The 144,179-nt window shown below is 38.4% G+C and overlaps 3 protein-coding genes and 1 long non-coding RNA gene across 9 annotated transcripts; 2 read left to right on the top strand and 2 right to left on the bottom strand.

Annotated features, from left to right (window-relative positions):
• Positions 1-11,626: 11,626 nt before the first annotated feature.
• Positions 11,627-16,468, top strand: LOC143857178 (uncharacterized). Its single transcript, XR_013238498.1, has 2 exons — positions 11,627-11,794; positions 16,004-16,468. It is a non-coding gene; the product is annotated as an uncharacterized LOC143857178 (long non-coding RNA).
• Positions 16,469-25,696: 9,228 nt separating this feature from the next.
• LOC143857169 (3-methyl-2-oxobutanoate hydroxymethyltransferase 1, mitochondrial-like) lies at positions 25,697-40,533 on the bottom strand. Its single transcript, XM_077367549.1, has 6 exons — positions 40,376-40,533; positions 38,962-39,521; positions 37,982-38,188; positions 37,719-37,865; positions 26,664-26,717; positions 25,697-26,462 (listed from the first exon to the last, which is right to left on the bottom strand). Exons 2-6 carry the CDS (start codon positions 39,490-39,492, stop codon positions 26,217-26,219), a joined length of 1,185 nt encoding a protein of 394 aa, XP_077223664.1. The 5' UTR covers positions 39,493-39,521; positions 40,376-40,533; the 3' UTR covers positions 25,697-26,216.
• A 7,489-nt stretch (positions 40,534-48,022) lies between these two features.
• Positions 48,023-89,793, top strand: LOC143857204 (uncharacterized). Of its 5 annotated transcripts, none has more exons than XM_077367602.1 (10): positions 48,023-48,279; positions 48,457-48,555; positions 49,578-49,737; positions 49,864-50,043; positions 51,887-52,021; positions 72,265-72,347; positions 73,322-73,415; positions 85,577-85,791; positions 89,108-89,391; positions 89,525-89,793. In XM_077367602.1, the coding sequence occupies exons 1-8, from the start codon at positions 48,041-48,043 to the stop codon at positions 85,697-85,699; spliced, it is 1,113 nt and encodes a 370-aa protein (XP_077223717.1). In that variant the 5' UTR covers positions 48,023-48,040; the 3' UTR covers positions 85,700-85,791; positions 89,108-89,391; positions 89,525-89,793. The 5 variants fall into 5 exon arrangements, with proteins under 5 accessions (XP_077223717.1, XP_077223715.1, XP_077223716.1 ...); XM_077367600.1 differs by having other exon boundaries at positions 49,861-50,043; XM_077367601.1 differs by lacking the exon at positions 89,108-89,391 and having other exon boundaries at positions 49,861-50,043.
• Positions 89,794-96,243: 6,450 nt separating this feature from the next.
• On the bottom strand, positions 96,244-129,196 carry LOC143857221 (MADS-box transcription factor 23-like). Of its 2 annotated transcripts, none has more exons than XM_077367637.1 (8): positions 128,905-129,196; positions 99,132-99,207; positions 98,215-98,276; positions 97,215-97,314; positions 97,073-97,114; positions 96,898-96,981; positions 96,610-96,764; positions 96,244-96,508 (listed from the first exon to the last, which is right to left on the bottom strand). In XM_077367637.1, exons 1-8 carry the CDS (start codon positions 129,084-129,086, stop codon positions 96,490-96,492), a joined length of 720 nt encoding a protein of 239 aa, XP_077223752.1. In that variant the 5' UTR covers positions 129,087-129,196; the 3' UTR covers positions 96,244-96,489. The 2 variants fall into 2 exon arrangements, with proteins under 2 accessions (XP_077223752.1, XP_077223753.1); XM_077367638.1 differs by having other exon boundaries at positions 96,244-96,505; positions 128,905-129,190.
• Positions 129,197-144,179: the final 14,983 nt, after the last annotated feature.

The following is a 144,179-nucleotide window of genomic DNA, read 5'->3' as shown; positions in this document are numbered from 1 at the left end:
TTTCTCAGAGCTCCGAGAATGGTTCTCGGAACTCCGAGAACCTCGCGACAGTTCAAAAAATAGCCGTTGGGATTTAAATTGCTTTGTGGTTTTTGATATCCACACCCCCCAAATGGTCATATTCTTTTGAGGGACTATAAATACAATATCTAGAGGATTATTTCTTCTTTCTTGATTATTTTGAAAACATACTTGAGCATCAAAGAAAACTTGCAATCTATTTGTGCTTGATATTTTATTTTCTTCCCAAACTTGCCTTGCACTTGCAAATTTCTTGAGTTGGGATACTTAGAGCTTTCACTTGCAACTACCATCATTGAAGAGCAATCAAGGATCTACAAAGAGCATCAAGCTTTCAAGAAGAAGCCAAGCTATTCAATCTTCACTTCTTGTATAGGTGGCTAGGGCATTCCATTTTTAATTCCCTAGAGAGCAACCGCTTAGAACTCGGCGGAGAAGGAGAGTCTTTGTAAAGGTGTAAGGGCATCCTCATTTAATATCCCTTGGAAGTGTAACCGCCTTGGAGCCGGGCATCGTGGAAGTCTCCAATAGTGGAAATCCTTAAGGACGATCTTAAGAAGAGTGGAGTAGGGCTTTGCCCGAACCACTATACATCGGTGTGTTCTTTCTTGTCTTGCACTTTCATTATTGTTTTTGGTTTGGCATTTCATTTTGCTTTCAATTATATTTGCACTAACCAAATATTTAATTAAGTGAAGAAAAATTCCAATTAGGGTTCATAGGTAATTTTCAAAAGGGCTAATTTAGTGTTAAAATCAATTCACCCCCCCTCTTGACAATTTCATCTCAGATCTGAGATTTCCCTCTCTCTATAATCTCTTACGAGAATGAAGATCCCTCTTCTGATTTCTCCTTCTCTCTCCCTCTCTCTATCTCCGACTCTCTCTTTCTCTGCTTCGGATCGGAGGTTGGATCTCCGACTAACGATCGGAGGAACGATCGGCGAAGGAAAAAATGAAAGAAAACCCCAAATCCCTCTCTGCTCTCGCTCTCTCTGTTCTCTGGATTTTTTAGACGAGAATGAACAGTTCCCTCTTTTTCTTTTGATTTTCTTTTTATATATCAAAAATAAAAGCTGATATCTGCACCCCCACTTGATGAGGCGTGCGGATATTGATGAGGCACGCCCGCCAGATTTGTCTTATTCGGCTTGGGCGCGCCCATCACAGGATAATTCACCACCCTTGCACACCTTATATTTAATGGCTTTGTAAATACACCCCCTGATGCAGATAAATTCGCCCCCCCTTTTGGTCTGCATTGCGCTCACTCTCTTGCCTCGTATACTAAGCAAACATGCTCGGATTTCAACAAAATTTCACGGGGATCTTAGGGAGACCCTAACCTATCTTAGGGTAGAATTTGGGGTCCTAACTCATTGATTGGATAGGGCTTCGCACAAACATCACGAACATGGGTCAGGTCAAAATGGGGTGTCTACAGTATGTCACTGTAGGACATAATTGCAACACCAAATTGGTTAAGAGTTAATCAAAGGGGTGCTTTGGGAATTACATACTATTTGGATGGAGCTTTGATCCTATTGGATATGAGGGGTTTGTAATTTGATTTAATTGGGAATGGAATTGGAAATTGGAAAGGATTTCAAATTGGATAGTGCAAACCCACATGGAACGAGTTTGGGTCCTACCCATGAGTGTGCGCCCCATGTGGATTGTCCTTATCAATTGCAGACTTAATGTTAGGAACAATATCTTATTTCTAAAGTGTTAGATGAAAAAGAAAAAAAGAAAAAGCTTGTATGAATGGAAAGAGAGAGATTGGAATATTTCACCACAAGTTCTGAAAACAAAATTATTATAAAATAGAAACTCAAGTGAGTTGGGCAATAAGCCACATCCACTTTGCGCTGCCGTATATTTACCTTATATGTTTACATTGTGGACTTTTCGAACATTGACTACTTTTCAATCTTTGGTTACTATTGAAAGTAACTTTTAGGAATTGTAAAAAGCAACCCACAATATTATTTAAACCAGAAGGGTTGACGAGAATTGGATGTCGCCCAAGCTATTGGAATTAATATTGACACCCCTAAATTCTTCTCACTTTCTATCTCTTATAGTTCTTGAATACTAACTTCTACTTTTTGAGAAATAATAAAAGCTCCATCGAGAGAAACTCGATTTCCCTTCTATTGGTACTAATTTGATCAATATATAGCTTAGACTAAAAGTTATTTTATATCCCTTTGTGCAACACAAAGGAATCCATGGGTTCAACTTGCGGTGCCGCGGCGATCGAATCGTTTTTCACCGTTCGAGGAGTAAATCATGCATAGGTTCTTCTTCGCAATAACAACAAAGGTAATTTATATTTTATGTGTTTTATTTTGATCATCATTAGATCATCTAGACCCTAGGATTCCTGGGATTACCACAAAATTGATGAATATTTTTGTTCTACCCGATTTTATTCCGCTGCGTGTAGCGATTTTGTCCGGGGGTTTCATCCCTTTCTAACATATATGCCTTAGAATTAAACGCCATAGGTCAAGGAATACGGCTTGCAAAAGACATGAAGCTAGAAGAACTATGGATAGAATCAGTTTCTCTCTTCGTAGTAAATGTCATCAATGGAAGTTATATTTGCCCACGGAAGAAGATCCCAACCTCAGCTGTGATCAAATAGGACTTCGACAGCTTCAAATCTCTTGGAAACAGACTAATATTTGGAGAGAAGCAAATGGTGTAGAAGATTAATTATTCATACCTGATTGTCCATATAAAGGAGAAAATATCCTTCCTAGTTTTAACTATGGAGCCAGCTTCCAGTGGGGTCCACCATTAGGTTCCGCAGGATCGACCGTTAAATCTCTGCAATGATCCCACTCACAACTCGAATGACCCATTTATATCCTTTGGGTTGGGGTCCTGCAATTATTGGGTTGCGGACGAACTAGTTTCGTCGGATTTGATGCAAAGGGATAGCTATACATAGTTCTAACGGTGTATGTCACTTTAGGACACAATTGCAACACCAAATTGGTTAAGAGTTAATCAAAGGGGTGCTTTGGGAATTACATACTATTTGGATGGAGCTTTGATCCTATTGGATATGAGGGGTTTGTAATTTGATTTAATTGGGAATGGAATTTGAAATTGGAAAGGATTTCAAATTGGATAGTGCAAACCCACATGGAACGAGTTTGGGTGCGACCCATGAGTGTACGCCCCATGTGGATTGCCCTTATCAATTGCAGACTTAATGTTAGGAACAATATCTTATTTCTAAAGTGTTAGATGAAAAAGAAAAAAAGAAAAAGCTTGTATGAATGGAAAGAGAGAGATTGGAATCTTTCACCACAAGTTCTGGAAACAAAATTATTATAAAATGGAAACCCAAGTGAAATTGGGCAATAAGCCACATCCACTTTGGGCTGCCGTATATTTAGCTTATATGTTTACGTTGTCGACTTTTCGAACATTGACTACTTTTTAATCTTTGGGTACTCTTGAAAGTAACTTTTGGGAATTGTAAAAAGCAACCCACAATATTATTTAAACCAGAAGGGTTGACGAGAATTGGATGTCGCCCAAGCTATTGGAATTAATATTGACACCCCTAAATTCTTCTCACTTTCTATCTCTTATAGTTCTTGAATACTAGCTTCTAGTTTTTGAGAAATAATAAAAGCTCCATCGAGAGAAACTCGATTTTCCTTCTCTTGGTACTAATTTGATCAGTATATAGCTTAGACTCAAAGTTATTTTATATCCCTTTGTGCAACACAAAGGAAACCATGGGTTCAACTTGCGGTGCCGCGGCGATCGAATTGTTTTTCACCGTTCGAGGAGTAAATCATGCATAGGTTCTTCTTCGCAATAACAACTAAGGTAATTTATATTTTATGTGTTTTATTTTGATCATCATCAGATCATCTAGACCCTAGGATTCCTGGGATTACCACAAAATTGATGAATATTTTCATTCTACACGATTTTATTCCGCTGCGTGTAGCGATTTTGTCCGGGGGTTTCAACCCTTTCTAACATAGATGCCTTGGAATTAAACACCATAGCTCAAGGAATACGGCTTGCAAAAGACATGAAGATAGAAGAACTATGGATAGAATCAGTTTCTCTCTTCGTAGTAAATGTCATCAATGGAAGTTATATTTGCCCATGGAAGAAGATCCCAACCTTAGCTGTGATCAAATAGGACTTCGACAGCTTCAAATCTCTTAGAAGCAGACTAATATTTGGAGAGAAGCAAATGGTGTAGAAGATTAATTATTCAAACCTGATTGTCCATATAAAGGAGAAAATATCCTTCCTAGTTTTAACTACGGAGCAAGCTTGCAGTGGGGCCCACCATTGGGTTCCGCAGGATCGACCGTTAAATCCCAGCAACGATCTCACTCACAACTCGAATGACCCATTTATATCCTTTGGATAGGGGTCCCGCCTTTATTGGGTTGCGGACGAACTAGTTTCGTCGGATTTGATGCAAAGGGATAGCTATACATAGTTCTAACGGTGTATGTCACTTTAGGACACAATCGCAACACCAAATTGGTTAAGAGTTAATCAAAGGGGTGCTTTGGGAATTACATACTGTTTGGATGGAGCTTTGATCCTATTGGATATGACAGATTTGTAATTTGATTTAATTGGGAATTGAATTGGAAATTGGAAAGGATTTCAAATTGGATAGTGCAAACCCACATGGAACGAGTTCGGGTGCGACCCATGAGTGTGAGCCCCATGTGCATTGTCCTTATCAATTGCAGACTTAATGTTAGGAACAATATCTTATTTCTAAAGTGTTAGATGAAAAAGAAAAAAAGAAAAAGCTTGTATGAATGGCAAGAGAGAGATTGGAATCTTTCACCACAAGTTCTGGAAACAAAATTATTATAAAATGGAAACCCAAGTGAAATTGGGCAATAAGCCACATCCACTTTGGGCTGCCGTATATTTAGCTTATATGTTTACGTTGTTGACTTTTCGAACATTGACTACTTTTCAATCTTTGGGTACTATTGAAAGTAACTTTTGGGAATTGTAAAAAGCAACCCACAATATTATTTGAACCATAAGGGTTGACGAGAATTGGATGTCGCCCAAGCTATTGGAATTAATATTGACACCCCAAAATTCTTCTCACTTTCTATCTCTTATAGTTCTTGAATACTAGCTTCTAGTTTTTGAGAAATAATAAAAGCTCCATCGAGAGAAACTCGATTTCCCTTCTCTTGGTACTAATTTGATCAGTATATAGCTTAGACTAAAAGTTATTTTATATTCTTTTGTGCAACACAAAGGAATCCATGGGTTCAACTTGCGGTGCCGCGGCAATCGGATCATTTTTCACCGTTCGAGGAGTAAATCATGCATAGGTTCTGCTTCGCAATAACAACTAAGGTAATTTATATTTTATGTGTTTTATTTTGATCATCATCAGATCATCTAGACCCTAGGATTCCTGGGATTACCACAAAATTGATGAATATTTTCATTCTACACGATTTTATTCCGCTGCGTGTAGCGATTTTGTCCGGGGGTTTCAACCCTTTCTAACATAGATGCCTTGGAATTAAACGCCATAGCTCAAGGAATACGGCTTGCAAAAGACATGAAGATAGAAGAACTATGGATAGAATCAGTTTCTCTCTTCGTAGTAAATGTCATCAATGGAAGTTATATTTGCCCATGGAAGAAGATCCCAACCTTAGCTGTGATCAAATAGGACTTCGACAGCTTCAAATCTCTTGGAAACAGACTAATATTTGGAGAGAAGCAAATGGTGTAGAAGATTAATTATTCATACCTGATTGTCCATATAAAGGAGAAAATATCCTTCCTAGTTTTAACTATGGAGCCAGCTTCCAGTGGGGTCCACCATTAGGTTCCGCAGGATCGACCGTTAAATCCCAGCAACGATCCCACTCACAACTCGAATGACCCATTTATATCCTTTGGATAGGGGTCCCGCATTTATTGGGTTGCGGACGAACTAGTTTGGTTGGATTTGATGCAAAGGGATAGCTATACATAGTTCTAACGGTGTATCTCACTTTAGGACACAATTGTAACACCAAATTGGTTAAGAGTTAATCAAAGGGGTGCTTTGGGAATTACATACTGTTTGGATGGAGCTTTGATCCTATTGGATATGAGGGTTTTGTAATTTGATTTAATTGGGAATGGAATTGGAAATTGGAAAGGATTTCAAATTGGAGAGTGCAAACCCACATGGAACGAGTTCGGGTGCGACCCATGAGTGTGCGCCCCATGTGGATTGTCCTTATCAATTGCAGACTTAATGTTAGGAACAATATCTTATTTCTAAAGTGTTAGATGAAAAAGAAAAAAAGAAAAAGCTTGTATGAATGGAAAGAGAGAGATTGGAATCTTTCACCACAAGTTCTGGAAACAAAATTATTATAAAATGGAAACCCAAGTGAAATTGGGCAATAAGCCACATCCACTTTGGGCTGCCGTATATTTAGCTTATATGTTTACGTTGTTGACTTTTCGAACATTGACTACTTTTAAATCTTTGGGTACTATTGAAAGTAACTTTTGGGAATTGTAAAAAGCAACCCACAATATTATTTAAACCAGAAGGGTTGACAAGAATTGGATGTCGCCCAAGCTATTGGAATTAATATTGACACCCCTAAATTCTTCTCACTTTCTATCTCTTATAGTTCTTGAATACTAGCTTCTAGTTTTTGAGAAATAATAAAAGCTCCATCGAGAGAAACTCGATTTCCCTTCTCTTGGTACTAATTTGATGAGTATATAGCTTATTCTAAAAGTTATTTTATATCCCTTTGTGCAACACAAAGGAAACCATGGGTTCAACTTGCGGTGCCGCGGCGATCAGATTGTTTTTCACTGTTCGAGGAGTAAATCATGCATAGGTTCTTCTTCGTAATAACAACGAAGGTAATTTATATTTTATGTGGTTTATTTTCATCATCATCAGATCATCTAGACCCTAGGATTCCTGGGATTACCACAAAATTGATGAATATTTTCATTCTACACGATTTTATTCCGCTGCGTGTAGCGATTTTGTCCGGGGGTTTCAACCCTTTCTAACATAGATGCCTTGGAATTAAACGCCATAGCTCAAGGAATACGGCTTGCAAAAGACATGAAGATAGAAGAACTATGGATAGAATCAGTTTCTCTCTTCGTAGTAAATGTCATCAATGGAAGTTATATTTGCCCATGGAAGAAGATCCCAACCTTAGCTGTGATCAAATAGGACTTCGACAGCTTCAAATCTCTTGGAAACAGACTAATATTTGGAGAGAAGCAAATGGTGTAGAAGATTAATTATTCAAACCTGATTGTCCATATAAAGGAGAAAATATCCTTCCTAGTTTTAACTACGGAGCAAGCTTGCAGTGGGGCCCACCATTGGGTTCCGCAGGATCGACCGTTAAATCCCAGCAACGATCTCACTCACAACTCGAATGACCCATTTATATCCTTTGGATAGGGGTCCCGCATTTATTGGGTTGCGGACGAACTAGTTTCGTCGGATTTGATGCAAAGGGATAGCTATACATAGTTCTAACGATGTATGTCACTTTAGGACACAATTGCAACACCAAATTGGTTAAGAGTTAATCAAAGGGGTGCTTTGGGAATTACATACTGTTTGGATGGGGCTTTGATCCTATTGGATATGACAGATTTGTAATTTGATTTAATTGGGAATTGAATTGAAAATTGCAAAGACCCACATGGGACGAGTTTGGGTGCGACCCATGAGTGTGCGCCCCATGTGGATTGTCCATATCAATTGTAGACTTAATGTTAGGAACATTATCTTATTTCTGTAGTGTTAGATGAAGAAAAAAAAAAGCTTGTATGAATGGAAAGGGAGAGATTGGAATCTTTCGCCACAAGCTTTGGAAACAAAATTATTATAAAATGGAAACCCAAGTGAGTTGGACAATTAGCCACATCCACTTTGGGCTGCCATATATTTAGCTTATACGTTTACATTGTTGACTTTCCGAACATTGACTACTTTTCAATCTTTGGGTGCTATTGAATGTAACTTTTGGGAATTGTAAAAAGTATCCCACAATATTATTTAAACCAGAAGGGTTGACGAGAATTGGATGTCGCCCAAGCTGTTGAAATTAATATTGACACCCCTAAATTCGTCTCACTTTCTATCTCTCATAGTTCTTCAATACTAGGTTCTAATTTTTGAGAAATAATAAAAGCTCCATCGAGAGAAACTCGATTTCACATCTCTTGGTACTAATTTGATCAGTATATAGTTGAGAATAAAAATTATTTTCTATCCCTTTGTGCAACACAAAGGAATCCATGGGTTCAACTTGCAGTGCCGCGACAATCGAATCGTTTTTTACCGTTCGAAGAGTAAATCATGAATAGGTTCTTCTTCGCAACAACTGAGATAATTTATATTTCATATGTTTTATTTTGATCACCATCAGATCATCTAGACCCTAGGATTCTTGGGATTCCCGCAAAATTGAAGAAATTTTTTTCTACACGATTTTATTCCGCTGCATGTAGCGATTTTGCCTGACGGTTTCAACCCTTTCTATCATATTTGCCTTGAAATTAAACGCATTAGCTCAAGGAATACGGCTTCCAAAAGACATGAAGATAGAAGAACTATGGATAGAATCAGTTTCTCTCTTCGTGGTAAATGGCATCAATGGAAGCTATATTTTCCCATTGAAGAAGATCCCAACCTTAGCAGTGATCACATAGGACTTCGACAGCTTCAAATCTCTTGGAAACTGAATAATATTTGGAGAGAAGCAAATGGTGTAGAAGATTAATTGTCCAAAGCTAATTGTCCATATAAAAGTGAAAATATCCCTCATAATTTTAACTACGGACCAAGACTGCAATGGGGCCCACCATTGGGTTCCGCAGGATCGACCGTTAAATCCCTGCAACGATCCACTCACAACTCGAATGACCCATTTATATCCTTTGGATTGGGGTCCCGCATTTATTGGGTTGCGGACGAACTAGTTTCGTCGAATTTGATGCTAAGGGATAGCTATACATAGTTCTAATGGGGTATGTCACTCTAGGACACAATTGGAATACCAAATTGGTTAAGTGTTAATCAAATGGGTACTTTGGGAATTACATATTATTTGGATGGAGCTTTGATCCTATTGGATAGGACGGATTTGTAATTTGATTTAATTAGGAATTGAATTGGAAATTGCAAAGGATTTCAAATTGGATAGTGGAAACCCACATGGGATGAATTTTGGTGCGACCCATGAGTGTGCGCCCCATGTGGATTGTCCATATCAATTGTAGGCTTAATGTTAGGAACATTATCTTATTTCTAAAGTGTTAGATGAAAAAGAAAGAAAGAAAAAGCTTGTATGAATGGAAAGAGAGAGATTAGAATCTTTCACTACAAGTTTTGGAATTAAAATTAATATAAAATGGAAACCCAAGTGAGTTGGGCAATAAGCCACATCCACTTTGGGCTGCCATATATTTAGCTTATATGTTTACATTGTTGACTTTTCGAACATTGAGTACTTTTCAATCTTTGGGTACTATTGAATGTAACTTTTGAAAATTGTAAAATGCAACCCACAATATTATTTAGATCAGAAGGGTTGACGAGAATTGGATGTCGCCCAAGCTGCTGGAATTAATATTGACACCCCTAAATTCGTCTCACTTTCTATCTCTTATAGTTCTTGAATACTAGCTTTTATGTTAAAAAGTTATGGTTGTTTTAGTAACCTGACCATATTAGCCATTTTCTCTTTCTCTTCTTTTATGAAATCGAACTCATTTCAATGAATAATTCAAAATTTATAATGGTGGGCCCACATCATGTGATGCACATGGTGGGTCTTACGCACATGACGTAACCTCATTCACCACTTGGAAGAAAAAAAAATTTGCCCAAATGACCTCGTTTGATCAACACATATCAAAAAGTGACAAAATGCCCTCGAAGGAGAAAGTTAAAAAATGAAAACTCTTCATGGTCAAACTTCTAAAATAGAAAGTTTTTAAGTTGGCTCTCTCTTGGAATCCCCTGAAAATGCCCAAAATGCCCTCGTCTGCCATAATTTCCAAATCAAGTAAAACCCGTGAGAAGTTCTAAATTTAGAAGGTTTTTAAACTATTCACAAAATCACTCAAGATTTCTCAGACACAACTTGGGGGTCAAATGGGACACACAGGAAATGACCAAAATACTAGTGCAAAAATTGATGAAAAATAGGGAAAACCCTAAGAAATTCCAAAAATAGCAGGTTTTCCTACTTGATCGGAAACTTGAATTTTCATCTTCCGGAGGCCAATAGAACCGCCTAGAGACTTTTAGGATTTCAAATCAGCTTCAAAACTCCTTAAAAATGCAAGAATACCTAATCTAATGCGGAAGACCGACTCAGGACTCAATGAAACTTCCGAATCTCTTGCTTTTCAAAACGTAGCAAAATGAGGGTGTCTACAAAATGTCATCAATGGAAGCTATATTTGCCCATGGAAGAATATCCCAACCTTAGCAGTGATCAAATAGGACTTCGACAGCTTCAAATCTCTTGGAAACTGACTAATATTTGGAGAGAAGCAAATGGTGTAGAAGATTAATTGTCCAGAGCCGATTGTCCATATAAAGGAGAAAATATCCGTCCTAGCCGATTGTCCATACAGCAAAAAAATATCCGTTTTTATGAGGAAAAAGTTGTAAACGTATTAAACATGTTTTTTTACCAACTTTACCCCCACTATATTTTGTAAATTACAAAATTTAATTGTATTTTTTATGTTTCCATTTTTTTACTACATATTTTTGAACCAAAACCGTATTAAACTCGAATTTTTCCCATCCCGTTTTATTGGTGAATCACGTTGTATGGGTGGGACCGCAATATAATTGGAGAAATTATATGATGTGCGGGCACGTATTTTTTTAAAAAGTACGGTACAGGGCTGTCCGTACATTTTGAACAAAATACGGGCATATACGGCCCTACAGTATATAATTTCTCTTGCAATAATAGGGAGATGATAAATTCGCACCCACTGTAGGATCATCCGCACCATTTTACCGTGATTTGGTGTCAAAAAAACTTCAAAAAGTCGGGTAATGTGAATAAAGTTCTAAACTTTAGGGAAAAATACACTTAAAGCCCCTGTGGTTTCTGACACATTCAACTTCACCCCTAATGTTTAAAAAGTTACAAGTGGACCCCTGTGGTTTCAATTTGTGTAAGGTAGACCCCCTTAGTTGACGGTTCGTCCACAGGTTGAAGGGTTAGGATGATCCGATGGAGCTGATTTTTTAGGCACACCCTATCTATGTCAGGGGCCATCAAATGAACTCTTTGGATCATCCAAACAATGTGCACCCACTTTGTTTTTGGTAGTGTTTGGATTCGGGTATGGACCCACATTGTTTGGATGATCCAACCGTTCATTTGATGGGGCCTGACATAGGTAGGGTGTGCCCAAAAAATCAGCTCCATCAGATCATCCTAACCCTTCAATCTGTGGACAAACCGTCAACTGAGGGGGGCCTACCTTACACAAATTGAAACCACAGGAGGTCTAAGTGTATTTTTCCCTAAACTTTTTAAAGCTTTTGACGTCAAATCTCGGGGGTGCGAGTTTATCATCTCCCTAGATTGGATGACCCAAAAATCTCACCTATCAAACAAATGGTAAAAGGGGTGGAAATATCATTCCCCGCCCTCTCTCTCTCTCTCTGACTCCAAAGGCAGTTCGTTTTTTCTGCGAGGAATCAACAAAAGGTAAGTTCTCTCTATTTCACTCGATTTTTTCCTGAAAAAATTGGTCTTTTCTCTGTTTATCCATTCACTATTTTTGGGTTGTCACCAGAATCTACAAATCAATTGATTTCATGTGTTATCCGATCTAGACTTTGATTTTTTGAATGCTTAATTCATGAATAGTTTCGATTCATGGCTAGTTTTTCCTTGTTTTAGTCCTTTTAAACTATTAGATCTCTCACTTGGATTATTGTTCATATATTTTGCTACTTTTAGGTTTGTATGCATTGTATCTAAACTAGGGTTTTAAATAAAGAAAGTTGAAACAATTTTTTTATTTTTCTAATGTAACGAAGATGAAAGTAAGGCGAAAACAAATGGGTCTCATTGGAAGCCACCAAAATTAGTTCTTGTATGCAAATTAGATTATTTTAATTTAACCTAATTTGCAAATGCGACATTAATGTTGGGGTTCCACGCAAGAGCAAATAATCCCACAACGGATAAATGAAATGGATGGGGACGAGTTATAAGGGAATGGGCACCCTCCCTCTAATGGGTAGCTTTTAGGAGGGGTGAGTTCTACCCGGTTAAATTCCTTACAGATGGTATCATAGCTCAGGGCGTGGTAACCCCAGTTTGCTTCCGAGGGCGGGAATGTCCCTCGGGGAAGATCTCGGAAACCCCGGTGTAGTATCTCGTGGTTCCCACGTTGCTGCCGTGTGGAGGAGCAAGATTGTCCATGTTGCTTCCACGAGGAGGGGGAGATTATTGGGGTTCCACGCAGAAGCAAATAGTCTCACACCGGATAAATGAAATGGATGTGGATGGGTTATAAGAGAATGGGCACCCTCCCTTTAATGGTTAGCTTTTAGGGGGTGAGTTGAGTTCTACCCGGTTAAATTCCCTACAACCATGACTCCTTGCTTTTGAGCAGATAAGATAGAAACTTAAGAATTCAACTTACAATGGAACTGCTATTGTTATACTCTATGAAGCACGCGTACTTTAAAAAAGCCCTCGTACCCGTATTAGGTGCGTATCCGGTACGGGTACGTACCGGGTACGCACCCAACTGTGGGTTTTAAAAAAAATTCAATTTTGGGGCTTCGGTGCGCACGGGTGCGCGTCCGGTGCGCACGGGTGCGCGTCGGGTGCGCACCCGACTCGTTTCACTTGTTTTTTTTAGTTAAGTTACAGGGGGCTGTGTGGGGTAAAAGTTGGGGGTTAAATGAGACATACAATATAATGGGTGGGTTGTGTGGAGTAAGGAGGGGGGTGGGGGTGTTTAAAAAACACTTAAAAGAAAGAATTATGGTTTCTATTTCTCACCCTAACGCAAATCTCTCTCTCTCTCTCTCTCTCTCTCTCTCTCTCTCGGCGCGACTCCCTCTCCCTCTCCCTCTCCCGACGGAAAATCTCTCTCCGGCTCTCCCTCCCTCTCTCACAGAGGTATTTATCTCTCTACAACTCTCTCTCTTTCTCACTCTCCAACTCTCTCTATTCCTCTCTCTCTACTGCTCTCTCTTTCTCCCATTTTTTTTTCTTTTTTCCTGAGATTATGCCAACTGATTGTGTTCCCCAAACCTATTTTGTCCAATAATAGGTTTAGGGCTGACAATCAGTTGTCATAGACTCATAATCTCCAAACTTAGGCCCTGTTCGTTTGAGATTTTGGCAACTGATTATCAGCCTCAAACCTGTTTAGGGCTGACAATCAGTTGTCATAATCTACAAATAGGTTTTGGGAGAACAATCGATTTTCAAAATCTGAAACGAACAGGGCCTTAAACCCTAGATCTTTACTGTTGTACATGGGATTTGCTAGTCCCATAATAAGTTTTACTGCTGTATATGGGATTTGCTAGGCAATTTTGCAAAAAACCATTTCGCGGCTCATTTTCTCAGGAGAGAACATACACCTCAGATAAATTAAATGAATAGGAAAAAATATGCTGCTAGTTGGTTGTTCTCTTGTAAAAAAGTGAGCTACAAAATGGCTTTATGTAATTTTGTTCCCTTGTTAGGTACTTGTTTGTTTGTATTTTCATTGTTTGAGATTGTGGCTACCAATTGAGAGCCCAAAACTGATTATTTAATTGCTCTCCTATTGTTTTTTAATTTTTTGTAATTTTTATAAACATATAATAAAATATTAAAATATATTATTATATTCGGCGTACCCGAACGTACCCTCACCCGGGTTTTTTGGAAAATCGCGTACCCGTGTCGTGTCGTACCCGCACCCCGTACCCGTACGCGTGCTTCTTAGGTTATACTTGTAGGCTCATGTTTTACTTGTAGGAACAGACTCATTTTCTGCCGTTTTACTTGTAGACACGTTTTTACCTGATGCATTTGAACTTGCTTTTGGTTTTGATGTCACTAGTAATTTGATATTAACCGTTGTTAAAGATTTAGCAATGAGATAGAAACTTAAGAATTCAACTTACAATCGAACTGCCATTGTTATACTTGTAGACTCATATCTTACTTGTAGAAACATACTCATTTTCTGTTGCTTTACTTGTAAACACCTTTTCACAATGGAACTGCCATTGTTTTACTTGTAGACTCATGTCTTACTTGTAGGTACAGACTCATTTTCTGCTGTTCCTCAAGACATTTGAACTTGCTTTTGGTTTTGATATCACTAGAAATTCGATATTAATCATTGCTGAAGTTTTATCTTTTTTAATGTTTCTGTGGTCCTATTTTCCACTATCTGCCTGTGAATCTTATCTCTCTTATAAAACTCTCATTATTGTCAGTTGTTGGAATCTAGAGGCTTTTGCCTTCCACAAATCACCCATTCTGTCCATAACTGCTGAAGATTTAGCCTTTTCAATGTTTCTGTGCTCCTATTTTCCATTCTCTGTATGTGAATCTTGTTGCTCCTATAAATTTCTCATTGTCAGTTGTTGGAATCTAGAACTTTTTAATGCCTTTTGCAAATCACCCATTCTGTCCATAAATGATTGATATCTTTGTCAGTATTGGGTCTGTTACTCTTAGCAATGCTTATGGGCATGTCTAAAACTGATGAGGACAATATGCCATTCTTCTTCGGCACGTCAGCGTCTATTTGAAACTCTTTCCATTCATGGTTTGCTCATTCTCATAGTTAAGAGAATTTTCTCCATTTGTACTAACACGTTTTTATATTAACAATATGTCATTCCATAAGAAGTGCTGCTTTAATTTGCAACATTGTGCATTTGATGTATCATGCTTTTTGTAGAGAAGATGTTCAGGGTAAATTTACTTGATCTTAAAGGAAAATAAACTGAAATGGTAGACTAGGGTTGATTCTGTGTTATTCCCTTGCTCATTTGACCCAATCGGTGAAAATCACCGTATGATGTTTATAGAAAGCTTCTGATAAGTTCCTCCAAACCAAAGAATTTTGTACACAGCCTCCAAAGAGTCTGGCACTTGATGACCGATTCTCTTAAACTGAAACACTTTGCCAACTGTTATGTATACTGGTTTCAGGTAACTTGATAAGGATGAATGATGCCATTCTAGAGAGAATTTGTACCCTGTATTCTTTCTGAAGGCTCCATGTGATAATAGGCTCTGGGAAATCAAAATGTTGATGGCCTACAGAGAATTCAAGTGTAACCTATTGAAAACAGGCCAAAATTAAGTTGCTGCCTCAAAACTTTACGACAGCCAAATAACAAGTTTTTAGTAACCCAAAAACCTGAATTATATGTTTTATTACAAAATTAATTCCAAGTTTTTTGTAACTTTATGACAGCAAATTTATACATTGTTTAACAATTGTTCAAAAAAAAAAAAAAAAAAAACAATTGTTCCATGGAAACTTTAGGGTGGTGGTGTTGCTGAAAGGAGTGAGATTCCAAATTGGGAGCAGTACCTTAGGTAAAATAGTCCTGCTACTAAGAAAATGACAGCTGCAAACATATATATATATATATATATATATATATATATATATATATATATATATATATGAGGGGATTTAGACCCTTTGCATACTTGGGTCTTTTTCCCTTAGAGATATGACCTTTCATGGCTTTTTATTCCTTTCATATTGCTTATACTTTTTCCATTCGAGCCACAGCTGCGATGTTTCTTCTTCGCTTTTCAGTGAAAGTGCCTTTTTTCTGTAATTGTTTTATGTATTATGACATGATAATATTTGAATAACATAATGGGATACATCTGTGAATATTTAAAGCATGACTTCATTTAGCTTAACAGGCAATCCAGAAAACCAATTTGCTGCATGCATGGATCCAGCAGCTGCACGTACTGCTCGTGAATCTCTGGATCTGGCATTTAACATGTCAAATATTCTTGACACGGGGCTCGACCGTCACACCCTTTCCATTCTTGTCGCTCTCTGTGAACATGGTTTGAATCCCGAGGCGCTTGCAACTGTCGTCAAGGAGCTCCGACGGGAATCTTCTTCATCCCTGCCACACCGTTCTCATGATCAACAAAAACCCTAGCTATCTTCCCCACTTCTCATCTTATTTCAGTATGCTGGATTCCTGGTAGAAATTTTCTATTTTTCATGTTAAATCTCTTGCAATGTGTTGACTTGCTGAGAGTGAGTGTCCTTTCCAATTTGCTTTTTTCTGTTGATGTTCTGGTATTGATGTGAACAGAGATGCATGTTTTTTTTTTTTGAATTGGAAAAAAAAAAGAACAAAATTTTCTAAAGGATTCATTAGCCGACCCCAACTAGTTTGGGACAAAGGCTTAGTTGAGTTGAGTTGAGTTTTTTTTTTTTTAAAGAACAATCTGCAAATAATCTAGCGAATATTATTTTTTTTATCTGGCGAAAATATTGGTAGCTCCCCAGGGACCAGTTGAGTTGATGTTCCACCCCAATCTCCTTTGTTGTAAAGGATCATCGTACAAGACCCACTGGAGATTCACCCCTGCTCAGAATCATAACTATCAGACAATCCTAGTTGTTAAGATTTTTCCTGTTGAATGTGGATTATTGGCCGGTTTCGTGTTGTCAATTGTCAAACCACCATCACCACTGTTAGAAAATTCCCCATCAGTTCTTGTCTTAGCCCGTAGCCCTCACAGAGTGGGTCCAATCCGATGACTGGCCCCAATCATACTACATTGCCCATGTGTGTGGTGAATGTTTAGGTCTGGCCACCAATTCAGGTTGTGGTCCACCGAGCTGCTGCACCAGACCTCTTTTTTGCCACTCTTCACTTTGGGTGCAGTTGGTTATTATTGATCTAGCATGATTAGTTTAGCAATTTCTTACTGATTAATATGAAAATAGCAGTCGTGCAACAGCATGTGAGGTTTTAGAGACTGTTTATGGGGTTTTCTGAAAGAGGGATACAGTGTCAATGATAGTTTTTGCTTTCCAGTCCCTGTTCTGGAAACTTGTTTTAAACTGTATCTTCCTAAGACATTGACTTCTGCACCCTTTTCTTCCTTCTATTCCTCCTGTCTTATGTTTTAACATGGTATGATATCCTTAAGTTGGCCTCTGCAATTTTGTTGGTTTCTATGAGAGGGGTTCTTTGGTCATTTTTATGAGATAGGGTATTTTACTATTTTTCATGCCATACTTATATTTTGTCATTTTTCATAAGATGGGGTACTTTTGTTATTTTCTATGATACAAGTGTATATTGGCCATTTTTTCATGAGATAAAGGTATTTTGTCATTTTCAATGGGGTACTCTGGTCACTTCATGAGATATGTATTTATTTTTATCATTTTTGTGGGATACGTGTACTGTTGTCATTTTCAATCAGATAGGAGTATTTTGATCATTTTTCTATTGTTGTTATTTTTAATGAGTTAGGGGTGCTTTAATCATCTTCCATATGAGAATGGTACTTTAATCATTTTCCATGAGATAGAGGTATTTTTTAGTCATTTCCACGTGATAAGAAATTTCAGAATTTCACCTGTTTTTAGGCAAACTATGAAGTGTCTTTGGCAATCATTTCTTAGTTATGTGGTGAAATATAAAGTCTCCTTGGGCGGGTCTTCAGAACCATCGACTAATGCCCCTATTTCTGAGTTATCTAGCAGGTGCCATGTGACTAACGAACTATAGTCCAAATCCCAATGCGGCCTTACAAATCTTGTGAAAACTCCCTTTCCTGTTTTTAGTTAGGGTAATTACAAGCAGTGTTTCAAACTCAAACTTCGAATGTTTCAAACTACTCGGATGAGAACTCGCCTGTAAAAGGTAGTCACTCAATTTTTTATTGACTCACAATGAGTTGAAAGGAGTTTTGATTGACCTGGTAGGGCAAAACGCGGACTCAGATAATGCCTCAGACCAATATATATAGTCGTCAATTAGGTCATGTTGATGATTTATGCTGGGAATTTCTAAATAGTGATTGGAAGATACACGCGTTGCAAGTAGCAAATATGTTCTTCACTAAGATCTGTGGCGCCTCTCTCCCACTAACAACCACAAGAGAGAAAGAAACTGAAGAAGAAAAAAGTGAAGAGAAACCCATCGTAGAAAAACATGTATCCGATGCAGAGGCAGATAGCAGATGCTCTGATGCCCCAGAATGGGAAGGTGCCAACAAATTCTGGAGATGATAGATAACAAGAACTATGGTTGGTTGAGAAGAGAAGGGAGTGCATTGAGTAGGGTAATGGATAAAAGAATAAGGATGGGAGATAGGTGACAAAAGGGCGCGGATTCAAGACTTTGGTGGTTTGGGTTTCATAGAAGGGATTAAAGTGCTGAATTCTGCACCTTCTGCTGCAGCTACTAGCCCCCTTTTTCTTGCGCGAAACAGGACAGCAGGAAGAAGAAAATGAGCAGCAGCTTACTGTCCTAGTTTGGGCAGCAAGCGCACGTTCAAGTGGTGCTGAAATTTGGAAGGAAGCACAGGCAGATTGGTGCGCAAATAGAGCAACAGCGAGTTTAAGTATGGTGAAACTTGAACAGTAAGTGGGTGTGTTGTGGATGGAAACCAGGCCAACAGGCGTAGTTTGCAACTATTGGAATTAGGAACAGCAAGTATAGGAACAAGCGTTTGAAACAAAGGAACAGTTTGGCTTTCACATCAGCTGGTTTTCAGGTGTGAAATTGAATTTAATAAACTCTCCCAACCATGAGCAAGGCGTTGGTCGATGAAGGGGCTGCTCCAGTAGAATAAAAAGAACCCAAACCACAAGTCACCTTGCTGCTATCACCGTGAATAGTAGAGCAAGAAGGAAGTGACAACCTAGGAGGGAAACTGATCAATGTAGAATCAGTTTGGCATGAATCTTGCACTAGACAAGATGAAAGAGGAGAGAAGTTCAGAAAAACCCGAACTGTGCTGGGCTTCTGAACTTGCTCCAAGGATAAATCTTCAGGAGCCTGCACACGACAAGCCAAGGTGGGGAGATCCAGTAGCCTGTAACCATGCAAGTTCTGCTATTTTGTCAACAAGGAAATCTCAAGGCCACACACGATTTTCACACGCAATTGCACTCATGATTTTCACTCACAATAGCACTCATAAGAGAGGAATTTTATTCAATAAAAGAGTCCCTTTATAGTATGAGGGGTATATAGCCAATACTTGCATTACAAGGCTATGTGAAAAAAGAAGAAAGAAATTACAATCTCTTGGTCCTACATTGCTTAACACAGTAACTTGAATAAAACAAAGTGTTCTTTCTTTTTTTTGATAGGTAACCTGGGGTTTGGCCGGCGGGGACCCCTATCGGTTTATTAGAGAGATAAAGAAATTACCATCGGCATACAAAAGACTAACCCTATCACAAGAATAGGGAATCAGACCAAAAGAACAAAGACAAGACCTATCCTTAGAAGCACTATCTAATCAAAATGGGAGCACAAAGTAACTCAAGAACCACTAATAATCAAGAGCGTGTATCATCTTCTTACTCATTTTCCTAGCTCTCTGGTTCTTCCTCAAATTCCGGTGGCTCTTTCTACTCACTTCCTGCCACGCTTCATTTTGATTACAGGTAGTCATTTGAAGTGGTCGACCATAGCTTTCCACTACCTCCATCTGTCTCTGTTCTTCGGATTGGGGAGCTTCTATTACTTTGTTTTCCTCATTTTGGGGAGCTTCTTCTACCTCTAGGTTATCTAAGAGACTGAAACTGTTTTTGCTGAGGAGTCCTTCATCAGACCTGCTTTCTATAAAGCTTTCTCCTTCAGATATCCTTGCCGACCTCTCTAACTCTTGAGCTGTACCAGTCGAAGTCTCCTGCTGAGGAATTTCATCTTTTGTTTCTTCGTTCTTCTTTTTCTGAACCCATTTTTGCCTGACTTGATTTATGGTATTTGCTTGCTCAATCTATCTGGGGAGTGACTGGAGTCATTGCATCTTTTGCATGGGATGGGTTTCCAATTGTATTCAACACTCTGATGGACAATTCCGGTTGAAGTCTGGATCCATGCAGTATCTAGAAGGTTCTTATTTGCATCAACTTCCACACACACCCTTGCATAACTCAGTCTAGACGCTTCGGCAGTAGGGGAATCCATGTATAGAGGTCGTCCGAGTAGACTTGCGATCTTACTTAGGCATTTGACATTCCAGAACTTCAGGTGGCGGCCGGGAAATTTCACCCATATCAGAATCGAGGTTAATCTCAGTCTTTCCAAAGTGCATTCGGTTGTCCATTTTTGGAGCAAGAGGGGCCTCCCTCGAACCCTCCATACGAGTTGCCTGTTGATTCAAGGATATGAAGGTCCTCTTCGTTGAGGAACTCGAAGAGGAAAAATCCATTTGCAAGTGCAAACATACTGAACTCACATTTGAGATTCCATTTGCTATTTAAGTGGTCCCTCAACGCTAGGAAGTAGGGTTTTTTCCCCATAAGATAGCCTACTAGGCAGTGTGGTCATCCTCCTAGCTCTTCATCTTCGATCATAGCTGGTGGTTCCTCCTCTTTGTTCCTTTTGTGCATGGTATTCAAGCTTTGTGGTCTGAATCTTCATTTCACCTTTGGAGAATAATCCACACCAGTTTCCAAAACTGTTCTGGTTGATCTCTTTTGTTTCTTTTCCTGCCTCCTTTTCAACAAGATGATTTGGAAAGCCCATATCCATTTGATGTCTGAAACCTGCCCCACTGAAGTCAGATGGGTGCTGATTTGGTTCAGTACAAACAGCTTTCCTCACTGGATATGGGCCTTTCGCCATCGGATCCCGACGCACTAGAACCGTTTTGTCTTCCAACCTTTTTGAGCTTGGAGGCTCCCTTCCTTCATCCATCAGGTGAGGGTCAGAGTTCTTGATAAGAAGCTGAAAAAAAAACTGGCAAGGTTCCTTCATGTAAGATGTCAAATTCAGCAACCTCCTCGACATCGCCTTCCTCCATGCTGTTCTTCTAACCCAGGTTTGGTTGTTGATTTTAGAGGCAGCTAACTTCCATTGATGCTTTAGCCCTTCAAATCAGCAAGATTGCATTCTGAAAATGACTCTTGTTATTTCAGCAACTTTTTTACTTCAAGGAGAGCATTGGACTTTTTGACTTCCTTCCCCCCTAACCTGTACTGCTTCTATTGTATTTCCTTTGTACTTTGGGGACCCTCTCGGTCTCATATTTAATGAAATATTTTGCCATTCAAAAAAACTGACTCTTGCTATTTCAGAAACTTTCAAAAAAATATAGCATGCAGCAATTCAGCTTGTCTTCCTGTGGAGGAAAGCAAAGTGTCCAAGTTGAGTAGAAGTCAGTCTCCATTTGTCTCAAATTGTTTATAACAATTTCCTGGGGCATAATATTTAATAACTGAGGAATGCTAAACTAAAGGGTGCTTTTGTGAAAACCAAGCCGCAAGGGCGCCCCAATAGATACGCATCACCAATTGCATTAATAAAAGCACTAAAAATTCAAAATTAAAGAAATTTAGTATACTGGGTTAAATGCAGTTGGGTACTGGGTCCGATGGGTTGCGCTTGCGGTTGGGTTTTTGCAAGGGCATCCTTTAATGTAGCATTCGTCTAGGAATTTATTTTTACATCATGTTTAGTATTATAAATAAATTTTTATGTCTCAACATTTAGGGCATGTTTAGCAATAATGAAGAAAAAATTCATGGAAGATTTGTTTACACAAGGAGTGGGAGGGGTAGAGAGGCTTGGTGAGAGATTTCAGCTTTGTGAGGCTCTGGTCACTTGTTTTCCCGGGAAAGGAAAAGAAAAGGTTTCCCAGGAATCTGACGTGGCATTAGGAAAAGAAATCCAGGAAAACTGTGTAGGAAAAGGTTTCCTGCGCCTGTTAACGTGTGCAGGAACTGTGCAGGAAAAGGTTTCCCGAGAAACTGCTTGCCCACCTTTTATCACTAGTTTTTCCGGGAAACCAAATCCGACCAAAATAGTGGGATTTGGTTTCCCACACTTGGAAGTGTGAGAAAAGAGACATTTCCACATCATTTTTGGCAATTTTCATGTCATTATTTGACATTTTCCACCTAGGCTTGTTACTTTCTCAGGAAAGCAAGTGAACACCAGAATTCTGTCTTGTCAAGGAAAAAAGAGGTTGTTTTCGAGGGATTTGCTTTCCTGGGAACGCAAGTGAACAGAGCCTTAACTTTTTCTATATCCCTGTTTTGCCTTTCGGCCTTTCTTTTACACTAGATAAACAAATATTCCATGATTTTTATTTTCAATATGTCAAACATGCCCCTAATGTAAAGAAGTTTACAAATATATAATATTCAACAGGGATTTGCTAGGTACCATCGGACAAGGCATTTTGCAGAACGGCTGTTGCATGAGAGTGCTGCCACCTCATGAATAGGGACATAATCTGTTGAAAAGTGGGCCTATGTGGCTGCTCTCTCATGCAAAAGCCGTTCCGCGAAATGCCTTACCATACCAAATCCCTATTCAACAACTACAAAGTAATCTATGTGTATGCAGTAACTGTAAAGAAATTTATTCGTATATAAATAAATTTATGTCATACAATATTTTCTACGCCTCTGCCAGGGTTGTATCAAAAAACCATCCTATTATGATAAGGGATTTGCTAAGTAATTTCGTTGAAATCTGTTTCGTGGCTGACTTTTGCACGAGAGAACAGCCACGCAAGCTGACTTTTCAGCATTTTGTCGTATTCATTAAGTTCATCTGAGGTGGCTGTTCTATCGTGCAAAAGCCAGCTGCGAAATAGCTTTCCGCAGAATTGCCTAGCAAATCCCTTATCATAATGGTTATTTTATAGGGGCATAGTTGTCATTTTATGAAACAGATAGGATATTTTCGTAATGCATTATTCTTTATGCACTTTTATGTAAGCAGCAATGTAACTAAGGGGGCTTTTAAGAGGCTCCCTAAAACAGGTGTCCTCGCTCTTAAAATGAGGGGTGAAACTTGGGTTGGGCCCCACCTGATCCCGATGGGTTTAACCCAATTTGGGCTAGGGTTGGGTTGCCGTTTCCAAGGGGGTTGGGTTGAGTTAGGTTAGGGTTGGGAAAAGCCAAGCCAATGCGTTTTGCTCGGGTTGGGTTGGAAAAGGCCAACCCAATTTAATTTCGGATTGGGTTAGGGCTGAGGCCTTTGGGCAATCCGACCTGACCTGAACCCAACCCTCCCAGGATTTGGGAATCGGGATCAGATTGAAACAAGGCGTGCTTCCAGTTCTGCCCGTCCTTCAAACCATTTTGTCTTCTCCATATTACCATATCTCTAGAGTCAATAATTTGATATGCGAAACTTCGAAATATTAAGCAGAGGGCCTATTGAGCCTATCACTCTAAGCGGAAACGAATCCGGGCTCCCGAATGTCATGAGCGGCCTCGGCAATGCCGTGGTCAAACTTAAGGGAGTTCAAACTTCCTTTGCTTTTGACGACCTCTTCGCTCTGTACGACCGTTTTGTAACAGACAACTCTGAAAAATGGAAAGAAGAGAAAAGAGATCAGTCTGACCCAAGCCAACCCGAACCCAACACGACCCTATTTGGAATATTGGATTAATGTTGATGCAATGCTATCTCTAGTTGTATTGGGGTTGGCCTCAACCCTACCTAACCCGGCCCAAGTTGCACCCCTACTTAAAATGGAGAAATTATACGGTGGCCGTAAGTTTATTTCCATAAAAATACAAGCACCCCAAAGCCCTTCTCCGTACCATAATCTTAACCCTATGATATATTTGGTGTAAAATGCGTGGCTCAGAAAGTTTAAAAAACGACTGTATAGATTAGATCATCCAAATGGGTGGGCCCTAATACATGGTGGACACCATATATTTTCTCCTCAGAATAAGAAGAATGTTAAAAACAAAGTTCATCCTTGCAAAAAGACAGCGCAAGGGTACCCCATTGGATCCATGTCACCCAGCCTAATTTATCAATCCTTTTAATTTTTCATTTCCCAGTGAATGGATCCAATTGGGCACCCTTGCGCCTAGGTTTTTGAAGGGCAACCTTCAATTTAGCATTCCTCTCAAAATAATGTGACACTAGAGACCCAAATCATTATTTTCTATGGACAAATGAAACAAGAGGTATGTCAAAATGACAGCAACTGGTTGTATGATCTGCATAAATAACTGTTAAGATTCATGATGGAGCTTTCCATCATATATTCTTTTGTTGCAATCGTTCAAGATCCTCCTTCCAACATAAATAGTGTATACACCCTAGCAATGGGCTTAAAAATGGTGTCCCAGTGGTGCAAAGCAGTCATATCAGCAACCTCTCTTTGCTAAAAATGGAAACCTGGCTAATGACCATCCTAAGCATACAACAAAACTGTCTGCAATATAGACTCAAACATCATGAGTTTTAACCTTTAAATTTTAGTTTTGGTTCCGATTTCTTTTGGCATGGAAACAAAAAGTTTCAATTTCAGTTGGAAATTTTGGTAAAAATCTTGTAAAATTATGGAAACACAGAAATAACATATGAAGATGATAGACATTAAAGATGGTTTTTTTAAAAATAAAAAATAAAAAAACTTACTTGCATGTGATATCATGCCTGCCTGATAATTATATAATTCATTTTTTGGTAGGTAAGCTGGGGCTGAACCTATGACCTTTAGGTTGATGAACAACACCTTGACCATTGAGCTAGAGGCTCAATCCCAAATTAAACGAATATTTATATATAATAATATATACACCATATTTCATGGGAAATGTTATCAGCACTACCATATTTTGATGATCGCACTCCTCACTTTATTAACAAGTAAGGTATGGCCCGCACCATAGGATGATCCAAACCATCCATTAGATGGGCCACAGCCTAAATTAGGTGGTGCCCCAAAAATCATTTCCATAGGTTGATCCTAACCCTCCGATCTGTAGAGAATCAACCCTCTAAGATTCAGTCCCTCTATAGATCGAAGGGTTAGGATCAACCTATGTAAATGATTTTGCGGCACAATCTATTTAGGCTGTCGCCCATCTAATGGATGGTTTCGATCATCATATGGTGCGGGCCATACCTTACTTTTTAATAAAGTGAGGAGCGCATTCATCAAAATATGATAGTGCTGATAACATTTCCCTATTTCATATGCAATTCATATAAATATAATTATAATTATGTAACATATAAGATATAGTATACAAATGATACACTTGCGGTTTTGGTTTCGTTATGCATTTCAGTTTCGGTATCTGTTTGGCGGAGATCGAAACAAAAACATTTCGATCGTTCATGTCGGTTTCAGTAGAATTAAAAACTATAGTTGTAACTAGCTCTATAGCACCAACTCTTCCAGTTCTGATACATGTTCTTAGATTGCTTACAGAATTTTCAAAGGGCTATCACAAACAAATATGCATGTGATCCAAAACCTGCATCCAGAATGTAAAGTTCCTGAACATTCTGAGGTTAAATATGCCAATCAAAGTGAAATGTCCTGATAGATTTGAGAGAAGAATGGTAGAAAGTCCTTAAGACAACAGATTGTACTAGGCGATGAGACAAACAATCACTCTGAAACTCAATCTATCAAAAAAAAAACTGTAACTGGCTCAGACTTGCATCCCACTATCTTCCTACAAATAACACTGCTATTATTCCATGGAAAAAAATTTCCAGTACATAATATTCTCTCCTTCACATGTAAATCAACCTCCCAAGTCCTAAAATTTAAATTTATTCTGACAAAACCTGCAGGGTATAACCCGCTCAGAGCGGTAGTTCTCACAACAACCTAACTATTATTAGTGTTAGAAGAAAGAGCGCAACGGAATTTCAAGTCTTTGTCTGCTAGAAGCTCACAGATGTTAAATCCTTCGCCTGATTGCCTTGATGGGAGCGAGTCCAAGCTAAAACGCTAGTCATTTATAACTTAGAGGAGCAGCAAATTTCAAGTGGGGATATGAGCGAACCATCGAAGATCAATAGCATGATATATTGGGAAAGGATCAACAGCTGAGACTCGGTATATGACCTTATTCATCGTAATAAGAAAACTAGTAAAACAAACAACTGTTGGCATGTCTGTTTTTAATTACCGGAATTTATTACACCTCTGATTTCTCAGCTGTCTCGGCCTTCTCGGCTACTGCAGCTGCAGCTGAAGCCGCTTCACTTAAACCCATCTTTTGTAACTCAGTCAAGAAGTCATTAATGTCAGTTGCACCAATTTTATATGGCGTATGAGCAGCACCAGGAAATGACTTGTCCTCCACTTCTTTTTTGTACTCCAAAAGAGCCTTGTTAATGGCATCACCCACGTGTCCATACTGCTTACAGAATTTGGGGGTGACCTGCAAAAGAGGCATACACTTCAGAGGATTTTTTTCTTTTTTATTTTTTTGAAATGGAACAAATTTTATTAAAAGGAGAGGAAGAGAGCCCAGCGACATAGATGGTTGGAGATACGAAGAAAAGCGACAAAAATAAAAAGAAAAGCAACAAACAAGAGAAATCAAGTGGGCAAGATAAAACAGAGTTGTTCCTGTACTAACCTTGGCATGATGAGGGTGTTGCAGCATGCCCAACAGATCATGGTAAACTAGCACCTGCATCATCAAGCATTCCAACTCTTTCAATAACCATCACTAATCTGAAAATTAGTTCACATCCTAGATCTACAGTTTTTTATGCAATAGTTGTAAATAAAGGCACAAATAAGCGAGGAATAGATGGATAATACTTTTGCAGTGTTTTAGAAGGCACCTCAAGATAGAGAGGGTGTGTGACTGTTTTCAGATTTTCCTTGCGCGATAGAAAAAAGCACCAGGGTTTAGATTTATCATGAATGAAATAAGATATCTTGTGGTGAGATGAGATCATATGAAAGAAATGTTTAAAACCACCTGTGGCAAGGAACTCTTGTTATTTTGAGAGATAAGAAAGGTAGCCATCTTAGCCAATCATTTTTTTTTGTATGAAGGGTGAAATTTTATTAATGAAAAGAAGGAAAACCCTCGAGAGTCAACCCAAAGAATCAGAGTTTGTAATCTTAGATAATCATACACATTCTCCCCCAATGTAGCCATCTTAGATAATCATACATATTCCCATCTTATCATCAATATAAAATTACGAGCCAACCCCACGAATCACAGTTTGTCACCTTTAGTATAAAATGTACCCATCTAGACCGTCTTTTCTTTGAGTAATTTTAAAAATGAAAAGGACCATCTTTGATCTAGTTTCTATATAGGGAATTGCTAGCGTCCATCGCAAAAGGCTTTTCGTGGATGGTCTGTCGCACATCAGATCAGCCACCTCGTTAATGAAGACAACAATTTCTGTCTCCATTCACGAGGTGGCTGGTCTGACGTGCAACAAACCAGTCGCAAAAAGCCTTTTGCGATGGAGCTTAGCAAATCCCTTCTATATATCATAAAAGATTTGAACATAAGCAAATAAAAAAAGGCAACCGGGATAAAGAACAGAAATTTGGCAATTGACAGAATCTAATAAAAATTTAAAAGTTGACCATAAATTCACATGCACAAAATTTAGGTTACATTAAACAAAGATTCATGCATTTCATGCACCCATTGATCTTTCGAAATGGATCACAACCTTTTGAAAATGTTCTTCACTGGTTTACATAACCTTCAATACAGTTGCAATTAACATGCCGAAAGCATCTTACTTGTATTTTCTGGCTGCCTTGTCCCTTTGGAGGACTACTTAGAAACATAGTTTTAAATTTCCACCGAAACCGGCATATAATGACCAAAATGTTTCTGTTTACATCCCCACCGAAACACTTATCAAAACTGAAGCGCATAGAAAAAGTACGTGGGTGATATACTATACCAATATGTATTACATAATTATATTTCTATAAATTGCATGTAAAATGTGGTCTATGAATTTATTATGTATAAATATTAAATGAGTTACATGTGAAGTGTGGTAATGTACCTAATTATTAGACATGCGGTACAACATATATCGCTAGGTTTTTCTGTTGTTAAACCATTATGGGCAGTTTTTTACTTATTTAATGATTTTTTAGTATGTATTTGTGCTTATTCTAGTACTTCTTGAAGTTTCATCTTAAATGTCCATCATTTGAATATACATTTTCATAATTTTACACGATTTCTACCGAGATTTTCAACCAAAACCAAAATGTTTCTGTTTCATGCCAACTGAAACCGAAATTTAAAACCTTACTTGGAAAGGGTTCAGGTGCCAACAAACTCGTAATTGGTCCACTCACCAGTATAGAATAATGCATTCAAGCGGCACATTTATTGATCAAATGGGAAGAGGAGTTTTAATTCCCATAATAGGAGATTGTGTGTCAACAGAAAAATCGTGTTGTTGTCCTACTAATGGAATTTGCCAAGTAACATGCAGACATTCCTTTTTTTTTTTACTTTTTTTGAATGATAAAGATGCTTGATTCAAGGCGAATCATCAAAAGGATAATGGTCATCAATAGCATGCACATGTTCCATTTTGCCATTCGTGGATAAACTAAATTATGATAAAAATGAAGTCCATTTAGTAATTAGCTAATCCCAACTACTTGTACAAGTCAAATGCCGTGCAGATTCCATTAGAAGAGAATTTATATGATGGGCGGCCGTGAAAACACATGAAGTCTAAAAAAACTAGGTACGGCCCACTTTTTTTGATGATCCAAACCATTCATCTATTTGGACACAACGTAAATAGGTTGTGCCCAAAAAATCATTTCCATAGGATGATCCTAACCCTCCGAACTGTAGAAGATTCCATAAATGATTTTTTGAAATCTCCATATTCAGATCAGTTCAGATCGGAGGGTTAGGATCATCCTATGGAAATGATTTTTGGGGCACAACCTATTTACGTTGTGCCCAAACAGATGAACGGTTTGGATCATCAAAAAAAGTGGGCCGTACCTACTTTTTTAGACTTCACATGTTTTCACGGCCACCCATCATATAAATTCTCCCATTAGAAACTGTAGCCCACATATCAGAGAAAAAGAATGTTCTATTCTCTCACTAAATACAGGTCAGAACCATGCAGAAATTCAATTTGAGATGCTCGATGTAGATACTAATTAGGATAAATATGGATTATATTCCTTACTAAGACAATGAAAAGTCGCCAACTTGTACACCATAAAGGGGTTGTTGGAATGCACTGCTTTTCCTTTCATTGAAAGTTTCAAATTTTCTAAAAAGCTTAAAATAGTATAAGCTACAGAGATCGCCTTCTTGTAGATAGGGGCTATTTGAGAAACAGACAACCAAACTCAACAAGTTGGAGAGTTTGTGTAAGGCAAAATTTAAACGTATAAGCACTCAAATGATTCAATGACAATGAGCAAAATGTTTAGGGTTACCAAACTGATTAGCACTGAGTTTTCAGTCTTTCAATGGTTTATGAATAGAATTTGTTTCTTCGTCAAAAAAAAAAGAGAAATTCATACCATGAAAATTTAGGCGGTTCAAACTACAAACTCACCTTATCAACAAACACACAGAGAGTGAGTCTCCATCCCAAGCATTTAGGATATACCGGATGCAAACACTGAGATCAAAGGCTCCATCCCAACTTACGCAAACGAAAAAATGAAGAAAGCATGAGGCTGACCACGGAGTCAATTGGCAGACGCCCCATACGAGTTCTTAAGAGGCCTTCTATCTCCTATGCGAAACAAGCTTGAGCATTTCTTGATGGAAAAATATTTTGCACGAGTTGCTTTGATTCCTTCACTTTCAATTGATCTCCCATATTTTACTAATTAAAGAGTATTATAGTAATTTTCCAAATCAATGTCGTTGTTTAACTCCACTTTGTGACCAAATTGAGGTAATATCTGCCCAATCACAAGGAATTTGAAATTTTCTAAAAGTCTCAGCAATGAATGCCTAAATAGAGACACTTACACATTCACCACTGCTGGTCATTACCGGACTCTTCTGCTTGTGCTACATTCTTCCGTTGGACCTACGACCAATGATGTTGTTGCTGAAGATCCCCACATGGATGTTGGTTCCACACTCTTTCTAGCATGAATGTTGTTGAAAGTTGATGGGTTTAAAGATGAAATGTCCTCTACATAGAAAGAGGACACAAAGTGTGTTTCCATCATCAATTTAAGATCTCTTCATTAATTGGGCTTAAGGTCTGTTCAGCAATGAGGGAAAGTTGATTGAAAACTACACTATTTGCAATTTATTGGGAGTCTGGAACAAAAGTCACAAGAAGATCTTCAACATAGTGTCACTTCTTGGGAAGGGAATGGGATACCAAAATCTAGTCAGTTAAACTTTATGTAGAAAGGAATTTTGGGGGCTTGATTATAAAGTGGAAGGGCATTAAATTGAGCTATCCTACCAAGGACAAGATTTTTTGTAGATAGATCCAGTTCCCTTAACCACTCAAAAAATGAATTTGAGGGAGCCCTTTGATAATCCAGATCCTTTCAAAATTGGCAGTGTTCTTAGGACTGTCTTAGTGGAGATTGCAATTTTTTTTTCCAAACCCATTGGAGTAAAAAATTCTGACCAAATGGAAGTTCTCGCACTTCTCATTGTCCACATTTGAAAATTGGATTTGGAAGGAATCCTTAGGGTTGAATCCCTTGAGGATGAATGACCGACTGTGATTGCTTGAGCATCGAGATCGAATCCAGCCCTTGAAGATTATCCAATATTTTCTTGAAGGTCCTTGATTTGATTAGAAAGATATCTCCCCATTTTGGGCATCATCCCTAAGAGTGAAAATGATGTAGCAGAGGCTATAGACAAGAAAGGTGTTGACGAGGCCAGACTTTAAAGCGGTCCTAGTTAACTACTAGTGTAATGAAGCCCCACCATTTCTTTGCCTTGTATATCTCTCCTTTTTAATAAATTCTTTGTTACCAATTGTTGAAGACCTGACTTATTTGAGTGCGACCCATTTTCGTGGGTTGGGTTTGTCCTGCTCACTATGTACTTGATAGAGCACCAAAAAATGAAGTAGCTAACAGAGTTGATGAAGATTTGATCAATTATCCCATTATCCCTCTAAAGATGGCAACGTATAAAGATTTGATCAATCATCATCATATCTCTCTAAAGATGGCAACCTCAAAAGATGGCGGTTGATTCTCATCATATCTCTCTAAAGATGGCAACCTCTAAAGATTTATCAATCAATTATCATAACTCTCTAAAGATAGCAACATAGTTGGTCCTCTTATATACAATCATGGTTTAAAATTTCGGTTTCAGTAACTGTTTTGGAGCCCACCGAAAACCAAAATTTCGGCGAAATCCGAAATTTCGCTCTAAAATTTGGTAATCTGGTTCGAAATTTCGGACCGAAATTTTGTAACACTTTTTTTCTAATAAATAATGGCATTTAATCGAAATTTCTGACCGAAAAATGAAATTTCGGTTTCGGTCCCCACCTGCGCTCAAATGGAAAAAACAGGGTCAGCCCACATTTTTGGCGTGATCCAAAGCATTCATTTGGAAGGCCCTTACCTAGATAGGATGTCCAAATAAAATCAGATCCATATGATCATCCTAACCCATCCAAAAGTGGAGGGAAATAATGGACAGACAATCGGCTCATTTTTTCCCTCCATTTTTGGATAGGTTAGGATGATCCTATGGATCTGATTTTTGGTACACACCATATCTATGGAAAGGCCTTCCAAATGAATGCTTTGGATCACCCCAAAAATGTGAGCCCACATGATTTTTTTGCACTCAAGCACAGATAAGCTATCTGCAGCTCTGCGCTCAAGCGCAAGAACACTTTCTGATATATATTTATATATATATATATATTGTACCATAGGTACAATATATGGTAAATTGATTGCATTCATTTGGAATCATCCTTGAGTCATTTTTGGAAAGTTCATTTTGTACCATAGATATATTGCATTCATTTTTAGAAAGTTCATTTGTACCATGGATATATATATATTGCATTCATTTGTACCATAGATACAATATATTGTACCATAGATACAATATATATATATATATATATATATATATATATATATATATATATTGTATCTATGGTACAATTGATTGCAATCATCCTTAAGTCATTTTTGGAAAGTTCTCCTACTGACATGAAACACATATACTGTGTACACTATATAATGAAGAGCTCATGTTCTCTATTCTCACCTTGAGAAAGAGAAAGTCATCTCATATTGTGCCTAAACATCTTTATCTTCCTCTTCTTCAAGTCACTTTGAGAAACAGGCACATCTCATATTGAGCCTAAAAATCTCTTTCTTCCTCTTCTTCTTCACTTCTTTATTTTCCTTTTCTTTATTCCAATAGAAATTGCATGGTATCAGAGCAGGCAAATAGATCTACCTAGATCTAGAAGAGGCATAAGATTTAGATGAGAGGCATATTCTAAATTTGAAACCCTAACATATCTCCACTTTGCAAACCCTAATCTCATCCATTATTATCTTTCAAAACCCTAGCTCTAGTATTCATAACCCAAATCCTATCCTATTCGTCGGGAAATTCTTAACCTAGGTGATGGGGGACCATCCAAAATGATGTGAATAATCAAGGAGTTAAGCTGGGTCCCATCATTAGTGTTAAAAGAGTTTTATTTAGTTTTTAGAGCGTTATTTGAGTTTTTTTACGTCATAGGGGGATTAGAGTCTTTTTACATCAAAATAGCTTATGTTCTTTGAGTAATGGCTATTTCAAATAGGCCCCACACATGTATTACGGGAATTTAAGTGGGGGCAAGTCTTTAAGTCCATAAAAAGGCGTAGTTTAGTCCTTAGGGTTTTGTATTTGTTTGATATAAATAGTTTATGTTGGGTTTATGAAAAGAAAACACTACGTTCATTTGCTATTTGATATTTGGAATTTCTTGAAGAATAGACTTCTTCATCATATTCTTCTTCTTTGGTAAGATACCAAGGATTCTTTGGTGAAATGCCAAAGAAACTCATGTTATGAAACCTTGAGATAAGTAGCATACTTCTTATTATTTGTCATTTATTGTTTTACTTCTTCTCTCTTCTTCTTTTTTGAGTTTTCTCTCGAAAAGCCCCTTCCCGGGAACCCTAAACCCCATTAATCTCACCCAAAACCTCTCTCGCATTACTTTTTCACCTATCTCTTACCCAAAACTCCTAAAATACACATAAAAATTTGGTACACGGAAATACTACTGTGTGGATTCCTTTTCATGGCTAGTGAAGTTTTGACTGAGGAAGTGGTTGCGTGTCACTGGAATACACTGACAGTTGCTATCTACTCAAAGGACATCACCATGAGTCAAGGGGAGATCACTGATAAAGATCATTGATAGACGCTATAAGGATTTCTTGTGATGACTCATACATATGTGAGAGTGGACGTGTTTTTGAAGACTCGTGGTGGAAGTCAGCTTAGTAGCATGTGTTTGAAAGCACGGTTAGCTGGCAAGGGGTATACTCGGACTTTTGGTGTGAATAACACAGGAACATTTTCTCAGATTGGGAAATCCCATCGTTCGCGAGTTGATATCGTTAGTTGTGAACATGGTCTAGCCACTATACCAGTTAGATGTGAAAATTGTGTTTCTGCATGGTGACCTCAATCATGGTTTTAAATTTTGGCTGAAATGCTGAAATTTTGGATTTCGGCCAGGGCCGACACCAAAAGTACAGATTTCGGTGTAGGCCCAAATTTTGGCGGAAATTTCAGAATTTCAGAAATTTCAGCATTTTGTATATTTTAATTTTTTTCGAAATTGAAATTTTTACAGAAATTTGGGGATTTCAACGATTTTTTTTACCGAAATTCAGCCAAAATTTTGGTTTGTCTGAAACCGATACTGAAACTGAAATTTTAAACCTTGACCTCAACGAGGAAGTCTACAATTTTACATGGGGCAACCTCCAGGATATGATGCTCAGGCGGAGATGAATCTATCGGTATGTCATCTACGTAAAGTGCTCTATGGACTTAAACAGTCTCCTAGAGCTTGGTTTGGAAGATTTAGTGAGGCAGTTATGCGCTTCGGCATGAAGCAATGCGCAGTTGACAACTCAGTTTTTAGGTTGCAGTCTGATAGTGAGTACATTTTCTTGATAGTCTATGTGGACGACATAGTTATCACTGGAAGGTATATAAAAACTAAAGGTCTTCCTTCAGATCCTTCAGAAAGAATTCCGCACTAAACACCTTGTTCGCCTCGGATACTTCCTTGGAGTTGAGGTAGCCTATTCACATGGTGGTTTGTCCTTATCCTAGAGGAAATATGTGTTGGACATATTAGAAGAGACGGATCCTTGGGGGTGAAATCAGCTGAGGTTCCCATGGACCCTACTATCAAGCTTTATCCTGATCAAGTAGATTTGTTAGAGGACCCGGGCAGGTGCAGGTACAGGAGATTGGTTAGCAACTTGATTTACTTTACAGTGAACTCGTCCGGATATTTCCTTTACAGTGGGTGTGGTGAGTCAGTTCATGAGCTCCCCATGTGCCTCTCGTTGGGCAACAATTACCCAAATAAGTACTTGAAGAGGGCTCCTGATAAAGGCTTATTCTTCAAAACGCATAATCACATGAACTTGGAAGGGTTCACTGATGCAGACTGGGCTGGATCACCTGCAGATAAAAGATCAACTACAGGGTATTGCAACTTTGTTGGAGGAAATTTAGTGTCATGGAAAAGTAAGAAACAGGATGTGGTGGCTAAATCTAGTGTAGAAGCAGAGTATCGAACCATGGCTCATACGTGTGGAGAGTTGACCTGGTTGACGTCTTTTCTATCTGAGATTGGCTGTCCTTCCTCGTCTCCAACATCATTGTATTGCAATAATAAAGATGTTGTTCATATCACTTCAAACCTATTCTTCCATGAGTGAACAAAGCACGTATAGGTGGATTGCCATTACATTCATGAGAAGATTCAGAAAGGGGAAATATGTACTATTTTTTACTATATCAGGAGACTAGGTAGCTGATATATTTACCAAACCACTAGGAAGAGCAAAGTTGAATGGTGTGTAACAAGATGGGGTTGTATGACATATACACTCCAGCTTGAGGGGGGGTGTTAGAGGAGTGGTGTAATTTATATACGAGACTCTATTCTGGTACATTCATGTATAACCCTAGTGACACACACATTATATATAATATATTCTATGAGGGGGAGACGTTACTTCTCTCTCTCTCTCTCTCTCTCTCTCTCTCTCTCTCTCTCTCTCTCTCTCTCATGAATCCTTGAACAAACTCATCGGCGTTCCATTCACAAGAATTGAGAATGAAGGTGTGGCTATACATTCTCTAATCCAGCTACTCCTTCGTGGTCCAAATGCCATTTTTTTTTCTTACACAAACTCTAGAAAGTTCCAGTACACGTGATCATACGCCTTTTCTAAGTCAATCTTGCCTTTAGATCAGCTAGTTAAGGCTTTGTTCTCCAACCCTGAGGTCAGAGGTTCAATGCGGCTTACCAACCAAAATAATAATAATAAGAATTCCATCCAGTATCTGTCTTTCTGGGACAAAAGCGGCTTGAAATTTTGAGATCATATTCCCCATCATTTCCATAACTCTCCTCGCTGGTAACTTGGCCAGTATTTTGTACATGCTATGCACCAAGCTGATTGGGAACAAATCCTTCAACTCTGATGCTACTATTTTTTTGGAATGAGTGTAACAAGAATGGTAATAATCTCCTTCCCCAATCTTCCTCTTTGATGGAACTCTTTTATGAAATCCAATACCTCCTTAATTAAGTCCAAATACCTTTGATAGAAAGCCATACGGTAACTATCAAGCCCAGGTACCTTGTCCTTTTTCATGCTATGGATTTCTAGCCACACTTATTCAGTTATTCCTCTGAAAATTCCTTCTCTAGCCACGCTCGCTACCCATAGCTACTTCTTTTGAATGAAAGTTCTTCCATCTTCGGCCTCCACTCTTCTTCTGTCAAGTAAAGCTTGGAGAAATGATGGATGATTAATTTTTTTATACCTAGTCCTATATCAAGTCATCTCCTACACTGAAAGAGTTAATGGAGTTAATTTGCCTCGGTGCGATTGCTAACTTGTGGAAGTATTTGGTATTTTTATCGCATTCCTTAATCCAAATGGCCAAAGATTTATTTCTCCAGCTTATTTCTTCTAGTCTTAGCATTTGTTGGTACTCCAACTTCAGAGATTTTCTCTCCATTTTATCCTCCTCTGCAGGTGGTGGTACTCCCCTTTGTCTAAGCAGTCAATTTCTTGCAACACTTGACCCATTCTAAACGGCTTTTGTTCTTCCTTTGTCATGTGCCACTCTTTAATTTTTGCCTTTAGCATCTTCAATTTTTGGTTCAATATGAATCCTAATCCAATCACCCTCAACTCTTGCCACGGACTTTTTGACCCTATCTTCAAAACCGGTGTCTCACATAGCGCTAGGTCAAACTTAGAAGGCCTCGGCTCGGCATTCGCTTCTCTCATTTCTAACATCAATGCCGTGATCTGAGATAGGCCTAAGCAAAGGTCTCTGGACTATAACAGGATACCACTCCTCCCAGTCTTTTGAGATAGTACTCTATCCTATATGCATAAGATGATGTTCGATTGATTTTTGTCTAGGTGAATCTTGCCCCCCTCTAATGGAAGAACTACCAGTTCGCTTTCTTGTATAAAGGATGAGAAGTTCACCATACTTCTTGTAATTCTGCCCCCACTGCTCTTTTCCTCTGGATATCCAACTGTATTGAAGTCTCCTCCCATGATCCACGGTACCCTCCACCCCTCATATATATTTTTAAATTCCCATAGGATATTTCTTCTTCTTGACGATGAAACCCCATACACTGCTGACAATTGCCACAATGGATTGCTCAATATCGAGACTGTTACGGATAGAGAACTCCTTTCTTGTCGCCTCAATGATATTGAATTGGGCGCCATTCCATATCATTATGATGCCACCTGCTGTTACTTTGGCATTCAGAGAGGTCCAAACTCTATTCCATCTCTACCCATAGAGAGTTTTTGAGTCCTTCTGTTATCTCGTCATTTTTTGGACTCCGGTAGGATCATCATATCCACCTTTCTAACCCCCCCCCCCCCCCCCCAAAAAAAATAAATTATGTCATTAATTGTTGTCTTCTTCTCATCAGTCCCCCGCCCTCTAATATTCCATAATTTTAGCTTCATTGTTATAGATTTGCTGATTTCCCAAGCTTTCCAGCCTTACCCTAGGCTAAGCCCCTTAGCTCCCTTATTCCCCTAATTTTACCTTTCTTTTCCGTGCATTTTTTGCCGTGCTTTCTGTTGGATCCTTGCTGTCTGTCCTGTATCATTCTAATTGTTTGTTCTTCATTCTCATCAAATCCTTTCTTGTGCAAGAAAATTTTGAAAATGCATGAGTCTATCATCAACAATATTTATTGCCCAGAGCAAGTGTAACATTTACTTTGGTTAATAAGAAACAAGTGTAATATCCTACATTGATAATGATATAGACACGGTACTATTGAGTGCTACAAAGGCCCATTCTCCTCTGAATAACAAATGAAACTAGAAAGATTTTTATTTCCAGAAAATGAGAATCTATTGAGGGGATAGAAAATGAACTAACCTGGCCACTGCAGAAAGGGCCAGCCCCGATACCTATGGTAGGGATTTGGAGGGCAGAGGTTGCAGCTGCAGCTACAGGTGCAGGCACACATTCTAAAACAACAGAGAAGCATCCAGCCTCCTGCAGTGCAAGTGCTGTTTCCACAACCTTCATTACAATCAGCAAAGCCGTGAAATTCAGGAATTAAGAATAAAATGGTTGCTCTGAAATTAATAGCAAGCATTGAGAAGGAATAAAGAGAGAGAAAATAAGTCAAAGAAGACCTTGACGGCACTCGCAACATTTCTTCCCTGAGGCCTAAAACCCCCAAGAACACTAATGGCCTGAGGCGTAAGACCCACATGTCCCATGACTGCAATCCCTGCCTCCACAATCGCCTTGGCTGCTGTTATCCTGGAAGGAGCCCCGCCTTCCAGTTTAATTGCATCCATTCCCCCTTCTTTGAGTACCTTCACGGCTGTATCGACAGCCTGTTCATAGAAGGAAAACAAGAAGAAAAACAGACATAAACCATAAGATTGAGAAAGAGGGAACTTGGTCAGACCCGAATTCATATCAATTCAATTTTCAAGAACAAATTTATCAATTCAATTTTCAATAAAAAAAATACTGATTTGTCTGATTGAGAAGAGACTCGCAGATGGAAACTGGCCCATACCCAGATTTGTATCAACTCAATTTTCGAGAACAAATTTATCAATTCAATTTTCAAGAATAAATACTGACTTAGATGACTGGCTCCGGCCTCGTAGGTGCCGAAGGGAAGATTGGTCATACCCGTATACAAAAAAAGAGAACGAGAGAACTGGCTCATACCCGATTTCGTATGAATTCAATTTTCAAGAACAAATTTATCAATTCAATTTTCAATAAAAAAAAACACTGATTTATCTGATTGAAACCACTCGCAGGTGGAAACTTGCTCATACCCAAATTCGTATCGCATCGATTTACAAGAATAAATGCTGATTTACCTGACTGGGTAAGGCCTCGCAGATGTCAAAGGGAAGATTTGGTCATACACGAATTCAAAAAGGAGAAAGAGGGAACTAGTTCATACCCGAATTCGTATTAATTCAATTTTCAAGAATAAATTTATCAATTAAATTTTCAATAAAAATACTGATTTATCTGATTGATACAAGACTCATTGGTGGAAACTTGCTCATACCCAAGTTCGTATCAATTCAATTTTCAAGAACAAATTTATCAACTCAATTTTCAAGAATAGATACTGATTTACCTGACCGGGTCCGGACTCGTAGGTGCCAAAGGGAAGATCACCGACAAGTAGCGGGCGCTTGGCCCCACGAGCAACAGCACGGCAATGGACGAGCATCTCGTCAAGGGTGATGGGAAGGGTAGTGTCATGGCCATGCACAACCATAGCGGCAGAATCACCAACTAAGCAAATGTCGATCCCGGCCTCGTCGAGATGGACTGCAGAAGGATAATCATAGGTGGTGACCATAGTGATGGGTTCGCCCTTTCGATGCTTGTTCTTGAGGTGATTGAGGGTCACTCTCTGATTATGATTCTGAGGTTTTGGACCACCATACACCGTGTTTTCTGGTACATTGCTCATCCATCTCCGGTCACGCATCCACCAATGGAAGAGGAGAGAGGAGCCCACCGTGGCAGTAGTGGCAACTCTCGGCAAGAGCGATGCGAGCCGGGTAATGCGGGCAAGATATGAATTGGCAGAACTGGCATTGGCATTGGTATTTTGAAAGGAAAAACAACTTTTTAAGGTTGTGAAGCCTAAAGGGGACATTTTCTTTTTCTTTTCTTTGAAGGTGATCTCTGAGAGAGAGGGAGAGAAATCAGGCATGTAATGGAAACAGAAACAAAGACAAAACCAGGAATATGAACAGTAACAGAAACACTGATATTGGGTTCCTCTAAATTTTATTTAGAGGAAACTCCCTGTTTGGATTGCAAGAAAAACTTTTCTGATGGAATATTTTTTCTCTGGAAAAATTTTTCTTTCCACAATTTAGAGGGAAATAATATGATTATGGTTGATTTAGAGGAATATCATCATACATTGAAGGTCCCTCTAAATAAAAATTGAACAAGGTTGGTTCAATTTAAAAAAGTAGGCAATTTTACAAATTTTTTTCCTTACCAAACTGTTCCACAAAATTCCAGCAATCCAAACAGGGTAAGGAAAAGGTGTAGAGAATGAAAATATATGAGGAATTTATGTAAAAAGGATATTCTCTACCTTTTCAAAATACACAACACAATAAATTTTGAGATACCTTTTCCTTATGACCATTCTTTGTGATGGAGTGAAATAAACACTGTAGTTTCTTACAAAAAACAAATGCAGAAGTGACTTTTAACACCTTTTGGAGTGAAATAAACCCAAATTGCAATCTGGGTATTCTCTACCTCTACAAAGCTTATAACGCAGCAGATTTTCATAAACTCTTTGGCTTTATGTTTGCTTCTTTGTGATGTTTCTGTAGTTGTTTTCTTATAGAAAGCAAATGAAGAAGTGATTTTAACACCTTTTGGGCTGGTATGAAGCCAAATTGCAATCTGGGTGTTAATCCAAACATGGATATACAGTCCTCATTCATCAATTAGAACTCTCTTTTATTTTGCAATATAAATCCAAACGAAGAACAAATTAGAGGAAGAAGAAAAACCTTTTTTTGTCCTATTAGTATCAGGGCTCGTTTTCCCCTTCTTTTCTTCCGGTATATGTGAGGTCGTACGGATATGTTTTGAGATTAGACTGTATAAAGTACAATGGAGCAGACCTATTTAGATAGGCCGTACGGTAATTTATAGAGATGTGAAACCTTTGTCCAATTGGAATTTTAGAATTGATTTTGAGTCAGTTTTGAACTCAAAATCAGTTGTCAAAATCCCAAACGAATATAGTTTCTAATATGGAGAAATTATAAGAAGGGTGGCGGTGAAAACACGTGAAGTCTAAAAATAAAATAAAAAGTAGGTACGTTCCACTTTTTCTTTTTTCTTTTTTTTCTTTTTTTTAATGATCCAAACCGTTCATCTGTTTGGGCACAACGTAAATAGGTTTTGCCCCAAAAATCATTTTCCATAGGATGATCCTAACCCTCCGATCTATAGAAGATTCCATAAATGATTTTTGGAAATCTCCATATCCAGATCAGTTCTGATCGGAGGGTTAGGATCATCCTATGGAAATGATTTTTGGGGCACAACCTATTTACATTGTGCCCAAACATATGAACGGCTTGAATCATCAAAAAAAGTGAGTCGTACCTACTTTTTTTAGACTTCACATGTTTTCACGGCCACCCATCATATAAATTCTCTCTAATGAGTATGGGTGCAAGTTTGGCCCTGTTAGCCCTGACCCCGAACAGGGTCAGGGCTGGATTTTCCAACCCTGGAGGCGGGTCAGGGTTCATTTTTTTAGACCCTGACTCAAGTCGGGTCGGGTTCTGGGTTAATGCCTCAGGTACCGTGATCCGGCCCGACCCTAAGTTTTCTATTATAGAATTGAACCATATGTGCATGTTTCTTTTGCTAATGTTTTCTATTATCTTGGATTGATTTTTCTTTAGATTATTATTATTAATTGTCTCTGTTGCCCGTCATGTTGTTGAATTCATATTGTCTTGTTTTGTTCCCTTTCTCTGTTTATTGGTCATTTTGTTCTATATGATAAGTGGTTGCTTTATTTTTGGCACTCTTAACAAGGTATTTGCACTAGGGTCAATTAGGGTCGGGGCGGGCCGGCCTTGCCCAATCAGGGCCAATCAAGACGGGCCAGGGCCAGCACTGAGCCCTGTAGGGCGGGCAATGGGTTGAGGTTTCTCAGCCCTGACTCAAGGTCAAGGTGGGTCAGGACCGAGATAATGGGATCTAGGGTTGGGCTAGGGTTTTGAAAAACCCAACCCTGTTGCAGTCCTACTAATGAGTATCTTATGGAGAATGATTTTTAGGGTATGTAGTACTGTAGAGGGGCCACCAAATCAATGGTTTAGATCGTTCAATTAGGTGGGCCCACTGAAGGACCACCAAATGAATTGTTTTGATCATCCAACTACCTGGGCCCACTGAAGTTTTTTCGCGACGCATAGTTAGAAAAAAAATAGGGATTTGCTAGGGTCCATCGCAAAAGGCATTTCGCAGCTGGTCTGTCGCATGTCAGACCAGCTACCTCATTAATGAAGACAACAGCTTTTGTCTCCATTCAATGGGTGGGTGGTTCAACATGTGACAGACCAGCCGCGAAATGCCTTTTGCGATGGACGCTAGCTATTCCCAAAAAAAAATAGTGGGGCTATAGTTAAACCGTTCATTTGCTGCTCTCACGAGAGTTGGGTTTACCCATAATTAGCAAAATTTCATTTAAAACGGCATTTTTTTAAATGCATTTTGTAGGTTTACAGTCTAATACTTGTTTAAAACTTTACAGCAAAATAAAAGATTTAAAACAAGTTTTTTTATGACATAGGGTATCCTCACCCCCGTTTAGGGCAGGACTAATCCCTACGGTTGCACGCAATCACCTGTGTAAACAGTTGAAACAAGTTTAAAACATATTAAATGCATTTTTTTGGCCAACTTTCTAATTTTACTCTTGCTTTATTTTGTAAATGACAAAATGTTAAACGTACTAACCGTGTTTTTTCGTATTTTCGTTTATTTGACCGCTTTTTACTACTTTTTAACTGATACCATATTAAAGTTGAAATTTTCCCATCTTTTTTTTTTTTTTTGGTCGTACACTTTATTGACAATGGTCCTGCCTCAAAAATTCTTTTACATATGATGATCCAGACCTTCTGGTACATTTGGTACAAAATAGATGGCTTAGATAGTTCAATATCGTACAAAAAACTCAAAATAGGTGATGCCCATTATACTTTTTACGAGTGTAAATGTATTTCCACAAAAGTAAATGTAAGCCCAATGGTTCAACACTTGGCAATCTTCTATCTTGTTTTGATGATTCCAAACACGAGGGATTTAGTTATTCTAAGTGTGTTTGATGTTTAAGTTGTAGATTTATGTAAGGTTCAGAGTCAAGAAACTTCGAACAAGGCCTTGAGCCAATTTGAAGGTCAAGGAAGCCAAAAAGTCAAGAAGATCCAAGAAGAAGAAGACTTGGAGTGAGGAAGAAGAGCCGAGTGAAGATCAAGTCAAATTCAAGTCTTTAGATTGTATGAAGTCCAATCCCATCACCTAAATCCATCAGAGGCATCAAAGAGGGCTCAAAGAGACCATAATTGAGTTAAACCATTAAAGGAAATCATGTGGACCAAAGTCCATTTTGAAAGAACAATGGAAAAATATGAAATAGGCAAAAATCAGGGTTCCCTTGGCCGACCAATCGGTGAAATTTTGGAAGCAAAATAAAAAATCCAGTAAATGCCCAGTGGTTGACTGGCCCGCCGTAGTCAACTGCGCCCCATATACGGGATTTTTTATTTTCTCCAGTGGTCGTTAGAGAAACTAGCCATTAAAGAGCCGTCCCAGGGGCAAACGGCTAGTTTTGGGTTCTTTGCCAATAAATGGCTCATCTAACCTTTTAACTAAAAATAATACACTCCATAACACGTTTGGAACATCATTTGAGTGAAAAGTCACCTTTTGTGCCTCTCCTGGAGATTTATGTGAGGATTGGATTCTAGGCTCAATATGTATATTCTTTTGTGAGATTACTTTATGTTTTTGCCTTTGAAGAAGGCTTTCTTTCTTTTATTCGTCTATTTGGCATGTGTTGAGAGACAGCCATCTCCGTCGCCAAGTGTTGGGATACGCAGAGCCTTCTCTGTCGGCAAGTGGTGATGCGCAGAGCCATCTTGAATTATTACATTGGTTTGCTCTTCACCGATAAGAAGATCGGGTTTTAGTCAAGCCACCATTGATTTTGGTGCGGGTGGATGTAGGACCAGGGTTTTGGACCGACCCACTATAAGATCTCGGTGCACTCTTTACAACCACTATAAGATCTCGAAGCACTCTTTACTTCCTCTCTTTACTTTTATTTGTGCATTAAATTTTATCTTGCTTGTTTTTATTGTTAAATTTGTTTTTGACTCAATTTCTTAATAATTCTTTTAGATGGGCAAAAATTTTATAAACCCAATTCACACCCGCGTCTTTTGGGTTGCCACCAGATGGGCCTCACAAAAGTTATTTTCAGTAGACAACTTATGAATTAAAGACAGCTATCACACCTCTTACCTGAAGGCGCGACAGGCGTCGTATGTCTGCAAAGTGGAACCTTAAAAGCACGCAAGGCTTTCATGCTCAAACATTTCTTACAATTCTTGTAAACCATCCAAATTAAATAGGAGCATTATTCATAGCAACTAAGTATTTCCACAAATAAATAAGCTAAACTGTCAAAAGCTACCACTCTCCAATCCCAACAGAAAATTTAAACTATTCCAGTTCTTTCAATTGTTTAAAACCAATAATTACTCATATATCTAAAATAAAATAATAAATCCAGATAACTAAAACCTCCCATGGCTAATCTAAGTAGGAACTCTCCCTGGTCCCTCGCAAGATCAAGATTAAAAAATAATAGAAAAACACGAGCGGTCTCGAAAGGCCAATAAGTAATATAACAAATCCCTAGTTGCGTCTATGCATGCCAAGAATAAAAGGCTAAAACAGGTTATCAAGCAAGGCATGATTAGAAATGACTAGACATGTATTCAAAAATTCTCATTTTACATCAAAACTGACAAACCAAAACAGAATTAGACATTACAATATACAAAATTGATAATCTCACGATTATATGTCGTAGATCTCGTATCACAGAATCAACTGCTTTTAACCTGGTAGCACGAGGACACCGAAGGACCACAAAACAAAATTTGTTATTGCGCCGACAACACGGATCGAAATCGATTTCTCGGAGTACAAGTCGACAGGGCCAACGTATTGCTTTCCATTGGCAGGATCAGAAGGCCAATGTATTTCTTCCCATTGGAAGGATCAAATCATAGCTACCATGAGATAGATACCACATAAAAGTTGAACAAAATATCTTTCCTAGTCATGGTCACAAAACATATACAGGACTTATCACGATAAAAGTGTCACAAAACATGTGCTAAACCTTATCGAAATAGCATACCAATTCGTAAAATGAGTTATTACAAGTGTATGAAATTCTTTTAAAACCTATCATAATAACATGTCCAAGTTTTTAAAAGATATCATAATTTTAAAATAATTCTAAATCTTTTACGCAAAACATCCTGGCACAAATATTTTGAAATCTATATACAAAGCATGATAACACAAGTAATTAAAATCTTTCAAATGAGGCATGCTAGATCATAGTTCACCAAATAGCAGGATATTGTGCAAGGATCGATGTGAATCTCAAAGGTTTAATGAAACTCACAATGTACTTAGCTCGAGCAAATATCACAAGTTACAAATCCACAATGTGTGGTTTTGGGGCCATAAAACACTGAAAAAGTGCCATATTACTTACCTCAAATGTAAATCTCCAATCCCTCGGAACTTGAAATCCAGTCATCTAATATCCAAAATTTGCCTAGAAATCATAAATATATCTTAACATGCACATATAGGGTGGTTTGGGTGCATGAAGCATGCCCTAGAGGCATCGTCGAAAGAAATCCAGAAGTTGACGAAGCGCACTGGACGGTCAACCGACCATCAGTCGACAAGCCCTAGATGGTCGTCCGTCTCAGTCCACAGTCGATCGTGCTCAGGCGGCGGTCGACCGTTCTGGCTGAAGATCATCCGAACAAGCCTTCTCTGATTTTTCTCACATTTGCGCAGCTTACGGATTAATACTAGTTTGCCTAACTTTAAAAACTCGCATCTCCCAAACCGCTTGATGAAATTGAGCAAGGCGGGCCTCTTTGGAACCCTTGTGATGAGAGAATTCTAAAGAGTCCATTTAGTCACCGGAAACTTGTTAGACGGAGGTCGGCGTCAAAGACAAGAGCAAACTTCTACTTAATTCCAAAATGAGTGGACGTGTGGTAAGGATGTCAGATCATAGATCTAGACCGTTGATCTCCGATTAAAGAGTTTGATGCAATCAGATCCATCAATTAGGGGATCTACAACCGAGATCTAATCAAGATCATATACACTTCCGACACTTGGCGAGGTCGGACATTACATTCTATGTCGAGCATCCCTTGTTGACCTCATGGGTTATCTTATGACCCAATACTACCCTAAAAGTGCTCCCTAGCCAAAACCACCGTTAGGTAGACCAAAGCTATAGAGCGGGCCCATAGACCAATATTATCCCTCAGTTTAAGGACTTATAAAGGGTTCTGTCAAGGTATAATAGCCTTATCCTTATTCCTTATCCACATGCTATCCCAGTATGATCCTGTTCAGACCGTGAACCATTCATTGTACCCATTCTGCCTACTTAGGGTCTACTATTTGAGTGTTTGAGATTAGCCTCCCCGGTTCATGTATGGAGGCAAGGTCTGATGCTGGTTATGTACATAAAGAGATGTCCAGTCTCAACTGCAACCATAAACTTTTGAGGTCTGCAAAGATCTAGAATATCATATGTCCTCGCCTCTTAGAATCTATGAATTCATGGGCATGATATTCCTATGATGCTGTCTAAGGAAAAACATGTGTCGATGTGGAAAAGCACGTACCACATTTCGTTGGTGTACCCATTAACTCTTATGAAATTCATTGATTTAATCTTATGCATTACACCATGACTGGCTTTTAGGGGCATATAGTCTAATAGAGGTCCCATCGGGGATGCTAAAAAATGGTGTTTGTTCTAAAACCGTTCTGTGCAGTCGGTCAGTGTACCTGTTGGTTGGAGTGGACGTGTGTGAGTGTGGTGAATGCGCGGGTTGCGAGGCTCCTAGGAGGTAGATCGAAATTCAATTCGACGGGTTGATGACCAAAATTCTTCCGCCTCTTGGGATTGGATTTCAAGTGATTGAGAAGATGAGGGGAACGTCACTTCTTCATTGAGCTCTACTGACTTTACACATATGGAAAGGGAAAGGACTTTTTCCAATTTGATGCGACACCAAATATGGGGATGTCAACATACGCGAAATGTAAATGACACGTTGACCCACGCATAATGTGAATGACTCGCAAGGAACATCGATGGGCACAAAATGCAAAACACGCAGTCAACGCACGCAAAATGCAAACGACTCACATGGAACATCGATGGGCGCAGAACAAAAATGGTGTCGTCAATGGACGCAAAATGCAAACATCTCTTAAGGATCAAGAGACTGTTTGATTAACTAATTAGCAAAACAATACAGACAAACACCAGGGTGAGGGATAGTGAATTAAAGAGAAAGACTCACCTTAGAAGATGAATTCATTGCTTCCTTAATTCGTAACGAACGATCTACAAATAGGAAAAGTAAATGACAATACAAAAAAGTGAACGATAAAAGATAAAAGCTAAGACATGTTTTGATTTGGATTTGTCACCTCTTTATCAAAGACATACGCCTCTTTTTATAGTTGTCCCTGGGTAATCGTTCCTCATTACCCCAAGTTCTAAATGAGGGAACTTCTAATAATTGTCCACTTTTTCCACCTTTCGCGTGTGTTCCCTTGTTCTCAACTGCCTACTACTCCACCTTCTACCAAGTGATAATTGGCATGTAACTCACTTGACCTTGTCTAACTAGGTCATCATTCGGTGATTCAACCTATCATAGATGACTTTGCATTCAAAAATGGGTGTAAACTAAATCAGTGAAACCATTTTTGTAGGGGTGTGGTAAATCGACAAAATCTATTTTACAGGGGCTGTTGCTCTGGAGGTACTTGTGCTCACAGAGACGCGCCGAAAAGATGATCGGAGTTGGACTCCAGGGAATTATCCGATGCTCAAGTTAGATAGGGCAACAATACAAACTGAGGTGAGCTTGGAAGAGAAAGAGAAAAGTGATCGTGACTTGCGTACCTTGAAGTTGGTTCCCCTTTTAAAGACGGGAGTCTTAGCATTGAAGGAATGTTGCCTTTTAAGGACTCATTGCCTGGTTGGACGGGTTTAGGAATGTCACTTTGGAAGTTTTCCCGCTGAGACAACTATTATTTCTAGGGTTTTTGAAAATGCAACAAAATTATCCTTTTGACCCTAACTCCCTTTAGGTCTCCCATGTGTTTTCACCTCATTAGGTGGCGAAATTTACCCCCAATAAGATGCAAAACCCAATTAACAGCTGTTTTTAAGTAGGGGTTAGATAGACGGTTTCGATCAATCAAAGATGGGTCCCACCTATGAAGATAAGAACCCAAATAAATTCCTCCGGGAACAGTCCCTTTCTACCTCAAAGAACTTCAAAATTTCCATGGTTTTCTTCTCTCTCTTTACCCGGAAATGGCAGAGATCATTGATTTCGAGAAATTTCCGATCAAAAGCGGCCTTGGATGCCCTAACTAGGGTTTCGGAAGAGAAAATCCCCAATCTCATCATCTACAATTATCCCTCTTTTACTGGAGCATTTTCAGCGCTTTTTGCCCATCTCTATCATTCTCATCTCAATCTCCCCTTTCTCATCTTACCCTACTCTTCCGTAGAGCCTCTTAGGTATTCAAAACTCTCTCTCTCTCTCTCTCTACCCATTTTCAGTTTTTTTTTAATACAACCACACATCATATAAAATCTCCTTTTTTTCTTGGTTTTTTTTTTTTTTTTTTTTTTTAAAGTTTTTGTATGTATTATTATTATTATTTTTTTGAATATCTTGGTTCTATTTCCTTTTAGGGTGGAAGATTTGAATGTGGAAGGTCTTGAAACATGTTATCTTCTGGATTTTATGGGGCAGAAAGGATTCGCAGTTGAGCTTTCGCGATTGATTCAACGGTAATAACTTGGCTAAGCATTTTAATTTTCGTATTTCCTTTTTCCCACTTTCTTTGTTTTGTAAATAGGATTTGTAATTGTTTCAATATGATTCTTCATCTTTTTTAGATGCATTTAGTTGTATCTCTCTCTCTTTTTTTTTCTTTAGTATTTCTTGTTTTTGTTATATGCATTAAGTAATATGAGGAATGATGCATCTTGTATGGTTCACTAGTATGGTCTGGTCCATAGTTTCAAAACTCCTCCACGTCATCGTGGGCTCCCCCGAGTCGACCCCCTTTTACCTTGCCTCACGTCAACCGAGTACTTAGTAGCATCAACTGAGTAATCGACTGTGTCATGCCAAGTTGACTAGGATTTGCTTTGGCCACGTTTTGACTTGCATCTGCATTTTGAAATAGTGTGGTCATTGATCTATGCAATCCAGCTAGTTTAGTTGAATATTCCAGTGTTTCAAAATGCAGATGCGGGTCAAAACACGGCCGGAGAAAATCCTAGTCAACTCAGCATGATGTGGTCGGGTACTCGGTTGATGCGGCTGAGTACTCGATTTATGCGGTCATAACTCTGGAGAGTCAATTGAGTTTTTGTTGACTTTGTATGGCAAAACACCGAATGCGGTCAAGGCAAAAGGGAGTCGACTGGGGGGAGTCTAGGATGATGTGGGAGAGTTTGAAACTATCTACTTTGTAATTTTTCTTTAGTATTTCTATATTTGTAATTTTTCATACTGATTGTAGTAGAGTTGAATCCCCTAAATTGCAATTCTCATTTCATGCAATTAATCTGGTAGGGGTTGGACAAACCCCAGATTGCATACCAAAAAAGGAAAACAAAAACGGTGGGGGCCTGACATGTGCACTAGGATGGGAGTTGTATCATACTATGAAGCAACACATTTCATGGGGATAAATCTCCTCATGTCATATATATGTAGATTGATACCGATACATACGACATTGATTTGTTGTATTGTTGCTTAAATTGATAATTTGTCTCACGTTCTCTTCATCGATTCTTAGGGTTATAGTCTTTGATCACCGTAAGTCAACACATGTGAAGATTCCCCCGGTGGAACACCGCCCAGAAAACCTAATCCTACATATCAATCTTGAGAAGGGTAGCGCTTCTGCCGTATATGATTATTTCTCAAATAAACTTGCTGAGACGAAATCACCGGAGGTAATTGGAAATAATTGTATTTTTTAATTGTCTCTAAAATTGTAGGATTTAATGTTGTCCATGTTTTTATGTTATGATTTTTAGTATAATAATGTGTTTGGTGGATTCTTTCCTTGCATCAAGAAGGGGGCGTTTGCAGGGTTGGTAAACCATGCCAGTATGGATCGTTTAAAAACAGTCCTCAAATACATTGAAGATTCCGATCTTTGTCGATGGGTCCTACCTGACATCAAAGCTTTTAATATTGGACTCAAAGAAGAGCGCCCGAAGTTGAATTGCATTACAAATCCATATCTATTTGAACAGGTTTGTTGATCTGAATCTGTGCGTATCTGTAGGAGTTGTCATTTACAGTCAATTGTTAATGTTACCACTGGAATGGTTAGCTCCAAAACATGAAGTGTAGAGTTAGCTTGTGAGTACTGTTCTTGTATTGTATTCTTTTCTGTTGATAATTCAAGACCTATTCAGATAGCATTAATGGAATTGGGTTTATGTTTTTATTTTCCGGAAGGCTAGCCTAGGCATTTACTATTCTATCCTTGTTGTTGTGAATTATCATTTTATATTTGACTGTGGATATTTTATTTTTTCAAAGTTATGGAATCTTAAACTAGATAATGCATCATACTATTTTATAATGCTTTTCTTCCCTTGTGGCCTCTTTGCCGAATTCCATCTCATGGTTGTGGTCTACTTCTTTATCATCACTCCTAAACTTTAGGTCTCTCTTCTGCTTTCTCTTATTTTCTCTCTGTGAATTCCATTGCATGATTGTGTTCTAGTTTTTCTTCATCAGTGCTCCTAATATTTTGGTCTCTATTTTCTGAACTTTCAACTATTGTTGTTAGGCTATAAGAGTTTTTTGTGTGGGCAAGATCTACGGGAGCTAGCGTATGGTGATAATGAGGCACTAGAATGATAATATTGAAGTACTGTGAAAAAATGCTATTAAGATGCTTCTCGTTCATATAATCCAGCCATTTTGTTAGGGAAGATAAATTGGAAGTTGAAGGCAATGTTACAGTCACAACTTGTTAGAATGAGGATAGAAGGAAATCATGGATATAAAAAGTGAGAACTAGAGACCTGCTTTGTGAGGTGATACTTGTCTTTACAATGATGATTGCAAGGGCACACTGTAGGGATGGCGCCATATGGCTCACCTTCATCATGTTTCAATTGAAGTTCTAGTTGTTCATGTGTATATCATGAAGAGTGCTGCATCATTATGGTCGTTTCATGCTTAGAAATGGTAGACGATATGAAAAAAATGGATTGCCAACTTGCTATATATGGACTGCCAAATCTGTGTCATCAAGTTAATGGGAGTAGGAAATATTGGTGGTGAAAAGGTTCCCATGACGGATTATACATATTCGCAAAAACTCTTAAACGAAAACTAAAAGAGATGTGGCTCCAGTTCCTCTAGAAATGCTAAGATATTTGGTGCAAGAAAAAGGTATCTTAGCATTTTTGAGACCTCACAAAAAGGAAAAATTCCTTTTCTTAGAAACTATACAAGATTCATTACCATAAGTGGATAGAGGTAGCCCCACCATTTACTAGTTCATTTAGTAATTTGAATACATGTTCTATTGAGAGTCTGAGATACGTTTGTAATGTGCTATCCCCTTTCCGAGTTGGCATATAGTTACCTTTGTGGAAAAATATAAATGGTATCGACAAAATAGTGACAACAAACAATGATCCATATCATTATAACTTTCTAAGGTTCATAACATGATGAGTGATCTAAACCATTCAGAAGTTGGGGACCGGCATAGATTAGTCCGTGCCTCAAAAATCTTTTCCATAGGATGATCTTGTCTAATCTATCGAGGTTTCTATGCTGTGCCATCCATTTTAAACCTCCATAGATCGGAGGGTTAGGATCTTCCTATGGTGAATTTTTTTTTGGGGCATTGCCTATCTATGTTGGAGTCCAACTTGTGATTGGTTTATATCACGCCCAATGATGTGGGCCCCTCTATTTTTTACCTACAGGCTACAGACTACAGTTGCATGTCCGCGAGTTCAATATATAAAAACCCATGTATATATGTCTTTTTATTTCATCAGATTTACTCCTCTTATTCAATGTCTGATTATTCCCTCTTTGACTTGGGTTAACTGTCCTTGTCAGCAGTTGCTAGAAATCAGTGCTGCTGATTTAATTGCCAGGGGAAATTCATATATTTGCTCCCGCAAAGATGCTGCAAATAAGTTACTGGAAAAAGCTTTCAAAATTCGGTTGGGCAAAGGATTTTACGGGGAGTGTCTGGTAATGTTCAGTCTAAGAATTTTATTCCTCCATCTGCAGAACTTAGAATGACCACGCACCTATAACCTTCATTGAAATTTTAGTTTTTTAGTTCCATTGACTGATTATTGTTGGTTGCCTACTTTCATGTTTGCTTCTATCTCTGGCTTGTTGTAAGATGATCCATTTGCTCATCTTCTATCCAATCTTATACTCTGTGCAAGATGATTTCTGGTGTATGTATATTTGTAATGCTATGCTTCAAGTAACTTACTGAAGCTTATTTAAACGTACAACATTTTGGCATGTAAATTTTGTAACGACCCGATTTCCATGACCGGATCACTACAAGCACATACCTGTCAAAATACTCATAATTTTTTTTTAAAAATAAGATAACCAACAACCACGACAAAAATCTTATTTCAAATTAAATTAGTCTACCATAACAAGAGGTCCTTAGGCGATATGATCTACCGTAATAAGTCCACGCGGAGTCGGCCGTGTCGGCAAGGGCAACAAGCTAGTGGGAGCTGGAGTGCCCTGGGTTTAAATGAAATTGTTATGATAAGAATGTGGTAGATCTATAATTGTTCCTATTGTTATTGAATTTTTCTCTTTCAGTTATAAGTACATTGTTCACTTTAAAATGATTTTTCTATTCAGTTGTAGAAGATTCAGTTGTAAAACATTATTCTGAAAAATTATAACTGTCTTATTTATTATATATGGATCTTGATTTGTTGTTTTAAATTGAACTCTCATACTGGTTTAGTTTCTATCATCCTGCTGACCCTATTTTTCTCCCCAGGACTAGAGAACGCTAACGAGAGTGCGTTTGCGCACGAGAATGTCTAGAAGATAGGATGGTGGGAGCAAATAAGCTGAGAAGACGATACTTTTCGTCGATGTTTCGGTTTTAATTTAGATGGCCTAGTTGGACTTTATTTGGTAGAATAAATTATTGAAATGTTTATGTTATTGTAAGGAAACATTTTGGAAATGGAATAAGAGCGATGATTGTTTAAACAAAAAATAATTTTATGAGTATTTTGACAGGTGTTTGCTTGTAGCGATCCGGTCACATGAATCGGGTCGTTACAGTTGTGGTATCAGAGCCCAGATTTACGGAGAACTTGGTGCTTGTGGGTTGCGTCATTAAGTAGGATTAAATAGCTAATAGGTGACATATGATGTGTCACACTTCTAGAGTCATCCGAAAATTTTGAACGAGACGAGAAAACTACCCTAGAAACTTTAGTAAGTGAACAATAAGTAGAGACTTAGTAATACCATAAAATTTCAATAATGAAATAAAGAGATTAAATTCTAACCCATAGTTTTCTTCTCATTCCAAGTTCTTGTATTCTATAGATGTATCCCAGAAGAAGGAGAACTGGCAGGACTGGCAACACTAACCAAGCCCCTGCACCCGATAATAATAATCAAGGCCCAGCCCTGGTTCAAGATCAAAATGGTTTGCAAATGCTTGCGACGATCCTGCGGTAGAATCAGGCGGCTAACCAGGCAGCTCTGCAAACCATAGCAGCCAGTCTCGGGGCTCGTCAGGAGCCGAGAAATCATGAGGATGCCACCCAAGTGCATAGGTAGTTCAGGGACTACCATCCCTCTGAGTTTAATGGAGAAGGAGAACCCTTAGCAGCTGACCATTGGCTAGTAGAAATGGAGAGGATCTTCGCGGTGATGAATTGCACCGACACTCAGAGGATCCGCCTTGCATCATTCCAACTAAAGGACGATGCAGGTATTTGGTGGCAAACAATAGAAGAAAATTACCCAACGGTTAGGAACGAAACTTGGGCTCAGTTCAAAGCGCTTCAACAATCAGTTTTTCCCTTCGCACGTCAAGGATCAATTAGCCGGCCAGTTTGCAGAACTTAAGCAAGGAACGTTGACGGTGGCTCGATATAGGGTCAAGTTCAGGGCTTTGTCGTGCTATGCCCCGGGTTATGCAGCAACAGAAAAAGATAAGGTTAGGAAGTTTGTAAACGGCCTTCGCCCTTCCATCAGGGCGAGTATTATTAATCTTGGATCACAGCCGTTGGCCGAGGCATGTGGGAAGGCACAAGTGGCAGAAGACTGCGAAAAATCTATGCAAGTAGTTAGATCTCAGTCGATCGCTTGCAGAAGTCAACAACCTCCACCCAAGAAGCCGAGAACAGATGGTGGTCCACCATCCAAGACCTTGTGTCCCCATTGTGGAAAGATCCACGCTGGGCAGTGCTGGAGAACCATGGCAGTATTTTTTAACTGCGGGGACCCTAATCACAGGAGGAGGGATTGTCCTAAGGCACCAACTTATATTCAGCACCACCCACCTTCGCCACAACAACAACCTGCGCAGCAACTCCAAGGAAGACGAAATCAGTACCGCCCTCTGGCCCAAGATATGAACGCATCGCCGGGAACTAAGAGGCGTTTGTTCGCCCTAGTCAACAATGACACTGAGGTACAGGATGGGGCCACAGAAGGTCAGAAATTTACTTATATATATTTTTGAATTATTATCCTTGTTACAATCTAAAGCTATATTTAGTTTAGAATTTTCGTTAGAAGCCTGGATTATGGAAAAAATGATCATAAGAGTAGAATGTCTACATAAATTAGAAGGTTAGTAAAGTTTACGTGGCAGCGCATGGTACGTCAGAATTTTGGGATCAGTAAGAGCGTACGATCTATAGAGTTAAGGAACTTAGAGGTAATCTTTATCAATATCGGAAGGAAGGGTTAAAACTTTTACGCCTAAGACCACCTGAAAAGGAAAATTTTGAAGATAACTCGAGGGAGTCGAAAGTTTAGATGGATTTCACAAGGAATCGATTTTAATCATAATTAGGATTCGCAAAGTAAAAAGGGATGATCATAAATCTGTCATGCATTGGGATGATAATTACTAAGGTACCAAGAGGTGTCATCGTACTATAAAGAAAACTTTGACGATTTATTTCTACATGATATACTACAAAGAAATTTTTGATGATTGCTTTCTACGTGTTTTTAAGATATTTGATGATGATATATGAGTATGCTATGAAATTTGAAGATGATGAGACATAAACACATCGAGATTTTTATCAACAAAAATATTTTGAGTTATGAAGATTTTTCCTACAAATGGTGATATTTTTGAAATAGTATGTTGCGACCTACGAGGAAATGTATGTTGAAGCCAAGGCTATGAGATACGCAGAGAGATCATGAGTTAGAAGAAATGGCAAGAGGAGGAACCCCTGCTCCTATCGAACAAGAAATCATCAACATATCATCTTACTCAATCGGCGATCAGACGCCCCCCTATTCAGAAGATGAGGTCACCAGCAAACGTCGCAGATTGTCAGTCTTCGGTAATGTACTGGACGTATATGAGGATGACGATTACGACAGTGGCAGTAATTGAAAGGTAGGTAGTTAATTTTAATTCCATCTTAACTGATAGTTCACTGCGTTACTTGGGATGAGAAAGAGCGGGATTTCGGGGACGAAATTCAATTAAGGGGGGTAGAATGTAACGACCACTTTTTGACCCTTTCTCTCAATTCCTTAAATTTTGAATTTTAGACTATTAGATCGTATATTGAGGATCGAGATCATCGATCCACTTTAGACCAACCCTTGATCTCGAAATAAGATCTCTTATTCATCCTTGATCTACTTAGATCAATCGATCTGGAGATCAATGGCTATTGTTAATCTATTCTATATTTATTTCGCTAGCTTGGGGATTAAGTTTTCCGCGGAATAAGAAATCATTTGAAACATATTAAATAAGAAAGTAAGTCATATTAGGGGAAAGCTACCTTCATTAAATGAAAATCCAGTAAAATATAAAGAAAGGAGGAGATAAATAAGATAGGTTGGAGATTTGATCTCCACTTTTGAGGGAGATCTTGCACACCTCTTTTGGTGGGATAGATTGATTCACTTAAAATTCAAATTCCCTAATTAGTAGCAAATTACTTTGTGGAAAAGATCTTGTAGTTATAAGATTTGGCGACTTACCTTTATTGCTAAACTCTTTTGGTGGGATAGATTGATTCACTTAAAATTCAAATCTCCTAATTAGTAGCAAATTACTTTATGGAAAAGATCTTGTAGTTATAAGATTAGGCAACTTACCTTTATTGCTAAACTCTTTTGGTGGGATAAATTGATTCACTTAAACTTCAAATCCCCTAATTAGTAGTAAATTACTTTATGGAAAAGATTTTGTAGTTATAAGATTAGGCAACTTACCTTTATTGCTAAACTCTTTTGGTGGGATAGATTGATTCACTTAAAATTCAAATTCCCTAATTAGTAGCAAATTACTTTATGGAAAAGATCTTGTAGTTATAAGATTTGGCAACTTACCTTTATTGCTAAACAAAAAGCAAGGAATATAGGTAATTTCCCCATATCATGCACAAAAAAAGAAAAAGAAACCCACACCCCACTCTTGCTTCCTTTATATATTGCCTGTATTTGTCTTTGCCTTAGTCTCCTTGCACACAATAACAGTAGGAAGAAAAGAAGAGAAGAAAGAAAAAGGGAGAAGAAAGAGAAGTCCTGTAGATCCTTAAGAGAAGAATTCACTTTCTTGTACTTTTCGTGACTAAATAAGTAAGTACCCTTATTACCTTCCTTGTCTTATTGTGTTTTCTCTTGGTCCCAAAATGGATCAGATTTAACGATGTAATGAGTAGTTTTCCTTGGTCCCGAAACGGACCAGATTTAACACTGCTTTTGTGTGTTATTCTTGGTCCCAAAATGGACCAAATTAAGCGTTGTTTTGTATGTTGTTCTCAGTCCCAAAACGGGACAGCGACTTAATGTTTTCGCGTATGTATTTTCCGTCCCAAAACGGGGCAGCAACTTAATGTTTTTGCATATGTATTTTCCGTCCCAAAACAGGACAGCAACTTAATGTTTTAACGGGACAGCAACTTAATGTTTTCGCGTATGTATTTTCCGTTCCAAAACGGGACAACAACTTAATGTTTTCGCATATGTATTTTCCGTCCCAAAACGGGACAACAACTTAATGTTTTCGCATATGTATTTTCCGTCCCAAAACGGGACAACAACTTAATGTTTTCGCGTATGTGTTTTCCGTCCCAAAGCAGGACAACAACATAATGATTTGTAGTGTGTGTTTTGTAACCCAAAAACGGGACAGCAATAAGGTATTTGCTGTGTATATTTTTCGGCCCAAAAACAGGGCAGCGATAGTCTTTCATGACTGTATTTCTATGCCCAAAATGGGACAGTAGTATAGTGTCTCAGTATGCGTGTTTTTACGCCCAAAACTGGGCAGCAATATGATGTTTTGATGTACGAGTTTTATGCCCTTAAACAGGGCAGCTATTAGTGTTTTTGAGTGTGACGGTATGCTTGAACAAGGCAGCAATATGGTGTAATTAAGAGTATGCGTGAGTCCCACTACGGGACAAGATCAAGATTAATTATTGTAAAAATTTTTAGCAACTTGAACGTAGTCTAAACTGCCATTCTCTGCACTCAACTATGTGATTTCAAGATCGTTGCACGATACTCTCTAACAGGAGCCATCTCATCCTACTGCCTTCGTAAGATTAAGGCAGGTGATAGGTAACTTTGCTCGTTTGACTTTCAATTCATGTAACAAGAATGGTGAAGTATCTTCATTTTTATTGTTTTCTAAGTTATTCTATGGTAAATGAAATTTTGTCACATATATTACATGTTGGAAATGGAATCTGATTTCTAATAAAGAATTATCAGTTTAATTGTATTTGTCAATCACATGGAATAACTGGGAAGCAGTATGGAAATATAAGAAATATCCAAAGAGGAAATGGTAAAGGGTGATAGGAAACCTTGAGTTATCCCCGTAATTAAAGGTATACAACTTGGGAGAACCGCGCAACTCCTAGTTGATGTCGGAATCCTACGGAGACCAAGAGTCCCTAGGCGATATGATCTACCGTAATAAGTCCATGCGGAGTCGGCCGTGTCGGCAAGGGCAACAAGCTAGTGGGAGCTGGAGTGCCCTGGGTTTAAATGAAATTGTTATAATAAGACTGTGGTAGATTTATAATTGTTCCTATTGTTATTGAATTTTTCTCTTTCAGTTAGTAGTACATTGTTCACTTTAAAATGATTTTTCTATTTAGTTGTAAAACATTATTCTGAAAAATTATAACTGTTTTATTTATTATATATGGATCTTGATCTGTTGTTTTAAATTGAACTCTCATACTGGTTTAGTTTCTATCATCATGCTGACCCTATGTTTCTCCCCAGGACTAGAGAACGCTAACGAGAGTGCGTTTGCGCACGAGAATGTCTAGAAGATAGGATGGTGGGAGCGAATAAGCTGAGAAGACGATACTTTTCGTCGATGTCTCGGTTTTAATTTAGATGGCCTAGTTGGACTTTATTTGGTAGAATAAATTATTGAACTGTTTATGTTATTGTAAGGAAACATTTTGGAAATGGAATAAGAGCGATGGTTGTTTAAACAAAAAAATAATTTTATGAGTTTTTTGACAGGTGTTTGCTTGTAGCGATCCGGTCACGGGACCTGTGGGTTAGCGACCCGATTCCCGTGACCGGATCGCTACAAGCAAACACCTGTCAACATACTTATAATTTATTTTTATTTTTTTTAAAGCATGAACATTAAATAGCTCTTATTCCATTTCCAAAATGTTTCCTTACAATAACATAAACATTTCAATAATTTATTCAACCAAATAAAGTCCAACTAGGCAATCTAAATTAAAACCGAGACATCGACGAAAAGTATCGTCTTCTCAGCTTATTCGCTCCCACCATCCTATCTTCTATACATCCTCGTGCGCAAACTCACTCTCGTTAGCGTTCTTTAGTCTTGGGGAGAAAAATAGGGTCAGCAGGATGATAGAAACTGAACCAGTATAAGAATTCAATTTAAAACAACATATCAAGATCCATATATTATAGATAAGACAATTGTAATTTTCCAAAATAATGGTTTACCAAAATCTTCTGCAACTGAATAGAAAAATCATTTAGGGTGAACAAATGTACTAATAACTGAAAGAGAATAATTCAATAAAAATATGAACAATTATAATCTGCTACATTCTTATCATATCAATTTCATTTAAACCCAAGGGCACTCCAGCTCCCACTAGCTTGTTGCCCTTGCCGACACGGCCGACTCCGCGTGGACTTATTACGGTAGATCATATTGCCTATGGACTCTTGGTCTCCGTAAGATTCTGACATCAACTAGGAGTTGCGCGGTTCTCCCAAGTTGTATACTTTTATTTACGGGGATAACTCAATGGTTTCCCATCACCCTTTCCCATTTCCTCTTTGGATATTTCTTATGTTTCCATACGACTTCCAAAAAATACAATTAAACTGATAATTCTTTATTAGAAATCAGATTCCATTTCCAACATGTAATATAAGAGACAAAATTTCATTTATCATAGAATAACTTAGAAAACTATAAAAATTTAAATACTTCACCATTCTTGTTGCATGAATTGAAAGCCATAAGAGTAAAGTTAGCTATCACCTGCCTTAATCTTACGAATGCGATAGGCTGAGATGGCTCCTGTTAGAGAGTGGAGTGCAACGATCCTGAAGTCACATAGTTGAGTGTAGAGAATAGCAGTTTAGCCTAGGTTCAAGTTGTCAAAAATTTTGTACACTACTTAATCTTGATCCTGTCCCGTAGTGGGACTCACACATGCTCTTAATTACACCATATTGCTGCCTTGTTCGAGCATACAATAACACTCACCACAACACTAATAGCTGCCCTGTTTTAAGGGTATAAAACTCGACATCAAGACATCATATTGCTGCCCAGTTTTGGGCGTAAAAACACCCATACATAATACACCAACTGCTGCCCTGTTTTGGGGCACAAGACATGCACTAAAAATTCACTATGTTGTTGTCCAGTTTTTGGGCATAAAATACATACTTACACGACTAATGGCTGCCCCCTTTTGGGGCATAAGAACGCACATACAGACAGTGCTTTCGCTGTCCAATTTAAGAATGTAAAAATACACACACAAACTGACCCAAGTGCTGTCTAGATTTAAGAGATTAATATCACATAGAACTGACCCAAGTGCTGTCCCAGCTTGAGATGAATCAAAAGTTCAAAACACTATGTGTGTGTGTGTGTGTGTGTGTGTGTGTGTGTGTGTATGTGTGTGGTGGCATGGTATTAGAGATGGAAAACTTACACTAAATCATTTAGTGTACAAAACTGATGAGATTTTAAAATACACTCTAAGATCATTTAAAAGATATATGTTTAGACACAAGATTCATTTTAAACATTTTTGTAACTAGGACGGTTAAGATGAGAAATTGTGTACGAAAGTAAATAAATGTACTTATATGAATATACTTTGTGAGAATAAGAATTTGTCCCAAAAAGAAAATCATTTTGTAAATCTATGCTTAATTAAATATATTTATCTAAATCTGCATGTGATCAGAATATGAATGATTACACTATATATCATGTATGAAATTGGTTTTGTGATGAAAAACATGAATAACCACATATTTAGTACGCATATGATACGTCTGTGAATGAAAGTATAAATGAATAAATTTCATTTAGGTATGCGCATAATCTGCCTGTGAATAAACTATGAATGATTACACTTATTTATCAGGTGCGAAATCATTTATGAGAAAATTAAAAGAGAACCATCCACTCCACCTGAAACCAACTCTTGGAAATTCATTGGGATATGCGAAATAAAAATCATTTTATCGGATTTATATATGTATATATGTAAATATACGGAATTGCTGAAATATAACCCTCATCCACACATATGTGTAATAAGGAAGCATTTATGTAATTTAAGTTCATAGAACTGTTGAGGAACGGCTCATGAAATAAAGATCGTTTTATTGTTGTATATACCATTAGTACTGCTTAGACAAAAATATACATGTGAGAGGTTGTTCTTATGAACTATAGGTACATATGTCTGTTAAAATCAAGGCCTACATAAAATAAAAATTCTAGTAGTATTTCTATATGGAGATACTTTTTTTGGAGATAAAAGAATCATTTTATTTAACATATGACCTGGAACTATTTGAATAAAATTCATGTATCCAAAATTACTCCACTTAAAATGGTTCATAGATAGATAACCAAATAGAATCATTTTATTTATGTAATCAGGCCTAATAGAATATACATCCGCAGTACAACTATATATATAATAAATTCGGAATACAACCGCTACCATCCTCTCATTTATTTTATGTACATAAATCTGACGGAAATCGATTTTATTTATCTATTTACTTGGATTGGTTTGACTTCATTCCTATGTAACAATATCACTTTACTTATTACTTCAGCAAGAACTGAAAATCAGAAGACTTTAAGATTTTTAGAGAAAATCAACTACTAACCTGAAGAGTGTACTATTCCCAAAGGTGAAAGATGATTGACAAAGCCTCGAACTAGCCTTTCTTCTCCCCTCTTTTCTATTTTTTTTTCTCAACTCTCTCTCTCACTTGGGCATCCAGAAATTTGGACGTGGGAGAGAGCCTAAGTTTCTTATATTCTTCTCTTATTTCTTGTAGTTTTGGTTGCTTTCCTAAATTTGAATTGCAGGATCCCTTGAATCTTTCAACTAATCTATTCAATATAGTTACTTAACCTTTAAGTAACTCAATTACATCCTTGATTTCCCAATGGACCACAAAATATAGACAATATATAAAAGAGAACGAAGGAGATATGGCAGTTGCTCACAATCAAATCCCTTGATTTCCCAATGGACCACAAAATATAGGCAATATATAAAAGAGTATGGGTTTTTTTTTTTGGGAACATGAGTTGGGCGTCCCACTATTGTTGGGATTTGATTGCTCATATTCCAAAATCACAAGATCTTATCTTTTAAGAAATCTGCTATAATTGAGAGATTTTGAATTTCACATAAGCAAATCTACCATACCAAAAGAGGCGTACAAGATTCCTTTCAAAGTGGATATCAAATCTCCAAAAAGAAAAAGAATTTTTCCCTTCCCAACATTCGTAACTTATTTATCATACAATCATTGTTACTTACCCTAATTATATATATATATATATATATATATATATATAATTAGTAGTTTTGCAATGCTATTACTAATTAAAAGCAAAGTATACAAATTCAATGGATTATTGAAAAGATTTTAGGTGGACCCACACCATATGCATGTTTTCCCATACAAGGGAAAACGTGGGTTTCTTCCCATAACTTATCTTATTTTATTTTTTTGACTTTCCACGTTATAAGTGATATTTTTCGTGGAAATTATTTTTACAGCAAGACTTATTTTCTTCTCTCATTTAGGAAATTTAGTTATAACCTTCAATAGCCCTAGATTCTAAGATCTATGGATCAAAGCAAATTAAAGGGAAAAGAGTGATTAATACTAAGATCAAGGGTTGATCATTGATGGATCGTTGATCCCCACCCTTGAAAATAGATTCACTGATCTAATGGCCTAAATCTTAAAGTTTTGAAAGAAGAAGATAATCACAGTTATTACAATCTACCCCCCTTAATTGAATTTCGTCCCCGAAATTCCGCTCTTTCTTATCCCAAGTAACGCAGTGAACTATCAGTTAAGATGGCATTAAAATTAATTATCTACCTTTCAGTTACTGTCACTGTCGTAATTGTCATCCTCGTATACGTCCAGTACATTATCGAAGACTGACAATCTGCAACGTTTGCTGGTGACCCCATCTTCTGAATATGGGGGCGTCTGATCGCCGATTGAGTAAGATGATATGTTGATGATTTCTTGTTCGATAGGAACAGGTTCCTCCTCAGGATCTTCTTCTGGATCATCCTCTTCAGGTTCCCCTCCTGCTGGTTCCTCTTCTTCTAGCTCTTCTTCTTCAGGTTCCCCTCTTGTTGGTTCTTCTTCTTGTGGCTCTTCCTCTTCAGGTTTTTGTACTTCTGGTTCTTCCTCGGAGTCAGAGGAAATTTCAATAGGTTCCATTTCATTAGCTGCAATCATTTCTCTCCTTGCAATTTTTTCTAACTCATGATCCCTCTGCCTATCCCATAGCCTTGGCTTCAACATACATTTTCTGGTAGTCAGCTTTGTATGTGCCATCCTGAAATTTCAAAATTTTATGACAAGATTGTCAGAGGTCGCAACATACCATCTCTAAAATATCACCATTCGTAAGGAAAAATCTTTATAATTCAAAATATCTTTGTTGATAAAATCTCGATGTATTATGTTCTCATCATCTTCAAATTTCATAACATACTCATATATCATCATCAAAAATTTTATAGACACGTAGAAAGCAATCATCAAGTTTTCTTTGTAGCATATCATGTAGAAATAAATCGTCAAAGTTTTCTTTATAGTGCGATGATACTTCTAGGTACCTTAGTAATTATCATCCCAATGCATGAGAGATTTATGATCATCCATTTTTACTTTGCGAGTCCTAATTATGATTAAAATTGATTCCTTGTGAAATCCATCTAAACTTTTGACTCCCTCGAGTTATCCTCAAAATTTTCCTTTTCAGGTGATCTTAGGCATAAAAGTTTTCACCCTTCCTTCTGATATTGATAAAAATTTTACCTCTAAGTTCCTTAGCTCCATAGATCATACGCTCTTACTGATTCAAAATTCTGACGTACTATGCACTGCTTCGTAAACGTTACTAACTTTCTAATTTAGGTAGACATTCTACCCTAATGATCCCTTTTTCCCATAATCCAGGCTTTTAACGGAAATTCTAAACTAAATATAGCTTTAGATTGTAACAAGGATAATAATTCAAAAAGATATATAAGTAAATTTTTGACCTTCTGTCGCCCCATCCTGTACCTCAGTGTCATTGTTGACTAGGACGAAGAAACACCTCTCAGTTCCCGGCGGTGTGTTCTTATCTTGGGCCAGAGGACGGTACTGATTTCCTCTTCCTTGGTGTTGCTGCGCTGGTTGTTGTTGTGGCGGAGGTGGGCGGTTCTGAATATAAGTTGGTGCCTTAGGGCAGTCCCTCCTCCTGTGATTAGGGTCTCCGCAGTTAAAACATACTGCCATGGTCCTCCGGCACTGCCCAGCGTGGATCTTTCCACAGTGGGGGCACAAGGTCTTTGAAGGTGGACCACCATCTGTTCTCGGCTTCTTGGGTGGAGGTTGTTGACTTCTGCTAGCAATCGACTGAGATCTAACTACTTGCATAGATTTTTCGCAGTCGTCTGCCACCTCTGCCTTCTCACATGCCTCGGCCAACGTCCGTGATCCAAGATTAATAATACTCGCCCTGATGGAAGGGCGAAGGTCGTTAATAAATTTTCGGACTCTATCAGATTCAGTGGCTGCGTAGCCGGGTGCAAAGCGTGAAAGTTCTCTAAATTTGGCTCCATACTGAGCCACGAACAAGACTCCCTGTTTTAGATCAGCGAATTGTCCCGCCAAATGATCCTTGATGCGCGTAGGAAAGAACTGTTCGTTGAAATGGGATTTGAACTGTCCCCAAGTCCCAGACATGATCGCGGGATATTTCTGGACTACATTCCTCCACCATACACCCGCCTCTCCCTTCAACAGGAAGGAGGCAAGGCGTATCCTTTGCACGTCGGTGCACTCCATTACAGTAACGATCCCTTCTATTTCTGTAAGCCAATGGTCTGCAGTTAAGGGATCGCCTGTCCCATTGAACTCGGATGGTTGGTAATCTCGGAACCGACGGTGCACCTGCGAGGCATTGTCACGGGGTCTCGGCTCCTGACGAGTCCCAAGGCTGGCTGCAATAGCCTGAAGAGCAGCTTGATTAGCCTCTTGATTTGTCCTGAGGATTTCAGCCAGTAATTGCAGACCGTCTTGATTATGAGCTGGAGTTGGGCTCTGAGTATTGTTGTTAGGTGCAGGAGCTTGATTAGCATTGCCAGTTCTCTTCCTTCTTGGATACATCTATAAATATAAAAACAACTTGGAATGAGAAGAAAACTATGGGTTAGAATTTAATCGCTTTATTTCTCAACTAAAATTTCGAGGTACCATGAAGTCTCTAATTATGTGCTTACTTACTAAAGTTTTTAGAGTAGTTCTCCTATGTCGTTCGAATTTTCGGTTGACCTTAAAGGTGTGACATATCATATGTCACCTATTAGCTATCTAACCCAAATTAACGACTCAACCCACAAGCACCAGGTTCTCCGTAAACCCGGGCTTTGATCCTGGGAATCGGGTCGTTACAAATTTCATCTAGTAAGGCTCTGTGTGATCTGTGGTCTGTGTTATATGGCTCAAAGGAGCATCCTTGTAAGCCTTGAGATGCACAATTTAAAATTTTATTGTTTTTAAGAAGCCTTTTAAGCTCAATGTGATTCCATGTCGAAGATATAGCAAATGGGAAAAGAAACCAGATATATAGAGCTATGTTTGGAGTGGGCAATTCCAATTGTAGAGTGAAATTGGTGCTATTCCATACTTGGCGCTATTCCAAGTGTACATTAAAAACCCAATTGAAGGAAATAAATGGACGATTTTGTGCTATTCCAATTGTAGAGTAAAAATCCAATGGCTAAGGGGCCAGTATTGATCTGACCCAAACCGATTCGGGTGAAAGATGCATAGTCCTAACCCAACCCCCAACAGAACTGACCCAATACAATACCATAACATAAGCTGACCATAAACAAAGTAATGATGTGTTAAATATAAATAGGCCACACATTATTCCAAAATATTTCAATAAAAGCTTGCATGTAGCATTGCTTGTTAAAGATTCAAATGCTAAGAGTAAAGTAAAAGAAACAAGCCAGAAGTTTAGAGGGATATGTGCTAATTTTAAGAAGAATGTTTCAACATCGCCCACCCACTTCCTCTCGAATTTCCCATCAATTCAGATCATGTTATTGTTGGTGAGATTTGATCATAGAATTATAGAACTAGATGATTACGTTAAGAAGGCCGGATGATGTTGGGAAATGAATATCTCAGCAGTCACCACATGCATCACCACCTACTATTCTCTTCTTCACCTTCATCATTTCCCCCTTTTCTTCTTCCCTCCTCTTTCATCTCCTTGCTCTTTCTTCTCCCCTCTTTCTTTCTATCGAATCTGTGTAGTTTGAGGGCATTTTAGTTGTTTGAAAGTTATCACTCGACATCTCATCAAGTGCGGCATTTCTGTAAAAATTAATGGGGGCAATCACAGCTTGTGTTATATTATGTATGTATGTACATTTATAGGGAAATGCCAATCATCTCCCTTTTTCTTGATAACCAGACCACTCTTCATTTTACTCTTTTCTAATTGGCTATTAAAGTCTGTTGCAATTCCCAAAAGGATACCAACAACCCATGAATAAGCGTTTGTTAAAGTGATGAGTGCTATTATCAAAACAAGGGAGTGCATATATCATCCTATCTAAATAGAAAATATTTGGGTATGCTTCGGTTGATGGTTTTAGCATTTTTAGATCAACCCAATTGGATTTTTTTCGGGCAGTGGAAAGCTGAACCAGACCCAACCCAATGGGTTGACATGTCTGACCAAAGCCGTTTTGTTACTTGCACCTGAGCTCCCTCCTACTAGAGGGCCTATGATGACTTCATTGAAGAAAAAGATAGATGATCCCACATCCAAAGCCCACTATCTTCCTCAAACGCATCCAAGGCCCTCTATCTTCCTCAAACCCCGATACATGCATCTCTTCCAAAGACACAAGTGACTTTAGTAAGTTAATGCATTTTGCAGTCACTTCCCTAAGGGCGTGTTCAGAACTTCTTTTGGAAAGGAAAGGAATTTATGCCCAAGATCCACCAAGAAAGCAAAATCATGGCGCTTGGTCGATGCAGGACGGCTGGTAGGGAATATGATGTGGATTCCTGCTCCAAGATAAAAAGATCCCATTGAAGCGCGAGAGAATGCTAAACGTTTGGTAATTTCTCCTCCGACCAAGATAAAAAATCTCATTGAAGTGGCTAATGCCATGCGTATTGTATGAATATCTGGTGGCACAAATTGCATATTATCTTCGAAGAAGGAAACCCTTTCGTTCTTATTTATTGGTGATAAAAGCAAATTCCTGTTAACTTGTTTTGGTTCTTCTGTCCCAGATATTGAATGAAAGAGCTATTTTGAATGCCACTGTAATTTTGAAAATGTACATGTAAAATGCCCCTCAAAAGTAAGTAAATGTCTAAATTATATAAAATACAGTTAATACTGATGTGGCACAATTTTTTTTTGAATGGCATGATGTGGCACAAGCTATTATCGTGAAAATTGGTGAATACAACCAACTATCATTAAGAATTTCATCTTTGGACCAAAAACAAGCAAGTGCAAAACGTATGATTATTAGTGGTAAGTGTTAAACCCTACATTGAAGATGAATGTGAGAGAAGAGAGAAGAGTTTAGACGGAGAAGTGAATGAGAGAATTCGTCAATCACACACAATATATGTGCGCGCGCGTGTGCGTGCGCGAATACATAGAAAAGACATAAATACCCCTAGAAGGGGTTGCACACATATACAACCATTCTCAACACTCCCGCTCAAGTTGGAGTATGTATATCATACATTCCCAGCTTGTTACATAAATCGCTCAATCTAGCCTTGTTCAACGGTTTTGTAAACATGCCCGCTATTTGATCATTTGACCTTGTAAGCACAGTGCAAATCTCCCCTTCTTTGATCCGATGAAGAATAAAGTAAAAATCCACCTCTATATGTTTTATCCGCTCATGAAAGACTGGATTCATGGCTATGTGAAGACAGACTTGTTGTCACAGCGGAGCGACTCAGGTCACGAGTAGGGCAGCCCAATCTTTGACATGAATGACCTCAACCAGATCAACTCGCAACCCATATAAGCCATGGCTCTGTACTCAGCTTCTGCACTTGACCTTGATACAACTTCCAGTTTCTTGTTTTTCCAAGACACTAAGTTACCTCTAACAAAAGTGCAGTAGCCATTTGTAGACCTCATGTCTGCAGGAGATCCTGCCCAGTCTGCATCTGAATACCCCTCAATTCTCATGTGATTATATTTTCTGAAGAGGAGTCCTTTACAAGGAGCTTTCTTCAGATATTTCACTATTTGAATAATTGCCGACCAATTAGATGTCTGTGGTGAACTCATATACTGATTAACCACGCCAACTGCATAAGCGATATCCGGACGGGTGACAATGAGGTAAATCAACCTCCTAATTAAACGCCCATATCTTCCTGGATCCTCTAGTAACTCCCTCTGATCAGGTGAAAGCTTAACGTTTGGGCCATGGGAGTCTCTGTAGGCTTTGCTTCCTGAAGACTAGTCTCTTCCAATATATCCAGTGCGTACTTTCTTTGTGATAGAGATGACCCTCCACGTGAATCTGCTACCTCTATCCCTAGAAAATATCTCAGACGGACCAGATCTTTGGTGCAGAATTCCTTCTGAAGAAAGTCCTTCAACCTTTGTATACCTACACTGTCACTCCCTGTAGTTATGAATTTATGATATCATCAACATAAACAATCCGAAAGATCCTCCCATCTTTGCCCTGATAGCTGAACACTGAATGTCTACAACACATTGTTTCATTACAAATCGTATCACTGCCCCACTAGATCTTCCAAACCAAGCACAAAGAGATTGCTTAAGACCATATCTAGCCTTTTGTAATTTGCAGACAATATTCTTCATCCCCCCCCTGAGCAACAAACTCAGGAGGTTGCTCCATATATACCTTCTCTTGCATATCACCATGCAAGAATGCATTCTTGACATCTAATTGGTACAAAGGCCATGATCTGTTATTGCAAGGGATATCAAAACTTTAATGGAAGGAATTTTGGCCACAAGAGAGAATGTGTCCTTGTATTCAATACCATATGTCTGCGTATACCCCTTTGCAACCAATGGAGCTTTCAATTTTTCTATCGTCCCATCTGGTAGATATTTCACTATGAATACCCACTTACAGCCAACCACCTGAGCCCCTAGAGAAAGAGAGACCAACTGCCATGTGTGATTCTCCTTCAAAGCCCCCATGTTTGCACTCATAGCTGCTCTCCAACCTAGATTAGCCAAAGCCTCGACAACAGAGTGAGGAATAGAAACCGAAGACAGAGATGACAAAAACGAACTATAAGATGGGCTAGTGTAGCTAACTTAGCTATGGGTGCACCTTCTCATTTCCCCCTTTTCTCCAACCTAGTGTAGCTAACTTTGCTACACCAACGGCTTAAAATACAGTGGGCCCCACATTGTTTCGGTGATGCAAAACATTCATTTGATGGGTCCTCACATAGATAGGGTGTGCCCAAAAAATCAGCTCCATAGGATCATCCCAACCCTACGATCTGGAGAGGCAAAAATGGACTTGTAAAAACCTTCACAAATCTATCCATTTTTGCCTCCACAGTTTGAAGGGTTGGGATGATCCTATGGAGCTGATTTTTTGGGCACACCCTATCAATGTGAGGGCCTATCAAATGAATGGTTTGGATCACCTAAACAATGTGGGCCCACTGTATTTTAAGCCGTAGGTGTAGCTAAGTTAGCTACACGTATGTGTAGCTACACTTTTCTCATATATATATAGACACACACACACACTAGTTTTCCGGACCCATGCTATGCACGGGTGTTAAATAGGGGGCCCCACCTAATCAAAACGTGAGCCCCATCCAAGAACGATAGAAATATTAGTTGACTAAAGCTGTTTTAGAGGGTTTGCTGAACTAAAAGTGTAAATATAAAGTATGTGCAATACCTTTTTTTTTTCTACCACCTGATCAATTTACATGAGTTTTTAAATGCTGTCTGAGCGTAGCTACGCCTAATCAGGGCACCGCCGTTGATATTTGATCCAAAGATCTCCTGACTATATATGTGGCACTATATTATTTCAGTAGGTTGCATACCCATTGATCTTAACCACTTGGTACATACTCTTGCTGTAGCCACAACATAAAACTACACAAAAATCCATCAAAGAAGTTCAATATTCGGACAGCTGGGCCAATTGATGGGTTATACACCAAGTTTCAATAAACCATAGCCTTTCTATAAAATAAACCATAGAAGAAATAAAAAAAAGTAAAGGAAAAATAAAATATGAATCAAAGAGTCTTACTTTCGGCTATAGCCTTTTTTCTGAAAAAAGCACTGAAATGGCGTGAGTAGCAAGGTTGGAACACCACAACACTTTTATCGGTAATAGCAGGAACAGAGCCCAACATCCATTTAATTTTAGGGTTTTCTAAAATAAATCACAGAAGAAATAAAATATAAAAATAAAATAGTGAAATAAAATATGAATGAAATAGTCTTACGTTGGGCAATAGTGTTTCTTCTGAAAAGGATATGAAATTCCGTGAGTAGCAAAGTTGGAAAAACAGGGCATGCTCTGGAAAATCAATCCCCTTCTTGAGCAAAGTGTTAGGATCAAGGGACTGGAGACTCATAGTTAAGGAGATCGAATTAAATCTCTCAACCACCGGATTCTCAATGTGAAATAAAACTCCAACTCCAAGTTGTATCGATGGAGAAGAACAGAGGTAAAAAAAATCTATGAATCTGAAGCCGGAGATATCCAGTTCTCAATCCCTCTTGTTGATTGGGAATCGAGCAAGAGAAGCTGCTGGATAGTTTCTTGGAGAATACGCTCTTAACCTTTTCTTTTTGCACAAAACCGTAATGGAGGAGCAAACGTAGAGAGAGAGGAAAGAAAATTAGTAGGCTCAAAACCCAATTTAGTAGCTGCATATCTTTAATTTTTGTGGTGGTAACGGTAATTAGAAAGTTGCCCTGTTTAATAAGTTAGAAACTGAAATTAGTAATGGCAAAAACTTAATTAATGGGGCGGCAAACCTAATTTGTTGGAGTGGTAGCATAAATTAGAAAGTGACTCTAATTTATAGGCGGAAAACTGGAATTAGTAATATCACAAACTTAAACAAGGGGCGGCAAACCTGAATTCTTAGACGCAAAATTTAAATTCTTGGGGCGGCAAACCTAAATTGTTGGTAAAGTGCATTTGTAACGTGGGAAACTCAAATTTTGGAGGGCGGAAAAATATTTCTCGGAAAAACTATTCTTGGAAAAGACGAATGACATTTTGGAATCCTACAGGCTTAGTGTGTGTGTATATGTGTATATATATATATATATATATATATATATATATATATATATATATATATATATATATATATATATATATATGAGGAAAGTGTTCCTGTGCTGCAGCGCAGGGAGCTCCCTGCGCTTTAGTGGCTTATAAAGCCTCCCATTCATCACTTTTTGCGAACTGATGGGAGGCTTTATAAGCCACTGAAGCGCAGGGAAGCTCCCTGCGCTGCAGCGCAGGAACGCTTCTCTCTCTCTCTCTCTCTATATATATATATATATATATATATATATGGAAACTGTTTTTGTGCTAGCGCAGATAACTTATCTGCGCAAGAGTTCAAAAAAATCATGTGGGCCCACATTGTTTGGATGATCCAAAGCATTCATTTGGATAGGCCCTTACATAGATAGGGTGTGCACAAAAAAGCAGCTCCATAGGATCATCCTAACTCTTCGATTTGTGGAGGTTAAAAATGGACAGATTTGTGGATGTTTATACCCATCCATTTTAATCTCCACAAATCAAAGGGTTAGGATGATCCTACAGAGCTGATTTTTTGTGCACACCCTATCTATGTAAGGGCCCATCCAAATGAATGCTTTGGATCATCCAAACAATATGGGCCCACATGGTTTTTTGAGGGACTGCGTAGATACCTTATCCTAGGTATCACGCAACAACAATATAATATATATATATATATATATATATATATATATATGTCGGTTTCCAAAAACAAATTATAGATATGTATTGAAAAAGAAGCCAAAAATAATTAAATTTAAAAGTAAACAGTGAGCTACCGCGGGAGCAAAGCTTATCTTTTTTATTTCAAATACTAAGCAATGGATAAAAAAGAAAAAATGTATCTCATATTGATGGATAAGATATAATAAAAAAACAAAGAAAAAAGGGAGAAAACTATCCCACTCGCATTATTGACACACGGTGGCCGACATTTATCAATTTTGAGTTAGGCCGATACACCTGCCAATACAATTTTTTTCGATCCATGATCTTGGAATGCCAGAAATCAGGAATGTTGTTGTTTCACATTTGGTCAATCCTCCCTTTTCCTTGTTTCAAAATTCTCTGACCAGGGCTTGATCCCTTTATTATTGCTTGTAGGCAATTAGAGCTGATGGAAATTCTGACTTAAGTAATGAAATTGGTGAAGGCCTTAGTATAAGGAGTGCTGCAGCTGGTCTGAGGTATGTCTGTCTTTACTGGTAAAGGTAATTGTTATTTGAACAATCTGACATACATTTAACATAGATGGCTTCACAAATTAATCTTGGCTCCTAAGAGCTACTTCAGTGCATTGTCGTGTTGTTGTTATTATTATTATTTTTTCCAAATTGGAGATTGACATGTCATTTTGTTTGGAAAACCAGGTAATTATTTGTAGAGCTGTTTCAACTTCTGAATTATGTATTCTAACTTTAGCTATGATAAAATTCACGTGATGGTTTCACGTTTTTGCAGTTCATTTTACTTTAAAAATAAAATAAAATTCACGTGGTGGTCAAAAGACTCAAAACCATTATTTTCCATTTTTTCTTTTTGGAGAGAAGGGATATTAGGCGTTCATGGTTTCACTTTAATTACTATCTCACTCCGACCTTGTGAGTTGTGAACTCACTATGAATCCATAGTTACTGCCAACACATGCTATTGCGAAACTGCTCTACTCATCACTAACATTTTACTGCGTAGAACTAATAATAATATGTTGTTGTTGTTGTTGTTGTTCTTCTTCTTCATATTATTATTATTATTGTTATTATTATTATTTGTAGAACCTAATTCTAGTAATTACCACAGTTTTGTTAACATCAACGTTGACTTTCAATTACTTCACCACTTCCTTGCATTTGGGCCATACGGTCAAAGAGATTGTTGATGTTATGGGGAAGACATTTTACTTTAACTATGTCCTTAGAGAAGCTAACGAGAACACCGATTTATTAGCTAAGATCGATTGTAACAGAGACCATCTTTTAGATTGGAAATATCTGCCCCTGTTGTAATTCTTTTTTCTTTTTACTGTCCGCAATAAAGTGTTATTCTATTATATTTCTAAATGGAATCATTTTACGTTATTAAGGTAGCTAGATTCTGTAATTACAGCTAGAATTAGTCCATTCACGGTGCCATCATGAAAAACTTGTATTGGCAATGGCAGGCCTATAGGAGCAGTAGTATACATGCAACGGCGCAATCTAAAAATGTGCTTGAGGAGTACAGATAGTGCTACTGACACCTCTGAAATTGCCAAGGTACTTATGATCATCATTCAGGAAGTGCCAAACTTTTGTTGTACGTAATTTAAATATTCCTGTGGCAAGTGGTGCAGCCCAAAAGGTGAATTCACAAATTTCAAGTAACAAAAGTAAAGTATCTTTTTAATAAAGCAACATAACTGTTTGTACATTCTAGCTTTGAAACATACAAAAATAATGTTTGTTGAGAGCGGGCGTATTGGACACCACACACGTGAGGGTCATTTTGGTCTTTTTATGTAACCCTACTCACACACACACACACACAGGCACACACACACACACACACACACACATATATATATATATATATATATGAGAAAAATGATGGAGTGCACCACCCTTATATGTGCTCGAGTGATAAAATATGACGCTATTGGCTATTTGAAGTGGGTCCTGAACTTAACGCAGCTACGGGCAAAACAAAAAACAAAACACTTGAAACCCTTATCGCATTTACCATTTGTCTTTTCCTGGTGCGAAAAAGAACCCTCGTCTTCTCCTTCGACGCAGAGCCCTTCTCCTTCGAGTAAACGATAGAGGGTTCTCTCCAAACCCTTGTCTTCACCTTCGACTTTAAGCTTGAGCTCTTCTTCTACTCCAAAGGTTTGAACCCTAAAAGACCATTTTAAGTTCATTTTAAAAAAAAACAATGAAAGCGGGTTTGAACCTAAAAACCACTGTGTATCTGTCAAAGCCGTTACCTTTCCATTTTTTTTATTTTAGGCTTCTTTTTTTTTTTTTTGAAAATTTTATTTTAGGGTTCTTCTAACCTAAGTTTTTTTTATTTTCAAACGAAGTAGGGTTTGGGGGAATGTTTTTTTATTTTTACATTTTCCTTCACTAATCTGTCGTGATTTTTTCTCCAATGATTTTTTTAATGGTATTGTCTCTACAAGAATGTGAAATCTAGCTACAAGCATGTCTCTGTAATGGAGAGAATGTGAAATCTATCTACAAGCATGTCCTTCTATTGGTGACAAGTGACCAATTTATGTTTGATTTTAATCATGGCTATGAACTAGTGGTTACAATATGGTTTTGTGAACATTAAGGCCTTGTGTGTTATTGATTTTGTGAACTGATTGTGAGTAAGAAAATGATTTTTTTTTTCACAATTGGTTCTCAAAATCCCGAACAAATCAGTTCATTTTCCATTTTCTTATGGTTGTCTATCATGTGGGTACATTCTGCAAGTACCCTATATAATAGGTTAGGGTTTTGAGAGGGAAGGGGAATCCTAAAAAATATTTTTTGTTTTAGTGAAAAAAATAATGAAGTTTGCAGGGTATAAAAAGAAGAAATGATCTTTTGCTTTCAGGAAATCGCCAATGCTCGAAAATCCAAACTAGTTAGGATATAAGCATAAGTTCTGTGACTGAAATCTTACAGTCTTGAGTACTTGATGTATTTTTCTTTTTTAAATTTAGTTATAATAGTACTTGATTTAGTTTTTGGAGTGCTATATCAATTTTAGTTCCAGTCCGAACAAAATTATAGGAAACGTAGATATTGTTGCTGATTTTGGTGTTTTAATGAACGTATATGGTGTATATGTTTTAATGGTCTTACATGTTTATTTTTTCCAGTTTTGTTCATTGTTGCAATTCTTATATTTCTCTTGTTTCAGTTTCTAGGTTAATAGCTTTGTTATTCATCTCTTAGCCTCATTTTTAACAATTCATGCCTACGTTGTATGCTTAGGCACCTAAAATGGAACCAATCTCTTCGCAACCGTGTCGATTACGTATTGAGGATTATGATGGTACACCTTTAGGTTTCGTTGATGACGCTTCGTCGCAAGCCTGCGGCTTAGGTAATGAAGAAATTGACACCAATGTTCTAATTGTGTTTGATGATGGGGTTAATCTGAATGAAGATAATCTAGTATGGCCAAATACTGATATGAATGACGAAGATGAGGGTGACAATCGTATATTTAGTACGCCCAATAAGGCTGACAATGAGAAGAGTGTTGTGAATAAGCTTTGTGGACCAAGTGTTTGAAAGTTGGAATTCTGTCTATGAATTCTACAATTTATGGGATGGCTACTGGTTTTGGAGAAAGAAAATCCAGTACAGCTACGTCTGTGAAAACAAATGATGTGATATCATGGAAATTTATGTGACAGAGAGGGGTTGAAAAAGTGCAAGGACAATAAAGTAGATGATAGTAGGGAAATGAGGGAACGCCGAGCTGTCATACAGGATTGTAAAGCAAAGATGGTCATAAAACTAAGAGATGAGAAGTGGATAATGAAGACTTTTGGTGACATCCATTCTCACATTATGACCTACCCACTCAAACGGCAAATGCATCGTTCCCATAATACATTCAATAAGAATGAAAGTTATAAGATTTTGATAGACTGTCTCCGTGAGACCAATATGCCGGTTGCTAAGATCACAAAGGCCATTAATTCTACATACGATGGAGCAGCAGGTGTGCTATTAATAATTCAAGTTGTTTCCCATTTGAGAAGACCGAGGGAGAACAATATGGGCCAAAAAGCTGTCTTAGTGGCCAACCGTCTCCAAAAGAAGCAATCAGAAGACCCGAATTTCTTTTTCTCGATGAGTTGGATACGGATGGGACATTCCGAACCATGTTCTGGGCTGATTATAAGGCGAGAGATGCTTACATGACATTCAACGATGTCATTGTATTTGATGTGACTTACAAAACCAATAGGTTATCTCTGCTATTTGCACCGTTTACAGGAGTGAACGATCATAGATAGTCGACTCTATTCGGATCTGCGCTGCTAGCTGATGAGACAGAAGAAACCTTCACTTGGTTATTTGATTAGTGGTCGACGTGCATGCATGGTAAAGCTTCAGGTGCAATAATAACTGATATGGAAGTGGCTATGAGAAATGCAATTTGAAGAATTTTTCCACATACCCGTCATAAGTTTTGTTCGTGACACATACACAGGCATTTACTTGAGCATATTAGAGGCATGAGAGATTTCAGTAGTGATTTCTACCACGATTATAATCAGTGTTTTTTTTTTTCAAAAAAGTAGTGAACTGTGAGAAGGAATGACAACATTTGGTTGGTAAATATGAAATTGGGAAAAATGATTGGCTAGCTAAGATGTGAGAGCAGCAGGAGCATCGAGTGCCGTCATATTGGCAAAACACATTCACTGAAGGCATGTCTTCTAGTCAACGCAGCGAAAGCATGATTTCCTTTTTTGATGGATATGTGAACAACACTGCCCTACACGAGTTCTTAGATGCATATGATAGGGCATTTGTTCAATGTCGTAAAACGGAAGCCGAAGAAGATTTCAAGTCAAAATATTCAAATGCTGGTATAAAAATGAATAGCCTATTGGAAGAAGAGGTCGGGATATTCTATACGAGGAACATGTTTAACATATTTTAGGATGAGTTGAGGGGTAATATTGGCTGTTGGTATGGCTAGTTGAGCAAGGATGGGACCGTGGAAGAATATTCTATAGGTCTCAGAAATGATGTAAAGAGTAAAATGGTGTATGGTAGTGTATGATGATATTGATGGAGTGACTGTGACATGTGATTGTGTTAAGCTTGAGAGGGAAGGGATATTATGCAAACATATCCTTTGTATTATGGACATGAAACAATTGAAAATAGTCCCTGAGCGTTATATGTTGAGGAGATTGTCTATTATCGAGTAGTGGGTACAATATCTACAAGAGGCTACTGGCATGAATCCATTTCATAGGTGGTGCCTAATCTCAAGATGACAACAATTGGTTGGAGACCTGGTATTGATGAGAAAGTTTTCAACATGATGAGTGAATTTTGTGATCTACTTTTCGCTAAAGAAGAACAAAAGCAGAAAGAAAAGCAAGGTAACTTAGAGGATAGTGACGTCCCAATCATTGGTAGCGAAGTTCAGTCAAATTTTGGCGTGAGTCAAATACCTGATATCACAATTCGAGACCTACCAGTTGCGAAGACCAAGGGCCGGCCAAAGAATGCAACACATTTGCAATCTAGCATAGAGGCATCTAGATCTGAACAAAAGAAACAAACGTGCAAATCCTGTGAGGAATTTGGCCATTATGCAACATGTAGAAAGAAGGCCAAGTTACCTTGCTTTTCTTTCTGCTTTTGTTCTTCAGCGAAAAGATCACAAAATTCACTCATCCTGTTGAAAACTTTCTCATCAGTATCAGGTCTATCAACTAGTCGTTGCCATCTTGAGATTAGGCACCACCTCTGAAACGGATTCACGCCAGTAGCCTCCTGTGGCTTTGTAGATAGTGTACCCCCTACTTGATGCCTTGCCTCTATAGACCATCTCCTCGACATATAACACTCGGGGTCCCTTTTCAATTGTTTCATGTTCATAATATGAAGGATATATTTGCATAATATCCCTTCCCTCTCAAACTAAACACGGTATCATCATACACTACCTTACAACATTTACTCTTTACATCATTTTTGAGACCTACATAATATTCTTTCACGGTCCCATCCTTGCTCAACTGGTCATACCAACGGCTAGTACTATCCCTCAACTCATCCTAAAATATGTTAAATATGTTCCTCGTATAGAATATCCCGGCTTCTTTCAATAGGCTATTCGTTTTCATACCAGAGCCTTAATGTTCACAAATTTCAGTTTCTTACTCGCAATCAATTAACAAAATATAAAACATACAGAGCCTTAATGTTCACAAAACCACATTGTAACCACTAGTTCATAGCCATGATTGAAATCAATCATAAATTGGTCATTTGTCACCAATACAGGGACATACTTGTAGATAGATTTCACATTTTCACCATTACAGAGAAATGCTTGTAGCTAGATTTCACATTCTCATAGAGACAACACCATTAAAAAAATCATTAACAAATAAATGATAACAGATTAGGAAGAAGGAAACTATAAAATTAAGAAAACATTCCCTCAAATCCTACTTCGTTTGAAAATAAAAATACTTAGGTCATAGAAACCCTAAAATAAAAAAATGGAAAGGTAACGGCTTCGTGAGATACACAGTGGTTTTTAGGTCCGAACCCTATTTCATTGTTTTTTTTAAGTGAAACTATAATGGTTTTGAAGGGTTCCAGACTTTGGAGTAGAAGAAGAGCTCGAGCTTGGAGTCGAAGGTGAAGACGGGGGTTTGGTATCGAACCAGGAGGCGTCGAAATGGTAAATGCGATAAGTTTTTCAAGTGGTTTGTTTTCTGTTTTGCCTGTAGTTGCGTTAAGTCTGGGACCCACTTCAAATAACCAATAACGTCATATTTTATCACTCGAGCGCACATAAGGGTGGTGCGCTTGATCGCACCATCATCTCTCTCTCTCTCTCTCTCACACACACACACACACACACACACACATACACACACACATACATATATATATATATATATATATATATATATATATATAGAGAGAGAGAGAGAGAGAGAGAGAGAGAGAGAGAGAGAGAGAGAGAGAGAGAGAGAGAGAGAGAGAGAGAGAGAGAGTTCCTATACCCTAGTGTAGATAAGTTATCTACACCATAGGCTTAAAATACGGTGGTGGCCACATTGTTTGGGTGATCCAAAGCATTCATTTGATGGGCCCTCGCATAGATAGGGTGCGTCCAAAAAATCCGCTCTATAGGATCATCCTAACCCTTCGAACTATGGAGGCAAAAAATGGACACATTTGTGAAGGTTTCTATACGTGCATTTTTACCTCTACATATCATAGGGTTGGGATGATCCTATGGAGCTGATTTTTTGGGCACACACACACTTTCGTGTGGGTGAGAGTGATTGACGACTCTCTCTCTCTCTCTCTCTCTCTCTCTCTCTCACGCATTATCCCATCTCCTCTCGTCTCTTCTCCATTCTCTCTCTGTCCCTCATGTGGGCATTAACAACCTTCAATAGCCTAGTCATGTGAATGATAACATGAATAACCTCCTATTTTCTTAAGTATAAAACATCATAGTTATTAAGGCATGCAGCCGAGTATCTTTGTTGTAAATTTACTCAAATCCTAGCATTTAAAGTAGTCAAATTGCAATAATTTGCTAATTTAGAAATCCAAACTTTTCTAAGACCCCTCAAACTTCTTTGTTTTTTTTTTTGAAAATTCTCAAAATAAAATAAAATAAATAAAATAAAATAAAAACCAAAAACCATCCCTCTTCTATAACATTTCTCTTTGATTGGATGCTTTTAGATACTTGTGGCCTAATGTATTTGCATCCCAGTTGGAGAGGACTTGTCCTTGACTTTAATTCCTTGAATCATTTCATCCTTCTTTCATCTATCTCGGAAAAACGTATTGCGAAAATCCATTCCTTGAATGAAGGGCTTCAAACAGAGTTTCCTACTCAACTTTCCAACTCATCCATCATTGACTAAAGAAATTTTTGGTCATTATCGTTTTGCTGAATAACATTTGTTACTCTGGTCGAAATTATTGAACCATCCAAGTTAGTGTGTTGAAATTTTTTACCTTCACTAATCTTACTGACATTGAACAATGTTGTTTTGTAGGGAGAAGGTAGCTCATAGAATCAACAATAGGCACTCTCAATAATCGTCTTATTGTGAATCAACAACAGACACTCAATCATCGTCTTATTTTCATCAATTCCTTGATTCCCACATGAATCTTATTTACAATATTCTTCAACATGTTCATCAACCTCTTCCACTCAAAGTCTTCCTTGTCAATATCTCCGTCTTCAAATTATTCCCTTTTCAAACTTTTCTCCGTCACAATCTTGTTCTTCTTTGAGAAAATATTCATGACATTCTCAATCTTCACTTTGGAAATCATCCCACCCTGTGATATGTATGTTGAAAATTCTCATAAGCTCAATCGAGGAGTCGAAATTCAAGCAAAAATATCCTATGACAATGTCTCTTTACATTTTATCCAAAAATCCCCAATTTTCTTACTTCACAGGCAAGTTTTTAAACCATTTTTAATTCTGTAATTGATGGCTTCAATTCCTTCCCAGTTATGTAATGAAATAAGAACTTCCTCTCTTCTGACACTGTCTTTCTGTTTTGCCTTCAACTCTGATGAACTCCCAGATTTATTCCTTCCCCAGCCACATAAACTCACGAGAATCACTGGTTTCATGGAGCTCCAATCCCGATTTGATGCAGCCCTAAAAGACACTTTTCAAGTTTCCAGAAGGACATGCAACAAAATAGACGAATATATTGAATGAAGAGCTAGAATTGTTTGTACAACTTCCTAGTTGCAAAAGAAAAAGGGAAAGAAAATCCTTCGATCAACAGTGTTGTGGCCAATGCTTGAATAATTAATTTCCCCTTTTCCTACCATGAAATATCATCTATCCTAAGACCCTGTAGACTTGATAACACTTTCTAAACTTAATTCCTAGTAACTAAAGAAACCAAATTACAATTACTTGCAACTTAAGAAACCTAAACTTCCCTAATGACTTTCTAAAACCTGTAAGACAGATTCCAAAAGTTCTTAGAAAATATCCAAAAATAATATAAAAAAGGGAAGTGATACATCCGCCCCTTTTGATTACTTGGGACACCCAGCAGCAGAGTATCAATGACTGCAGAGGGGCTGATGTACTTCACTTCAGAAGGATTCAATGGGGCTGATTGCCACGTACACTGCTGCTGGGTGTCCAAGTACTCAAAAGGGCAGATATATCACTTCCCTAAAAAAAATCCCCCTTTTATTATTTCTTTTTTTTATTGGAGGCTTGTAGGAACTTTTGGGTCTACTTGGTTTCATTAGTAAGAAGTTCTAAGCATGGTTTTCTTTGCATCTGCAAATATGAAGGCATATGGTGGGGGAGGCTCCTTTGGTTCCAGCTCTTTTATAATAAGGATGGACGAGTACAACCAATGGATTTCAATGAATTCATCATAAACAACCGAAGGTAAAAACTATTGCACTTCTTTTTGAAGAGTTGCATTCTAGATATTTTTGTATTCTATTTCAAAATCTCTTTGTTGGCAAACTCAAGTTCATTTCCAAAAGAATATGATGTGTAATTTTATATCTCTGCCAACAAGAGCAAAGCCTTTTGGTTCTCTTAAAGCCCTGCTAACAAGAGCAAAGCCTTTTGGTTCTCTCTCATGGGAACCCTGTTTCCTTACGAACACATTACAATTTTTTTTATGAATGGTATACAGACACATTACAATTTACAACTATAGTCAGTATAATCAATGTTATTCACTTGTCACTTATATATAGGGATTTGCTATGGACCATCACATAAGGCATTTTGCAGAGCGGCTGTTGCATGAGAGAGCAGCCACATAGGCTCAGATTTTGTCCTCCCCCCCCCCACACACACACATATAGCTTATCCGAGCAGCTGCTTCAAAAACTCATGTGGTCCCACATTTTTGGGGTGATCCAAAGCATTCATTTGGATGGCCCTTCCATGGATAGGGTGTGTGCCAAAAATGAGCCCTTTAGGATCACCCTAACCCTGCCATTTGTGGAGGGAAAAAATGGTCAGAAACAGTGTCTGTCCATTTTCCCCTCCACCTTTGATTGGGTTACGATGATCCTATAGGGCTGATCTTTGGTACACACCCTATCCATGGAAGGGCCTTTCAAATGAATGCTTTGGATCACCACAAAAATGTGGGCCACCTGAGTTTTTGAAGCAGCTGCTCAGATAAGCTATCTGAGCAGTTGCGCAGGAACACTATTCTCTCTCTCTCTCTCTCTCTTTCTGTATATATATACAGAGAGAGAGAGAGAGAGAGAGAGAGAGAGAGAGAGAGAGAGAGAGAGAACTGTTTCTACACACAAGTGTAGATAAGTTATCTACACGCTAGCTTAAAATACTGTGGAGGCCCACATTGTTTGGGTGATCCAAACCATTCATTTGATTGGCCCTCACATAGATAGGGTGTCTAGAAAAAATCAGCTCCGTGGGATTATCCTAACCCTTCGAACCGTGGAGGCAAAAAATGGACAGATTTGTGAAGGTTTATACACGTCCATTTTACCTCCACAAATCGTAGGGTCGGGATGATCTTATGGAGCTGATTTTTTGTGGACACCCTATCTATGTGAGGGCCAATCAAATGAATGGTTTGGATCACCCAAACAATATGCCCTTCACTGTATTTTAAGCTAGTAATCTACACTTGTGTGTAGAAACCGTTTTCTCATATATATACAGTGTTCTAAAAAGCGCTGGGCGGCTGACTCACCTCTCAGCGTCCAGGCATTTTTAGGCGTTTTTCATTTGTTTTAGATATTAATATATTTTCATAATATCTTGCATTTTTTTTTATATAAAATATAAATACTTGAATACATAACAATCCAAACCATTTGATACATAAGCACTAAACATTAAATAATAATAAAAAGTAAAAAACATAATAAGAAATTAAGTATAAAGTACTTAATAATTTAAGTATTTAACAATATAACACAAATCCATGACAAAAAAAGATTAAAATCCAAGCGCTTCTTCAGTCTTCATCAATCATTGTCCTCTCCTTCCAAGACTAAGACTATATCTTCATTTGAGTGTTCAAACCCGCCCTGCCCAGGCCCACGCTCAGCGCCCAGAAGCCGCTTCATCGCCTGGGCGGCCGCCTCATCGCCTGGGCGGTCGCCTAATAACGCTCAGGCGATGAAACCGTTTTTTTAAAAGCCCAGGGCCTGGGCGGTGCATTTTTTCTGCTCCTAGTGCCTAGGCGGCCTGGGCGGTCGCCTTTTACTATATATATATATATATATATATATATATATATATAGTAAAGGGTCTGGTCTCGAGCGCAGATAAGCTTATCCGCGATCGAGTGTAAAAACAGGGGTGGGCCCACATTGTTGGGGGGATCCAAAGCATTCATTTGGAAGGCCTTTTCATGGATAGAGTGTCCACCAAACATCAGCCCTATATGATCATCCTAACACTGCCATTTGTGGAGGGAAAAAATGGGCAGAAACATGGACACATAGTATCTGTCCATTTTCCCCTCCACCTTTGATTGGGTTAGGATGATCCTATCGATCTAATTTTTGGTACACACCCTATCCATGGAAGGGCCTTCCAAATGAATGCTTTGGATGCCTCAAAAAATGTGGGGCCACATGTGTTTTTGAGCTAGAGCTCAGATAAGCTTATCTGAGCTCTAGCTCAGGAACTCTTTCCTCATATATATATGTGTGTGTGTGTGTGCGTGCATATGTATATGCATATAAAATTTGTTTTCCCATTGCAATACATAATCTCGGATTTGGAACTCGTTTGGAACCAGCATACATTGCTTAATATGAGCAGTTTTGGGGGTAGACAGACAAAAACGGTTCCATGTATTGCTTGCAGTGGTGGGATCTTGCATCATTTGAGTTTGCTTCGGGGCAGAGATCCTTATACACTCAAAATGTAAGACAATTGTTTTCGACACGAACAAGTGAACTGATGTAGGACATAATATATTTCCAAATGTAGGACACAGATATAGTCATGTAGATACAAGTATTCCATATCATGATGGCTAGAAACATAACAGAGAACATGACCTTGGATAGGATAGAATGGAAGAAAATGATCCATGTAGAAGAACCCAACTAGAGCCAGGATTAGAGTCGGGAAGATTCCTTTCACTTTCTTCATGAAATTTAGGATTCATTTAGCCGATCCCAACTAGTTTGGGACAAATGCTTTGTTGAGTTGAGTTGAGACAAAAGACATCTACAAACAAAAAACTATAAAACTCAACTTGATTTTATTTTAATGATGGAATTAATAATAAGCATAAAAATAGAATATGTATAACTCGTACACTCAAAATTATAGTTACAAATGCATGACACTAACAAGCAACAGCATGATAATTAATTCGAAGAAAGTGATACACACACACACACATATTTGAAACAATGACAATTATTTTGGCCAACATAAGTATCCATTAAGTCTCTGGTACGAGTATCGTGTCATGTTGGATGTGATATGTTGGGCCTTTACAAGTATTCGGTATCATTGGTTATAATTGCCATCTCACCTTTCTCCAATTTATGTTAATAAATGATGTGGGTGTTGTCTTTTTCATTGTATTTATCAAGGTTTAAAATTTTGGTTTCGGTAGGCGTGGAACTCGGATCGGGTTCAACCCGAAAAGGGTTGAGTTCGGGTTGGGTTCAGGTTGAACTCAGGTCTGGTCAGGTTCGGGTTGGAAAAACGGGTTCCTCGGGTCGGGTCAGGTTGAACCTCGTCGGGTTGGAAATCGGGTCGGGTTCGGGTTGGAAAAATGGGTTCCTCGGGTCGGGTCGGGTTGGCCTCAATCTGTCCCAACCTGACCTGAGTTGCACCCCGAGTTGCGTACGACACGGAAATAGAAACATTTTGGTTTCGAAAATTTCCGTGGAAATCTTGTAAAATCGCTGAAACGTATGGAAACATATGGAAATGATGAAGTTTAAAGATGAAACTTCATGGAATGCTAGAATAAGCACAAATTCATACTTAAAAACCATCGCATAAACAAGAAAGCCATCCATACTGGCTTAATCACATCAAACACCCAGTGACAATGCAAGTGAAATGCATTGTCGCACATGTCTGGAATAACAAAGTCAATAAAGAAGTACAATGTAAGGGAGTATAAGAAAGTACACTGAGCATTCATCCCTCCAAAGACCCCAACTCTATGTCAATACTACAGTTACAAGATGGTATTGGTCATATGCTGATCTGACATCCCATGCATAAGAGACGCTTTGCTTGAAAATAATGTAGCCTACCAAATATCTATCTCTATATTAATGAAATGAAATGCAAAGTCAAATGTCTTACAACGAAAAAAAAAACATTTCCTCTTGGTTTATGCATTTTGGTCGAATTTCAGTCGAATTTTCGAAGTTTTGACCGAAATAATGAAGTTGAATGAATTCATTGTTTTTTTTTTTTTTTTTTTCAATGGGGATGAAAAAGGAATCATTTTGGCCGTTTTGTGCCATTTTTTTGAAAATTTAAAACCATGGTATTTATGCAAAAAATTACATAAAATGCTATGTTGTGATTTTTTGAATTGCTGTAACATCAGCAACTCAAGTCTTTTTTTTTGTTTCTGTTGTGGTTTTCCTTTCTTTTACGATAGAACATGATGTTTTTAAGGCTGTTTAAATTAGGCCTTCAATGATGTCACCTGTTTCTTTCATCAATGTAGACTCTTACAGATCTTAAAAGGACTACCGCCATACAAATGTACATGGAAAGAAGAAAAATTGTTGTAGCTATTAAGATGATGGGAAGAGAAAAAATTGAAGCCGAGACAGCAGGCGAGTATTAGTCCCCACCATGGAACGATGGTCTGCTAGGCATCATACTGCATAAAAGAAATTACGATGATTAACATGAGCAATAAGTAAAAACATCAATCAGGTATGTCGTACTTTCTCATCAACCTTGTATTGTTGTATGCACATCATCCTTGCTTAATATGGACTACAAAATTGTTCATACATGATACTGAAATATTGATTATTTCTATTTTCTTGGATTTAAATGTGATTTAAATTTATTATAGATTTAATCCCAGATCTTGAAGTGTGTTTTTTTGGAATAAAAAGCACGAAGAAATATTTTAGAGTTACCTGCAAGCAATCTAAGTGTGCTGCATATTGATTAACACCTTGCCTTTGAACTCTTCTTCTCCAAATGATTTTTCACGAAATCTCTAGAGATGATGGCCCTCCAATTGTGAATTTCATGACTCATATACTTACTGTTGTTTAGACACAATACAGTGTGAGATCTTCAGGTTTTCCAGGACTAGTTATATGATTCTAATTGGAGTATTCTAATGTATTCTAATCAGATTGGGAATTTCATTCCTACAAAATTTGAGCTTGTTATATGTTGTTCCATTAATTAATTGGACTCCCAAAATTTTATTTTCAAAACAATATATATATATATATATATATATATATATATATATATATAAGGAAATGATTTCCGCGCTCGAATGTTTTGATAAACATGCGCTCCAACTTTTGTCGTGTAGTATTTAAAGGGCTGTCAGAGGAATATTACGGTTCTCAAAAAGCTCTTAAAGCCACACGACAAATGTGTGGAGCGCATGTTTATCAAAACATTGGAGCTCTGAAATCATTTCCCTATATATATATATGTGTGTGTGTGTGTGTGTGTGTGTGTGTGTGTGTAGGGATTTGCTAATGGCTTTCACAGAAAGGCATTTCACGGCTGGCTGTTGCATGAGAGAGCAGCCAACTCAGAGCAGCATGACACGTGTCAGTGGTACCAAAATGAGATGCTCAATCAGCATTCCAAATTGTAAACAATTTTAGGTCTAAAGGAACAGGATCACTATCTTACCTGCCTCTGATTCTTTGATCTCAGACATGGTCTTTTTATAATGTTGCATAAGGAACCTTTATGTCAATAACATTTATATATTCAAAACCATAATAATCATGATAGTGAAAAGATTAAAGCCAAAATAATATAGTTTCATATCTCATATAAGAACAAGTCAAAATCAAATTGAGGGTATATGATAATATGATAATAACACAAACACATCCTTAAACAATTGGAATCTTCATTTATGGCAGCACTCCTTATAGAGAACTAATGCCAAAAGAGATTGAGGAGGATATGCAGTACATAAGCTTTTAGGTTAGTATTACTAACTGGTTTTAGGGGGATAGGTTTGCCCTCTCTCTCTTTCCTTCCTTCCTGTCTCCAATTGGTAAATCAAATAACTAATTTCTTCATCTTCATCTAAAGCAGTGAGGATGGAATCCAGGCAAACATTTAAATTTTGAAAGCATTAGAAAGCTGTCATCTTTTAATAGCGCTATTAAAAGGCTATGGTGCAGATACCATTAAAAAAAGGTTATGGTGCAGATTAGCTGTAGCCATGGACCAGCCCAGTCTGAAACGGCCATGTGCCTGCTTGTACCCTATGAAAGTTGTTTCAAATTGCACATACTTTCTGTGATTGGTGCTGTTCTGCAGCTGACCCTGGCATTCCTCAAAATTTATTGTTCTCTTATATTTAAAGCTGTAAAAAGAAAAGGTGGCAAAATATTTTTACCAAAGCTTGAAGGAGAAAGCATTGGCCCCATAAAAACTGAGATAATAGAAACTCAACCTATATAAGAGCAATTATAAGTTACACTGACAATATAGAGGCCATCATCCATGCAGAGGAAGGACCTTGAAAAAGAAAAAAAAGGCAACTGAGAAACTAAGTAAAACCCAAATGGTAAACTTCCATTATTGTAATTTTCACTACACCAACTACAAAATTTAAACCCACCTCAGATCAAACTTGGTGTGCTACATACATGCCTTGCTCCTATTTTCATGAATGTCCTTGAAAATTATTTATTCGAAGAATACATGTTTTAATGACTAAATTTTTATGTGGTAAAATAGAGCCATGGCTTAAAGATTTAGGAGCCGTTTGGATGGCATCATTTTAAAATCCTTGATTTCTTCAAAATTAATGGAGAGAAGAACAGGAGGGAAAACACATAAGAAAACTTAAGGAAGAATGAACTAACAATGGGAGCAATGCTCTACCACAAAAAGGGTTTCTTTACTTCATTCCAATATTTTCTTCAATGGCTTAACACCCTTAGATCAGCCCCCTTTTACATATTTTTCCACTATCTAAAGCATTTACTCCCATTACAACTTTCAAGCATACCATTACCTAAGATTTTGACCCTACTTGGAACTATAGCAAATACAACTTTCAAAACACCTTGTAACTCTAATCTCCTAGTTCTGATACAACCACTTCCAAAATATTACAACTACATGCAAAATTTATTTCCAAGGCTTTTTAACTTTTTGACCACCATTATAACACCAAAATCTAGGCCATCATGCTAGGTACACATGCATGCCATCACATGTGCTACATCAAAAATCTAGAATTGAAGAAAGCTTGATTATTAAATCCTGGATTTTAAAATATGCCTATTTGGATAGCATCCTGTATTTTTTAAGGATTTAATATTACGCTATTTGGATGCAATCCTGGGTTTCAAGAGCACGGAATATGGTTTTTATTATTTAAGTTGGGAATTCCAATGACTATTAAAGCATTTTAAAACTTTGGAATCCATTTTCATCATAAACTTCGGAATCCTATGTAAGTGGAACCTATCTAGGCTAAATTAAGACTTTAGTTTGTTCTTCAGAACCTTTGATTTTAACATCCCAGGATTAGTTTTTCAAATTTCTGAATCCTTTTTCATCGCAAACTACATAGCAATTGTTCAATATCCTATTTATTCAAAATGTAGGCTATTACTTTCTTTGACCATGTAACCTTCAAGGGCCGACTGATATTCTAGAGAAGATGCATATGTCCATAGAGAATTGCCTCCAATATCCAAGTAACATATATATGGGGAATTATTAGAGTTAATAAGAAGCATTAGCATTTTAACAAGACAAGAAAATATAATCGTCCTGATTATTCAAAGTTGTCTGTCATAAGTGTAAACTTTCGAAGCAAAAAGATGTAAAATAATAGATAACATACAATGACAATCCACCAAGAGAACCGAAAATGTGTTCCCCGATATGATAAGGCTTCCATACTTCAATCCTTTGTTTCTGTTGGTACATGCTTCTTATTGCTAGTTTGCCATTTTTGAGACAGAGCTTGCTTATCTTATAGTGGCTGCTTCTGTCCATTATTTACCCTCTACAGGAAACAACCACATTAGTAAATCGTGAAAGATATTTGGGAGGATTTAGTCCTTTGAGAGCTGGATCGACCAACTTAGCCAGTGCATCAATCAAAATCTATGTGGGACATGGGCATTGGGAAGCTAGGACTGCAACAAGGGTGGGCTTATGCAGAAGAAAAAAATGAGTGGGAACTATTTGTATTTCATTCTACATTATCCTTGTTGTATGATCATCAATTTCTATTATAACTTTATTGAAAGCTGCCCAGACTGTTCTTTGTTTTGTACACATGCGTGTTCCCTGGTATGATAAGGCTTCCATACTTCAATACTTTGTTTCTGTTGATACATGCATCTTATTGCTAGTTTGCCATTTTTTGAGACACAGCTTGCTTATCTTATAGTGGCTGCTTCTGTCCATTATTTACCTTCTACAGGAAACAACCACATTAGTAAATTGTGAAAGATATTTGGGAGGATTTAGTCCTTTGAGAGCTGGATCGACCAACTTAGCCAGTGCATCAATCAAAATCTATGTGGGACATGGGCATTGGGAAGCTAGGACTGGAACAAGGGTGGGCTTATGCAGATGAAAAAAAATGAGTGCGAACTATTTGTATTTCATTCTACATTACCCTTGTTGTATGATCATCAATTTTATTATAAATTTATTGAAAGCTGTCCAGACTGTTGTTTGTTTTGTACACATGCCTCCATGCAGATACTTACTTATGTATGCTCTCTTGCTTTCTTGTAAAAAAAAAAAAAAACCCTTTTGTTTGAATATTTTTTTTCATAGGCTGTCTGCTCATCAATTCTCTAAATGCAATCTGGGCCTTAAATGCAGGTGGTTGTCAAAGATATGCTGGTTTTAGCCTACTTTTTGTTTATGTATATTTTTAAGCAGATGCTATAGAAACTCTAATTTCTTGTTCAATTCTATGGATTTGTCTTACTAATGCCAGAAATTCATTATCTACTGAAATGCTTTGTGCAACATCCTCTGAAACATCTTCTCTTTGATGATAAAGAAGGATTGTTGCTCTGATGCGAATTTGAATATGCCCTCTCCCTTTAGATTCTTATGTGATCCGTTCTTCTTCAATCTATCTTTTGGATCACCCTGCCATGTTTTCTGCATCTTACCTCCCTCTCTATTAGTGGTCTTGATGAGATGCCATCCTTTCTAGATAGGTTTCTACCACACAGTAATGCACTCCAAAGTTTAGAAATTATATTCTGCAACGAGGCAAGTCTTCCTAGTACGCTGGGCAATTTCATTGCTCTCAAGTCATTGAGCATTTTGGGTTGTAAAAAGCTGGTGTCTTTGCCAGAGGGATTGCGAAACCTCACATCTCTCGAAAAGTTGGAGATTAAATGGTGTGATAGTCTAATATCTTTTCCCGAAGAAGGGGTACTAGAGGGCTTGATATCTCTTCAAAGTTTGGTTATTGTGGGCTGTCCAGATCTCATTTCTTTGCCGGATGACTTGCAGTACCTCACTGCCCTCCAGTATCTGGAAATCAATATGTGTGGTATGTTGACATCATTTCCTGATGGGCTACAACATGTCGCCACACTGAAAGATCTAAAAATTTACCACTGTTCGAGGATGGTAAATTTGCCAGAGTGGGTCGAAAATCTCACATCGCTTCGAAATTTGTCCATCCGTAGTTGTGGTGGTATGACTTCATTGCCCGCCGGACTACAACGCCTCACCGCACTCCAACAACTCCATATTTACGGCTGTCCTAATTTGGAGAGACGATGCAAAAGGGAGGGAGGAGAGGATTGGCACAAGATAGCCCATTTACCATATATCTACATCTGATTGCAACTTCCATCCCTTGGACTCTACCATCCCAGGTTCGTTATTTACTCAACCCTTCTTTATCTTTTAATTATATATAATGCATTTCAATTACTCATGTCTTTGCACTTTCTTTCTTTCCTTCATCTATCTAATGAATTTATACCAAATACTGTCAATTCAATATACACCAAATGCCTCCTTACTTTGGATTTTGCTTTTTGAACTTATGCTGAAATGTATATGCTTTATTCCTTTGTTTATTATCAATAATTGTTTTATCCATTAATTCCAAATATCAAAATTATATTCCACTTACTTAAGATGATTTAGCTTAAAAACTTATCTTTTTTAAATCATTTTTTTGCAAGTCCCTAAAGACTACTAATGTTAACATAGGCTAGGCATTAAACTCTTTTTAGGCTCTGTTTGGATTGCAGGAATTTACAGGAAAATTATTAAAATTTCCTACTATTTCATGAGTTTTAATAGAAACTAAGGCCGTGTCTGGCCGCCAAGAATTTGTTTTCATGATAAATCGATAGTCTCGAAAGTGGAGATGAGGGTGAAATTGCTAAAACTCAGGAAACAAAATCCAGAAATGGGGTTTCTCTAGTGATGAGATGCTGCTAAAAATTGGGAAAAGCTCTATCGGGTTTTGAGTACAGTTTTTAGTTTCATGATTTTTAGCAACTTCATCTTCATCTCCACTTTCGAGACTACCAATTTATCATGAAAACAAATTCCTGGTAGCCAAAAGTGCCTTAAGAGGTACTTTGCAAATTAGGAATTTTCATAAAGAAAAAAAATCTCTTTTTCTCTTTCATTTTCGGTGAGAGGATCCTGTTATATTTTTTGCTCTCTTTCCGTTCCTCTAGTCCCCACTATTTTGTTTTCCTTTCTAATATACAGATGGTTCTTCATTGCTTTCAAGGTGTGATAATCAAGCAAACAAGAGCCTACTTCTGGGTGCCTCTCTCCCTTGCGATTTGCATAGGCTCTGCTACCTGTTTAGCTGCATTAGGACGATTTTCTGCAGGCTTGTGGTCGGGACATCGGGTAGAAGGATTTTCTTGGGACAGAGGTCTATGTTGGTTTCTGTATGTTTATTCATGGTCTGCTCTTGGGGCAGAGGATTGCTGGTAGTTTTTTCTTCTATTTTCAGTTAATGAATTAAAGGCTCTGTTCTGGAAGTTTTACGGGTTGTGTCTTTCTAAGAGCTGCTCTCTGAATCTTGTGTTTTCCTAGTGTGTTTGCCTAGTCCTCAGATGTGGATTCTAGTGTGAAGAATGTGGTTTCTGAGGGCATTCTTCATTTCTTCATCAAAATTTAGTGATATGTATGTCTGAATGCTGATAAACATTAAGGGGCCATTTGGATACGCGGATTTTAGAATCCAGGTTTTTAGTTTGAAAACATTGTAAAAGATGGTTCATGATCAAGCTGCTGCATGCTGTCCTCAGATGTGGATTCCGGTGTGGAAAATGTGGTTTCTGAGGCCTTTCTTCATTTCTACATCAAAATTTCGTGATATGTATTTCTGATAAATACTAATGGTATCTCCATTTCTACTTTTCTAGAGGCTTATTAGTACCTCTAAATTGTGTACCCACTTTTTTATTTATTTTTTATTTTTTATGATTACTTGTATCACTAAATAGTTTACACTCTTTATCTCTATTTAGCAGTGTTTAAAAACGCGGATTTGACGCGGAACGCGCTCAAGAAAAATCCTTGTCGACTCGGCCCCGACGAGGCCAAGAACGCGGTTGACACGGTTGAAGCGGTCATAAGTTGGGAGAGTCAAAGGAGTTTATTGACTCTGTACGGCAAAACGCGGAATGTGGATGTGGTGCAATGCGGAAAGCGGCCGAGGTAAAAAGTAGTCGACTCGGACGAGTTCCTTGTCGAGTCAAGGAGTTTTTAAACACTGCTATTTAGGCTTGTTTGGACTGCAAGAAAAACATTTATGATGGAAAATTTTTCTTTCCACAATTTAGAAGGAAATGATGTAGTTATAATTAATTTAGAGGATATCATCATAAATTGCAGGTCCTGCAAAATTCGAATAGGGCGGGTTTAATTTATCTTTTTCTGTGTTAAAAAGTAGGAAATTTTAGAACAATTTTCCTTTCCAAACTATCAAAATAAGTCATCCTGCAATCCAAATCCAAATAAGGCCTTAGTGTGTGTTTCAAATTCCGTTGGATCCTACTCTTGTTTTGTCTAAATTAAAATTTGTAATAAGTTGGAACTTTTAGTGTAGTTTTAGGTGCTGTTTTGAGTGCAGGATTTGTTTGGAAAAGAAATTATTTTTGAAAATTTCTTAGCCTTTTCATTTCGAGGTAAACTGGATTCATTGCTCTTTGAAATAAAGGTACTTTTGCAAGATTGTAATTCCCCACTTGCTTTTTCGCTAATTTGCTGGATTTGGTTTAATTATTTATTCAGTAACTTTTTCATCTGTTAGTTAAGACTGTTACTGTCTCCTATTGTCAAGGATATGTTGTGCACACATATGAGTACACATATATGCATGCATGTAACATGAGATTTCAAATGAAGTCCATTTTTCAAAAGGCACAGTTTGGCCACAAGGTAAATAGGCTAACTGTAGATAATCTCCATACCATGATTCTTAGATAAGCTTATCTGCGCTCCAGTGCAGAAATAGGGTGGGCCCCCATTGTTTGGGGTGATCCAAAGCACTCACTTGGAAGGCCCTATCATAGATAGGGTGTCCACAAAATATCAGCTCTATTGGATCATCCTAACCTTTCCATCTGTGGAGGGGAATAATGGGCAGATTTGTGGACAAACAATGTCTGTCTATTTTCCCCTCCACTATTGGATGGGTTAGGATGATCCTATGGATCTGATTTTTTTGTACACACCTTATCTATGGAAGGGCTTTCCAAATGGATGCTTTGGATCACCCCATAAATGTGGGCCCACAAGATTTATCAGTAGTTGAGCGCAGATAAGCTATCTGCGCTCGAGCTCATAAACCTTTTCCCCCACACATATATGAGAAAACGGTCTCTACACACAAGTGTAGATAAGTTATCTACACACTAGCTTAAAATACAGTGGAGGGCATATTGTTTGGGTGATCCAAACCATTCATTTGATTGGCCTTCACATAGATAGGGTATCCACAAAAAATCAGCTCCATAGGATCATCCCAACCCTATGATCTGTGGAGGTAAAATGGACGTGTATAAACCTTCACAAATCTTTCCATTTTTTCCTCCACGGTTCGAAGGGTTAGGATGACCCTATGAAGATAATTTTTTGGGCACACCCTATCTATGTGAGGGCCCATCAAATGAATGCTTTGGATCACCCAGACAAAGTGGGCCCTCACTGTATTTTAAGCTAGCGTGTAGATAACTTATCTACACTTGTGTGTAGAAACCGTTCTCTCTCTCTCTCTCTCTCTATATATATATATATATATATATATATATATATATATATATATATATATATATATATATATATATATCAGGAAAAAGTTTCTGAGGTATCGCGCAGCCTGAGCAGCCCTCTAAATACACCATCTCCCATAGTTGTTTGACTCATCCAACCCATTCATTATGTAGGTAATAGGTAGGATTATGGTTATGGTTAGAAAAGAGTACCTACTCCGTGGGCTTAAAATACAAAGAGGGCCACACTGTTTGGGTGATCTAAAGCATTCATTTGATGGGCCCTCACATAGATGGGGTGTGCCCAAAAAATCAGCTCCATAGGACCATCCCAACCCTTCGATTTGTCAGGGCAAAAAATGGACATATTTGTGAAGGTTTATACCCGACCTTTTTTGCCTCCACAAATTGAAGGGTTGGGATGATCCTATGGAGCTGATTTTTGGGCACACCCTATCATATCTATGTGAGGGCCCATCAATTAATGAATGCTTTGGATCACCCAAACAATGTGGCCCCTGATGAGAGCAAAAATAGCAGCCCAATAGGAAGCTACCACGTGTCATAAGGATACCTAGGTAATGGCCCAAAGGAACCGGACACAGTTCCCAAAATTCACTATTGTCAATGGGATTTCTTTATCTGTTGTTGTCACTGGCTTAAGTATCGGAGGGCCTTCCTGGAGAACCATCTCAAGGTCGGTCTTCTAACCGTTTGTCTATATACGCTAGCCTAAAACAAGCTCAATAGCTATCTCTTTGCCTCCAGCTCAGCACCAATTGGATTTTGACTCCAACCGCCCCCATTGTATTTTAAGCCCACGAAGTAGGAACTATTCTCTCTCTCTCTCTCTCTCTCTCTCTCTCTCTCTCTCTCTCACTCACTCACTCACACACACACACACACACGTACTGTGGAGGCAAAAGATAGATAGATTTGTGAAGGTTTATACACGTCCATTTTACCTCCACAAATCGTAGGGTTGGGATGTTCCTATGGAGCTACTTTTTTGGGTGCACCCTATCTATGTGAGAGCCAATCAAATGAATGCTTTGGATCACCCAAACAATGTGACCCCCACCGTATTTTAGGCTAGTGTGTAGATAACTTATCTGGGAGAGAGGGGGGGGGGGATAGGTTTCTGAGGTATGTGTATATATATATATATATATATGAGATGATTGATTGTAAACTTTATGGCTATCTTGAAGAGGACCTATACATGTGTTCTTATTTTGTTAGTGATCTTATCATTGTTGTTCTTTGGTTTATTCAATGTTGCTACTTATCTTGCTTGATAGTATCGTTGACTTCTGGTTTTGATGGCTCCACCCATTTGGTTCTAGAAGGAAGAATTCTTTAAGTTGGTTCTGAAGTCTTTTTGGGGAATTCTTTTACCTTCCATATTGTGGTTCATGTGTCGGGACCAGGGTAGAACTCACCCTTAAAAGACAGCTGTTAAGGGGAAGAATTCTTTCAAATCTTACCAACCGAAGTGGGATTTTTGCTCGTGTGGAACCCCAAAAATCTCCCCTCCGCGTGGGATCAAGTTGCGAACTGAGAGACCTTCCTGGTGGTAGACTGGAGTTACCATGCCCCAACTCGGAAACTACTGATGGGACCCAGGTAGAACTCACCCTTAAAAGCCGGTTGTTAACGGGAGGGTGCCCAAGTCCGTATAAGCCTTCCACATCAGTTGCTCACCAGCCAATGTATTTTAAGTTTCTTGCTCATAGATTGTGGATTCTCATTCTATAATGCTTCAGTAGTTGTTAGCCTTACGAATTCTTGCTGGTATTTTGGATGTTGGTGGTGGGGTTTTCCATGTCTACATAGTTAATAACTAATTATGCATGCTCCTTACAAAATACAATTACAGATCTTAGTATTAAAGCCAAAGGCTCTTGTCATGGATTATGATTTTGAACTCCCAAATAACTACAAACACCATGCACATCTGTGCTTTTTTATTACTACATATCTTTACATAGAATATTGATTTCTTTGATCATGTGACACATGACACCAGATTTAAAGAACTTGTGTTGCACAGTCATCCTATTGTAGTGTAGCATACATATCACTTGATGATTGAACCTTGGTTATGGTAATGATATGAGGTGAAGTAACATCCCCTTCTATGGTTCATAAATCTGCTTCTCTAATGCAATTGTAATCTGCTACAAATTTCAAGGAAATATGAGTTGGGATCAAAATTGGATAGATATATTTCCTACACTTATTTGAATTTTCAAGAAGATTGGAGAGGAAAATATTTTACCCCAACTTCACAGTTCTTGCTGGTGTCTCATAGTTTTCTTGTTGAGGCTGGCTTAGTTGGAGATTGACACGTACATGCAAGTCTTCCGTAATGGTAAATCCACTTGGAAGAATTGAATTTATGTTTAGACCATTTAACTCTCTTGTTGCATAAACCTGAGGCCGGAGAGATTTGAGTTATTGCTTAGGCTGACTACAATTGAAATATAAAACTACAAAAGGTTTAATGTGTTTGGTTCTAAAATTTGTAGACGTATTTGATGTTCATATTAGCTGTCCAAACCAGTACCTTTTTATATAATTCCATGTTTTCTTGACGAATGAGGTTTACCGTCTTATACAGTTCCATATTTTCTTGATGAATTATGTTCCCCTGCAAATAACAAGCGAAGATTAGCTACTTGAAGGGCATCACACTTAAAGCAAAAGAATATGATAAATGTTGCCCACTGTTTTGGATTGACCTTTCGGTTCAATTCTTGAATTTCTTCAGTTCGAATTTGTTCCTGCAAAAGTGAACGACGACATTACAATCTATGCATGTGATTTATATGAAATTTGGGAGGATCAAAGAGAAGCATTATATGAGGCCTAGTGTCTTAGGACCTTTTTCATTCTAACACCCTGCAGACTCATTTGCAATTGATTCTCTAGATTTTGTAGGTCCTTGACACTCAAACCTGAAAGCTCTTCCCCCATCAACTGCCTGCAATTTTCATGATCAGAATAAATAGTATGTTACCAGTCTAAAAGTCATATTTCAAGTGTGAGATATTAATTTGCATCCAGCATAATGTGACAGGAAAGATTATGTCTTTTATTGATTACAATTCTTTTGCTAGAATATGAGGTATACAATGTGTTTATTTCGTTTTTTTGATAAGTTGAAAGCAATTTTGTCGATTGATAAACCATAAATTCGAATTATGTTTTCGAAGCACAAATAAGTTTGGTAGTAAAGGATTATAACTAGCACTTTTAGATGTGTCTGCTAATCAGTGCATGTTACATTATAAACAAACTGTAAATTTGTAAATAATTTTTTTTCTTAATCTCCTGATATTATAACTAGCACTTTTAGATGTGTCTACAAATCAGCATATGTTGCATTATAAGGAAATTGTAAATTGTTAAGTACTTTTTGTCTTAATCTCCTGATGTGTCTGCACAACCTTTAATTATATTCTTGCTTGTTTTGGAATATATTTACCATGGGGGATGTAATTTTTATTTGGTACGTAGTACTTATAACCTTTGTACTTTTTCACACCTTATGTAATTAATGAATAAATGCCTGTCTCCCATTTCATAAATACGGATCATTTCTATAAACATTTGGTTTTTATATCATGTGTGAGTCGCACGCCTTTTTTCAAGGCATTGCTAAAAAATTCGTAGGATATTTTGTCTCTATAAACTCCACGCAGTCTTACATATGCACCCTTTTTCTAACTTGAATGTTCCAATACCTTAAATCAAGTTACTAGTAGTCAGTCTTTGAATATTTTCATTGGTATAATGGATTAAATTCATATGGAATAACTTCAATGATTTTATTGATATAAGTTACTCTAATATGAACGTAATTGGGGTTGAAATTTTTTACCGATGACTCTCTTGCAACTGCTGTAATTGTTGCGTCAAGCTCGCTGCTTCCCTTTTCCAAAACTATTGAATCCAAGGCCACAAGATTTAGTACATTCAGTGCATGCTTGAAAAAATTTCATCCGCATAAATATATAGATCTAACATAAACTTTAATTGGCATGATTTAGAAATTGACATTCTTTTAAGTTGAATGATATCTCCAATGTGGTTGATTCATGGCCATGCGGTAGAAAATTTAGATTCTCCCTACAAAAATTATTTCAAATCTAAAACCATAGCCATGAGGTAGAAAATTTAGATTTTCACTGCCCAAACTATTTTCAATCTAAAACCGAAGTCAACCGACATTTGAATTTTGATTTTCATTATTTTCAAGCATCATCTTTTCATTCAAGTTTCAGTAAACTGAATTATACATTGCAGTGCCTATTAATGCAGTGTATCTATCTTCTTCTTTCATGGTATCATATTAGTCTTTTATTCCTCCTGTTTCAATGGGTTTATATTCCACAAGCCTACATTGGTTGAACATTGACGTATCAGATTATACTGTCCCTATATAGAAACACCAACATTCATAAGATTCGAGGCTCTTTGACTCTTGGTTGATTACAAATTTATTGTTAGGATCATGGCATGATTCGAAATAGAAACTCAAATGGTCATTGCTTCGAAATAGAAACTCAAATGGTCATTGTTTCTTCACATTTTTAGGTAATTCTAAACATAAACTCTTTTGGTTTAGCTTTTGTTATTTCCTGTATGAGAAATGCCTTCTTTTAACTTATGAGTCATCAGGCAGTACAAAAATGTAAAAATCTGATGGTTATCGACAATTTTTATTCCTCAACATGCATTTATTATCGCAGGACAATTTGCAGAAGAAAATGTATTTAATTTTTATGGAAGGCATACCTTGACTTCTGAAGTTGGGTTTAACACATGACACTGCTCTTTTGTTTTCTTGTACCGATCGATTACTGATTTCATGCTGATAATAATAGAGAAAACACTTGTCAGTATTGTTTTCGTAATTATATTGGTTAAGATATCATCAATTGTTAGTGATTTTGCATTTTCAAAATCATGTATATTACATGTTTTAGTGTTTTGGAAAATGTTTTATCAAAAGCGTTTGGGAAAAAGAAAATGTTTTCTTGGAAATATTTGCTTTTACAAAAGGATGTAGAAGTGTAGTTGAAAAGATAGTTCCACATCGGATGAGAGAAAAGAAAGAGAAGGGCTTATAAAGCACTACCTTTTCTAACTCTTGTTGATTGCACATTGGGTTGAACCCATGGTTGGACCCGCGGGACGGTGCAACGCACCGTTCGCACACGCGCACGCGCGCGCGCGGCGTGGGCAATGGGCTATAGGGCGCATAGTGGCGCTTTATTGGCGCTTTCAATGGGTGCGATCTAACGGTCAGATTTCAAACATTCTGGAAAGGTGCCCTGTAGAGGTGTTTTTCACACTGAAAAGACACCAGATGGTCTATAAAATGTGCAAACTTCAGTCATTTAAGATAGAAATCGAATTGGCAATTCTGACTGATTTTACACTCTCTTCTACACTCCTACAAAAATCCCCAAGTATTTCTACATACTGTTTTTCTTTTGTTTACTGTTCTAGATACTGTTTTTCTGCAGAAACATAATCTAGAGATTTCTCTAAGGCTTGAAATTTCGGAAGGGCATTTCGGGTTTGATTCCGCTAGTGCTACGCGTCATCAAACATTAGTAGGGCTTCCCTACTAGGCTTCATTGAATCTTGGAGGCAATTCGCGGATCCCCTTTGCACACTACTAGTGGGGGCGAATCTTGTCTTAAGGAAAGTGATATCACGCCTTGAAGCAACAAGTTTCTGTTTTCTATCATCAACAGTACCCTCAACAAATTTCCAACAATCTTAAGACAAGATTTTCTACTGTTGTTTCAATGTCACTTTATTCAGTTCGTCAAATGACCCAAGACTTTGTCAAACTCGAACGTTTCGACAAAGGAAATTTCAAGCGCTGGCAGAAGAAGTTGCACTTCATTTTGACATCACTCAAAGTGGTCCATGTTCTCACTACTCTAAAGCCGTCAGCAAATGAAAATGAAACTTTGGCGGAGGCTCGTGCAAGGATGAAGTGGGAACAGGATGACTACATTTGCAAAGGGCACATCCTAAATGCTATGTCAGATACACTATTTGACATATATCAAGGCATGGGATCAGCAAGTGAAATCTGGAATGCACTTGAAGCCAAATACTTGGCGGAAGATGCCAGTAGCAAGAAATTCACTGTGAGTCAATTTTTAAATTTTAAAATGGTAGATGATAAGTCTGTTATTGATCAATTACATGAAATACAACATGTAATTAATCAAATTCATTTGCAAGGCATCCTTCTTGATGATTCCTTCATTGTCCCGTCAATTATTGACAAACTTCCACCAAATTGGAAAGACTTTAGAAAAAGTCTAAAACACAAGAAAGAGGAAATGTCTATTGAAGACTTGGCTCAATACCTTAGGATTGAGGAAGAGTCAAGAATCAGAGACAAGAAAGAAAATGAAACTGTATCCTCTAAGATCCATTTGGTGGAAAATGTCAAGAATTCGAACCAACAAAGAAAAGGCAATTGGAAGAGAAACAAACACCCTGAAAAGAATACTAATAAGAATAAGAAAAGAAAGGGTGCTTGTTTCAACTGTGGCAAACCAGGCCATTACAAGAGTGAGTGCCGACTTCTTAAGGATAAGAAGTCGGGTGCACCAACAGACAAAGAAAAGTTTGTCGCCATGATTTCAGAGGCAAATATGCTTGAAGATGGCAATGATTGGTGGATTGACTCTGGTGCGACGATGCATGTCTGTAAAGACAAGAACCTGTTTTCAACTTATGAAACAGTTGAAGATGGAAGCGTGTTATACATGGGAAATTCGTCGACAGCAGAAGTCAAAGGGAAGGGCAAGGTGGAACTTGAGTTCACATCCGGCAAGCGACTCACTCTAACCGGTGTCTACCATGTACCAGAAGTTAGAAAGAACTTAGTGTCTGGAAGCATTCTCAACAAGAATGGCTTCAAACTTGTATTTGAATCTGACAAGTTCATTCTTTCTAAGGGGGGTACTTTTGTTGGGAAGGGATATATGTATGAAGGGATGTTCAAACTTAATATCAATAAAGTGAATGTCTTTGCTTATGTTTTGGATTCTTCTTTATCTTTATGGCATAATCGTTTAGGACATGTAAATACTAGGAAAATGAATGATATGGTTAAGTTAACCTTAATTCCTAAATATGAAAATGACTTAGTAGATAGATGTAAAACATGCATGCAAACCAAGATAATTACTAAGTCATTTCCTAAAGTAGATAGAACTTCTAACTTGTTAGATTTAATTCATAGTGATGTATGTGACATACATAGTGTTCCCACAAAGGGAGGTAAAAAGTACTTTGTTACATTTATTGATGATTATTCTAAGTACTGTTATGTTTATCTACTTAGTCATAAAGATGAGGTTTTAGAAAAATTTAAGATTTATAAAACTGAAGTAGAAAACCAATGTATAACAAGCATTAAATGTCTCAGATCAGATAGAGGTGGTGAATATCACTTTCCTCATTTCTGTGAATCAGTAGGCATAGTCCATGAATCTTCTGCCCCTTATACACCACAACAAAATGGTGTAGCAGAAAGGAAGAATAGGACACTTACTGAAATGATTAATGCTATGCTTGTTAATTCTGGTTTAAATAAAAGTTTTTGGGGTGAAGCCTTACTTACAGCTTGTCACATTTTGAATAGGGTACCAAGTAAGAAATCTGATATAACCCCTTATGAATTGTGGAAGAAAAGGAAACCAAACTTAAGTTACCTTAAAGTTTGGGGTTGTAGATCTATAGTTAAAGTCCCTAAACCTAAGTTAAGAAAATTAGGTGAAAGGGGTATTGAGTGTATCTTTTTGGGATATGCTAGTCACAGTAAGGCCTATAGGTTCTTAGTTATAGAACCTAATGATTTCATAGATGTCAATACCATAATTGAATCTAGAGATGCCTTTTTCTATGAAAATAGGTTCACTGCAATTCCTAAAGAAATTGAACCTACAACTTCTGTAGATCATCCTTTAGAATCGCAAACAGAAGTTGGTGAACCTAGTGTACAACCTAGTAAAATAAGAAGAAGTTCAAGAGATAGAAGGGATATGAGTTTTGGCCCTGACTTTGTAACCTACCTGGTAGAAGGGACAAGGGAAAAACTCCAAGGTTCTGTCTTGTTAAACTTAAGCATAGAAAGTGACCCTCAAACCTATGGAGAAGCCATAAAGTCACAAGATGTTGCTTTTTGGAAAGAAGCAATTAATGACGAAATGGATTCTATCATGGGTAATAAAACTTGGATTTTGATTGATCTACTATCTGGGTCTAAACCTATAGGATGTAAATGGATCTTCAAGAAGAAGATCAATGTAGATGGGACCATAGAAAAGTTTAAGGCAAGGTTAGTTGCCAAAGGGTTTACTCAAAAACCCGGTATTGATTACTTTGACACATATGCACCTGTTGCTAGGATTTCTACCATTAGAGTGTTGATTGCCCTTGCTTCCATATACAAACTTCACATTCACCAGATGGATGTTAAAACCGCATTCTTAAATGGTGAACTTGATGAAGAAGTGTATATGGAACAACCTGAGGGATTTATTCTGCCAGGCCAAGAGCATAAAGTATGTAAGCTTATCAAATCTTTGTATGGGCTTAAGCAAGCCCCTAAACAATGGCATGAAAGATTTGATAAAGTCTTAGTGTCAAATGGTTATAAGATACATGAATCAGATAAATGTATATACAGTAAATTTAAGGGCAGCAAAGGTGTTGTTATTTGTTTATATGTTGATGACATGTTAATTTTTGGTACTGATATTGCAAGCATTCAAAGTACTAAATCATATCTTTCTCAAAACTTTGATATGAAAGATATGGGTGAAGCTGATGTGATTTTGGGTATTAGAATCATAAGACAGGACAATGGTCTTATTCTAACACAATCACATTATATTGAGAAAGTTCTTAAAAAGTTTAACCATTTTGAATGTTCACCCATTTCAACACCTTTTGACCCAAATATAAAGTTGTATCTTAATACTGGCAGGACTATCTCTCAACTAGGGTATGCTAGTGTAATTGGTAGTCTTATGTATGCTATGACTTGTACTAGGCCAGACATAGCATATGCTGTAGGTAAACTTAGTAGGTTTACCAGTAATCCTAGTTTTTCTCATTGGAATGCAGTCTATAGAGTTTTAAAATATTTAAAGAAAACTATAGACTATGGTTTATGTTATAGTGGGTATCCAACTGTAATAGAAGGATACTCTGATGCTAGTTGGATAACTGAGCGTATAGACCATTTATCAACCAGTGGGTGGATTTTCACCCTTGGTGGGGGAGCAGTCTCCTGGGCCTCTAAGAAACAGACATGCATAACAACTTCAACTATGGAAGCAGAGTTTATAGCTCTGGCAGCATGCTGTAAAGAGGCGGAATGGCTTCGAAATTTGTTATTGGAAATTCCGTTATGGTCTAAACCAATGCCATCGATTTATGTCCATTGTGATAGTCAGGCCACACTATCAAGGGCATATAATCATGTTTATAATGGTAAGTCCAGACATATAGGACTTAGACATAGTGCTATAAGAGAGTTACTTACTAATGGAGTAGTAACTATTGATTTTGTGAGATCGAGCCAAAACTTGGCCGATCCATTCACTAAAGCTCTTGCAAGAGATCTGGTGTGTAAAACATCATTAGGGATGGGGTTAAAGCCATTAACCAATAGTCACCAATGATGGAACATCAACTCAACACTTGAATAAACATCAAGTCTTGAGTTCAATGAGTCCAAGTACATCATATGGAGTGATTGCAAGCACTATAATCTGTATTATTTGCCATCCCAAGGTAAAGTGCTTGGTACCTGTAATGTTTAAAAGGAGAAGGCTGAGTATTTAAACTCTTAATAGGCTTATAACATAGTGTTGGAGTGTTTTAGTTACAGGGGCACTCTTGATAAGCCTACCTATGTGAGTGTGGAAGTGGTGCCGCTTCCTATGAGACCTGGCTAGTCTCTAGAGCGCTCACGAAACCAAGATATAGACACAAGGCCAGTACATGTGTCGGTTTTAGAAATTGCCCAAAGAGGTGAAATCTTGTGTGTGAGACGTATCCGGTTAACCAAATAGAATAGCTAGTTCAAAGATACGTCTACTATGCAATTCTGGTTAACTTTGATATGTCCTCACTAAGTGAAGGTTCAAATCGAGAGATACCTTCATCTATGCATAAGATTTTCAAGCCTGATGAGAAAATTTTCTTTGATTTTGAAATTGGTGGGGGATTGTTAGTGATTTTGCATTTTCAAAATCATGTATATTACATGTTTTAGTGTTTTGGAAAATGTTTTATCAAAAGCGTTTGGGAAAAAGAAAATGTTTTCTTGGAAATATTTGCTTTTACAAAAGGATGTAGAAGTGTAGTTAAAAAGATAGTTCCACATCGGATGAGAGAAAAGAAAGAGAAGGGCTTATAAAGCACTACCTTTTCTAACTCTTGTTGATTGCACATTGGGTTGAACCCATGGTTGGACCCGCGGGACGGTGCAACGCACCGTTCGCACACGCGCACGCGCGCGCGCGGCGTGGGCAATGGGCTATAGGGCGCATAGTGGCGCTTTATTGGCGCTTTTTTAGGCGCACTTTGCACTTCGCACGTACGCAACGTCGCGAGGAGCGATTGGAGCCTTTAATTTTTCCAGATTTGATCTGCACCGTTGGATCAAGATGAAGGTGGACCGGTCAAATGGTTCGCAGGCCCATCAAGCCGAATGGTTCAGTTGGGTTGGGCTTCGGTTCGGGCCTAACGGTCGGCCCAACGGGCCCATGACTCCAACGGTCAAAGGGTGTGATCAAATGGGTTGTGTCCCTTTCCCCAACGGTCATGTGCCAAGGGGGTGCGATCCACACCATAGATGGTTGATCTAACGATGACTGGGTTGGAGAGAGGTTTTACTCAAGCCAACAGTCACATCTATGATCGATCAGGACCGTTCAATATCAATGGGTGCGATCTAACGGTCAGATTTCAAACATTCTGGAAAGGTGCCCTGTAGAGGTGTTTTTCACACTGAAAAGACACCAGATGGTCTATAAAATGTGCAAACTTCAGTCATTTAAGATAGAAATCGAATTGGCAATTCTGACTGATTTTACACTCTCTTCTACACTCCTACAAAAATCCCCAAGTATTTCTACATACTGTTTTTCTTTTGTTTACTGTTCTAGATACTGTTTTTCTGCAGAAACATAATCTAGAGATTTCTCTAAGGCTTGAAATTTCGGAAGGGCATTTCGGGTTTGATTCCGCTAGTGCTACGCGTCATCAAACATTAGTAGGGCTTCCCTACTAGGCTTCATTGTATCTTGGAGGCAATTCGCGGATCCCCTTTGCACACTACTAGTGGGGGCGAATCTTGTCTTAAGGAAAGTGATATCACGCCTTGAAGCAACAAGTTTCTGTTTTCTATCATCAACAGTACCCTCAACAAATTTCCAACAGCATGCAATCCATAAAGACAAGATTATATGCCTTATCTTAGAAGATCAAAATATCCTACACCTTGGGTTAAGTCGTTGGCTATCTGTAAGCTGTGGTGTAGTGATGCATATCCATACACAGAAGCGACGAAAGAATGGAGAAAGAAAGACTAAGAGAAAAAGGGGGAAAAGGGTTGCTCACAGCCTAGAGAGAGAGAGAGAATATATAACTAAGATACACCTCTTCAAATAATATCTAGGGAAGTAGTGTTTCATGCTAGTAGGTGTAACTTTGTACCTGTTTTCTACCATACTGCATCTGAGTAAGTTGATCATTTTTTTGGGGGAGGTAAGCTAGGATTAGACGTCTGACCTCAAGGTCAAAGAACAAAACCTTTGACCAACTGAGATAGAGGCTCTACCCCGAGTAAGTTGATCATTTTATCTTATCAGGTATATAATAACTTCAATTAGATAGATCAACCTCAAACACAAGCCTAAATGTAGTTCTTTATCTTAAACTTTAGCTTTCATAAGTAATGGTTTACGTGATCCACTGCAATTCTTTCAATTATTATCCTAGTGAAATTTGTAAACAGAGCTTAATACTTTTATGTTCACCATTAAAAATCTAGGTTCAAATTGATTGTTGCTTTATCTGAAATTTAGGAATGACTGGTCATCATCAAGTTCTGAAGCCTTTTGTTTGTTTGCTTAGGCAACAATTTGTTAAGAAGAAAAGAAATTACAACAGTGGCGCTGCTTGCCCCACCACTCACTAAACGTCTCTACTGTCCCCATCTTTAGCTAGAGAATTAGTCATCTCATTTACTTCACACAATACATGAAAGAAGGAAGCATCCATATTGGTACAAATATAAAAAATCTCAGTTAAAATATACACTAGGATAACCACTTCACTCACTTGTCTTCAAAGAATTACCTTTTACCATAACTAACCCCCATCACCCGCTCCACCTTGTTTTCCGGAACCCTAGTACCAATCTCCGCCTTGTTCCTTCTTAATCATTGTTAGACGTATTTTACATATTAGGGGTATATTTGTCATTGTTATATATCATAAGATTCAACTATGCAAGTTGAAGAAGATGGTTTTTCATTTAAGATTTCAAGTGCATTAAGTACAAACAAGCCATTGGCATTGTAGCCATTTCCTACAAACACATTATTCTTACTACTAATCGCCTAGCGGATTATTCTTACAAACACATTAAAGGGGATTCAGTCAATGTAATTAAGTGGCTACAAGGTTGACAGAAGAACCCTTGGAGGTTTGAATCATATTTCGATGAGGAATATACAAGAACTTTGGCCATACCCTATCAACATGTTCGTCGGTCAGCAAATGAGTGGCAGATAAGATGTCTAGATTGGGAGTGTTTAAGGAGTGTTAGCCCAAGGGTTCTCATAGGTTCATTCAATCACCTTGTTTTGATGATTAACAAACTTAAATTGATTAGTCGTTTATGGACTAATCGTTTGCCTTGAGTGTTGTGCTATAGATAGGTAATTCACAGGTCAATCCATGCTAGCACACACCATTGATGGCCTATGCTTGAAGATGGACCAAACACAATGCAAATGAGCTAAAGCATACTTAGATCAATCATACCTTGGAGGATCAACCAAGGAGAAGCTCAACATTAGTTATCTCAAAGCATTGAACAAACAAAGGAAGATCAATGAAGGCCAAAGCTTGTGGATCAACAACTTGCAAAGGAACTTGAACCAAATGGTGGCATCATCCTTGGAAGGTGTCAAGCAAATAAGTTCAACCTTGAAGATCCCAAAGCAAGCCATGCACTAAAGAGAAGATCAAGCAATGACTACCTCAAGAGTTCATCCAAGAGAGTGGTAAAAAGGGTAGATTATATCACCTATCTCTCTTGTGTTTTCTCTAGTCAAGGCACATCTTAAAACCCCTAAAAAAATATTTTTCAAAGAGACCAATAAGCTTAAAGAAGGACATAAATGGATAAGTGAATGGCCATGGTGGTGTACCAACATGTTGGGACCCATATGACATTCCATCACATTTGACCAAAAACTGAGTTCCGAAGGCCAACCTGAACCAACAACTAAATCCTATCAAAACTTGTTTAAAATATTTTAAAATATTTTTAAAAATATTTTTAACAGATAGCTCTCATTTTTCTTATATTTGTAGAGTATAAGAACATCAAAATCCGACAAGAAACGAAGGAGATATGGATTTTACAAGATAAGAATATCCTGCTGAAAATGGCCTACTCGGAACTCCTGAGAATTATTCTCGGAGCTCCGAGCTCGGAACTCTGAGATAATTTCTCGGAGCTCCGAGAAATGGTTCAGGTTAAAAAAGAAACCTGTAACGTATCTTGACCTCCCCTATATATATATGAACCTTGGAGCCTTTAGGAACTTACTCAATGGTTAAACTTAACATTCTTTGAGCATTTAAAGGCATATTTACTACATTCCATCAAGATTTTCACTCTCTCCTTCTCTCTTGTGTTTCGTCTTTAGATTGTTCTTGAGAAACCTTAGAGCTTTTATTTGTTCATCATTTTCTTGAGTGAGAGTGAGGGATATTTACATGTAATCAGCCTACTAAGAGGCAAGCAAGCTACATCTTCAACTCTTTGTTGTACTTGGCAACAAAGGGTGCCGTAGAAGACCCTTGGAGCTTGGAATCTCGGCTTGTATTTGACGAAAGGGGCGCCGTATTTAAGTCCCTTAGAGCGGTGGTGCTTGTTGTAATCGGCCGGTGTGGCGAAGAAGATTATTAGTGGATTCCTCAAGAGATCAACTTTGGAAGAGTGGAGTAGGTCTTGAGTTTAAGACCGAACCACTATAAAAATCTTATGTGCAATCTTCTTCTCCACCTTGGTGCAATCTCTCACTCACTCCCTCTCTCTCTCTCACTATATGTTTGCTTGCATTTTCTTATCTTTGCTTAAGTGAGTGATTAGCATAGGCATTTATCATACATATTATTACCATTCTAATTAGGCCAAATTACATTGTTAATTAAGTTTGTGAAACAACTTGAATTTTGAGCTCACACTATTTGTAATATTCATTTAAGCTCAACTAACTAAACTTAATTAACTAAGGGATAAAACTAGGGTGATTTTGGGAAAAGTTTTTCAAAAGGTAAAAGTCTTATAAACAACCTATTCACCCCCTTTCTAGGTTGCCAAACCGGACTTCTATTTGGATTTCACTAAATTTGGACTACACTTGAAAATAACTATAAAGAAAATATTTGTCTTATAGCATTAGAAGAAATAGAAAATGATTCTTCAAATGAACAAAAGGAAATATCTTTTGATGAACTCCAAGAAGCATTTTAAAATTTATATCAAGAATCCCACAAGCAGATGTTGAAAAATATAACTCTTAGTAAGTCACTTGCTTCTACTTCCAAAGAGGTTAAAAAGTTGGAAAGAGAGTTTAATGATTTATTGATTAAAGAAAAGAGATTGATTGAAGAAAATGAAAAATTGGAAAAAGACAACTTGGTGTTGATTGAAGAATGTAAATTCTTGGAAGAAGAGAATGAAAAACTAAGAATTAATTCTACTCAAGAAATTAGAACTTTGAAAGAAGAAATGAATGACATGAGGTCTAAAAATGAAATATTGGTTTTGGAAAACCAAAATTTACAAGAAGTAAATCATAAATGTTGTCATCAATCTTCTTGTAATGAGTATAGTAGTCCTACTTGTTCTTCCATTTCTTGTGACTATTGTGGTAGATTTGGACACTATAAAATCAAGTGTAGATATAGGTTTGTGAAAAATGTTAAACTTATATGGATAAGAAAAGATTCATTGTATAACACAAACCTAGTTGGACCCAAGTTGGTTTGGGTTCCAAAACCTCCAACATGAATATATCTTGCTTATCTTAGTATTAGGGGTATGTGTTTTAATTTGAAAATCTTTTGAAAAATATATTATAGATACCACGAGCTTATCTTTAATTGATTCCATGTATCTATATGTATATGATCTTAATTGATGAATATCTTTTTGAAAATATTCAAAGTTTATATGCTTAAACTTGTGTACCATGAGACTTTGACATGTTGTACTTATTTACAATATCTATTGGAAAAGGTTCCCTAGATATCCCATTTTGATATCTAGTTTATATTTGAGCTTCGATGTGAAAATTATTAGAAAATATGTTTCTAGATACATGTGTACATCTTAAACTATCTCTATGTATCTAGGTTGAGCCTAATGATGACATCATTAGAAAATGTAGTATAGATACAATAGACTTATATTGCTTGATTGGTACGTATCTATATGAAAAGCCACCATAACTTATACCCCCTTGCACTTAGTATTCATCCACATGAAAAGCCACAATAGAGAACTTAATTTGAAAATCATATCTATGCTTAAATGATTATCAACCTCACCATTGTCCATGAGTTTATGTTAAACTCATAAGTATACATCTTTCATACTTGAACTCTAGTTTAGGCAAAATTGGCTTTTGCTAGTTTATTAGGCATTTATATATCATTTCTAACAAAACTAAGAGATTAAATGCCATGTCTAGGAAAACTTATTCAAATCCTTTCTTAGACATCTCTTGTGCCCTAGGTGAGCTAATATGTTTATAAATTATTATGCACGTAGTTGTCCTTCAAACCCATTCACAAGACTTTCGTATTATGTGCTAAATGGTTATCATTAAATGTAATAAGAAATCTTAATGGGTTAAAGTAGATGTGTTCCAAAAGCTTAAAGTGGATATCCTCTCATGACTAAGATGAACCTTGAAATTTAGATGAAATTATTTAGTCATAGTAGTTCATTTTGGAATACATGTGTCCAAGGTGTTCTCTCTTGAAGAATATTTTCTAAGTCCTTGGATCTTTGCCTAAATTCATATAAGAATATATTATACAGGGAAGTTGAAAATGAGGCTAGATTCAATGTATGAAACTCATTTGAGTAAAATTGAAAACGTCATAAGAATCTAGTATCATTGTTAGGCATTTACCCATTATGGTGGTTGGCATGCAATATATTATGATGCAGACATGTGTCTCCCACACATTTTGGTTTTTTATGGGCTTATGCACTTTGTGCTTAATGCCTTACCATTATATATGTGGTTTGTAGATGTGATGCAAATGTTTGGACCATGCACCCTATGTGTCATGTTCCTTGTATCCAAACATGGTAGACTATCTATGAATGCTTTAAAATGTCATATCTTGCTCATGATTATCTATAGTGGTATGCTTTCACTTGCATGAGCCATGGATGTCTCTCTCAGACATAGTTCTATAGTCTATTCCTCCTTCGTCTGAGTCTTATAGATTTAAGCAAAATTGGCATATTTATTTTATAATCTATAGTTATCACCCCTTGTATGATATTAGCTATATGGTAAAGATGTTGAATTTTAAAGTTAAAAGCTACTCAATTGGTGCTTTTAGCCTTCTTACTTGTTAAGAAGGAGATTGTACCCTCACCTTTAATCAATGCATCTAATTTTGGCTTCTTGCCAGCATCTTAACCATGATAAGCCTTACGTGCTTTGAAATGTTATATATATATATATATATATATATATATAATATATATATACACATAGTTAGGGGGAGCATGATCTGCTAGGTTATCATCTCCTTTGGGTATCATTTGATTACCCCTAGCAATCATGCATTTGTAGCCCAAGGGTTGTTTTTTAACTAATCATCTCTCAAACCCTTGGTGACTCTGTGTTTGGATAGCCCTTTGGATTCATACCTGGTATGAGGCTCTAACAAAGGGGGAGCAATATGTGTAAATATCTGTCATTTTCATCTTATCATATGATGTTTGATATGGGTATTACATTTTATATGTTAAGTATACTCATTTGCAGCCCTATTGCTTCATTTGTATTGTAGTTGGGTTTTGTCTTATACTTTCATTTCTGAGATCATATCTCATTTATGGCAAGTACCCTTGGCTTGAGCCTTAGTGTCATATCCTCGTAGGCTTCATACTTATATTGGATAATCAATTTGGTTAGATCTTAAATTTGGTATCATTTATTCCAAGAATAAGTAATCTATTCTAGAGCTATATCTTGTAGAATCTCTAGAACTCCTTCATAGGACCATTCCATAGTCGATTTTCCTATTCCCTATGAAAAGATCTCCTTATCACGTGCTTGTAAAGTGATTTATTCTATATATTCATGATAAGTTTTATTGGCCATGTATTCTCTTTTATATTTTTGGCCTATTATGCCTTGTCATGCCTTACCTCATACGTTTCACCTAAGGCCAATGACAAATCTTTAGGAGGAGAGCTAATTATTGCTATCTTTACATTTGTATGGATCACGGTAAGATGTTTACACTGCCCATTCCAACATTTCCCCACCAATTGTGCTTTATGTTGCATATCTTAACAAAAAAAAAAAGGGGGGGGGGGGGGGCTTATCATGCTAAACTTTACATTTACTCTATTTCCTTCGTGATAAGTATAACATGAGCTTTATTTTGCCATATTATTCTTGTGAAATTAGTTACGGGTCATAGGGTAATTCAATTTTTGATTTTATTCATATATCCTACAAATTTGAGCTAAAATGTAATGTTTCTTTATTTTTTCTCCAACATAGACTTGATTTACATTTGGTATCTTGTTTCTATGTTGTTATGCTCTTATCATGGCATCTATACCTTGTTTATCTTGTATTCATGATAAGAAGTTAGGGGGAGCATCTATATTCATTGAATATCATTCATGCTTTGTATTGTGCTTAACTGTTAATCCTTCCTTTTTGCTTATGCTAAAAGGGGGAGAATTATGAAATTGATTAGATGTCCATAATTCATATGAATTCTATACTATAATTTGGTAAATTTAACTTACACATATGTTGAGGGGGAGTTGTAATCATTATCTTGTTTATCTAATCCTCATAAGAGGTTCCTCCCACGTATCTAATCAATTTAGTTTGTCATCATAAAAAGTGGGAGATTGTTAGCCTATGGGTTCTCATGGGTTCAATCAATCACCTTGTTTTGATGATTAACAAACTCAAATTGATTAGTCATTTATGGACCGATCGTTTGCCTTGAGTATTGTGCTATAGACAGGTAATTCACAGGTCAATCCATGCTAGCACACACCATTGATGGCCTATGCTTGAAGATTGACCAAACACAATGCAAATGAGCTAAAGCATACTTGGATCAAAAATACCTTGGAGGATCAACCAAGGAGAAGCTCAACATTAGTTATCTCAAAGCATTGAACAAACAAAGGAAGATCAATGAAGGCCAAAGCTTGTGGATTAACAACTTGCAAAGGAGCTTGAACCAAATGGTGGCATCATCCGTGGAAGGTGTCAAGCAAAAAAGCTCAACCTTGAAGATCCCAAAGCAAGCCATGCACTAAAGAGAAGATCAAGCAATGGCTACCTCAAAAGTTCATTCAAGAGAGTGGTAAAAAGGGTAGATTGTATCACCTATCTCTCTTGTGTTTTCTCTAGTCAAAGCACATTTCAAAACCCCTAAAAATATATTTTTTCAAAGAGACCAATAAGCTTAAAGGACATAAATGCATAAGTGAATGGCCATGGTGGTGTACCAACATGTTGGGACCCATATGGCATTCCATCACATTTGAACAAAAATTGAGTTTCGAAGGCCAACCTGGACCAGTAACTAAATCCTTTCAAAACTTGTTTAAAATATTTTCAAATATTTTTAAAAATATTTTTAACAGATAGCTCTCATTTTTCTTAAAATCCGTAGAGAATAAGAACGTCGAAATCCGAAAAGAAACGAAGAAGATATGAATTTTACAAGATAGGAATATCCTGCTGAAAATGGCCTACTCGGAACTCCGAGATAATTTCTCGGAGCTCTGAAAAATGGTCCACGTTCAAAAATAAACCTGTAACGTTCCACTCGGAACTCCGTGCGCGGACTCCGAGAAGACCGTTGGGGAGCCTAAAAAAAGGCATATCTTGACCTCCCCTATATATATGAACCTTGGGGCCTTTGGGAACTTAATGGTTAAACCTAACATTCTTTGAGCATTTAAAGGCATATTTGCTACATTCTACCAAGATTTTTACTCTCTCCTTCTCTCTTGTGCCTGGACTTTAGTTGTTCTTGAGAGACCATAGAATTTTATTTGTTCATCTTTTTCTTGAGTGAGAGTGAGGGATATTTACATGTAATCAGCCTACTAAGAGGCAAGCAAGCTACATCTTCAACTCTTTATTGTACTTGGCAACAAAGGGCGCCGTAGAAGACCCTTGGAGCTTGGAATCTCGGTTTGTATTTGGCGAAAGGGGCGCCGTATTTTAGTCCCTTGGAGCGGTGGTGCTCATTGTAATCGGCCGGTGTGGCGAAGAAGATTATTAGTGGATTCCTCAAGAGATCAACTTGGGAAGAGTGGAGTAGGTCTTGGTTTTAAGACTGAACCACTATAAAAATCTTGTGTGCAATCTTCTTCTCCATCTTGGTGCAATCTCTCACTTCCTCTCTCACTCACTATATGTTTGTTTGCATTTTCTTATCTTTACTTAAGTGAGTAATTAGCATAGGCATTTATCATATATATCATTACCATTCTAATTAGGCCAAATTACATTGTTAATTAAGTTTGTGAATCAACTTGAATTTTGAGCTTACACTATTTGTAATATTCATTTAAGCTCAACTAACTAAACTTAATTAACTAAGGGATAAAACTAGGGTGATTTTGGGAAAAGTTTTTCAAAAGGTAAAAGTCTTCTAAACAACCTATTCACCCCCACTAGGTTGCCAAACCGGACTTATATTTGGATTTCAAGGTGACTCTAGCCCTTTATGACAATCCTTTACTTTCTCTATTTGTACTTTCTATGTAATTTGGCCACCTTAGTCTTTCTTTTTAATAAAATTGGCGATCATTCAAAATAAAAATAAAAATAAAAATAATCACCTTATCAGATTCAAGGGAGAGCTTCAGACCATTCTTGTTGAGAAGCGCTCCTGACACCAAGTTTCGTCATATTACGACACATGCAGCACCTTCTGGAGTGCAAGTACCTTTCCTGAAGTTAACTTCAGTAGGACCTTGCTTTTACCAATGACTTTTGAGGATTGAGTTTCCCATGAAGACTTGATCTCCTTCTTTAATAGTGGTGTAGTGCTAGAAAGAGGTTTGGTCTCCACAAATGTGCTTAGTAGCACCAGTATACAGAACCCACTCCTTTGGATTTTTCATCAAATTTACCTCAGTCAAAACCGCTACAATCACATCCGGCTTGGTTAGAATAGCCTTAGCACTGTACGAACTAGTCTTTCTGTGTCAGCAATCCTTCTTGTATTGTTCAGGATTTCCACATTCAAAACAGACCCCTTTCTTCATTTGTGTAGGTTTCTTGAACTTGTTATCCTTTATGGTTTTCAGGTTCTTAAACCTATCACTCTTAGTTTCAACTATGTTTGCTTTAGAGGTAACCTCTTTGGCCTTCTGTTGTTTGTCTTTAAGTATGTTTTTCTCTTCAATCTTAATCTGAACAACTACTTGGTCTATAATCCATTCCTTTATCTTGTGCTTCATTCCGATTTTAAAATCTTTCCAAGACAACAACAATTTCTCAATGAGAGAACCTGCCACGAATGATTCATATAACTTCATACCTTCCGTAGACAATTCTCCAACTAGGAATTGATACTCATCTATTTGGGCAGAAATTGTTTTTCCATCTTTCATTGCAAAGTCTAAGAAGTTTCCTATGATATACTTCCTATTTCCAGCATCCTCTAATTCATATTTAGTTACTAAGGCATTCCATATTTCACTAGCATGTTCACAGGAGTAATAAACATTGTAAAGCTCATTTGATAATCCATTCAGTAAATGATTTTTGCTGATGTAGTCATTGTGATTCAAAGTAGAAAAATCAGCAGCATCTTCCCGTGTTTTTGGTTGGGTGAGAACATAAGTTGTGCTAGTTTGTTGCAGGGCAAAAAAGGATTCGTTGTTTCCACCACTTGTAGTTCAAACTAGTAAAATGTTCTATTTTTGAGAAGTATGGAATAGTAATTAGAACTCTGTTTACAATAGGGGTGGGAAGGATAGAAGTTGAAGTTTGATTCTCAAAAGCCATAGGATCAATTTTAGCAAAATACGATTCTTAAGATTGTTGGAAACTGTATTGAACCAATAGGGACTGATCTATGGCTTAATCGAACTCAAAATGAGAAGGTCGGACTCGAATTAGTTACTCGGCCCCAAAACAGGTTTCTAGAACCCAGAGAGGTTACTCAGCCCCAAATTGTGCAACTCGGACCCAAAATTCCACCAGTGTTAAAAATTCCTGAAATGAATTTTGAAGTTGAATAAAACCAGATTGCTCTTATTTGTTGACGAAAAAATCTTTTTTCTTTCTAGAAATCAAATAGAACTCGATTGCACTTATCTGTTGACGAAAACCTTTCGGGAAATCAGATTTGAAGAATGAAGGCTGAGTAGTGCCACATGTTCACTTTCCTTAAGAATCATATCCGCCCCCTACGATGCAACCAGGATCCGCCAATCGATGCTCCAAGATAAAACAATAGAATAGGCTCCAGTCCATGTGCAACCGCTGACTGGTCCACTTAGAACCACCTTAGTATTGTGCTCAGACACGAAGGAATGAAGGAAAAAGAAGATAAACCAAAACAAGAACAGAAACTGTATTTCTCATTGCAAAACAGAATTCGTGAGAATAGAGGTGTTTGCAATAGTGCTTTGATCTCTCTCTTATATAGAGGAAAATATGTCTGTTGGAGGAGACATAAATACAATTAAGAGGCTCGAAAGTTTCTCTCTCAACAATCATATTTGTGACTGTTGGAGATGAAGCGTTCCACACACTTAATGGGTATTGATTGGGAAAATCTCTACAAAAGGTCATACACTCTCCCGTACCTAAAATGTCTCTGACCAGATGATGCTACATACACGCTACAGGAGACACATGAGGGGATCTGCGGAGAGCATCTAGGAGGCAAAGCTCTGGCCATTAAGGTATTGCTTAGGAGCCTATATTGGCCGACCCTGAGGCAAGACGCTCTGAATCTGGTAAAGAAATGCGAGAGGTGTTAGAAATTCTCGTCTACTAGTCACCAACCAGCCATTCCAATGGCCCCTATAATCAGCCCGCTCCCTTTTGCTGTATGGGGAATGGACATCTTAGGTCCCTTCCCACCAGCTCCAGGAGGGCGAGAGTTTGTGGTAGTCACCATAGACTACTTCACGAAGTGGGTGGAGGTAGAGCCCCTCGCCAAGATCACCGAACAAAACATCCAAGCATTTTTCTAGGAATCCGTGGTTTGTCGATTTGGAATCCCTCGAGTTCTGATAACGGACAATGGTAAACAGTTCGATAACAAAAGTTTCCAAAAATTCTGTGTAGACCTCAAAATTGAGCAGTGGTTCACCTTCGTGGCCCACCCTCAGACCAATGGACAGACAGAAGTCACGAACAGAATCCTCCTTCAAGGCATCAAGAAGAGGTTGGATGAAAAGGCATGACGATGGGCCGACGAATTGTACCATGTCTTATGGGCATACTGCACTACTCCGCGCACCGCGACGCGAGAATCCCCCTTTAACCTAACTTTTGGAACTGAGGCCATAATCCCTATCGACATCGGCGTCCCCTCTCTGCGGGTAACTTGCTTCAACGAGCAACTGAACGAGGGAGGGCTCGGTGCCAATCTAGACCTACTCGAAGAAGTCCGTGGAGAGTCCCAGATTCGAGCCGCGACGTATAAATAGAGGGTGTCTCGCTACCACGACACCAAAATCCACCCTAGAGAACATCGCGTGGGTGATCTGGTCTTGAGAAAAGCTGTCGTATCCCAACCCAGAAAAGTCAGAAAACTCTCCCCCACTTGGGAGGGGCTGTACAAAGTGGTAGAAGTGATCCAACCTGGCAGTTACAAGTTGGAGACCCTCGACGAGCACCAGCTCCCCCATGCTTGGAACTCCAAAAACCTGAGGAAGTACTATCAGTAGCATCCTTACGAGAAAGAAGAAAGTGAAAAAGAATACAGATGTAATCGCATTGGTTTTTTTTACGATTAATGAAAAATACTACCGCATTTTGCAAGTCACCAACCCATTCGCCTCGCACTAATATTAACTTGGTTCGCTTCGTCCATTTCCATTAAGGCCGGAAATACATTTCTGGTCGGGATAAGTTGAAGTAGAAAACCAAAAAAACTTTTAATGAAAGCCCAAGTCATTCAGCTCGGGCTAACTTGGTTCGCTTTGACCATTTCCATTAAGGCCGGAAATACATTTCTGGTCGGGATAAGTTGAAGTAGAAAACCAAAAAAACTTTTAATGAAAGCCCAAGTCATTTAGCTCGGGCTAACTTTGTTCGCTTCGACCATTTCCATTAAGGCCGGAAATACATTTCTGGTGGGGATAAGTTGAAGTAGAAAACCATAAAACTTTTAATGAAAGCCCAAGTCATTCAACTTGGGCTAACTTGGTTCGCTTCGACCATTTCTAGTAAGGCCGGAAATACATTTATGGTCGGGATAAGTTGAAGTAGAAAACCAAAAAACTTTTAATGAAAGCCCAAGTCATTCAGCTCGGGCTAACTTGGTTCACCTCAGCCATTCACATTGAGACCGGAAATATATTTTTGGTCGGAAGAGGCTAAGTAGGGAACCTAAGATCTTTTGAGAAGGCCTAATTCTTTCAGTTTGGATTTATACCATTCACCCCAGCCGTTCTTATTGAACTTAACGATGTACTTCAAATGGATCGACATTCACCCCGAATTAAAGCAAACAGGGTGAACATAAACATACGTGGGCGGACTCAAACACTTGTAAAAATTCACAAAATATATTCCATTCAAAAAGCCCTATGGGTGTTGTACAACTTGGCCCAAGGCCGACCCAACGAGTCCTAAAATAAGAGGAACGATACATAACAAGACGAAGAGAGATAGAGTTCACGAAGAGGCATCAATGGTCCCCTGATTCGAAGTTGGATCAGACTGAGTTGGAGCCAGGAGTTCCACTTCTGAGACAGCGAGGACGGGAGATTGACCCTGATCGGTCTCCTGATAGTTTTCTTCCGGCACAGGAAGGAGCTCATCATCAAGGTCCAAGTCAGAAAACTTCGCCCTGACAAGGGACTTGCACTCGTCAAAACCATCCCTAACGACACAATGGCTAGGTTGACCAGCTCGTCCTCCTTGGCCTGCACCGCTTTGGCCAGAGTAGACTGGTGATTCCCTTGCTGTTTTTCTGCAAAATTAATGGCCTTTCTCGTCAACTCCTTCTGCTCCTTAAGTTCCTCGGTCAAACGCTCGATGGTAGCCCTCTCCTCCGCAGCAATCGTCTCCAAGTCGGCCTTGTCTTTCTCCAACTTACCGACTTTCTCTTCAGACGAGGTCAGCGTCTTGGAAAAGTAGGCACACTTATCCGCTATATCGGTCCAATAGCATCTGAGCTGAACAACCATATGAACTAAAGTAAGGTTCCCAATCATGATCCAAGACTAATGAACAAGCCGAACACATTAAGAAGAAGGGTACCTGGTAAAGAGCACCAAAACCACCTGCCTCGACCATCTCGTGGTTCTCATGAAGGATTCGAAGCTGGTCCTTGTGTAAATGGCTCTTCGAGATGATCTCATGAGCAACCCAGGTATCGTCTAGGCCGCAGTCATCCTTTTTCACTCCCCACTTCGGGCGAAAAGAAGTATTCGCCCCTACCCGAGTAGTAAGTGCCGCCTCTAAGCCAAGGACATGCGTGTCATCATCTCCAGAACGGGTGGTTTGACTGGCCGAAGATCCCTCAACCACCTTTACGGATTTAGGAGCTTTGCTGCCCTTGTCACATGGGATGGCTTTTCCTTTAACCTGAGCGGTAGGGGCAACCGGTTCAGGCACCTTTCTCTTCTGGCCATCGCTCTTCCCAAGGACGGACTGACGCACCTTCTCCCAGGTTGACTGCTTCTGCATCTCTGCACCAAAAAAAAAAACGTAAGTATCGAAGATCAGTCCAGGCTAAGGAAACCTAATGAAAGAAGCGCAAGTAACTAAGAACGACCTACGATACCTATGTGTTCGGGAGGCGGCACTAATCCCGATCTCAACCAAAACCTCCTTCCTGGAAAACTCCGAGCAATGGATTAGACCATTCTGACGGATCTCATCATGGATCATTGTTAGGGTCACCTCGTCCTCATCATCTAAAGTCCGTTTACGACTCATGGTCTTCGTGTTCAGAAAAGACCAATTAGTTGAGATCAGCCATCCTTCCTCAGAGCTGGCATAGAAGAACCTGCTCTTCCAAGTGTGTATGGAGGTCGGAATACCGGTGTTGGCTGATATAAATCCAACCTCCCAATCGATGGCTTTTCAGTTGAGCACACCTTTTGAAGAGAGGCACAGACAAGTTCCATTGAAGACGGAATCGTAAAAGATAGGCAAAGCCAGCTAAAATCCTCCACGAGTTCAGCACCACTTGAGCAGGGGCTAGGCCGTAGAATCTCAGCACTGCGGCTATAAAGGAATTAATCGGTAGCCTAAAATCAGTCTTCATGGCCTCTTCGTATATACACAAGTTGACTCTATCGTGACACGCCCTGTCCCCCTCTATAGCAGCTCTCAAAGTAAACCGATCAGGAATACAGTACCGATCTCAAACATCACTAAGTCGAGAGACATCAAGGGTGTTTTCCACCCAAGCAGCTGCGGTACCTTCTCTAATACCGCCCTCCATCCTTGCCGTAGCCACGATGTCGACTGCCCTGCTCCCAGCACAGGAAACAGACGCTCTCCTATCAAGGTTACCTTCTTCATCACCTTCTTCGTCTCCATCGCTATCAGAAGTTGGGTAGTCCGGATTCTCAACCAGGACATGACTCAGATTCAGGTCCACAATGACCTCGTCCGAACCTATATCTACCTCCTCCTCGTCACCTTCAGGGTCTACAACTACATCAGCTGGCAGGCCAGCCATGGCCTGATGCCCTCTCAAACCTAAGTCCGTTCTCGTTCTCTCCGACGAACCCGAACTGGTGCCGCTTGAGGAGAAAGTTCCTCCTGAGGACGAACCTGAGCTAGACCCTGGACCGGACTCCGAACTAGAACTACTACACATAAGCGGCGAAAGAAAAATAGAAAATGATCTAGAGAATTACCTATGGATAATATGACCCCGAGCTCAAGCAAGCCGCGCCGAACTGTGCAAAAGGAACAAATTGCACTAGCAGAGCAACAAGGAAAACAACAATTACGGGTGGTAAAAATGAGACCCCGCAGGCCCTTTTATATGCCAACCTGTCAGACGGCCAGTCATATCCGCGATCCGTTGAGCGCCACGCGGCATGGTATTTAATTAAGACTTGAAAAACGAAGAGTCAAGTGCCAGAAGGAAAATAAAAATACCAGAAATGGAATGAGAATGGAGGAAAGTCCAGAAAGGGAATGAATAAAAATCCACTCACCAAAAACTACAAACTATGGGAGATCGTACAAAAGTTCAGATCATCTAGAGCTGTGGTGGATATAACGCAATGCCCTAAACGACAAAAGTTCTGATAGTCCGAAGCCGTGGTGGATATAACACAATCCACTAAACGCCAAAAGTTCAGATCGTCTGAAGCCATGGTGGATATAACGCAATCCACTAAACGTCAAAAGTTCAGATCGTCTGGAGCCGTGGTGGATATAACTCAATCCACTATACGACAAAAGTCCAGACCATTCGGAACCGGGGTGGATATAACACAATCCACTAAACGACAAAAGTTCAGATCGTCCGGAGCCGTGGTGTATATAACGCAATCCACTAAATGAAAAAAGTTCAGATCGTCTGAAGCCATGGTGGATATAACGCAATCCACTAAACGACAAAAGTCAAGATCGTCTGAAGCCGGGGTGGATATAACGCAATCCACTAAACGACATAAGTCCAGATCGTCTAGAGCCGGGGTGGATATAACGCAATCCACTAAACGACAAAAGTTCAGATCGTCTGGAGCCGATCTGAATTCAAGAAACAAGAATATCCAATTCGTCTGAAGCCGATCTGAATAACTTCAACTGGCCTGAGTGTTGAATATAGAATTCAATTTTCCAGATCGTCTAAAGCCGATCTGAATAACTTCAACCGGCCTGAGTGTTGAATACAGAAATCAATTTTCAAGATCGCCCGAAGCCGATCTGAATTCAAGAAACAAGAATATCCAATTCGTCTGAAGCCGATCTGAATAACTTCAACCGGCCTGAGTGTTGAATACAGAAGTCAATTTTCTAGATCGTCTAAAGCCGATATGAGTAACTTCAACCGACCTGAGTGTTGAATATAGAAATCAATTTTTCAGATCGCCCGAAGCTGATCTGAATTCAAGAAACAAGAATATCCAATTTGTCTGAAGCCGATTTGAATAATTTTAACCGGCCCGAGTGATGAATACATAAGTCAACCAGATCGTCTAAAGCTGATCTGAATAACTTCAACCGGCCTGAGTGTTGAATACAGAAATCAATTTTTCAGATTGCCCGAAGCCGATCTGAATTCAAGAAACAAGAATATCCAGTTCGTTTGGAGCTGATCTGGGGAACCCCAGTTCATCGAAGACTTGGCCACCTCCTGTGTAAACGCCCAAGAAAACTTCCCCAAGTCATTACAAGGACTTGAAGAACTGGGGGGAAATGATGGGGTATGAGAAACAGCTCCAATCATCATACGACACGTGGCACTAGGGCAAACCCATAAAGCCCTCATTCCCTAAAGGGTATCACGGTCATTGCACCAAGAAAAAGAGAGAATCATGTACTCACCTCACCCAACCTTGGGCCTACACCTGTCCAAGGGTAAGGAAACAAGGGCAAAACTTGATCCAATAACAGGACGACACCTGTCCCAAAAGGGTAAATGAATAAACTGACACTCAAAGCCTCACTATAAATAGCCCTCATAAAGATAAGGTAAGGGACTCGAATCCCAAAAAATCACTGTTTATAGCTTTGATCTGCTCAGTTGTACCCATCACTGACTTGAGTGTCGAAGGGCCTGTTCGGAGTTACGACTTTAGGTTGGTCTTCTGACCTCGTGTTCTACTGTGCAGGTCATAACCTTTTAATCAGTTCAGCAATTAGGACTCGCCAAATCAGCTCCTTCGTCATTGCCCTATCTGTTACCAATTCTGGGCGTAACAGGTATCACTTGAAAAAACGCGTGGGAAAGTAAAATCTGATTTGGTTTTAATGAAAAAATAAAACCGTTTTTAGCACTAAAAAGGTCATTTTATTATTCTCAAACCCGGACCTCGGCCACAACCCGGCCTGGTGAGGCAAGGCGTGCGCTCGTGTGTTTGTATATGAACTTGTATTCATACAAAACCAAGTCACCCAACAAATTCCAATGCCTCTTGAAAGGCCCAAGCCTTTCCTCCACTCCACCATAAGGATGAGAAACTTTCTCAAAAGTTCCAATGTGGGACTAAATGTTTTTGCATTGTAGTTGAGAGCCATCTCCTCACACCCCAAGGTCTTGGGTTCAAGTCCCCATAAACCACAAAAGTCACTTGCTTTGAAAACAAGAGGGATCTTTCAAATTTTTGAATCTTTCCTCCAAATTTTAAAGCCACAAGAAAAAGTAGTATTTGACTTTTCTTTGTTTAAAATCTCTAACAAAGTATGACTTTGATCTAGACCTTGAACCCAAGATTGAGAGGCTTATTTTACATCTTTGAATAGCTGTGGGATGGTTCTTTCATTTCTTTGTGAGTGGGTTAAGGAAACCCTGACTCCATTAGTAATATCAGATTGATTTCATGAGTTGTTCCTGCATCTCTTTGAGATATTAGGTTGAGAAATGTTATCATACTGCACTATCTATTTTTTTTCTCCACGTCTTTATGAGGTTTGATTGAGGAAACCATAGGGCACATAATCCATTCAGCTCATGGGATTTAGGATCATGTTGAGGGTGTTTTTTTGGCTTATGTCTCATTTGTGAGTTGTTTATGATCCGATTGGATCTGAAATTTTCAAATATTTGAAATTGATTTATGTGACTGAATTTTGAGTGACTTAAGACCTATTGAGCAATCAAAATTGTTTTTTAAGGTCTAAATCTCCATTTCAAAAAAACGTTATCCTATTGTGAAGGAATCTAGTTTTGTATACTAGCTTTGCCATTATTATGATATTAGTGTTTTGGGGTCCACCCCATGTAGGCCCCACCCCACTCACGCCACTCTCTTAATCAAAACAGAGAGTCGGTGGGTGGGGTTTCCAACGAGTGAAAAATAGTGGAAACAAAAAAACGAGGAGAGAGAGAGGGAGAAATAGAAAGAGAGAATAAGGGTTTCTCTTGTGCCATCTAGGGTTTGCTTTAGGGTAAATTCTAAAGGGGTTTTTTGGAAGCCCTAATCTCCATTGAAGCTTGAAGTCTTTGATTGGGAAAGAAAGAAGAGAGAAGAGGAGCCAAAACCTAGGGTTTTGGAGTGGTTCTTGGAGAAGAAGAAGAAGATCTCTCACGCTTGGTTCTTTGAGGTGGGAAAGTGTTCTCTTACAAGGGGTTTGTGAGGTATCTCGTATTTCCTCCAAGATTTGATTGTTAATCTTCTATTCTTGTGTATTCCTCAAGTTTTTGGGAAAACTTGAGAAGAAAGACTTTGTACTTCTCTCTTTTCTTTTATGGATTTCTTTCGGAGTTTGTCCCGTGGTTTTTCCTTTCACATCGAAGGGTTTTCTATGTTAAATCACGTGTTCTTGATTTGTGTGGTGAATTGCTATTTTTCGTGCTTTATGATTTTCTTGTCGTTGTTAGTTTCTTGATTGGCAGATAGAAGGGGGGAATTTATCCGCTGCGGTTTATTCGTGTTTCTCCAACAAACTGGTATCAGAGCCAGGTTGGGAGTTTTTTCTTCATCCGTGGATCAGAAGGATGGAGGCAAGTAGTACATCAAGGATGATTTGCCTAAATGGAGGAAATTGGTTAATCTAGAAAGCCAAGATGGAAGACCTATTATATTCAAGAGACCACTATTTGCCAATTCAAGGAATAGAGAAGAAGCTAGAATCCATTAAAATTGATGAATGGAAGGAGTTGGATCGAAACGTTGTTGCTTGTATCCGACAATGGCTAGATGATGTTGTGTTCCACCATGTGGCAACAGAAACCAGTGCAAGTTCCTTGTGGAAACCTCTGGGGTGTTGCCATATGTTTGCTTCCGCTCATTATATGAAGGGTCTCTTTGCTGAGAGCCTTGTCTATAAAAGGCAATCGATGTTGCTTCTTCTTATTCTCTAGATTATGAAATCTTATGACTTGCACCACACTTGGTCTCCTGAAGCTGGCTTCCTTTCATGAGTATCGTCCTTCTACTATTTCGGTTGCTGGCTTGAGTAGCCGTGTACCCTCCGGGATGTCTCTAGTGACAAAGGGTGGTCTTCTTGCTAGGATTAGGATGGAATATTTCATTCCAGAAAATGTTGTTCTTTGAATATCGAGGGCTGGTGAAGCCGCCTCTAAAGGAAGGGTGATCGAGATTTGCCTCTATGAGGCCTTCTTTCACGGTGGGCTTTGCCTTCCATTACATAGATTATTTCAGAGATCATGAGATATTATCAATTGGTTCTGGCTCAATTGAACCCGGAATCTTGGCAGTGCTTTTCTGCTTTTCTTGTTCAAGTGCTGAATTTGAGAAGGTGTATTTCCGTCGATCACTTCCGGCAGTGTTTTCTCATAGGGAGTGCACCGAGTGAGGGCAATACTTTCTTTGGCCAAGAATCTTTGGAGGTTTCTTGTTTAGGATCTGAGATGGCGTATTACCGTCGATCACTTCCGGCAGTGCTTTTTCCGGGGGAGTGCGCCGAGGGAGGGCAATACTTTCTTTGGCCAAGAATCTTTAGAGGTTTTTCGTTTAGGATCATAATCCCTCAGCTTAGGTGGGAGCGGAGGTTCCTTTTTGCTTGGCTCCATGCTGCCAGCGGTAGCATGGACTAAAAAACAAAGATACTTATAGTTCATATATCTGGTCTGTTTTGGACTAAAAAATACATACACTTACAGTTCATATATCTGATCTGTTTTGGGCTCGAAAATACATACACTTACAGTTCATAAATCTAGTCCATTTTGGACTCGAAATTACATACCCTTATAGTTCATAAATCTGGTCCGTTTTGGACTCGAAAATACATGTACTTATCGTCATGGTTTTAAATTTCGGTTTCGGTCCCAATTTCAGCCTTGGTCGAAATTGAAATTTCAGCTGAAATCCTGAAATTTCGGTCGAATCTGGTACAAAAATAATTAATTCATCATTTCTAAAATTTCGTCCGAAATTACAAGATTCTTTCGGATTTGTAATTCTATATTGGTCATTTATAATTCTTTCTCCCTTACAAGATTTGCCAAATGCACTTGCCCTTGTTATTTAATTTGATTGATTAGATTAGGTTGACAAAAAGGGGGTTGCCTGTTTGGTTTTCCTCCTTTTGTATTAAATTTTGAAAGTTAAATATCTTTTCTAATGATTTCATGTTAGCTATGGATTACTAATAAGAGAGGGGGAAAGTCTAACTCTATATGAGATTTGCCATCGAGGCAAATTCCAAAGATTGATAAACTTTCCCTTCTAAGGGAAATTTCGTCCAACACAAAAGAGGAAAGAGAATAATTTTCTAGGAAAAAGGATTCATGGAAAAACTCAAGGTGTTTTGTATGTAAATTTATGTGAAATTTTATGATGAAAAATAACTTCTAGACCTTAAAAAGATTAGACAACATCTCTGCTTCTGACTATCATACTCTTTCCAGGATCCCATAATCTGTAGCCAAATTCTTCATTTTCATCGCCCACAAATATACTTGGTTTAGCTTTTATCATCAAGCTGTAACCCCTGCTCTTTGGGCACATGGGCAAAGGATTTACACTCAAACACCTTCACATAAGAGGAGTAAATATCTTTTCCTGTCCATACTCTTTCTGGAATATCAAAACTCAAAGCAATCGAGGGAGATCTATTAATTAAGTAATAAGCAGTGCGAATTGCTTCACCCCAAAATGACTTTGGTAACTTAGCAATCTTCATAATGCATCTGCCTCTCTTAGTAATTGTGCGGTTCTTCTCTACCATCCCATTATGCTATGGAGTGCCAAGAACTATCTTCTCATGCCTTCTGCCATGTTTAGAACAATAACCTTTAAACTCGTTTCATGTATTCGCTCTCCCATTATCATTACGTAGGCACCTCAAAGGTTTTACTGTCTCTCATTCTACCATAGCATGAAATCGCTGAGAATTTTAGAACACTTGGTCTTTTATTCTCAACAAGTAGCCCATGCTTTCCTCTATGCAACGTCAATAAAGTGACAAAATAGCGATTGCCACCAAGAGACTCCACCTCAATGGGACCACATACATGTTGGAAATGTAAGCTTGACCACTTGACCCTTGACTACTTGACTCTTGGTTTTTCCATTGTCTTGGAAATTGTTACTTCATTGGTAGCTTGCAAGATAGTCTCGACTACATTGGAAATCTAGTTTTTAGGAGTTATTGTTCTATGAACTTAGTTTTATGTTTTGGAATTGTGCAAGTCATTACCTTTCATATGTTACTGTTCTAGTGGTAGCTTAAGGTCTTGTTAATCTCGGATTTGAAGTATAGGTTATATTTTGGGCCATGTATCTTCTTCATATGTAAGCCATTTTAGTGAAATTTGAAGGGTATTGAGTAGTATAACAACCTAGGCTACTTTCTGCGTGTTTGGCATCAAGAAAATAATTTTCTTCTCATGAAACTCATCTTCTCCCTCCAACATAGTTGGTTTCATTCCAATAATACATAAGAATAAATCATGTCTAAAACATTAAATTTTCTTTATGATGACATATTAATATAAACCCCGTCTTGTTTACCTAATAAACAATCATCACAAGGGTCAAGATGCTTAGCTTTGGCGAAAGAAAAAATGCCTTCCCACTTATGCCACATGTTAGAAGAACTGTCTTTGGTAACATTCACCACATCCACTATAAGAAATATAGGTTTTGGCAGCAGACTAAATCAGTAACCGAAAAGCAAAGAACTATATCGCTATAAGTAATTAGCGACGGAAAAGCTCATCTCCAAAAAAGGCATCACTAAAGGTTTTCACAATGGAAATTTAAGGAAATACTGTCGGATTTGTTTTTGCCGCTAAATATTACTATTTTTAAACAAAATAGGAATTGTTTTAGTATTATTTGTTTAAAGCAAAAATGATTTTTGTTTTTTGTTTTTTAATGGTGGTTAAAAAAACCGACATTAATATTGAAAAAATAACTCAACCCCTCGTCTACTTCCTCTATCCAACAACATCACCAAACCCCAAATATCCTGACATTCTTTTTGCATACCTCGAACATTCTATCAGATCAAATCCGGGTTGAAGACAACAATCTTCCATAGAAGCAAAAGTAGGACAACTTTTGGTCAAACAGAGAAAACCCAATACCCAGTTACACCATTTTCTTGCAACACTACAGTACTTAACCAGCATTAATACATTTAACTCCCAACTTTTCCTCGATACCGGCCCTCTGCATAAACATTTGTTGATTCATTTTGAAAACTAGGCAAGCTAACAATCCTTAAACAATCCCTCCACACCCACCACTTAGCCATTTTTCGAGACTCTCATAGTCACATCACATGTAAGCCATCAGAGTCTTCATTGGAATAATAAGGAAACAAAGAATAACCTCCCTATGATAAAGGCCATGATTTCTAAACCAGCAAGTTAGCCACATGCCATGCAGTTCGTATTCATACGATCAACTCTAAAAATATTGAATCCTTTACTATCTATCAATAAAACATGAAACTCTATATCTAATAACTATTATCAAACTTCATCTATGAAAACTAGCAAATAGAAATGAAATATAAATCAGCATCAAACTAAGCAAAGAAAAAAAAAGAACCAACGATATTATTCATAAAGTTAAGATGAGAAGATGCATAATCTTATTTAAAAAAAATAAAAATAAAAATGACACGAAAATATTAAGGAATAAAAAAAGAGAAGATTAAATTCCATTGACCTGGTGCTCGAGAAATCATAGAGCCTCCCTGTACTCGAAAAGATAATGGAACCCACTTCGGCATCGCATAAAATCGCCAACTCCTCGGCTTTTTTTAGCAATCCGTTTCTTCGCTTCGAAAATGTCACTTGCCTGCTCGAAGAATTATCGATCCTTCTGATAATGATCTTGCCTCTCCTCATCTCAATCGCATAGTTTATATTTCAAAGCCTTTTGAGATCTTATCAAAACACAGTACAAAAATCAGGATTGGAGAAGAAGATCAGAGATGGAAAAAACCTGTTGGAGATTTGGAAGAACCTGTCTTTTGTAGAGCTTTTTTAATGGCTTCAAATGATGCTTTTTACCGTTTTTATACCAAAAGGGGCGGTTTTAGTCAGAGAAACCTCTTATTTTGGGAAAGGCCTTGGTAATTTTGCTGTCAAGACGGTTTTAGGTTTTGGTTGAGAGAGAGAGAGAGAGAGAGAGTATTTTAGTATGAAAGGAGCATGGAATCGAGGACGAATCAGAGGCTGTCTAGGGTTTTTAAATTCGGGTATTTTGATGATGCCGCCTGACTTATAGATCATCAACACGTGGGAATACAAATGTGTAGGTCGACCTTGGGAAAGGAGCTTTTCCAATAAGCAAATAGGGTTGCCCTCATCTTTTTTTTATTTCCCATGGGCTTACTGGACGTAACAAAGTTTTCTAAATCATTGAAAAAATGGAGGGAACAATACTTTTAATATTGACACGTGGAAATAGGAATACATTAAGTTTTGACACTGGATCCACTTTGGATCTGATCACCTATGACTTAGTTACGATCCATAGAGCTCCCTTCTCTTTGGATTCTTAGGCAACATTGTGAAGGATGAGGGATCCATAGAGCTGCCCATCACTGAGAGGCACTGCCCCCAATCAGAGAACGACCATGGCAAGTTTCCTGGTCTTCAAGGTTCCATCGGCCGACCAACGTTGAATGCTCTCCTATCCGTGGTCTAAACTAGCCATCTTAAGATGAAGTTCTCTACTAGTGAGGGAGTGGGAGAAGCCCAAGGAGACCAGGCTGTGGCTCGCAGTTGTTATGTTGCTGCCCTAAACTGAACCAACATGGCCAAGGAGGCTCTCCCTATCAAGTTGCCTGACCTCAGGGATTAGGCTCGAGTTGTCCGAGGCAAGCCGGCTAAAGACTTGACTGCAGTACCATTGTTCGATGGGGACGATGACCGAGCCATCCAAATTGGTTTGGACCTCTAGGGAGAGCTCCAAGTAAACTTGATTAACATCCTAAAGACCAATGCTGAAGTCCTTGCTTGGATGCTAGCTGATATAAAATATCGACTGATGTTAGCTGTCCAAAAGCTGTAAGTTGACTCGCGCTTCAAGCCCGTCAAGCAGAAGAAGCGAAACTTCGCCCTCGAAAGACAACATCACAGAGAAGAGGTCGACAAGCTTCTCTGAGCCGGTTTCATCCTGAAATCCACTACCCAGATTGGCTTGCAAACATAGTGATGGTGAAGAAGCCCAAAGAAAGTCAAGAATATACATCGACTTCACCAACCTAAATGGGAGCTTGCCTGAAGGATTTTTACCCACTTCTTCGGAGAAATCTCCTCCTCGATGCCACCTCCAGGCACAAGTTGCTGAGCTTTATGGATGCCTTCTCCAGCTACAATCATATCAAGATGTACGAACCTGTTATCCTAAAGGCATATTTCATCACCGAGCAAGGATTGTACTTCTACCGACTTATGCCCTTTGGGCTAAAAAATGTGGTAGTGACCTATTAGGGGATCATCAATAGCTTAATCAAGCAACAGATTGGCGAAAACATGGAGGCGTACATCGATGGCATGCTCTTCAAGATTCTGAAGGCTGACCACCATGTCACCGACCTAATAGAAGCCTTCGCCATCCTCCACCAAAAGCACCACAAAGTCCATGTTCGAGGTCACCACCCAGAAGTTCCTCATTTTCATGGTAATCCAAAGAGGATTTGAAGCCAACTCGGAGAAAAAAAAGGTCCTCCTTGACATGGCTCCGCCTCCAACTACCAAGGATGCGCAAAAACTTACTAGTCAGATCGCTGTGTTTAGCTGATTTATGTCCAAATATACTAAGAAATGTGTTATATTCTTCAAGATATCGAGGAACGTGAACGAATTCTGTTGGACCAAGGAATGTCAATGCACTTCCGAGCAACTTAATCACTACCTTGGTTCACTGGCCTTGCTTACAAAGTTCGAGCCTGGCGAAGAACTTTATCTAGACCTCGTTGTCAGCCTGATGGCAATAGCTCGAGAAGAAAATAAGAACTAGTTTCTAATATACTACATTAGCCGGTTACTCCATGATGCTGAAAGTAGGTATCAGAAGATCAAAATGTTTGCCTATGCTCTAATGATTGCTGCTCGGAAATTGAGGCCATACCATAAGGCCCACTCCATCATTGTCATCATTGTCCTAACTGACGGACCAGTCCATAAAATTCTCCAAAATACCGACATGTTGGGATGACTGATTTATTAGAGTTTATGCCCTAAAAGCCGGTCATTGATGTATTGAAACTTTATTTATAAGTAAAGATTTCATTTCATGACATTAACTGGGTACTATAAAGGAGTGCGTGATGTGTTTGTTTTACTTTGACACACGTTTGTCCTTAGGTATCCTCATAGGAATATCTTGCCCAACGGATTCATAGATCCTAAGGGGCAGGGAGATATGATATTCTTGCTCTTTGCAGACGTAAAAGGTTCCTGGTTGTGGTTCAGACTGGACATCTCTTTCTTTACTCAACTAGCATCAGACTTTGCCTCCATAAATGCATTGGGGTGGCTTCTCTTAGCCACTAGGATATTGGACCCTAAGCAAGTAGAATGGGTCTAACAAATGGTTTTTCACTTACTAGATAATTACAAAATAGTCTGTCGACAAGAAATATGGATAAGGCTATTCTACCAAACCAGACCCTTTATATGTCCTTAGACGTGAGGGGTGATATTGGTTCATGGTCCCGCTATGCGTCTATAGTTTACCTAATGGTGGTTATGACTTAGGATCACTTTCAGCTAATATTGGGTTATAGAGTAATCCTCAAGGTTAATAGGGATGCCCAATAAGGAATCCTTGATGCAGAACGCATGGCGTTGAACAAGCCTTTTATTTTTTATTTTCTATTTTAGTCATTTTATTTGTAGTATTTTTTTAGGATATCAAATCTTGTTCTTTTGGCCTGATTTCCGTGTTTTTAGAAAGGTTTTTCAATTACCTATCCAAAGAGCACAAGATTAGGCGATTTAGACTTGATTTGGTTAAGTTATAGGCATTTTACGGATATGGTATAGGAATATTACGGGATCACTAATTTAGGAATATTTTAGTCATGTTTCTACTTTTTATTTATGTTTCTTTAGTTAGAAAATTGAGAATAATAGTTAGGCAAGAAATTAGGGTTGCTATTATTAGGTTTTGGCTCTTTATATAATGTAATGACATGATGAAAGAAAAAAAACATTGAATAAAGTTTATTTTGGGATATCACTTGTGTAGAGAGCATTGGCTCTTTTACATGGGTGAAGGAGCTTCGCTCCTTTCACGTGTTATATTGGAGGTTTTTCTCCAAACCGTGGCATGGGTTTTCATACCCCCACGAGATTATTTTATTCGCTTCTTGTGTTGATCTTTATCTTGGGTTTACCACTCCACGCTCCCTACATCAGTTGGTATCAGAGCACAAGGGATCTCTGACGCAAGCACGATGGAATGAAGAAATTGCTGCACCTAATGTCGGCTATATTTTGATATGTGCACAAACTCAGCTATCTTTTCATCTTTAATTGGCTCGTGAGAGCTTTTTGGGAATTTTAATACTTTTTGACAGGCTATTAAATAGTAAAAGACAATATTGATTGTGAAAATATCAAAATACGGTTCTGCTGATATCATTTCCCAAATAAAATTTAAGGTTTTAATGAAAAAGAAACTAGGCTTTCAAATGTCTTGTGTTCTTCCTACAACAACTTTATAGATTATAGGGTTGAGGCCATGACCAGGTATAGAATTTTACTTTCAATTGATTAAGAAAAGGGAAATGATAAATGCGCCCCTTTTCATCACATGGGCCACCCAATTGCAGTGTACGTGGCAATCAAATCCGTTGAAACCTTCTGACTTTAAGTACATCAGCCCCTCTGCAGTCATTGATACAGTGCTGCTGGGTGTCCCAAGTGATGAAAAGGGGCCGCATTTATCATATCCCTTAAGAAAATAGGTGTAGTTAATTGCATTAAATTTTTGATGAGTATAATAATTGTCTAATCATTGACCTACCCAGTTGTCCCTATGTGAAATCTGATCAAGTGAGCATCCTGTCAATCTAGCCGGTGGTGATCTCCCCATCAGCCCCATATGACAACTATAGAATCAAAATCAGATAATAGCCGGGTTTTCTTACACTCAAACTTCAATATATGTCATTAAACCTTAATAGGCAGCTCTTTTTATCTTTTTTTCTTAGAAAAAAATCATATAAATGGTATTTTTACAAAATATTGAAAGTATCCTTTTTTTTGCTTTTTACATATAAATCACTAAATTTGAACACCTTAGAAACAATTTGTTTTGGGATTTTGAGCAGTAATAAGTTCTTGGCAAAAGTGGGCATTTGGTTCACATTGTAGAATTGATTTTGAAAACAAATCAAATCTTTATCTCAACAATTTGTACTTGTTGTGATTTAGCATCGATTTGTGTACAAAATGCCCATTTTTTTCTTTTCAAAAAACTGTTTTGGGCTCAAACTGGATTCTTAAAATCCAAAACAAACAGAGATTTAGAAAATTTCCCCATATCATTCTTTCGTGACTTCGTGTGCAAATCCTAAGGAACATGCAAACACTAAGCTCACGGACACACTCGTGAAGAACTTGACTCACCTTCCGCCAATCGAGGTTCACATCCCTTTATTGTGCTTAGCCCATCCAAACACAGTCGTGTGAGTCTTAAACCATGGACGAAAAAGAGATAAACACACTCTAACACACGAATTACAAGACACAAAACATCAACATCTAGGTCTGTTAAAACCCAAATTTTTGTATTAACCTTCCTCTTGATATAGTGTTTGGAAATGTCAAACAAAACATCTTTCTCCATCAATTGGTCCAAACCATGTGAACTTAATTGCGACAACCAATGAAATTGCACCAACTCTGCATGGGGCCATGGGAATATAAAGACTCGAAATCAATGGCTTTCAATTAAGAAATGTGGGTTTAGTGCCTCCAAATAAGAGCTTGGCCATGTGTCAATCATCGCCAAATCATGTATTTATATGACCAAGACGGAACTTAATTTCTCATTAGATTACTATCCCAACCTTGTAAAGGGTTAGTTTCTTTATGGAGTCTCTTTGAATTCCAACTTTGTGTAGTGATTTTATCATATAATAAGAGAAGGTTTTATTCCTTATCACCACCCAAACAAAAGTAGATTTTCGCTTTCTTTTGTGGGGGAAGATAAGCATGTCTCGATTATGCTCCCTCTATTTGCACACTAGGACGATGAAATCGATAAGTAAAAGAATAGTACCAAATTTTATCGAAAGGTTTGATGGACCCTGTAATTAGATATGCATGGATCACACGGAAAGAAAAGGGGGAAAAACAAACTATACCAGATTTTTCAAACTTCACCTATAGTCAAAAGAGAGTGTCTTTTCATGTTTTTTTACCTACATGACCATCCTCTATCGTTGTCACCTAATAATTGGGGGAGAAATTTTATATGGTAGACACCAATGTAAACAGTCCCAAATTCAATTGCGTATACATTTTTTTAACCCAAAATTAAGAGGCCACGGGGCAAACTGATACATTGAAATATGGAAAAACATGTCATTGGGGGGGTGGGGGTGGACAAGCCACCTAATGAAAGCCACAAGGGAAAGCAACCCCATTACATGACAGTAAACACACGTCTTTGGAAAAGTAAGAGTACCTTCGATTAGAATCATGAATTATTTGTTGATATTTATGAATGATTTCTCGCGTTACATGTGGGTTTATTTTCTAAAAAAAAAATCAGAAGTTCTTGGAAAGTTCATAGAGTTCCAAGAACCAGTGGATAGTAATATTGATTGGAAGATCAAATGTTTAAAAACCGATAACGGCGATGAATACAGATTGAAAGAGTTTGCAACTTACATAAGCACAGAATTCGTAGGCAGTTCATGTATCCTCACACTCTTCAGCAAAATGAGGAGGCCGAGAGAAAGAACGGATGTTTGACAGAAGTTTTCAGTAGTGTGATGCATGCAAAGAACATTCCATCTCGGTTTTTAGCTGAGTATATGAAAACTGTTGGAAGTAATGAATCAGCTTCCACAAGTGAAGATTGAATTATCTCACAATATGAGTTGTTGTAGGACAACAAACCTTCCATAAGTTATTCATAATGCTATGTCTTTGTGCCTAACTATCTTTGTAGAAAGTTTGATAAGAAGACATTTTGATGTATCTTTATTGGGTAGGGTTCAGAAAGGAAGGTTTGGAGATGTGTGAACCAACACATTTCAAGACATGTGGTATTTGACGAAGTCTCGTAATGGTGGTCATTTGATAGAGTTAGTTAGTTTTTTTTTTTTTGAAATGGTGATATTATAAATGACGGAAAAACAGGAGACCGAGATGGAACTCCCATATTTACAATAGAATACAAGAAGACATAAGAACCGAAATATACAATTAACGGCATACCACTCCTCAAGGAGGAAGATGGTCAAACCACATAATAGGACCACCAGATACATCGCGCTTGGCAAGCGCATCCTCCATATCATTTGCCGATCTTCTGACATGATGATAGCCGATAGAAGACCCCGAAGTTATATCACCAATCTCATAAAAAATGGAAAGAAATATCCATGGAGAAGCCGCCCCACCTTTCAGCCAACGAATCACATTTAACAAATCCCCTTCAACAATGGTCTGATCCATCACACTTCTATCAATATGCAAAATGCCAAAATGCGCAGCCCTCACTTCAGCTTCTGAGGCATCACAAACACCTATAGAGCCATAGTATGCCCACACTACTCCCCCCTGTTCGTTGTGACACAACCCTCCCACCCTAGCCGGACCCGGAAGCTCGCTCCGTCAAAATTAACATTAAGCATATTTTGTGGAGACGACTCCCAGCTTTGCGAAACAAGAGCTCTCCAATCAACACGAAAAAAAACCTCCCTCCATCCTTCCCAAAGATAAAAAGCCAATACAAACCGGAAGGAAGGAAGGCATCTCACCCAACATATAACCAAAGTGATAATCATCAAGTAGATCCAATGAGGGTTCTTAGCTTTCACCTCAAAGATCCTAGAATTTCTCTCCTTCCAAATAGACCACCACGTAGCGAGTAAACAAAGATTCCACAAAGTTTTCCCTTTTTTCTTCCAAGGAATCCCTCCCCAATGATGCAATAGCGATGGAATAGACTTTGGGAAAACCCAACAGCCAAATGAGCCGAGTAAAAGAATAATGCATAAACAAATGATCCACAGATTCCCCATCTTGCAGGCATAGGGGGCAATGATCTATAAGCCACATACCATGGTTTCTCAGAAAATTGATAGTTTGTATTCTATCACGACAAACAGCCGAACCAAAGATACAAACTCTAGGGGGGCATTGAAATTTCCATACCTTTGCTGAATATGAAGGGTTAGAAGTGGGCAATAAACTCTTATAGAAAGATTTGACCAAGAAAGACCTAGAAGGTTCCTCAATCCAAAGCCTTTTATCCTCTCCATTCCTCTTAATATAGCATCCCTCAAGAAGGACCATCAGGCTAGAGGCCAATTCCACCTCCCACTAAAAAAATGATCTTCTAAACCCCGAATTCCACACAAGGACACCATCATTCCAATCAAACCAATCACAAACAAAGGCCTCCCTATTAGAAGCCGTGCGGAATAATCTCGGGAATCTACATTTAAAAGACACATCCCCGCACCACACATCATGCCAGAACAAAATTCTATCACCCCTATAGACACTAAATCCAACCTTTAACTTGAAAAGAGATGACATTTTTAAGATATCTCTCCAAACCGACAGCCCTCTTATCGCAAACGAGTCATTGGATTCACATCTCCCCTTATCGCACTCATACTTGCTACTAATGACCTTAACCCACCACCGATCATGCTCATCCCCAAATCTCCATAACCATTTTCCCGAAAGCACATAGTTGAACTCCTTAACTCTCCTGATACCCAACCCGCCCAACTTGATGGGGACACAAACATCCTCCCATTTGACCAAAGCAATCCCTTTCTTTTCCTCATTCCCACCGCACAAGAATCTCCTCTGAATCTGTTCAATTCGAAGAGAGACACTCACAGGGCATTTAAATAAAGACATGAAGTAAATAGATATGTTGGACAATATAGCCTTCACCAACACAAGCCTACCACCACGAGATACAAGATTCCTTTTCCATGAGCCCAATCTTCTCTCAATCCTATCGACTATAGGATCCCACAAGTATTTATTCGGTCTACTCACCCCCAACTGAAGACCCAAACACGAGGAAGGGAGCGATTCCAACTGACACCCCAGGATCAAAGCTATCTTCTGGGCCCTCTCCTTAGAAATATTCAAGGCAAATATTTAGACTTGTGGAAATTAGATTTTGACCCGAAATGAGCTCATAACATCACAGAATGGCTTTTAAGTTCCACACTTAACCAGTTTTGGCTCACAAAACAATAAAGTATCATCAGTAAATTACAAATGGGAGACCTCCACCTCATCCAAACTGATCCTAAAACCTCTAAAAAGATCAAGACCACTCCCCATCGCGAGTAACCTACTAAGGATTTCCGCAACAATGACAAATAAGAAAGGGAATAATGGATCTATTTGTCTAAGCCCTCGAGAGGACTTAGAGAATCCATTTGGAGATCCATTTATGAGGATAGAAAACCAAGCAGAGGAAACACAACTCTTCATCCAAGAACGCCATAGACATCCGAATCCCATTCTCTCTAAGGAGAAATCCAGGCATCCCCAATCCACTCTATCATAAGCTTTCTCCATGTCCAATTTACAAAGAATGCCTTTCTTTCGAAGTTTTCTATATGAGTCAATGGCCTCATTCGCAAACAAAGAACAATCTAAAATTTGTCTCTTCTCAACGAATGCACATTGATAATCTGATATGATTGTTGGAAGTACCCTCTTTAAATGCTCAGCTAAAACTTTAGCCAAAACCTTATAGAGGCACCCACGAGACTAATTGGCCTATACTCTGAGATCCTACTAGCACCCTCAACCTTAGGAATTAGAGCTAAGAAAGTTGCCCCTGTACCCAATTCCATACCCTGATGGAACTCATGAAAAAATACCACTATATCACATTTGACATACTCCCAACAAGATTGGAAGAAGGCCAAACAGAACCCATCAGGCCCGGGAGCCTTATCTCATCCCGAAGAGAAAACAGCCCTCTCAATCTCCTCCAGCTCGAACGGTTCCTCCAATTTCCTTCTCTGATCACCTCCTAAGGTATTAAAATCCACACCCTCCGGAAGAGGCTTCGATTTACCATCTGATGCATACCATCAATGAGACAATCTGATTTCTCCTTCTTCTGGCGCTCGCCATGGCATGAAAGTAGGCAGTGTTCTTATCACCTTCCTTCAGCCACTTAACCCTCGACTTTTGCCTTCAGGATATCTCTTCATGTAGAAGGAGACTTTTATGTTCTTCCCTAATGTGCCCCAATTCCTCCCTAGATTCGATGTTACCCAATCCCTCATGAGCACCTAGATCTACAATTCTTTTTTCCAACCAGTTCTTCCTGCAAGAGTCAACCACTCTCTTCTCCTTAACCCAATCCTTCAGCATCTTCTTGACAAATCTCAACTTTCTTCCTATTCTCACATCTGCAGGCCCCTCAAAATTTTCAGAGGCACACTAATTTCTCAACCTTTCTTCCATATTCGGATCCTGGAGCCACGTAATCTAAAATCAAAATGGCGGGGAGCCCCAAGATTCTAACCTCGGATCCAAGAGAATGGGGTAATGATCTGAAACAGAATGAACAAGGGTTTTTTGAATCACCTTGGGGGCTCTAACTCATCCATTTCGGACATAAAAGGAAGCGGTCTATCCTACTGTGACTATCCCCTCTACTCCAAGTGAACCGAGCCCCAGATAATGAAAGGTCAATTAATTAACTCATGCTTAGCAATGAAATCAGCAAAAGAAATCATATTCCTATTGGACCTCCTACAAGCCACTCCTTCACACACAAATCTAACTTCATTAAAGTCTCTACCTATAAACCAAAGATGGGGCCACCGGGCCCTAATCCCATCAAGCTCCTCCCGTAGCAACCTTTTTCCACCCGTAAAGAAGGGCCATAAACCCTGGAGAAAACAACCCTCACCGCATCTTCCACCCTCTTCAGAACAACTGACAGGGAAAACCTACCCTTCCTTTCCTCAACCACTTTCCAATAAGACTCCTTCCAAGCAACCAAAATCCCCCTGGAGAGGCCTACCGAACCCACAAAGGTAAAGCTCCAATCACCTCTAAAACCAATGCTCCGAGCAATTGCCTTATCTATCACCTCTAACTTGGTTTCTTGCAAACATACTAAAGTCGGTTTGCAACTTTTGACAATTTCCTTTACTTGAGCTCTCTTCACCAAAGAGCCCAATCCATTTATATTCCATGATAGCGTCTTCATAAAGAACCAATTTTCACGTACTTCCTCCCCTTTCTCCCTATCTTAAAACTACTCGATGAAGAACTCACTTTCTCTACCTCACTCTTTTTACCCCCATAATTAACCCCTGATTTCAATCTAGCCAACTCTCGGAGTGACTTCTTCGAAGATTCACTCATATGAGACCCATTTACCTCTCCCCCAACCTTATCCCTTAATTCAACCGACCTTATCATACCGCGAAACTCTGACAAGGGTCCGGGGTATCTTACCCCAACCTTCCCACTGACTTCTATAACATTATCTACAGCCCTCTCCACAGACTCCAAGTTTTCTTCAGATCCCTCATCCCCCTCTAGCCCATTTGGAGTAATGGAATTGCCCCTGCCCATCATAGACCTCTTTTCAAGATTCACATTATGAGAGGGAATAGGAGAGGATAACAAGCAATGGTTCTGGAATTCCATACCAAAAGTCTCACTGGTTTCATCATCTACAGAGAAACCCATATCAAGCCCTTGCATATTTGGACAAGGAAAAGATATCTCTTTACCATGAAAAGAAAACGAAGAGTTAATACCTCCGAGGGAGCTGAAGCCAAGACTATAGCCATCGCTTTCCTATTGTGATTGATTGACTTGAAACAGCTTCATCTGCGCACCTATGCATGGCAATATAAGATCATCTTCCTCACTTGAAATACATTTTTCTCCCACACGGTCCATGCTTTGTTGAACACTATACTCTGTGCTTCCCGTCGCTTCTTGCAATCTTCGAAAAACCAGTTCCGTCGGGATAATCCTTCTAGAGTGTTCATCACACCCCCCTCCCCTTCAAAGCAATATTCAAAATCTCCCGACTCTGACTCACCAGAGTTCTTCTGAAATCGACTACACTTGGAGGGGCGTTGTCCACCGCTCTTGAATCAGTCCTCCACTTGGACGGGCATTGTCCACCACTCTTGAAATACATTTGATAGAGTTAGTCTTCCAGATAGTCTAGAATTAGAGTGTATTCTGTAAGAGAAACTAATAATGGAAGTTCTTTTCGACTTAAGCAGAGGTGGTGTCGAATCAACTAAACCTAAGGAAGTGCCTAGAGAGGAAAGTCTTAAAAGAAAAACCAACGATGTCTATTGAAGACATGTATTCATCAAACAATAACAACTTAACAGATGAGAGAGTTTCAAAGAGAGGAATCTTACTCTCAAATACTCAAGCCTAGAGGATCCTTTCCAAATTATTCTCGTGGGCACATATGACCGATGTCTTTTTAAGAAGTCGACTCCTTGCTTGAAACTTATCTAGACACAGAAACTACTTCCGTACGATACCAAACAACGACATTTGGAAGATGAGAGCCATCTACTCTGGGGAGAGACCCTGAGGTTGAAGCATGCCAATGTACATCTTTAAGTGCATGGTGGGACAATCTATACCATCGTACCTCTCAAAGTCAGGAATCTTGAAATATGTCGGGAGCATCACATCAGGGAATAAAGAGTGGTCTTCCAGCTCCAACTGGGCCATCTTTCGGAATTTGTCATTCCATATTTTTTCTACTTTTGCTAAAGGTTGCACACAATTCTCATTCGCATACAGCTCTTCTTAGAATATGTCGGGAGTAACTGGTACTGGTCTTGTGGGTGGGTGTACTTCTTGCACATCTTGTGGGTCTGGTTCTCTAGAGGTTCCAGATCTCTCACTAAGCTGAGCTCTCAACTGACTATTTTCTTCCGTCACGGCGGCCATTTTCCTGGACATGGCCTCTAGCATCTGTTGCATTCTCAGATGAAATAGACCTTCCTCATTTGGTTCGGCCATGATATTGGACTGTGAGGAGACCGATGATTCTACAGTTCTAATAAAGCGGGAGGAGCTTCTGGACATTAGGCTTGGATTTTCCGGGAGCTATTGTGGACGGGTAATGGTTTCCTGAAAATGGAAGCAGATACACTACCTCAGACTCCTTAGGGACAATGCCTGGAAAAATAAGCACATATAAAGAAACTGAGACACTAGAGTGGCGATCACATTAAATGAGAAAGACACAAGAAAAGTACTTAGATTATTACTTGGGAAGTAAAGATTATTTTTATGTATTACCAAATGGTGACCAAACAAAAAGGGTACAGGTCTCAGTTACATCGACCATGGTCCATGTTAGCCCAAGGGTTCAACAAATACCTTTGTTTTGATGACTCACAAACCCGAATTGATTAAGTGGACTAATTGTGTGCTTTGCAAGTGTATGCTTATAAGACAAGTTTTAGTGAAACCACAACTTGCAAATGTACAAAAGCCAAGCTTGAAGATGAACACTTGATGGTGACACACTGACACATTCCTGAAGCAAAATGGAGATACTCAACACTTGGATGGAGTCACAAGGACAAGCCAAAGTAAAGAGGATCACAATCAAGGTCAATAACCAAAAAGGATCTCACACATGGAGAAATCAAAATCAAAAGGGAGTCTTTATGTTTAGAATATAAAACCCATTCTCCCATAGATTTTCTAGGTTGAAATGCACACTTTAAAGACCCCAAGTTTGAAAAAATTAAGTTAAAACTATGTTCTCAAAGAATAAAAGTCATTTTATTAGTTTTAAACTAAAAAATTTCAAGCACTTTGTGCTCGGTTGACTGTGAAATCTCTGTATACTGCGAGGATATATGATGTAAAATAAAAATGGAACAGAATCTATCGGGGGGTCTACCAACCCCTCGTGGTCTACCGAGTTCGGTCGATTGAGAGTCTGCGGTCTAACGCGCTCGATAAGAAGGTTTTTTTTCAAAATCCCGACGGCTAGTTGGGCAGTAGACCGATGCTCTACCACGAGAGCCATTGAATGCCTACTAATGGGTAGTTTTGAGAAATCTCTATATATATGGGGTTATTTGACATTTATTCTACTATTATACTTTTTAAGGCTATTAATTTCAACCTAAAACCAATACTAACTTAAAAATTCACTTGGGCAATCAAATCTATCTTTCCAAACCCTTAATGTGCCTTGAGACTTAGAATCAATCTTGGGAGTTTGGAATATGTTTTATACTTGTTTTCTTTAAAAGACTTGAAGCTTGTTCTTGATTGTGTAATCAGCCTACAAGAGGCAAAAGAGTTGTAATCTTCTTCTTTCTTCCTCAACTTTGTGAAGAAGTGAAAGGGCGTCGTATTTAAGTCCCTTGGAGTTGTGGAGCTCGAATTTCTTTATGGAGAGTTCTGGCGACATTCCAGAGAGGTTATCAGTCTCTTGGAAGGCTTCTCACTTTAAGATTTCCAACGGATCCGGCCACGCCCAATTCCAATGAAAACGATCAAGTTAGAGCCTTTTTTGTGCCGAAAGGGTGAGAAAATTGCGTTTTGGAGAAAACTGAGTCCGCGCAGGGCCGGGCGACAGGTAAAGCGATGGTCGACCGACAAAGCGGAGGGTCTGATCTAAGACGGAACCCTGCAAGAATCCCGGACTTTTCCTCCCAGCATCTCAACTTTGAAAATTCTTAACTTCTTCGTTTCTTGTCCGTTTTGTATGCTCTTGTACACTAAGAACATGCCGGAAATGCATAATTTCTGTTAAAAATTGTTTCAAAATTTTATAAGGACTATATAGTGACATTAATTTTAAAGTAGTAAGAGGAACCCTACTTTGGTTTACCAATCTCTTCCCAGTTAAACACCGTAGGGTGTCTCTGAGAGGTTACATATAACATTATTTTGCATATTTATAATTATTTGAGTGATGACTTGATGCTAGGTGACTGAGTTCGAGTTCCAAAGAGGTTGGAACTTCACTTTTGAGGTACGGTTCTTGTTGTATCTGTGATCGACCTATACCCGACCAAGAACCCCTTTTTATTTCGAATAATGTTTGGGTTGGTTATATATTATGTTGTACCACTTGGTTAGTATCTCCAATGATGTTTTGGTACTTGGAAACACGAATGCCTATTGATTGCTTTATCCTGAACTTCAAAAGTTAGGACTCGTCATGCCAATGTCCTTCCTTCATATCCTATTGTAGAGAAATCCATGTTCGCATATACTAATGGTTCTAACGTGTTACGCCACTACACACGATGCATATTCCTGTTGTTACTTGTGCACATGGATTCTCTTGTCATGCTATGTGATGCATGGGTAGTATTACAATTGTGTACTTAACACTCGGTATACTTTGGTCGGGCCTTCGTGGTCTGTACGGTATACTTGAACATTTGGATGTATGGTATACTTTTGTTGTTCCCTTCGTGGTCTGTGTGGTATAGTTGGAGACTTTGATGTATGTTATACTTTGGTGGGGCCTTTCGTGGTCTGTGCAGTATACTTGGAGACTTAGATACATGGGATCTTTGGTCGGGCTCTTATGGTTTGTGTGGTATTCCCTGTATTCGGATGGAAGTATTCACAGGTTGCTTTGGTTGGGCTCTAGTAGTCTGTGCGGTAAACCTGGCAGGTGGGTTATTTTGGTCGAGCCCTAGTGGCTTGTGTGGTATACCCTACGTATTGAATACTGGAGGCGGAGCGTCTGTGGCTTGGGTACCCAAGTGGAGT

Source organism: Tasmannia lanceolata, unplaced genomic scaffold (genome assembly GCF_043159265.1).
Source record: "Tasmannia lanceolata isolate RefF3 unplaced genomic scaffold, GAP_Taslan_0.1 ptg000024l, whole genome shotgun sequence".
Lineage (NCBI taxonomy): Eukaryota > Viridiplantae > Streptophyta > Magnoliopsida > Canellales > Winteraceae > Tasmannia > Tasmannia lanceolata.
This window is presented reverse-complemented; position numbering and strand designations above follow the sequence as displayed.

Coding starts and splice junctions, on each gene's coding strand:
- LOC143857204 (XM_077367601.1), top strand. CDS start 48,041: ATGGTTTTCTTCTCTCTCTTTACCCGGAAATGGCAGAGATCATTGATT. Junction 49,738..49,860: donor CTGAGACGAAATCACCGGAG/GTAATTGGAAAT, acceptor CCTTGCATCAAG/AAGGGGGCGTTTGCAGGGTT. Junction 73,416..85,576: donor ACACCTCTGAAATTGCCAAG/GTACTTATGATC, acceptor TCATCAATGTAG/ACTCTTACAGATCTTAAAAG.
- LOC143857169 (XM_077367549.1), bottom strand. CDS start 39,492: ATGTCCCCTTTAGGCTTCACAACCTTAAAAAGTTGTTTTTCCTTTCAA. Junction 37,866..37,981: donor ATGTTGCGAGTGCCGTCAAG/GTCTTCTTTGAC, acceptor ATTGTAATGAAG/GTTGTGGAAACAGCACTTGC. Junction 26,463..26,663: donor AACACCCTCATCATGCCAAG/GTTAGTACAGGA, acceptor CCTCTTTTGCAG/GTCACCCCCAAATTCTGTAA.
- LOC143857221 (XM_077367637.1), bottom strand. CDS start 129,086: ATGAGGAGAGGCAAGATCATTATCAGAAGGATCGATAATTCTTCGAGC. Junction 97,115..97,214: donor AGGGTGTTAGAATGAAAAAG/GTCCTAAGACAC, acceptor TCACTTTTGCAG/GAACAAATTCGAACTGAAGA. Junction 96,765..96,897: donor ACATGGAATTATATAAAAAG/GTACTGGTTTGG, acceptor CTCCGGCCTCAG/GTTTATGCAACAAGAGAGTT.